We start from the raw sequence: 132,566 nt of genomic DNA on the forward strand, positions 1-132,566 counted from the left end.
TGTAGTCCTATCCTAATCGGAAGTCATCCGTGTCTCCATCACTTGTTCGAACTCTAGTCACAACATTGTTGTACATGTCCTTAATGAGCCCAACGTACTTCGTTGTTGGGACTTTATGTTTGTCCAAAGTCCACCACATAACATTCCTTGGTATTTTCATAAGCCTTCTCCAAGTCAATAAAAACATGTGTAGGTCCTTCTTCTCCCTATACCGCTCCATAACTTGTCTTATTAAGAAAATGGCTTCCATGGTTGACCTTTCGGACATAAAACCAAATTGGTTCATAGAGACCCACGTTATTGCTCTCAAGCGATGTTCGATAACTCTCTCCCATAGCTTCATAGTATGGCTCATCAACTTAATTCCTCGGTAATTAGTACAATTTTGAATATCCCCTTATTCTTGTATATCGGTACCAATATACTTCTCCACTCATCAGGCATCTTGTTCGATCGAAAAATATGGTTGAACAGTTTGATTAGCCATACTATAGCTATGCCCTCGAGGCATCTCCACACCTCGATCGGGATACCATCTGATCCCATCGCCTTACCTCCTTTCATCCATTTCAACGCCTCTCTGACCTCAGATTCTTAGATTCTCCTCACAAAGCGCCTATTAGTGTCATCAAAAGAATCATCCAACTGAAAGGTTGTGTCCGTATTCTCACCATTGAACAATTTGTCAAAATACTCTTGCCATCGATGTCAGATCTCATCCTCCTTCACCAAGAGATGTTCCCTTTCATCCTTAATGCACTTAACTTGGTTGAAGTTCCTTGTCTTTCTCTCACGAACCCTAGCCATCCTATAAATGTCTTTCTCTCCTTCCTTCGTACTCAAACGTTGGTAAAGATCATCGTACGCTCTACCCTTTGCTACACTTACAGCTCGCTTTGCAGTCTTCTTTACCACCTTGTACTTCTCTATGTTGTCCACACTCCTATCATGGTACAAGCATCTATAGCACTCTTTTTTCATTAATAGCCCTTTGGACTTCCTTGTTTCACCACCAAATATCTTTAGCCTCTCACTTCCTTTGGTTACTCCACACACCTCTGAGGCCACCTTTTGAATGTTGGTTGCCATCTTATCCCACATATTGTTATGTCATTTTCTTCCTTTCAAGAGCTCTCTTTGATAACCTTTTCCCTGAATACCTCTGACATCTCCCCTTTCAGTTTCCACCACTTTGTTCTTTCAATCTTAGCTTGTATATCTCTACGGGCATGTACTTGAAAACGAAAGTCGGCCACCAAAAGCTTATGTTGAGAAACAACACACTCTCCTGGTATCACCTTGCAACCCAAGCATAATCGTTTGTCCTTTCTTCTTGTGAGGACAAAGTCAATTTGGTTAGAGTGTTGTCTGTTACTGAAGGTCACTAGATGAGATTCTCTCTTTCTAAAGAAAGTGTTGGCTATCATCAGGTCAAAAGCTACCGTGAAGTCCAAAACTTCCTCCCCCTCCTGATTCCTACTACCATACCCAAAACCTTCATGAACTGTCTCGAAACCTACGCTTATAGTACCTACATTTAAGTTAGAAAGCACTTGCACTTAATCATCTTCTTCATCAATCACTTGCCTAGGTCTTAATTCATCAACATCCATGTTCTTTATGGCATTTAAAAGTTGAATGCCTCTAACATCTTCAAGATTCTTATTCTCATCTTGGGAATCATTGGTTTCATCAAATTCAACATCATAAACTTCTTTCAGAATACCACTTGCCAAATTTCAAACTCTATATGCTTTGCTAGTGGTTGAGTATCGAAGCAAGAATCCTTCATCACACTTCTTGTCAAACTTGTTCAATCAAGTGTCTTTCTTCAAGATATAACATTTGCAACCAAAGCCCCAAAAATATGCAATGTTTGGCTTTCTACCATTCAAGAGCTCATAAAGGTGTTTTCTTTTTTAATGGGTGACAATATAAATGGTTGCTACAATAGCAAGCCATATTGATAGCTTCGGCTCAAAAGGATTGACTCATATTGTACTCACTAAGCATAGATCTTGCCATGTCAATGAGTGTTCTATTTTTTCTCTCAACAAGGTCATTTGATTATGGAGTGTACTTGGTCGAGAATTGATATCTAATTCTAGAGTCATCACACAACTCATCAATTCTTATGTTCTTGAACTCACTATCATTGTCACTTCTAACTCTCTTAATGGTTGTCTCAAACTCATTGTGAATACCCATGACAAAAGATTGAAATATTGTAAATACATCACTCTTGTCCGCTAGAAAGAATGCCCAAGTGTATTTTGTATAGTTATCTACTATCACAAAGCCATATTTGTTTCCATCAATGCTAGTGTACTATGTTGGCCTAAATAAATCCATGTGCAACAATTTAAATGCTTTGCTAGTGCTCATTATACTCTTCTTAGGATGGGTGTTTCCATCTTGTTTGCCGGCTTAATAAGAGCTACAAAGTTTGTTCTTAAATACCACATCTTTCAAGCCTCTAACTAGATCATGTTTAACCAATCTATTCAATTATTTCATTCCAATATTCTTGGACGGAAACTTCTTCCTTCTAGCACGATAGCCTTTCTTCACCATGAACTTGCCAAATCTCTTCACAAAGAGAGTCATCTTCTCACCATCATCGTCATCCCAAGAAAATGAGCCTTTATCTTCACTTGATGTATCTTGCTTGGCCTTGCCCTTGGATGAAGTGGCCTTGAATGCCACTCTTCTTCTTATCATCCTTCTTCTCATTCTTCTCTTTCTTTTCATCATCATCTCTATAGGTGTCATCGGTCATCATATTTTCCAACACTTGGTTTGGTGTCATAGCGTTCAAGCCACACCTCACTATAATAGTGACCAATGTGTCAAATCTTGATGGTAAGCATCTTAAGAACTTGCGAGAGAAGTCCTTGTCCTTCACCTCTTCTCCAAGTGCTTTGAGATCATTGATAAGCACTTGAAGCCTATGTAACATCTCCGGCACACTCTCATCTTCCTTCATCTTAAAGCTTGCAAACTTATCTTTGAGAATGTATGTCTTTGCACCCTTCATGGCTTGAGTGCCCTCAAAGGATTCCTCCAACTTTTTCCATACCTCATGAGTCATCCCAATGTTCTTGATTTGCTCAAATATTCTCTCATCCAAAGCATCACGAATGATACTAAGAGCAATGTCCTTGTTTTGGAGCAATACTTCTTCGGCGACGATGGGAGCTTCGATATTGGCAACCTCAATCTTGGTCTCCACCATCTTTCAAACCTTTCTATTGATTGACCTGATGTAGGTGGTCATCTTTGCCATCCAATAAGGATAATTTCAGCCATCAAATTGGGGTGGCTTCTTGGTATGGTTGACTTGAGCCATTTTGACACCGAAGGTTGTTAAGCCTGAAATCACGACGACCACGGCTCCGATACCACTTAAAAGGTCATAATGGCTAGAGGAGGGTGAATAGCCTATAAAAATTTCTACCACAACACTAAGCAAAGTGGTTGGACAAAAATGAGGCAAAGCAATACTTGCGCTAGCCTACTAAAAATGCAAGTCACCTACCATAATTTTAGTTACTAGTCTCTAAGCACACAATGCTAGGTTACTACCACTAAGTTAGTGAGCTCTCAAAGACTAACTAAAGAGCCTCACTAACCACTAGATCCGACACAAGCTAGCTCTCAAAACTAATTACACTAAAGAGCTTAGCAACACTAGGAAAGTAAATGCAAGGGTGAGGTAGTGAGGTTATACCAACGTGGCAAGCGATGATCAATCAATCAATCACAAGAGAACCAATGAAATCCTCGGGACGCATCATGTCAAGCATGACCGGACACGCCCCTGTGTCCGCTCGCTTCTTCCTCGTCTCCATGCTTACATCAGCATACGTCATACACGACCAGACCTAGAAGCTGTGCGTCTGGTCACCTCCTTGCTCCAGTGTCTGGTCAACAAACCGAGTGTAACACCTAGCTCAAATGTGCCAACCTCTAAGTGTAACACCTTCTACACGTGTGTTAGCATATTTTCACAAATATTTTCAAGGGTGTTAGCTCTCCACTAGATCTAAATACATATGCAAATGAGTTAGAACATCTAGTGGCACTTTGATAACGGCATTTCAATACGAGTTTCACCCCTCTTAATAGTACGGCTATCTATCCTAAATGTGATCACACCCGCTATGTGTCTTGATCACCAAAAGAAAATGACCCTATCAAATTCACCTTTGCCTTGAGCGTATTTTGTTTTTCTCTTTCTTCTTTTCCATGCCCGAGCACTTGATCATCTCCATGGACTCCACCATCACCATGATCTTCTCTATTTGCTCCATCACTTAGAATGTGCTACATATCTTATAATCACTAGAGCAATAGGTTAGCACTTAGGGTTTCATTAATTCACCAAAACCATACTAGAGCTTTCAGCACCGTCAGCCACCTTCGTCGTGAGGTCTTCATCTGCGTGGCCAGCTTCATCCGCTCGCGGCTCGCCTGTCCTTTGCGGACTTCTCACACGCACTTCCCATGTGGGGCCACACACCCAGAATTCACCATCCGTCGGGTCCGTCGGGGGAGTCTACGCCATCTGCGCGACCCATCCGTCAGGGTCGGGGTCGCCTCTGCTCGTGGTCTTTACGCGTGGGGCGTGGAACTTCTTCACAGACATAGGACATCATGTGTGGCTTGTTCATGGCCTGCACGAACTCCCTCACCTGTTCGTGCTCTATGTGCTCGTCTGCTGCTACCGATCTTCCTCCTCTGTCAACCACAGAGGATTCCTACTAGTGCCCTACGACCGGTGATATTCCTTGCAACTTCTTCTGTGCTGGTGGTAATTCTTCATTTTAGCCTCCAGCAATGTCTCAAATTACTCCTGCAATTGCCATCAATATTACTGTTGATGGTCCGAATTATCTGGAATGGGCCTTTTCTGTTGAAACTGCTTTGAGAGGTGTTGGTCTTCATTTTTTACTTAACTGATGATCCACTGACGTTCAAGCCTGATAGTAGTAATGCTGCTGCAGTCAAAAGCTAGGAAATCAATGAGGGAAAAGTAATGGCTGCTATGGTTAACAATGTTAAACACACCATGATTATGAGTCTGCATAAGTTTAAGCAAGCCAAACCCATGTGGTCTTATTTGAAGGCACGCTATGTTCAGGAAAGTGGTGCCCTTCAGCATACTCTCATGCAGCAACTTCATGTTATTGAACAAAAAGACATGTCCATTGATGAGTACTATTCTACCTTTGATCGGTTGATGGGTTCTTTGATCTCCATGATACCTCAGTGTACAGCTGGTTAGAATTATACAACACTTTCATTTATTGAGTAGTTTCTTACTTACAAATTTGTCATGGGAGTCAGGGTAGAGTTTGATTCTATTCGTACAAGGCTGTTTCATACTTCCTCTACTCTAACCATGGCACAACCATTGTCTGACTTACTTGTTGAAGAGATACGTCTTCAGTCCTTGTCCTCTTCTGTGTCTCACCCTTACAGTGTGTTGGCTGCTTCTTAGAAGACCAGTGCATTCAAAGAACCCTGTAAGCATTGTGGCAGGACTAATCATAGTTCAAATGCCTATTTTGCTAAGCATCTAGAGAAGTTGGCTGAATTTCGCACCCGCCATGCTGCTCGTGGTCGTGGTACTTCTTCCACTCCTCGAGGTTCAGGACCTGTTGGGTCAGTTTCTATTGCTACTTCCTCGACTCTGAGTGTTCCTTCGTCTTGGGTGCTTGATTCTGGAGCCTCCTTCCATGTGACATCCGACCAGTCCCAGTTGGTTGCCTGCAAGCCGGTCACTGATAGCGCTTCTATTCAGTTAGCCGATGGTACATCTTGTTCTATCACTCATCAGTGTTCACTTTGCAATAATCATTTTTCTATACCAAATGTTTCTTTTGTACCTCAGTTGTCTATGAATCTTCTATCGGTTGGTCAAGTTACCGACCAAAATTGTTTTGTTAGTTTTGATGACTCATCTTGTTTTATTCAGGACTGTCACAGCTGGAAAGTGATTAGGACTAGCCATCGCTGTAAGGGTGCTTCTAGCCTCTATGTTTTAGACACCCTACATCTTCCTTTGTCTGTTGCATCAACAGCTCATGTCTCATCGCTGCATCGTCTTCAGCCACCTCCTTCGCCAAGTGGCATCATTGTCTTGGTCATCTTTGTGGGTCTCGTTTGTCCTCCATGATAAATAAAGGTTGTTTAGGTCATACATCTATTGAGTCTAGCTTTCATTGTAAGGGTTATAAACTTGGCAAACAAATACAACTTCCTTATTCTTCTAGTGTTTTCCATTCTACTAGACCTTTTGATTTTATTCATTCAGATGTATGGGGTCCTGCACCTTTTGCTACAAAGGGTGGCCACAAATAATATGTCATTTTTATTGATGATTATTCTCGCTATACATGGATTTATTTCATGAAACATCGTTCGCACTTGTATTCCATTTATCAGTCTTTTGTTCGAATGGTTCACACACAGTTTTCTACTCCCATTAAAATTCTTCGTTCAGACTCTAGGGGTGAATATTTGTCTGCTGCTTTTCGCCAATTTTTGTCCTCTGAGGGTACTCTTGCATAGCTCTCTTACCCAGGTGCTCATGCTCAGAATGGTGTTGCCGAACGAAAACATCGCCATCTCATAGAGACAGCTCGCACCATTTTGATCTTATCTTTTATCCCTTCTTATTTTTGGGGTGAAGCTGTTTCCACTGCTGTCTACCTCATCAATAGGCAACCCTCATCCAAACTGTCAGACCAATGCCCTAGTGAAGTACTTTATGGTACTCCTCCTAGCTATGATCATCTTCATGTTTTTGGATGTACATGCTATGTTTTGCTTGCCCCTCGTGAGCGCACTAAATTGACTGCATAGTCTGTTGAGTGTGTTTTTCTGGGGTGTAGTCCTGAGCATAAAGGTTATTGATGCTATGACCCTTCTTTCTCGTTGCATACGCATCTCTTGTGATGTTAATTTTGTTGAGGACCATCCTTTTTTATAACCCTTCTACCAAGCCCTCCTATTCTCCCATGGAGTCCACCTCCTTTTTGTGTCTTCCTCCAATTTCATCCAGCTATGACACCTCCACACCATCTGCTCCTATTTCCATCACGCCACCTTTACCTCCTGAAACTCCTCCACCTCACTCTTTTTCCAAACCACCCATCACACGTGTCTTCAGCCATCGTCTTAAAAACCCCAACCAGCTTCCCTCTAATTCTACCACCTTGGCCAGTCCTGACAAGCCCGTTGTTGATGATTCTAATAATACTGTTGATGAGTCATCTATTGTTTCTGATGAGTTACAGGTTGGTCCACGATATAATCTTTGAGATCATAGCACTATTTGTCCTGTAGATAAGTATGGTTTTCCTCATGTGAATGCTATTGTTGATGAGCCATCCACTTATGAGGAAGTTTCTCGTATTCCAAAATGGCAGCTAGCTATGTCTGAGGAACTTGCTGCCCTTGATCATCAAGGCACTTGGGATCTTGTTCCATTGCCATCACATACGGTACCTATTACATCTAAGTGGGTATTCAAAGTTAAGACCAAGTCTGTTGGCTCTATAGAGAGATATAAGGCCCATCTTGTTGACAGAGGTTCTTAGCAGACTCAAGGGCTAGATTATGATGAGACATTTGCACATGTTGCTCATATGATGATTCGCACATTACTTGCAGTGGCTTCTTCTTCTTGGCATATCTCTCAAATGGATGTCAAGAATGCTCTTCGTCATGGTGTTTTGACTGAAGAAATTTATATGTAACCACCTCAAGGTGTTGTTGCTCCTCCAGGATATGTTTGTCGTCTTTGACGTGCTTTATATGGCCTTAAACAGGCTCCTCGTGCTTGGCATGAGCATTTTGTATCTGTGATACGGGCTGCTGGTTTTTGACCTAGTGATCATGATCTGGCTTTATTTGTTCATTTGTCACCGCGTGGTCGTACTTTGCTTCTTCTATATGTTGATGATATGCAGATTACTGGTGATGATGAGGATCACATTTCTCATGTGAAGCAACAACTTAGTGCTGAATTTCAGATGTCTGATTTGGGTCCTCTCAGTTATTTCTTAGACATTGAGGTCAAGCAATTTACCAATGGTTACCATCTTTCTCAGTCTAAGTACATATAAGATCTTATTGCTCGTTCAGGCATCACTGATAATCGAACTACAGCTACACCTATGGATCTTTACTTGCAATTTTGTCTCACTGATGGGGTAGCTCTTGAGGATCCCTCTCGATATCGACATATTATGGGCAGCCTTGTTTATGTCACTATCACTAGGCCTGATATTGCTCATGCCGTCCATATTTTGAGTCAGTTTGTTTGTGCTCCAACATCTGTTCATTTTGGACATTTACTTCGCGTGTAGCAATACTTACGGGGGACATCATCTCAAAGTTTATTCTATGTGCATGATAGTCTGCTTCAGCCTCATGCTTACTCGGACTCCACTTGGGCCAGTGACCCAATAGATCGACGTTCCATCACCGGATATTGCACTCTTCTTGGTGAAAGGTCCTAATGGCTAGAGGAGGGTGAATAGCCTAATAAAAATTTTTACAACAACACTTAACAAAATGGTTAGACAATTATGAGGTGAAGCAAGTGTTGCGCTAGCCTACTCAAAATGCAAGCCATCTACCATAATTCTAGTTTAGATAGTATCTATTCACACAATAGCTATGATACTACTCTATGTTAGTGTGCTCTCAAATGCTAACTAAAGAGCCACACCAACCAAGCAAGCAAGCTCTCATAACTAACTACACTAAAGAGCTTGACAACTAGTTTGCAGTAATATAATGAGAGTAAGCAAGATAGTTATACCGCCGTATCGAGGAGTGAACCAATCAATCACAAGAATCAATATCAATAAAGACCAATCACATCAGAATAAAAAAATGAACACAATGATTTTCTACCAAGGTTCACTTGCTTGCCGGCAAGCTAGTCCTCGTTGTGGTGATTCACTCACTTGGAGGTTAACGTGCTAATTAGCTTCACACGCCAAATCCGCAATAGGGTGCCGCACAACCAACACAAGATGAGGATCACACAAGCCACGAGCAATCCACTAGAGTACATTTTGACGCTCCGCCGGGGAAAGGTCAAGAACCCCTCACACTCACTACAATCGGAGCCGGAGACAATCACCACCCTCCGCTCGATGATTCTCGCTGCCCTAAGCCGTCTAGGTGGCGGCAACCACCAAGAGTAACAAGCGAAATCCACAGCGAAACACGAACACCAAGTGCCTTTAGATGCAAACACTCAAGCAATGCACTTAGATTTACTCCTAATCTCACAAAGATGATGAATCAATGGTGGAGATGAGTGGGGGGGGCTTTGGCTAAGCTCATAAGGTTGCTATGTCAATGAAAATGGCCAAAGGTATGATCTTCAACCGGCCATGGGGCTTAAATAGAAACCCCCACAGAATAGAGCCATTATACCCCTTTACTGGGCATAACGCGGGCTGACCGGACGCTCCGGTCCAACTGACCGGACGCAGCACCGGATGCACTGGTCGTGAATACTGGACGTGTCCGGTAGCCCCCAGACTGCCATGTGTCTAGTTCAAACCAACATAGCCGTTGCTACTTAATCTGCTGACGACCGGACGCTCACACCGGACGCACAAACACAAATGATCAGACGCTGAGCCACAGCGTCCGGTGCAGTACACTAAGCATCCTTGCCCGATCAGACACGTCTGGCGATACCAGACCGGATGCTGCCAGCGTCCGATCGACTGTCCTGTCGTATACTATTTTTTTCTGATTCACACCGGACGCGTCCAGTGTGGCGACCGGACGCGTCCGTTCGCGGAGTTCGTCTCCAAATATCGGACGTGTCCGATCACCATACCGGACGCGTCCGGTCACTCTGTAACCAGCGTGGCTAACTCCTCTTCGACTCTATCTTCTTCACCCTTACTCAAATGTGCCAACCACCAAGTGTATCACCTTGTGCACATGTGTTAGCATATTTTCACAAACAGTTTGAAGGGTGTTAGCACTCCACTAGATCCTAAATGCATATGCAATGAGTTAGAGCATCTAGTGGCACTTTGATAACCGCATTCTGATATGAGTTTCACCCCTCTTAATAGTACAGCTATCAAACCTAAATGTGATCACACTCTCTAAGTGTCTTGATCACCAAAATAAAATAGCTCCTATAGTTTATACCTTTGCCTTGAGCTTTTTGGTTTTCTCTTTCTTCTTTCTAAGTCCAAGCACTTGATCATCATCATGGTATGATCTTCATTTGCTTCACCACTTGAAATGTGCTACCTATCTCATGATCACTTGATAAACTAGGTTAGCACTTAGGGTTTCATCAATTCATCAAAACCAAACTAGAGCTTTCAATCTCCCCCTTTTTGGTAATTGATGATAACCCTTTCACAAAGATATGAATTGAAATTCAATTGAATCCATGTTGCTTGCCCAAACATATTTACCATGTGTAAAAGGATATGGATAAGTTTCATGAACCTCAAATGGTAGCAATTGCTCCCCCTACATATGTGCTAAGAGTTTGGATTGTAGCTTGCACATATGCTTAGATAGGAAATATAGGAGTCAATGTCTACTAAATGATGCTAAGGTATAAAAGATGAATCTTTGAAGCGCGATACCAATCGGAGTGCACCAATATACCATCCTTAGCACCATGGTTAGCTAAATACCACTTGGAAACAATACTTGGAAATAAAAGTTATCTAGTGATTTCATTTCATCATTCAATCTTATAACTAACATACATCACACAAGCATGGATGTTTAAATTTAATACTTGTGTCATGCAAGCAAACATATAAAATGCACATTCAAATGCATCATACAAGTTCATGAGCTTGCTCCCTCTACTTGTGTGCTCAAAATTTTAGTTGATTCCTTTCCTTTATCATATCTCTCCCCCTATGTCATATATCAAGATATCTTTATATTTCTCTTCCTTTATGATATTTCTCCCTTTTTTCACTATTTTTACTACTATCTTTGTTTCTCTCCCCCTTTGTCATTAATGACCATAAAGGTTCTAAATATAGATAGTATTACTTGTAGGGTCGAGATTATCAATGTCAATCAATGGGGTGAGGATCAAAGTTCTAAATTTGGTCCAATCTAGATTATTTACCAAAGATATTTAACTCGGTTTGATCCAAGGACAAGCTTCTTCACACCTCCAAATAAGGGTTATCTTGTACCATGTTGAGTTAAACACTTATAGCTCATTTTCTAGATTAAACACTAGGTTTACAAGCCCATAAACATGTCATATGCCATCACTAGATCAAGTCAAGCATAGAAGCAATAGTGATACCATATAGACATTAAAATTATTTGATTTTCATGAATGAGTCTAATAAAATAGAACCACTTGAAAGGTCCTAATAAGATTGAAAATATGACTAGATGCACTAAACATGTCCTTAGCAAGGATATATGCCATGCCAATTAACTTTTACCTTGGATTGTTCGAAGAAGAGGCATGTCATATGAGTGGGGGTGCATCAACACATATTTGAGAAATCCAATATGTTCAACTCATTCCTTAGCTTGAAAAATCTTTTCTCATCCAATGGCTTGGTGGATATATCGGCAAGTTGATCTTCGATGCCTACACCCTCAATGCAAATGTCCCATTTTTATTGGTGATCTCTTATGAAATGGTGGCGGACATCAATGTGCTTTGTTCTTGCATGTTGAACCGGATTGTTTATCAACTTGATTGCACTCTCATTGTCACATAGCAATGGCACTTTCTTGAACTTGATTCCAAAGTCACATAAAGTGGCCTTCATCCAAAGTATTTGTGCACAATAACTACTGGTGGATATGTATTCGGCTTCGGCGGTTGATAATGCAACACTATTTTGCTTCTTTGATGACCATGAAATAAGTGATCTTCCCAATAATTGACATGTGCCCGAGGTGCTCTTCCTTTCAACCTTGCATCCTGCATAATCCGAGTCGGAGTAACCAACTAGCTCAAACTTTGCTCCTTTAGGATACCACAAACCAACATTTGGTATATGCTTCAAGTACCTCAATATCCTCTTTGTAGCCTTCAAATGGCTTTCTCTTGGTGAGGCTTGAAATCTTGCACACATACATACACTAAATATGACATCCGGCCTTGATGCGGTCACATAGAGTAGGCTTCCAATCATAGACCGATACAACTTTTGATCCACCATATTTCCACTTACATCACTATCCAAGTTGCCATTGGTTCTCATTGGTGTGCTAATGACTTTGCTATCAATCATGCCAAACTTCTTGATCATGTCCTTGATGTACTTACCTTGACTCACAAATGTACTATTCTTCAATTGCTTGATTTGAAGACCAAGGAAGTAACTCAACTCTTCAATCATGGATATCTCAAACTCATTAGCCATCATCTTTCCAAACTTATCACAAAATTTTTGATTGGTTGATCCAAATATGATATCATCAACATATATTTGCAACACAAATAGATCTTTTCCAATCTTCTTGATGAAAAGAGTGGTGTCAGCCTTGCCCATTGTGAACCCTTTAGAGAGTAGGAAATCCCTTAATCTCTCATACCATGCTCTAGGTGCTTGCTTCAAGCCATACAATGCCTTCTTCAACTTGTACACATGGTTGTCATCTTCAAAACTGGGAGGTTGCTCAATATATACTTCTTCATTGATGTAATCATTGAGAAATGCACTCTTAACATCTATTTGATAGAGCTTGATGTTGTGGGCACAAGCATAAGCTAGAAAGATTCTTATTGCTTCCAATCTAGCAACCGGGGCATATGTTTCTCCAAAGTCAAGACCTTCAACTTGTGAATAGCCTTGTGCTACTAATCTTGCTTTGTTCCTTACTACTATCCTATCTTGATCTTGCTTGTTTCTAAAGACCCATTTGGTTCCAATGACATTGTGTCCCTTTGGTCTCTCTACTAATTCTTATACTTGATTTCTTGTAAAGTTATTCAATTCTTCATGCATAGCATTCACCCAATCAACATCCTTCAATGCTTCATCTATCTTCTTAGGTTCAATGGATGACACAAATGAGAAATGTTCACAAAATGATACCAATCTTGATCTTATTTGTATACCTCTTGAAATATCATCAATGATAGTGTCCAATGGATGATCTCTTGCAACATTGGTTGGTTGGAGGATTGGAACTTGATTGCTTGCACTTGCTTGATTATTGGGTTGAGATGATGTACTAGCCACTTGATCTTGTTTATTGTCACGAGAGCCACTTGCACTAACTTGATTTGTATCATCTTGCACATTTGAGTTAGAGAGCACTTGCACTTGATCATCTTCATCATCATTCACTTGCCTAGGCCTCAATTCACCAATATTCATGTTCTTCATGGCTTTTGAAAGTTGAATGCCTCTAACATCTTTTAAGTTCTCATTCTATACTTGTGAACCCTTGGTTTCATCAAATTCAACATCATGAACTTTCTCAAGAGTACCACTGTCCAAATTCTAAACTCTATATACTTTGCTTGTAGTGGAATAACCAAGTAGGAATCCTTCATCATATTTTTTGTCAAACTTTTCCAATCTAGTGCCTTTCTTCAAGATATAACATTTGCAACCAAAGATCCAAAAATATGCAATGTTGGGCTTTCTACCATTCAAGAGCTCATATGGTGTCTTCTCTTTCAATGGGTGACAATAGAGGCGGTCACTACAATAGCAAGACGTGTTGATAGCTTCGGCCCAAAAAGATTAACTCACATTATACTCACTAAGCATAAACCTTGCCATATCAATGAGTGTTCTATTCTTCCTCTCAACAAGGCCATTTGATTGAGGTGTGTACTTGGCCGAGAATTGGTGTCTAATTCTAAATTTATCACACAACTCATCAATTCTAGTGTTCTTGAACTCACTATTATTGTCACTTCTAACTCTCTTGATGGTTGTTTCAAACTCATTGTGAATGCCTTTGATAAATGATTTGAATGTTGCAAACACATCACTTTTGTCCATTAGAAAGAATACCCAAGTATATCTAGTGTAATCATCCACTATCACAAAGCCATATTTATTACCACCGATGCTAGTGTATTGTGTTGGCCCAAACAAATCCATGTGCAATAACTCAAATGCTTTACTAGTGCTCATCATGCTTTTCTTAGGATGGGTGTTTTCAACTTGTTTGCCGGCTTGACAAGAGCTACAAAGCTTATCTTTTTCAAACACAATATCTTTCAAGCCTTTAACTAAGTCATGCTTAACCAATCTATTCAATTATTTTATTCTAACATGACCAAGCCTTCTATGCCATAACCAATCCATGCTAGACTTAGTGAATAAGCATGTGGACAATCTAGCTTCACTAGCATTGAAATCAACCAAGTATAGATTCTCAAATCTAAAGCCTTTGAAGATCAAGTTAGAGCCATCTACACTTATGATCTCTACATCATCTACCCCAAATATGCACTTGAATCCAAGATCATATAATTGTGCCACGGATAGCAAATTGAAGTTCAAGCTTTCTACTAGCAACACATTGGATATGCTCATGTCATTAGATATTGCAATCTTACCAAGCCATTTGACCTTACCTTTGCCATTGTCACCAAATGTGATACTATCATAACCATCATTGCCATTGGTGTTGATTGAGTTGAACATTCTTGCATCATCAGTCATATGTTGAGTGCACCCACTATCAAGAACCCAATGTCTTCCTCTGGCTTTGTAATTGATCTACCAAAGAAGATCAATTCTTTTTAGGTACCCAAACTTGCTTGGGTCCTTGAAGGTTAGTCACTAGGCTCTTTGGTACCCAAATGGCTTTCTTCTTTGAGCCCATCCATGGTTTACCAATGAACTTAGCATTCACACCATTTGTACCCTTAGTAAGCATACAGCATGAATCAAGCTTAATGGAGGATACATTAGCATTTTTGCTCTTTGTGACCCACTTGCTTGTAACTAGTACAAAACCGACCATTGTTCTTCACAAAACTAGTCTTGTGAGGAGCAAAGGCCGCCTTGCCTTACTTGGAGGTATAGCCCAATCCCTCTTTGTAGAGAAAAGCTCTTTGGCTACCCAAGCACATAAGCAAGCGGTCCTCACCACCATAAGCCTTAGCTAAGGTGTGAGTAAGCTTAGTGACCTCCTTCTTGAGGTTCTCATTCTCAACCACTAGTGAGGCATCACAAGTGAGACCATCACTACTAGATGAGGAAGAAGTGAAAGTGCTACAAGAAGGGTTAGTAGGAGCAACAATGATAGGCATAGATGGTGATTCATCAATTATATCACAAGTTAAACCTACATTGCAAGTTTCAACATGCTTCTTTTTATTTTGCTCATCAAGCAAAGAGGAATGAGCCTTTTCAAGCTTTTTGTGAGCTTTGTCAAGCTTCTCATTGGCTTCCTCTAGCCTCTCACGAGATGCATTGAGCTCATCAAAGGCTTGCTTAAGGGCATTTAGTTCTTTACATAAGCTTTTGCATTCCCTTCTCTTGATATTAAAGTGTTCTCTAACATCTTCTAGCATGTCAAACAATTCATCTTTAGTGGGTTCATCATTATCACTATCACTATCACTATTATTTTTATTTTTATGTTCATTTTCATCATCATGTTCTTCATCACTTTTATCATCACAAGATTGTACCTTAGTGGCCTTAGCCATGAAGCATGATGAAGATTCAAAGAGAGAAGGCTTATCATTGATGGCAATGCTAGCAAGAACCTTCTTCTTGGTGGTCTTGTGATCATCACTATCATCATCATCATCACTTGAGGAAGCATCACTATCCCAAGTGACTACATATGAACCATCCTTCTTCTTCTTGAAGGCCATCTTGTCCTTCTTCTCTTTCTTTTCCTTCTTGTCCTTCTTCTTATTCTTCTTGTTGTTGTCATCATTGTCACTATTGTATGGGCATTGAGCAACAAGATGATCTTTGCTTCCACACTTGAAGCACCTTCTTGACTCTTCTTTGTTCTTGGATGAAGACTTCTTTCTTCTAGCACGGTAGCCCTTCTTCACTATAAACTTGCCAAATCTCTTAACAAATAGAGCCATCTTCTCATCATCATCATCATCCAATGATTCATCTTCTTCACTTGATGTTTCTTGCTTTGCTTTGCCCTTGGATGATGTGGCTTTGAATGCCATGCTCTTCTTCTTGTCATCCTTCTTCTCATCTTTCTTCTCCTTCTTTTCTTCCTTCTCATCATCATCTCTATAAGTATCATCGGTCATTATATCTCCTAACACTTGGTTTGGTGTCATAGTGTCCAAACCACTCCTCACTAGAATAGTGACCAATGTACCAAATCTTGAGAGTAAGCATCTCAAGAACTTGTGGGAGAAGTCCTTATCCTTCACTTCTTCTCTAAGTGCTTTGAGATCATTAATAAGCACTTGAAGCTTATGGAACATCTCCGGCACACTCTCATCATCCTTCATCTTAAAGCTTGCAAACTTTTCTTTGAGAATATAAGCCTTTGCACCCTTCACGGCTTGAGTGCCCTCAAATGACTCTTCCAACTTCTTCCATGTCTCATGTGCCATCTCAATATTTTTGCCTTGCTCAAATATTCTTTCATCAATTGCATCATGAATAGCACTTAGAGCAATGTCATTGTTTTGGAGAAGTACTTCTTCGGCCGCGGTGGGATTCTCCAGATCTTCAATCTTAATTTTTGTTTCTACCACCTTCCAAACCTTTCTATTGATTGACTTGATATAAGTTGTCATCTTGGCCTTCCAATAGAGATAGTTGGAGCCATCAAATTGGGGTGGCTTCTTGGTGTTATTGATTTGAGCCATTTTAACACCGAAGGTTGTTAAGCCTCAAATAATGGTGACCTCGGCTCTGATACCACTTGAAAGGTCCTAATGGCTAGAGGGGGGTAAATAGCCTAATAAAAATTTCTACAACAACACTTAACAAAATGGTTAGACAATTATGAGACGAAGCAAGTGTTGCACTAGCCTACTCAAAATGCAAGCCACCTACCACAATTCTAGTTTAGATAGTATCTATTCACACAATAGCTATGATACTACTCTATGTTAGTGTGCTCTCAAAGGCTAACTAAAGAGCCACACCAACCAACCAAGCAAGCTCTCACAACTAACTACACTAAAGAGCTTAACAACTAGTTTACGGTAATGTAATGAGAGTAAGCAAGATAGTTATACCGCCGTGTCGAGGAGTAAACTAATCAATCACAAGAATCAATATCAATAAAGACCAATCACCTCGAAATAAAAAAATGAACACAATGATTTTCTACCGAGGTTCACTTGCTTGCCGGTAAGCTAGTCCTCGTTGTGGCGATTCACTCACTTGGAGGTTAACGTGCTAATTAGCTTCACACGCCAAATCCTCAATAGGGTGTCGCACAACCAACACAAGATGAGGATTACACAAGCCACGAGCAATTCACTAGAGTACCTTTTGGCGCTCCGTCGGGGAAAGGTCAAGAACCCCTCACAATCACTACAATCAGAGCCGGAGACAATCATCACCCTCCGCTCGACGATCCTCGCTACTCCAAGCCGTCTAGGTGGCGGCAACCACCAAGAGTAACAAGCGAAATCCACAGCGAAACACGAACACCAAGTGCCTTTAGATGCAAACACTCAAGCAATGTACTTGGATTCACTTCTAATCTCACAAAGATGATGAATCAATGGTGGAGATAAGTGGGGGGGCTTTGGCTAAGCTCATAAGGTTGCTATGTCAATGAAAATGGCCAAATGTGTGAGCTTCAACCGGCCATGAGGCTTAAATAGAAGCCCCCATAGAATAGAGCCGTTATACCTCTTCACTGGGCATAACGCGGGCTGACCGGATGCTCCGGTCCAACTGACCAGACGCAGCACCGGACACACCGGTCGTGAATACCGGACGCGTCCGGTCGGCATACCGGACGTGTCCGGTAGCCCCCAGACTGCCACGTGTCCAGTTCAAACCAACATAGCCGTTGCTACTTAATCTGCCGACGACCGGATGCTTACACCAGACGCACAAACACAAATGATCGGACGCTGAGCCGCAGCGTCCGGTGCAGTACAGTAAGCATCCTTGCCCGATCGGACGCGTCCGGTGATACCGGACCGGACGCTGCTAGCGTTCGATCGACTGTCCTGCCATATACTATTTTTTTTCAAATTCACACCGGACGCGTCCGGTGTGGCGACCGGACGCGTCCGGTCGTGGAGTTCGTCTCCAAATACCGGACGTGTTCGGTCACCATACCGGACACGTCCGGTCACTCTGTAATCAGCACGGCTAACTCCTCTTCGACTCTATCTTCTTCACCCTTGCTCAAATGTGCCAACCACCAAGTGTATCACCTTGTGCACATGTGTTAGCATATTTTCACAAATATTTTGAAGGGTGTTAGCACTCCACTAGATCCTAAATGCATATGCAATGAGTTAGAGCATCTAGTGGCACTTTGATAACCGTATTCCGATATGAGTTTCACCCCTCTTAATAGTTCGGCTATCAAACCTAAATGTGATCACACTCTCTAAGTGTCTTGATCACCAAAACAAAATAGCTCATATGGTTTATACCTTTGCCTTGAGCTTTTTGTTTTTCTCTTTCTTCTTTCTAAGTCCAAGCACTTGATCATCATCATGGCATCATCATCATGTTATGATCTTCATTTGCTTCACCACTTGGAATGTGCTACATATCTCATGATCACTTGATAAACTAGGTTAGCACTTAGGGTTTCATCAATTCACCAAAATCAAACTAGAGCTTTCACTTGGCTCTTCTCCTATTGCATGGAAGTTCAAGAAACAAGCAACTGTATCTCGTTCTAGTACGGAGGCCGAACTTCGAGTTCTTGCTACTACTACTGCAGAGATTGTATGGCTGCGATGGTTGTTGGTTGATTTTGGTATTGCTTGTGATGTTTGTCACACCTCTTCTCTGTGATAATACAGGAGCCATACAAATTGCCAATGATCCTGTGAAGCATGAATTTACAAAGCATATTGGTGTGGATGCCTTCTTTACTCGGTCTCATTGTCATCAGAAAACTATTTCTCTCCAGTATGTGCCTTCAGAGTTGCAATTGGCTGACTTTTTCACTAAAGCATAAACTAGAGAGCAGCATCGGCTTCACTTGATCAAACTTGATGCTTCAAATCCTCCGCTTCCACCTTGAGTTTGAAGGGGGTGTTAAGTGTATGAACTATGAAGGCCCTTATACTACAGGCCCATATGGCCCATGTGGCTCTCTATATATAGATCATCTCCACCTGTGGAGTGGTTATCTTCTCAGATCCCCAAGGTTAGTAACAACATGGACATGAGCAAATGGAATCGGATTTCATCAGCACTGTTTATCACGTTCTGAAAAGGCACTCAGGCACTGGCTCGAAGACATTTGGGCTTGAAATGTCTGGTTATATGTTTAATCATTACAACTTATGTCATCTTGATAGCTGGCTTCACCTTGCTCTTTCATCTGGGCTTGAAGAACTCATCATTGAGTTGTGGTCAGGCATAATGTGCATGTCACAGTACTACTTCCCATGCTCCCTTTTATCTGGCAAGAGTAGAGACTCGATTCAGAATCTTCGCCTTAGCTCCTGTGCCTTTTGTCCTACAGTTACACTTTGCTTGAGAAGCCTGAAGAAGTTATATCTTTGTTCTCCGAGTACCACGGATGATGAGTTACAGTGTATTCTATCAGATTCCTTTGCTTTGGAGAGGTTGGAACTCCTGAGTTGCAGCAAGATAATTAACCTTTAGATACCTTACCTGCTGCGGCGCCTCAGCTACCTGGAGGTGAAAGTATGCATGAGTCTAGAAGTGATACAGATCGAAGCTCCAAATCTCTATCCACTTTACGCTTTTCACGCGGCAACCCTGTACAACTCTCACTTGGAGAAGCATGTCAAGCGAAAGACCTATACATGTCCCACTATGGCGCCGTCTATTTTGCTCGTGTGGACCTTCCACTGATTGCACCATGTCTCGAGATTCTTACCATTGAGTCGTTGAAGGAGGTATACTCTAAAATTTATGGTAAATTGGTAATTATAGACTAGTGAATGCATATAGTGGTAGGAAAGAATTCTTAACTTGGAGTATAACTTGAGAATCTTTATGCAGATGGTCAATAATATAGCGATCCTACCCAGTAAATTCTACCAGCTCAAGTACTTGGATATTTGTGTTCCTGGACAGTACTTTGTTCCAGACTATGATTATTTTTCTCTGGCTTCTTTTCTTGACGCTTCTCCTTCCTTGGAGACTTTCATCTTGGATTTTAATGTAAGTATAATTTTTCATATTGCAATTAGCAAGTATACCTAGTGAGTAGTGACTAATGGATCAACTTGAATATCATGCATTCTGTCTTTAGTTACGTAGGGTATTCGAGGATCCTGAGTCAGTTCTTGGGGAACTCTCGCAATCACATATGCGCCAGACGGCAGAGCGCCACTACGGCAACCTCAAGAGGGTGAAGATCGCCCGTTTCCACCCCACGAAAAGCCTGGTTGAACTAACATGTCATATTCTTGAGAGTACGGCATCGCTTCAATGCCCTACATTGGACACGAAATGCTGTTGTTCTGGGGTTTCTCACAGCAAATCTGGCAAATGCTTCATCTTCGCTGTCAGAGCACACATCGAGGGAAATTTTCCCTCTACGACTAGGCTAGACTTTCCGAAGCCTTGTATTTTAGATGTCAAGTTATCATTGCCATCCAATGTTTAATGAGGTGTCTGCTTATTAAATTACTATGGCCACTTAAGTTTAGAAGAAGTCTTATTATCTGCTGATCTGCACCTCATCGGTGGTTGCGCCTTTGTTTGGTTTGGCTTCGGCTGTTCGGCAGTGTACGCACTACCTGCATGCCTGACTGCCTGTAGTCGGTGTCTTTTTTTTGTCTGCTTTTTTTTTTCGGCATTGGATATCACATGAAAATGTATCAAGTACTCCAAAGCCCGCTCCACTTTATTTCTCTCTCTCTTGTCCTTCGAAGAACCTCTTGTATCTTCTTTGATCAGATTGCTCATTTCTTCTATGTTGGAGAGTAAAAAGGAATTAGTGGTGTAAGGCCATGTATAATGCAAAGATGCTTAGACTATCTCCAACAGCACCAACCCAAATACGAGACATATTTCATGGTTTAGGTCATCTATAGGGAAAGGGCCACGCACCCAAAACGTCCCTTCTCCAACAGCCAACGCAAAAAGAGAGGAGTCCCGAGCAGTCAAGCCTCAAAACCCGCCTCCCTCCCCGCCGAGTGCCGAGCCGCCATGGACTCGTCGCGCCGCGGGCACGCCTCGAAGCTCGCTTCTCCCTCCTCCCTCTCCTCTCCTTCCAGCCCCCAGAACTAGAAATCGAAGCCTCCGGCACCGCAGAGCTCCGAGGCAATCGTCGGGGGAGGATTGGGGAAGGGCGAGCACCGAGCAACAAGAAGCATGGCCATCGGCGCCACGTTCTGAGCGAGGCAGGTCGTGTCGCCGCCGGGGAGCCTCGTGCGCGTGGGTCAAGCCGCGCCGACGTCGGACCACATCCGCGCGAGGCGGGGCCCACAATGGAGGAGCAGCCGCAGCCGCCGGCTCGAAGGAACCCACCGTGGTCCGCCTGACCGCACCCCACAGCGGAACCACCTAGCCGCGGGCGCGCCTCGCCGAGCCGGCCGCGCCCCGCCGCGTAGCGCCGGTGTCGGTGTTTCGAGTTGCCACCAACAAGTAAATTTCTAATATTACGCGTCTAGCTCGGATGGTGTGCTAAGAGGACACGAGATTTATACTGATTCGGGCAGAACGTCCCTACGTCCAGTTCGTTGCTGCTGCTCATGTTACTAGCACTGAAAGTTCGTAGTAGGGGTTACAAACGGTCGAGAGAGGGACATGTCCCAAGTCTCTGATGTAAGGAACGAATGGGTGCCGAGAGCTCGATCGCTGCTTGGCTGCGTGTTCGGGGTTTGGTGGATTGATCGGATTCGAGTCCGATGGTTCGATGCGATGTGTTGCGATCGTTGGTCCGATGTCCTTTGTGGGACACCCTACTTTCTCTTTTATAGGCCAAGGAAAAGCACGGATTACAGTGGAGAAACAGAAGAGAACGAGAGGAAGAAGTCCTTCAGGATCGCTAGGTCCTTCTTCTCCTATATGAGGGTCCGCCGACCTTGTAGACATCAATAGGGACAGCTTCCCGTCGCGGCCCTGTCCATCACTAGCGTCATGTGCAGGCGGCGTCTGCCGGTCATGGCGATCCACTCCGTCCTGGCGGACATCACGGCGAATTAACATGCCCGTCAGTGTTCGTACGGGGGTTAGGCATAAGAGTACCGGTACACTCGATGTTGTTCCTGACGTGAACCCCCAGGTATGTCCTGTCGTGGGTCACGGGCTACATCGAGGCGTGCCAGTCACTTTTCCGGCGTCAGAGCTTTGATCCAGGCCCATACGCTTGGACCTGGAGTGGTTGGCGACGGTATGGGTCTCCATCGGGCGAGACGGAGCCCCCGGCCTTGGAGTCGGGCGAGGCGGAGCCCAAACCCAAGGGTCGAGCGGGGCGGAGTCCGCCCTTAGGGGTCGAGTGACGCGGAGCCACCCTTAGGGGTCAGGCGAGGCAGAGCCCGCGACCTCGGTGTCGGGCGAGGCGGAGTCCGCCCTCAGGGGTCGGGCGAGACGGAGCCCGTGGCCTCGGTGTCGGGCGAGGCAGAGTCCGCCCTTAGGGGTCGGGCGAGACGGAGCCCGTGGCCTCGGTGTCGGGCGAGGCGGAGCCACCCTCAGGGGTCGGGCGAGGCGGAGCCTGCGGCCTTGGTGTCGGGCGAGGCGAAGCCACCCCTTAGGGGTCGGGCGAGGCGGAGCCCGCAGTCTCGGGGTCGGGCGAGGCCGAGTTTGCGCACCTAGGGGTCGGTTGGAGCTGTAGTCACGCTCTCGACTGCTCGGATGAATCAACCTTGTTGGTTATTAGCTCATCCTCTTCGGATACCCTAGTATTGGTCCCCGACAGCCGGCGGCACATGGCCTCCTCCGTCGCGGTGTCCCCCCACGTCCTCGCTGCCGCCTCCTTCCCCAAGCCGAGCCCCGCCCCTTCCTCACTTTTCCTCGTCCTCCTCGCGCTGGCCCTGCCCCGATGCCTGCTCCGCCTCCGCTCCGCACGCCTCCTCCTGCTCGTCGCCTCCGACTCCACCTTCGAGTCCTCCGTCAGGGTTGACTACGTGAAACCCGCCAAGTCAGAGCAGGAGGAGGAGGCCTTCGCACCGGAGGAGGAGGACGATGCTGTAGAGGCCTCTTCCGTCGTCGAGGGTGTTGCCGCCGTTGCCACGGGCCGCCCCACCCCGGCGCCATAGATTTGGGTTGAGGAGAGAGAAGATGGAGGGAGGACACATATTTGGATTTTTCTCCCTCTTTCTACGTAAAATAGGTGTTTGGTATGCCTACTCTACTAGATGTCATTTTTTTCGTGTGCATGATACATTTTTGGTTTAGGTCGCTATATGGATAGGCTGTTGGAGATCGTCTTCTATCGGCGCTTAAAGAGGGAGGAAGTATAAAATATTATCTAGCAGCCGTAGCCTACAACAGAACAGGCGCTTCATAACTAGAAAACAATGGTAGTTACCTTTTCAGAGCAGTATTTGCTTTAGCCCAGGAGCGGCGGACTGCCTGAAGCGTCGAACGCTTGGTTAGGCAGCGACTCCGCCTACAAGCGCCTGTATCGTGTACACGGTGGCATGCTTCTACGGATGCCCTGCAGGCTGCAGCATGCGTGTATCATGTAAACTTTATTAATTATTATAGCCAAACAACTTTCATAAAAAGGACCCTAAAACATCTTCACATAATGGATCCATGATGTTTTTTTTTTCACAGGGATCCGTGTACATCTTTTCGCAATAAATTCGTGGATATATTTCTAAAATGCCTTTTCTTACAAAACAAATCTGAAATCCACATAAAGCTAACGTGACGTGTAAAAAAATTGAAAGGGTTCGTTATCCACCTCTAATCTATAATTTATATGTTATGAACCTATAAAGATTTTTTTAAATGAATGGTTAAAAATAGTAATATTTAACATAGGACAAAACAATTGTGATATGTAAAAAAGAATAGAAGAACATAATGAGTACTAAGATTGCCGTCGGTATTGAATCAGAATATCCGATTGCAAATCACAAGTCCCGTGAGAAAGCATCTTGATGTCTTTACAACGTATACACTCACAACGCGCATGTACTCATCTTTTATGAACACAAATTCTATCTCTATGAGCATCTAGAAAGACTGGACCAATAAATTCACAAAATTGACGAAGTTATTATAGGCATCTCACCAGGGCCGTGCTCCATGCACGTGCAAGCAGTGCGATTCACGGGCCTCCCATTCGTAGGGCCCCCCAAAATTACTAATTGTACCAGCAAATTGTCTAATAGAACAATTGTCTTATATTTGATGGAAATATTTCTTGTATTAATTAACAATTACTACGTAGTCGAACCCGACTCTGGCCACACCTGACCACGCACGCACGCACGCCGGCACCGCACGCGAGTTGGTCGTTTCCGTCCGCCTCACTCGCCCCTTCCTCTGCCCCGAGTTTCCACCTCGGCACCTCCTCAGATCCAAATCCAGGGAGCGACAGAGATCGGGATGGAGCTGGAGGTGGGGGCGCCATCGCCGGCGAGGTACCTGGTGGGGGCTGCGATCATGATGGCCGGCGTGGTGCTCCCGCTGGCGTACATGATCTTCCGCAGCAAGCGCTCGCCGTCCTCCGCCTCCGCCGCGGGGCCCTCCTCCTTCTCCAAGCAGACGTAGGTGTGCTCTGCCTCTCTTCCTTCCTTCCTCCATGAGGTGGAGATACCGTCGAGTCGACGCATTAGATCTGCGCGCTCGCTTTTAACTGATCCGTGACGCGCCTTTGCTGCAGGACCAAGGGGCTTATCTGAGCAAGCGGGTCGATCGATCGCCTCCCCTGATGCTTGTCATTCTGTCTGTTTCGGCGTGGCGAGATCATGCAACTGCTCCTCGAGACTGGGCACCATCACATCAAATTACTAGCTGATTAGTAGTTAGTTCCTCTTGTACCTTGTGTAGATCAGATCGATTGCTTGTTTGACTGATTTGATACAGTTATAAATGATGGGTTTACCATTTTGAGTGCACTACTTACAAGGAGCATTCAAACAAACTTCAGTTTAGCTAAACAAGCTGCTTGCCGTCTTCTGCTGGTTGGCTGGCTTATTACGACAATTGTGTAGAAATCTTCTCTATGCTAAGACTCCACCCATTCCAAAATGTAAGTTGTTTATTTTTTTCTCTTAGTCTTAGTTAAACTTCTCAAACTAACACCAAGGTTATAGAACATCAAATTGGTATTGCCGAGACCACCAGGAATATGTCTTACCAGTGTATTTATTTGGTATTGTAGATGTTAATATATTTTCTATAGACTTGATCAGGATTAGAGAATTTTGACTTAGGACAGAAAACTGGCCTATGTTTTGGAATAGAGGGAGTACTATATTTGTGGTTTGATAAGGAGCACAATTGTTGTGCCATTCATTCATTTGCATCCTCAGCTGTCAGCACATGCAGCTGTAGATGGATGCAAACCAAAAGGTGTCCATGATCCGTACTTTTTCTTTTATTGAAAACGCAGGAGAGCTGTGTTTCTTGTATTATAGAGATGAAAAATAGGGGAGGGGGGGGGGGGGGGGGGGGGGGGGGGGGGGGTTGCAACAGGATCCTCACTCATACGAGGACCAGATATGAGTGAGGCAATTACATAGACTCATGGTTCAAACACATAGTGAACAAACACAACTCGACCTTACCTAAAAAAGACCTAGTCTGCAAGCGCCTGCCCTAGCCCTTGTAGATTCTTCGCCCCAGCCATGCACCAGAGGCTGTGCTCATTCTTCAGCTCACTCCAAATCATGCTAATCGAAGGAGAAGCCCCCTCAAAAACACATGCATTCCTATGTTTCCAAATAATCCAGGCCCCTAGAATAATTAAAGAGTTCACTCCTTTTCTGTGCTCCTTGCTAACTCTGCTCATCGTCTTGCGCCACCAGTCAGCAAAACTCAGTTCGTTTTGTCGGGGGACTGAATCTGCTAGGTTCAGTGGAGTGAATAATCTGAACCATACTTGTCTTGCCACCACACATGCTGTTAAAAGATGTTGTATCGTCTCATCTTCTTGATCGCATAGAGGGCATTTATCCGGATGAGAGAGGCCCCTCTTAGCGAGCCTATCTGCCCTTCAACATCTATTTCGGATTGCCAACCACAAAAACATTTTGCGTTTGGCCGGGGCCCAAGTCTTCCATAGCCGACGCCAAGGCTCAAAGGTCACGGCACCACAGAAAAAAAAAACCTTTATAGGCAGATTTGGAAGAGTAGCATCCACTTGCATCTAGCCTCCACGTGTGACGATCCTCTTGGTCAGTCAAAACAATTCCCATGAGGCAGTCCCATAGCCGTAGGAATTCTCTAATACCAGCCCAGGATAGGCCTCCTTGAATGTCCCTTGGCCATTCCACGTTGGTGAGAGCTTCAGCCAGAGTCCGGTGAAGTACTTTGAAGGTGAAGTTCTTGCATTGGCAGATCTAGCAGCATTGGAATCGCATTCGGGCACTGATCCTGCCCTTCTGTGTAGTTCTGATTCCTATGCGATCTTTTCTCTATGGCTTCCCTCTTCAGAGTTCGATTTGCTCTCCCTAGTCCCCTTCTCTATTCTATTCTAATGAAGGCCTTTCATGTCATTCACTTCCAGGAACTGACACATACATTGTTGCTAACTAGTTTGTTATCTGATAATCCATGTGAACGGATGTGCCCTTTGTGTTTGTGTTCTTACAAGTTGGCTCTTAACAATAGAATTGTTTGTATTCCTGCACATAAGGTAGGCAGAGTCAGAAAAGTCAGCTTGGTTGATATTATTGTACTTTCGTAGTTCCGTTATTGGCTAACCTATATGATAACCATGATGCATTGCATTTGCACTTCAGATGGATTATTGTTTCCGTGGCCACATGAAGGGCTTGCCTTGTGGCTTGTGATCAAGATGGTAATTCTCTTGGAGGCAACTGGATATTCAGGGCCCACCCTTCCTCAGGTAGGTATAAATGCAAAACAGTGGTTGCAAGTAATATCATCATAATAACTAGTTAACTACTGTTATGGCACTAGTTTTGGTTGTGGGATACAAATATTTTGGATGGCACTTTAACATATTTGTCCCTTGATGTTGCACAAGAAGCTTATATGGGCATATGTATGCCATAAACTTGTGAGAAAAGCGGCACCTATTTCATTTAAAGAGTTTTGACTAAGGAATAGTGATACATCTAGTTGTCTCTTTACACAATGTGTGAAATTAAGGTGTTTGCATCAAAGAAACTTTCTTCATGACAGGCAACCTTGGTCGCTTCCTTCAACTTGTGGCCAGGGGCGAATCTAGCTTATGTTACCGGGGTCGCCTGACCCCGATGACTTCGGCAAAATTAGTGGAAAATTACTGTTTATCACAATCCATCAACGACGATGACCCCATTGTATAAATGTGATGACCCCGGTAAACTTCATGGTTGGATTCGCCCCTGCTTGTGGCACCCTTTGAATCTTGTTTTCTCATGGTGCGGCCTCTGTCATTTAAATCCTCTGACATTTGAATGACAGAGAAAACATGAAAGTTAGATTCGTAGGGTGTGTTCCCTGCAGAAGCTCTCGCTATAGTACCCCGTAGTTCACGAGCTGCAGCAGCCACAGCTGCCAAGAATCGTTACAGTGTTTCAGAACCCCAGAACCTTTTAGAAATGTCGGAAGGACAGTTACAAGACATTGTTTGGCGAAGGTTTCATGCAATGAGAAACAAATTAATATCAGGCCTGTTGAGAGATGCATATCTGTGAGCTTTATGTATTCGTGTATTCGTAGGCTCCGCCAGACTGCGAGGCCAAATAGTCAGCCAGAGTCAGGCAGTTGGGCATGTTTATCAGTTTAGATTACGCTTGACTAAAAATACATTTTTTTACTTCCGTTTTACTTTTAATATTTGCTTTGAGATTAAACTTTTTTTCTGAAAAGTGGAATTATTGAATCAAACCCCGATTGACTGATCTGGTTCAGATTCCAGAACAATGCCATGACATACTCGAGTGCTAGCATGACGTGTCCTTGACTCTTGAGACCACAACATCACTCGAAGAGGCAGGGCACCTCCTAGTCACATAATACAGATGGAGAGACAACAAAATTTCTACTCTAGTATGATGATCCTCAGTATACCAATTGCAATTGCATTCCAATGCATTTCCTACCCCTGTAATGCAGCTAGGGCACATTTTGTTTGGTCACGCAGATAGGGCACCTGAGATTAAATGCTGCTTTTATATGTTCCTATTTTTTCTGTGTTCTAGTTAAAGTAACTACTAGCTTCTGCAGTTCCCATCATCAAACGTTTATCACATTGTTGCGCCTGCAGGAAAGTCTTGTGCCATAGACATTCTCTATTGCCACTTAGAGATGCTGGCCGTGCTACCTGTGTATCTCATGCATAGAGATATGGTGCCAGTCCCAGCCTCTACTTCAGTGTTGACACTCTGGGCTCGAAAGAAAATCCGTATGGAGATAATAAAGTATATAGAGATTGTACTCGAGTAGTTGATGTGACTAAATGAAACAGAGTTGGACGTGCAATGATACTACAGCAGTAAGGCCTTGTATACTATAACTGATCTGGAACCTTTATGCAGATGACCATCACACCATCCACGTTTGGATTGACCAACATACCGGAACCTAAATCCGAACATGGATTATATGTTTGGTTTGCCGATCTGTTACCAACTCATCTTTAGTAATCTTCCCAGCTCGTAGTTTGAAGGACGGGTCGATTCTTCAAAAACTGCTGGACGAACCTGGATTATCTGTTTGGTTTGCAATTCTCAAAAAAAAAAGTTTGGTTTGCATCATGAGTTGAACCTATCTGTTGGCAACTCATCCGTAGTAATCTTCCCTGCTAGCGTAATTTGAAGGACTCGTCGATTCTTCAAAAATTGCTGGACTGGCGGGCAAACTTATTCTGAATCAAGCGGTGCCGCAATCCAACCATACTGTTAGCAAAATTACGCCTGCTTAAGTAGCTGAGCATTCGTGTTCCAGTAGAGACTCGGGGCACAGCCTATTATGATTACTTTCTCCTTGGTTCATTCTTTGTGCTTCTCCTTGCTTGGAAATTCTCATCCTGCGTATAGGAGTACATTTGAGTGTCTTTTCATCTTGCAAACACGTCCAGCGCCTGAGGCCTGACGGATGAACAGTGTTTTTCATTTGCCATGTTCAGGTACCGGACCTTCGTGTGCGTGATGGCTTGTTTTCTGGAGATCCCTCGCATCTGCGTCAGATGCCAGAACACCGCCATGAGAAGCTCAAAGAGTCTTCTGGAGCTAGCATGCTATGTCCTGGGCACATCGTTGGAATGCCTTAGAACTGGGCACCTCCTATTGTTACCATTGTCCATTCCATACTTCCATCCATATCAGATTAACAGCGATCGTCCCAACTGCCGCATCGTGGCTATTACTAGAACGTCCTCCCACATCGAGGCAAAGGTTTCCTCCACGGTTAGATCAGATGTTCAGGGCCCACCGAGAGTCTTGGCAATGAAACTTTGGATGTCTGTGCTCTGTTTTCTTCAACTTTTTGTTTCCACTTAACTTGTACTTCCTTGGTTCTAAATTATAAAACGCTTTGGCTTTTCTAGGTGAATTGCTTTGACTGTATATTTAAACATCGTGTATATCTAAGTGTATAGTCAAACCTATGTATCCAGAAAAATCAAAATATCTTATAATTTGAAACGGATGGAACATAGCCTTAAGATGGCTTTTGGATGGGTGGTCCTGCTAGTTGGTGCATGCGCTATTCTATGTAAAGTTGAGGAAACACTATGGTAAAAATGAAACCGAAGTTGTATGTAAATAAGCTCTGCTAGTTGGTGCACACGCTATTTCTGAAATGATATCCATTTTCCTACAGCGCCTGGCGCCTGCAGCTGCTTAACTTGTACTTCTTTCATTCTAAATTACAAAATGTTTTTAATTTTTTTTTTTTTGGTATTTCTAAGTGCATAGAGAAAACTACGTATGTAGAAAAGTCAAAACATCTTATAATTTAAAATAAAGAGAGTATATAGGAGCTACTGTTGCTGTTGTGATTTCTAGTCAAAGCGTCTTACAAGAGAGTATATAGAAGCTACTGTTGCTATTATGAGTGAATGCTGCTGCTAGAGCAATCACAACACCAATCTCCCGCGCACCCTATTGTTTTTCTTAATTTTAGCAAACCCTTTCCACCTTACCTTTGTCCAGATATGTGTTAGGAAAGTTATTAATAGCCTTTATGAAAAAGCTATACAAAAACTATTTTCAAAAGAAATATTTGAAAAATTATAGAAAACATTACTCTTCCTATGAACCAAAGAACTCTATAGGAAAGAATCCTTAGGAAACTTAATCCTCCAAAATTCCTATGGCAATCCTTCGAACCAAAGGGGCCTTAAAAAAGAAAAATTCCGCTTGTGTCCTACACCTAGAAAGGCTGCTTGTATGGCCTGCTTCTAGTGGGAATCACCCCTCGCACTCCACGACCGTCGTCCATGTAGCTCCGCTTCCATCCGTTTGCTTATCCGCTCCGAGCGCTCTTCCGCTGCTACACTCGGCTAATGAGTTTGTAAAATATTATAACATAAATTAATAGCTACTAAAATGACTTTTGCAGTTTCCGTGTAGGAAGTCTGAGTTAGGGACCCTATTTGGCACGGTTTCACCCTTTTTTTAAAACAACTTTATAGTCTCATGGGGTGAAGCTCTCTTTTTTTATGCTCTCACAAAGGAATTGACAGAGGTGAAGCTAAAAAAAATTGATTTTCACAGCTCCCTCTCTATTTTTCTCTCTTAGCCATGCATAAAGTTGTTAGTGAAGTTATTTTTGCCAAACAGTTTTCCTAAAACATTTAGCTTCACTGAGAAAGCTGCTCGTGAAGTTGATTTTGCAAAAAAAAAAAAGAATAGTTTTAATAGTGAAGCTGAGCTGTGCCAAATAGAGCCTTCGTATATCATGTGTGCAAGACTAAAAAAATAATTAACCTCTTCTTTTCCATAGAGTTTTTTTGTTCAGATGGTATATTTTATTGTGATAGAACGATTTATCATACCACAATTAAGTAAACAAAATTTTAGCATCTCTTCTTTTTCGTAGAGCTTTTTTGTCCAAATGGTATATTTTTTTATTGTGGTAGAACAATTTTATCATGCCACAATGTTTTTATCTTTTAAGCAAACAAAATTTTAGCTATGGCCAATTTTTTTATTATAGGTATAGCATCTTTTCCCCACGGTGAAACCATTTTATCCACGGGAATAAGTATTTGTTCTAATAGAAAAAATATTTATAACGAAGTAAATGATGTTTAAGCATAAGAACTGAGGCCTTATTTAGATACAGATCGTAAAGTTTTGAAGTGTTACATCATATGTCACATGGGGTATTCAGATACTAATAAAAAAAAACAAATTACAGAATCCGTCAGTAGACCTCGAGATGAATTTATTAAGTCTAATTAATCCGTCATTAGCACACTGTAACACTTTATTGTCAAATCATGAACTAATTAGGCTTAGAAGATTCATCTCGTAAAGTAGTCGCAATCTGTGCAACTAGCTATTTTTTTAATCTATATTTAATATTTTATACACGTGTCACATTCGATACGACATGCTTAAAGTTTTGCGCGAAGGATAGCCTGAAGTATAGAGATCAGCGACACACTTTTTACGCTTGACAGTAGTAAATGCTATGCTATGCTATGCTACATACGAGTCATCGCAGTGACATTGCCGTTGCTGGCACCTTTCCCGCTAGGCTGCTACACCTACGTGCGACCATCCGCATAGGCATTGACGGCAACGGCATCCTCGCTCTCTCACACACGACACACTGAGACCTCGGCTCGCGTTTCTCTCCCCGCGCCCCGCGCCCTCCTCGGCTCCTCCTCCCTCCCTCCGACCCCGACCTCTCACTCCCGCGACGAACTCGCCGCGCTCTTCTCCCTCCCCATCTTGACCGGTTCTGGCCGTCTTATCCCTCTCTTCCGTTTCCACGCCCAGGCCAACGCCAAAAAAACCTGGCACTCGCACGCAACGCAGAACGCACCCGCACCCGCACGCACCGCCTTGCCGATCGGCGGGGCGCGACCGATCGCCATGGAGCCGGACGACGAGGCGCTGAAGGCGGCGCGCGCCCCGCCGCAGCAGCGCCGCGGGATCTCCTACAGCCAGCCGCTGTCGCGGGACGCCGCGTCCGCGCGCCGCGCCGCGCTGCGCAAGCACAGCCTCGACGACGAGCACATTCTGCCGGCCTCCCACTCCCTCAACTACCCGCTCCACCACGATCCCTCGGGCATGGCGCCCATGGGCTACCACCCCCCGCTCCCGCCCCACCAGCACCACCCCAGCGCGTCCTACTCCTCCAACACCCGACGCTCCGCCGGCGGCGTCAGCGAGGGCTCCATGACGCTCGAGCGCGCCATGTCAGAGTACGGCGGCGGCCAAGGCACCCTCCCGGAGTTTGTCGGCGCGGGGGGCGGCAAGGGCATCTTCCGTGTGCCACTCCGCGCCGCCATGCACCCGGGCCGTCCGCCTCCGCTCGAGGTACGGCCCCACCCGCTCCGCGAGACGCAGGCGGGCTCCTTCCTCCGATCGCTCGCCGCCGACCCGCAGCGCCGCCAGCTCTGGGCCGGGGCCGAGTCCGGGATCAGGGTGTGGTCGCTCGACGAGGTGTTCGCCGAGTGGGGCGCGGGCGCGCGCCGCGGCGACGAGGAGAGCGCGCCCTTTTGCGAGGGCATGCCCGCGCCGCCCGCGCTCTGCGTCGTCGTAGACAGGGCCAACCGCCTGCTGTGGACGGGGCATAAGGACGGGAGGATCCGATCGTGGCGCATGGACCTCGACGCGGCCGCTACGGCGCCTGCGCCCCCGGCCGCTGGTGCAGGCGGCGACGGCGGGAGCGTTGGGGGAAGTAGTCACGGCGGGGGAAGCAATAATGCGCCAGTGTTCAGGGAAGCCCTCACATGGCAGGCCTATGGCCGGACGCCCGTGCTCTCCATGGTCGTCACTTCGTATGGTGAGCATGCCATTTACGACCGTCATTGCAATGCCAATGCATTTCTGTTGCCACAAACTCACAATTGCGTTATATCTGCGCATTGACATCACTGCATGTGAACTACTACAGATTAAAAATTTCTGACCATACATACTATGGGTCTTTGAATCTAATAACAGGTGAGATATGGTCGGGTTCCGAGGGTGGAATCATAAAGGCATGGCCTTACGATGCCATTGCCAAGTCCCTGTCATTGTCACCAGAAGAGAGACATATGGCTGCTTTGTTGGTTGAGAGAGCCTACATCGACCTGAGGAACCATTGCACAGTTGGTAACGTTTGCTCGTTGCCCGCTTCTGATGTTAAGTACATGCTAGCGGATCATTCACGGGCGAAAGTTTGGACCGTGACTAGCATGACATTTGCTCTCTGGTATGCCTTCACATACACAGATGAAATTTGTTCTTTTTCTTCTTCTTTTTTTTTTGAAAGGTCCGGAACAGATGAAATGTGTTAGTTAGATTACTGTTCTCCCCAGCACATAGTAGGTACTTTAACATGCCAATTCTACTGAACCACTTGCTACAGGGATGCTCGTACAAGGGAGTTGCTGAAAGTATTTGGGATGGATGGCCAAGTTGAGTCAGCAAAGCTAGAGACACCTGTCATGCCAGAGCAACCTATGGAGGAAGAGATCAATCCTAATCCTAAAGCAAAACCTTCGAAGAAGGACAAGTCACAAGGTTCTTTGAACTTCTTCCAAAAATCTAGGAATGCTTTAATAGGAGCAGCTGATGCGGTGCGCAGGGTTGCAACAAAGGGGACATTTGTCGAAGATAACCGCAGAACAGGAGCGGTGGCTCAAGTAATGGATGGATCGATCTGGTCAGGATGCACGAATGGCGCCATTATTCAGTGGGATGGAAATGGGAATAGAGTGCAAGAATTCCAGCATCATACTTCTTCTGTGCAGTGCATAAAGGCACTTGGAGAAAGGGTGTGGGTGGGATATGCCAGTGGCCTGATTCAAGTCATGGATGCTGAAGGTAACATTATTGCAGGATGGACTGGGCATAGCTGTCCAGTTATAAGGATGGCAATTGGTTGTTCTTACATTTACACACTGGCACATCATGGTGGTATTCGGGGATGGCCACTAACTTCTCCTGGACCCCTTGACGATATTATCCGAACTGAATTGTCTAACAAAGAGCTATCATACACTAGAATGGAGAAGATAAACATAATGGTAGGGAGTTGGAATGTAGCACAAGGGAAAGCATCTGCTGAGTCACTAAGATCATGGTTGGGTAGTGTAGCATCTGATGTTGGGTTGGTTGTTGTTGGGTTACAAGAGGTTGAGATGGGCGCAGGGTTTCTTGCCATTTCTGCTGCAAAAGAAACAGTAAGATACTTGCCTTAACTTCTGGTGTTCTTCTTTTTTTGGTTCAATTCAGTTAGTTATGCATTTCTAGCTTGCTACCTAACGTAGATATAACTATTCGCTATGTTGTTCCATCTTAATTTTTACAGATCAATATTGAAACATAGTTTTCAGCTCGATGTTTCCTGTAATTTAACTGCACTTCAGATACTTTCTGTTGCGTTTTCAAATTTAATAATTGTTGAGGTAGATGTGACTAGCATTTATTTCTGTTTTTGATGAAATAACCACCGGGCTATTGAATAGACACATAAGAATTGTTTTTGAATTAACAGATTTGATCCTCTTTGACCTTTGTGTTGTAATTCACCACTCAGTAGTGTTACATTGACTTGTCATTGCAGCGCTATCTGTTAAGTTCTCTGAATCACCATTTGATTGAATGTTTCTTTTCATGGTTTCAGGTAGGGCTTGAGGGCAGTGCGAATGGGCAATGGTGGATAGACAATATTGGCAAAGCGCTTGACGAGGGAACATCATTCCACCGAGTTGGTTCTAGGCAGTTGGCTGCATTGCTTATTGCTGCATGGTATTAGCTTGTTGTGAATTAGTTTCTTAGAATTAAACTACAAATCTGTTATCACATAGTGATAAGTTGTTCAATTAACTGTTTGTTTAATTACCTTTCTCATGTGATATACATGACATGGAAAATATTAACTTTTCAAGGGCAAGAAAGAGCCTTAAACCATATGTTGGAGATGTTGAAGCTGCTGCAGTGCCTTGTGGTCTTGGACGTGCTATTGGCAATAAGGTACATGATAAAATAGTTGTGCATGCTTTCATCACCCCCCACCCCCCAATTGAAATTTCATTTTGTAATGGTATGATCTTATCTCCTTTTGGGGATATCTGTATGTCTTAAGTTGGAAGAAATTTTAAAGATGATTACATAAGCAAGGTTTACGGAAAGAGAATTCTTATGTACTGTTTAATTCTATGTTTTATATTCTGTTTCATGTTCAAGTCATGCTCCTACGTTCTTTTGTTTGTGCGGTGACAATTAATTCTGAGTTAAATGCACCGTAGGTCTATTAACTTTTGGTGATGTGTCATCTAGGTCCATCAACTTTTAAACTGTATTTTTGGGTCCATTAACTTTTGATGGTGTGTCATCCTGGTCCATCAACTTTCAAACTGCATTTTTGGGTCCATCAACTTTTGGTGGTGTGTCATCCAGATCCATAAACTTTCAAATTGCATTTTTTGGTCCCTAAACTTTTTAACTGGTTCACCGTAGGTTCATACTCCTTCGTTTAGCGAATAGATCTGACATGGTGAAAGGTCCTAATATGGCTAGAGGGGGGGTGAATAGCCTATTTAAAAATCTACAAATCAACTAGAGCAATTTGATTAGTATGACAAATAGCGTAATGCAAACTTGCTCTAGCTCTACAAGGGTTGCAAGCCATCTATCCAACAATTCTAGTTGCAATGATTACTTAGGCACACAAACTTGCTATGTAATTACTCACTAAGAGCTCTCAACCTTGCTACTCTAAAGAGCTCAACTAGATGAATATAAATAATAAAGCAAGCTCTCAATTCTAATTACACTAAAGAGCTTGTGTCAGATTTATTCGCTAAACGAAGGGGTATGGACCTACGGTGATCCAGTTAAAAAGTTTAGGGATCCAAAAATGCAATTTAAAAGTTGATGGACCTAGATAACACACCACCAAAAGTTAATGGACCAAAAAATATAGTTTGAAAGTTGATGGACCTGAATGACACCACCAAAAGTTAATGAACCCAAAAATACAGTTTGAAAGTTGATAGACCTAGATAACATACCACCAAAAGTTAATGGACCTACGGTGCATTTAACTCATTAATTCTCCCGCAGGGTGGCGTAGGATTGAGAATAAGGGTATATGACCGTAAAATGTGTTTTGTGAGTAATCACTTTGCTGCACATCTGGAAGCTGTGAGCAGACGCAATGCTGACTTTGACCACATTTATCGGACAATGGCCTTCAACAAACCTCATGGATCCACAGGTTCATGTTTCACATTTTTTGAAGTGCCTGTTTTTCTTGGCAGCAAACTATAGGTGTTACAAATACAGTTTTCATACTGAAAAATCTTTACATAACCCTCATTTTTCTGTGGTGCAGTTTCTGCTACATCTGTCCAATTGCACAGAACAGTGAATGTATGTGCGATCTAACCTAAAAATTATCAGTAGAAACTATCAAATTATTATTGATGTCCAAATGTTGTGGTGATGCCAGGTCAATGGAAATCAGGTTGAAGAAGTAAGGCCTGACCTAGCAGAAGCTGATATGATTGTATTTCTTGGTGATTTCAACTACCGCCTTTATGGTATCACATATGATGAAGCGAGGGATATGGTTTCACAAAGAAGCTTCGATTGGCTAAGAGAGAAGGATCAGCTTCGTGCAGAAATGAAAGCTGGGAAGGTATTCCAAGGAATGCGTGAAGGTATAATCAAATTTCCTCCAACATACAAATTTCAAAAGCACCAACCTGGTCTTGGAGGTATGTATATGTTGCTGCTTCAAACCTTTTGATCTCTTCTCTCTGTTCAACTAGTTATGTAGTTTTTACCTCACTAACATAGTAAGTTTTGTTTCTTGCTTTGCATCACAGTGCTGAAAACTGTTTGTCAACTGCCATGTAGGTTATGATTCAGGCGAGAAGAAGCGGATACCTGCTTGGTGCGATAGGGTACTATATCGTGATAGCCGTTCTGTATCAGTAGCTGAATGCTCATTAGAGTGCCCTGTAGTTGCTTCAATCACATCGTGAGATACTATTACACTTCCTTTTCCCCCTTTCAGATGACCGGTAATCTCTTTTATCCATACTGATTGATTTTGTTTTGATAGGTACGTGGCATGCATGGATGTCACAGAGAGTGATCATAAACCTGTGAGGTGTACATTCAGCGTTGATATTGCTAGAGTTGACGAGTTAATAAGAAGGCAAGAGTATGGAGAAATAATTGAATCGAATGAAAAAGTACGCTCTTTGTTCCAAGATGCTTGTTTTGTTCCAGACACTACAGTTAGCATAAGCGAAATCACACTGGAGAATCAAGAGAATGTTGTATTCCAAATTACGAATAAATGTGAAACAAGCAAAGCAGCTTTCGAAATCCTATGTGACGGGCAGTCAACCAAGAAGGAGGACGGAACTAAATCAGAGCTTCTTCCAAGGGCATCCTTTTGCTTCCCACTTTGGCTCGAGGTAAGAACTATTGCAAACTCTTGTTTTTAAGTTCTAGTCTAGATTATGCAAGGTAACACCTACAGCCTATGATACATTCATGATTAATCAATTTCCGCCAAGTGAAGATATTGATACAAAAATCAATTTCCCTCCATATGTACCTATATGGTCAAAATATTACTACAATGCCCAAGTGACTGAATATGACTGCCAAACTACCGAAGTACCTTCTGATGTCAGGAAACAGTTAATCTGCTGCCTGTCATTTCTGCATTCAAACTTTTGTGTTCTGATTTCTATTTTTTCTGTCTCACACAGGTCCAACCAGCCGTCGGTCTGATAAAACCAGGTGAAACGGTGGAAATTACACTACATCATGAAGATTTTTATACACAGGAAGAGTTCGTAGATGGAATACCACAGAACTGGTGGTGCGAAGACACCAGGGACAAGGAAGCCGTTATCAGAATAAATATAACAGGCAGCAGCTCAACTGAAACCAAGACGCACACCATCAACGTCCAACATCGCTGCCCACCATCATCGGCGCCACCGCCGATGATGAACCAACCGGTGGCCGCCATGCCTCCGAGCAATGTCCTTGCCAGCGAGGGGCATTCAAAGCGCTCCTCCAAGAAGAGCCAGTCCAAGCACCGGGAACAGCAACAACAGCAGCAGGATTACCCGCAGTTTGGGAGCTCGGAGGTACATGACCTGTGCCGCATGCGGTGCCCTTGAGACCTGTACAAACTACTCCTACATTACTACAAAGGAGTATGGATACTGAAGTTCTGTCTAGGAGGTGGGAATTACGAGTCTTAGGTTTCTCACATCGAAGTCCCGGAGTACCCCGCAAAAGAGAGAAGAGTCTGGGAGGAGTTACTCCGGTTCTGTACATAGGCTTCACTCGATCAACTGTCACTCTCATGTAGTCCAAGCAAAGAGTCTAGAGTCCTGAGATAACAGTGCTAATAACTTCTTGTTTTATTCTTGTTCCTTATTAAAGAGTGTTCTCTAGATAGTAGAAGCCAGGAATATTTGAACAATGCTTGATGTAATATGTTCCATAGAATCACCTTAGGTTTGTTCTCTCTTCACGCAGCAGTTCTAATGATCTTGTACTTCAGACTATTGCCATTGTTAATAAGAAACCAATCCTTCATACCCTTGAATCATTTAATAATGCTTATGTTATTACCTGTCTATCAGTCGCTTAGGCTTTGGTTCTGTGTTAGTGTGTTACCATGCTTGGACCTTCGTCCCCTCTCTCCACGGCTCCATAGTCCACAGTGTGGCAAATGTGGTGACATTGTATTTCATGAGACTATTTGTTGGGTAATATCTATAATCTATCTCATTTCTTGGAATTCCTCTGATTGCTTAATGCTAATGCGTTGGTACATGCCATCTGTCTCATGCAAGACGTGTGAATTTTGATGATTTGGGGGGGAAAAGTGGGCGAGAAAAAGAGGTGCCATGACACAGCCATCTGAAGTAGTGGCGGTTAATATGCAACCGCATCATTCCTTTTTTTGACATACAATTTGATGATGTCCCTTGACCAGCGCCACTGGCTTTGTCAACACAATGTTGAAGGTGGCAACCGATCTGCTTCTGCCGAAGAAGACAACTGGTGAGAAGAACAAGCGCTTGAAGTATGGTGATCATCGAGACGATGGAGCCCAGAACATTTGAAGGGCGCGTGCTGTGGTGGAGATGGTTTTCTGGCAGTCTTCTGGCTCTGAGGCAGAGCGTAGAGCTGTTTGGTACTGTTATCTCCCTTCCCTCCTGTCTCTTGTATTTCCGTTTCATCATGAATGGAAATGGGGTTTTGACCTCGTGTTGAAAAAAAGGGCAACTCCACGTTCTCTTGCCAAATGAAAGAAAAGCCAGCCAAATTTCAACGGTAATGCCGTGCTAAGGACGTTCGTCCGGACACTGGCCCAACAGCCCAACACTCTTCACATATGTATGCGCTCGTCCACTCACCTCCAACCATATCCACTCGTGAGCCTGTTGTTCATTCCTCTCCATTCACCGCATCTTTGCGTCCGCACCGCCGCGGCGTGCTCCAGCACGACCACTGCGCCGCTGCGCTCTCCACCGCGCCCGACCGGCCGCAGTCCTCTCTCTCCACCGCGCTCCAGCGCCGTTGTCGCCATCCTTCCTCTCCACCGCGCCATCCACCCGCCGTTGTGTTCTCCACCGTGCCGGCCGCCTTCTCCATCGGAGCTGCGCGCCACTCCGCGACATCAAGATCCGCGCCGGCGTAAAGCTCCGCGTCGACGAGCCTCAATTCGTCCAAGGCAACAATTAGAAGTCGCACTGAAAGCGCATGTTGCAAGCATATGTTTCAAGTGTTTCAGATGTTTTCAGAGGTATGTTGCAATTATTTTGTATGGATGTTGCAAAAGTAGATCATGATATTGCATATGTTGCAATGATCGTGCACATATGTTGCAAACGTCTATTCCTAATGTTTCATCTTTTTTTTCATACGTATGTTGCAAATGTGTTTATGTGGACGTTGCATATGTTTCACACATATGTTGCATATGTTTCACACACATGTTGCAAGTGTTTTATCTTGATGTTGCATATGTTTGCAATGGTTTTCAAGTGTTTTTCAGGTGTTTTTACGAGTGTTTCAGACACATGTTTCAAATATTTTTATCTGCCTTTAGACTATATTGCAAGTGTTGCATCTAGATATTTTAAAAGTATGTGATGGTCACTCGATCATCAATTGGCCGACGACATGTCTTCCCAAGGTAAAAGGAGGTCTGGGGTCCTAACGTTTCGCGCGGGCGCTTTGGTGGCTCTGGTTCCGGTGGAGACAAAGGGAAAGGGCCTGGAACAAGCTAGACCTACCTTGTGATAGTCGAGATAGAGTTGTTTGCTGCTTCCAAGGTGGTGACAATTGGTGATGGAAAGTTTGCTCATTTCTGGACATCTTCCTGGTGGAGGGGAGAACTCTAAAAAGTCTTGCTCTAGCTCCGCTCAAGAAATAAAAAGAAGAATATTACAGTTTGCAAAGCCCTGGAGAATAATGGATGGATATCCCATATCACGCCCCTGCATACAACGCAGGAAACTAGAGAGTATGTCACTATTTGGGAAGCAGTCGTGCAAACACAGTTAAATGAAAAGCATAACATTCATTGGCGTTGGATGGCGGACGGAGAGTACACAACAAAGTGTGCTTATCGTATCCAATTTGACGGCACTTTTAGCAAGATAAGGCTCATGCCAATTTAGAAAGCAAAGCCGGAACTCAAATGTCGTTTCTTCACTTGGACTTTGCTACATAGGAAGATCATAAGTTTCTAACCACTAATAATCTAATTAGACGTAACTGGCCAAATGAGCCTGTTCGGCTGATCCAGTGCGTAGTGGATTTTGGCTGATTTCGGCTGATTCAATAATGTTCTGTGAGGGAAAATAAGTTGAAACAAGCTGAGAGTAGATCAGCCGAACACGTCCTGGCCATGAGACACTGACACATCTATACAAAGAGGAGGGCTCAGATGTTCAAGAGGAAATTAAGTTGGTGCTCAATGTTCATAATGAATGTCTAAGTGAAAAGTATTTAGGAATGACATCTGATGTAGGTTCCGCAACTAAAGGTGCTTTTAAATTTTTGAAGGACATGATTTGGAATAAGATACAGGGATGGATGGAGCAATGTTTGTCATCCGACGGTAAGGCAATGTTCATTCAATCCGTGGCCCAAGCAATACCCACCTATTCAATGTCATGCTTTAAACTGCCTCGAGGCCTATGCAAACATATTAACGGCCTATTGACAAATTTCTGGTGGGGAAGTAAGGAGGGAAAGAGGAAGACATGTTGGGTTGCATGTGATGATATGATCATGCCAAAGTTCCTTGGTGGAATGAGTTTATGAGATATAGAGCTGTTCAACCTTGCTTTGTTGGCGAAACAGGTCTGGCAAATCCTCTAGGAACCGGGCATCTCTAAGTGCTAGAATTTTAAAGGCGGTATATTTCTCGTAGGGTGACTTTTGGGGGGCAAATCTTGGCTCCGCCCCCTCCAAGATTTGGCGATGAGTGCTAGATGGCAGGGAAGAGCTTCAGCTTGGTCTGATCGGGAGAATAGGCACGGGTTCGACCACTTCTATTTGGAGTATGGACCGGCTTCCGTCAGACAGCATGCGGAGGTCAGTACCTAGTGTAGCTCCACATCCGCCACAGCTTGTGAGTGAGCTGATTGATCATACATCGGCAGCCTGGGATCGGGCAAAACTTCAAGAATTCTTCACACAAGCTGATATAGATGTAATACTCAATATCCTTCTGTGCAATCGGAGCCAACCGGACTTCTAGGCTTGGCACCATGACAATAAGGGAGTTTTCATAGTTCATTCTGCATATAGGATGCTTATAATGAGGCGTGCTTTATTAGAAAATGCAGCAAGATCAAATAGAAAACATGAGGAAAAGCAGTGGACATCTTTGTGGCAGGTCATGGTGCCTTTGAAGGTGCGGGTGTTTCTATGGAGGTTTGCCAGACACTCCCTGCCGTGTGTGGGGCTCCTGATTCCTGGAAACACTCCTTGCTAGAGTGTAATATGGCGAGGTGTGTATGGTCATTGGAGAGCGAGAAAATCGTTGAACACCTCAGTGAGATACAGGAGGAGAACTCAAGGTTGGTTTGCGAACTTGATAGAAACAATGCCACATGCTGATCTCATATGGGTGTTGATGACTATGTGGGCAATTTGATACGCTAGAAGGAAGACGATCTATGAAAATATTTTCTAGAGCCAGCTTTCAACACATAGCTTCGTTAACAAATATGTTGTTGAGCTTCAAGCGGCAAAGCCAACTCAAGCAATAAAGGCGCAAGTTCAGAGTCAAAGGCCACGGTGGTTGTCGCCACCAGCAGGTTGCATGAAGGTGAATGTAGATGCGGCAATTTCTAAGAATCTAAGAAGGGCATCAGTGGCGGTGATAGCCCGTGATCCGGCTGGCATTTTTCTAGGGGCTTCGGGGGTGGTTCTTGTTGAAATCACTGAACTAGAAATTGCCGAGGTAATGGCATGTAGAGAATTTGCTTTGGCGGCTGATCTAATATTAGCTTCAGTACGGTTGGCATCGGATTGTGCCAATGCTATCAGAAGCATGAAAGGAAGAAATATGAGTCCATATGGCCAAATCATGAAGAAGATTCAGATCGGCTCAAGATTTTATTTTGGTTGATTTTGTCCATGAGAATAGGAATTCAACTGTTGATGCTCACACACTAGCTAGGAGTTTGATTTCTTTTCAGGCAGTCATGTTTGGTTTTTGAAACCGCCTTTTGGCATTTGTAATTCTGTTGACCAAGTGCAATAAAGAGTGCGGTGATTTCTAAAGAAAAAACCGGTTTTTGTAAATAGTTGTTTTCTTTCTTTTTTTTGTTTTCTTCGGTCTTTTGTCTAACATCTAATAAAAATCTAGCAAATCTCTTGCCTCCTTAAAAAAAATCTTTTGTACGAAGTACTAAAAAACGATAATGATATAGAGCGGGTGTCCGTCCAGTCTGGACGGACCCGCCGCACACGGAATGCTCTCCCACAGCATGCCCGCCCTCATCCGCTCCCGCAACGCCCTCCCTCATACTCATTCCCACTCTGCCGCTCGCTTCCCCATCCTCACATCGGCTCCCGCACCCCACGCGCCTGTCCTCCCTCCCTCCATCCCTGACCCCACCAGAGACGAGACGATGACAGCGGCTCCAATAAGGTAGATCGGTCCTTCTCTGGATCTGAGCCCTCCTCCTCCTCGTCTGGATCTCAGCGTTTCTTCTCCTCCTTTTGATCTGAGCCCTCCTCCTTAGGGATGAAAACGGTATAGAAATACCTCGTACCGAACCGTATCGTTTTCTATATTTAATCCGATCAAATTCGTATTTTCGAACACATTCGAATTTAGTTCGAAATTCGGAACACCAAATTCAAAATCGGAACGAAAACGGTTTAGACATTTTTCCGACCGTTTTCTACTTTTTTACTTTTAATTCGGAATATCCCAAATTCAAAATTCGGTTTAAACCAAATTTGGCCCACAAGGAGCCTAACCTTAAAAAATTGTATCTTTTTCATATGATGTCGGATAAAGATTATTTTTATATGAAAATTATAGCTCTTGACGAGATCTACAACTTTCTAGTTTTAGTTTTTTCATCAAAGGTCTTTAAGATGTTCAAAAAAATTAAACAAATATTTAGCGGTATATTAAATCGTGTACAAGCGCTTGTTACCTTAGAAAAATCATATCTTCCTTACATGATGTTGAATGAAGATACTTTTTAAGAAAGTTGTAGGACTTGTTAATTATTATTAGCTTGTTAATTGTTATGCACTTGGTTCTATGGGTCAATATTCCGTATTTTTCGAATACTGACCGTGTTCTACGTAATTCCGCTCGAATTAGTTCGTTTTCGAAATTCTTGATATTTCGTAAGTTCGTGTTTGTGTTCGGCTTTACCGCTTTCGCTTTTATTTTCGTATTCAAATGTAAAAGTAGAAAATGGTTGAGATGGTTTCCGACCGTTTTCATCCCTACTCCTCATGCTCCTCTAGATCTGAGGGACGCGGCGGTGGCTAGGGTTCTGGTGAGCTCTGGAGTCCTATTCCTTCCTCCCTCCGGCGAGCTCGAACGTGATAGGTCAGGGGCTGTGTCTGTACACTTTTTTTTTGTTTCTCTCGTGTTGCAATGGGGTTTTTTTTATGTTGCAATGGATGATTTTCGAATGTTGTTATGGGATTTTTGGGTCGTTGCAACAGATGTTTTTACGATGTTGTAGTACATAATTTTTTATATCGCAGCATATATTTTCCGATGTTGCAGCACATTTGTTTTTGATACTGCAGTACATGTTTTTCGATGTTGCAGTACATAATTTTTGTTATTGCAGAACATATTTTTCAATGTTGCAGCACATGTACATGTTTTTTGATATTGCAGTACATATTTTTTTTATGTTGCAGTATATAATTTTTGTTGTTGTAGTATATATTTTTTGATGTTTTCAATATTGCACTACATAATTTTATGATGTTGCAGTATTTATATCACAAAGCTACACTACATAGTTTTTTCGTATGTTTGCGATTAAAGTATTTGGTGTTCTTTTTTAGATAGGGGCATGTTGGGGAACTGGATAGAGGCGCGGTGGAGAACGGAGGACGGGGGGGGGGGGGGGGGGGGGGGGGGGGGCGCTTGCCTTTGAACCCCTCTTCTCTTTGGGTTTCCTCCCATTCGTTCCCCCGCTAGTCCGCTGGTTCCCATGGCGCCCAAAGGTTCGCATGGTAAGCCACCATTTTCCCCGTCGCAGACGCCGACTAGGCCACTGCGGTGCTGCGTGGCTGTCAATGGCGACCACGCTGACCCCACTCTCAACACCTTCGTACTCCTGGTTCCTACTGCTGCAGGTCGCGGAGAAGCCCAGCATCACGCTCTCCATCGCCTCTGCCTTCTCAGGCGGCCGCGTAAGTTCTCCCGCTGCCCCCTCCGCCATCGAATCCGTGCTGATTTTTGTTTTTGTTGTCAAATTTGGGCGAGACGTTAGCTCCGATTCAGTGATTCTTTTCCCCCATTGAAAGTCAAAGAACTAGAACAGTTGTCGATGTTTAATGTGCTATTGGGCTGACATGTAGTAGATTCACTGAAAATTGTTTCGGGCCATGGGGGCCATGGCCTAGTTTGCCGACATATATCTCCGCCAGTGCATGTGAGCTTGAGCTATGTCCTTGGCGACAGCAAACATGTGGACCTCGAGTTGCTGGGGAGGGAGGCAGGACGAGCGCGGGCGGCCGCGCACGCCCACAAGCGCGGCCGTAGTCCCAACAGGCACGGACGTGCCGGTGGTGCTCCTAGAGGAGGCACGCATGGCGGCGGCGCTCCTGGAGGAGGCGCGCACGGCGATGGCGCTCCTAGAGGAGGTGGCGGTGGCGCTCCTAGAGGAAGCGCGCACGACAACTGTGGCGGACAGGTCGATAGAGAGTGCGGCCTTCATAGGCAGCGTGGCTCTCTCTCTCTCTCCAGATTGGTACCGTGGTTACCACGTGCTCCAGGCTGTCATCAGGAACGTCAGCCCCGGTGGTGGGTGGCCTACCCTCACCAAGACCAACTACGTCGAATGGGCTATGGTTATGAGGGTAAAGCTCTAGGTGCGGCACATGTGGGAGGCAGTCCGGTACGGCAATGTTGACTACAACCTAGATTGTTGGGCGCTGGATGCCCTCATTGCTATAGTCCCGCCTGAGATGCAATTCTCGCTTACCAACAAGCGGATTGCCAAGGAGGCTTGGGATGCCATCGCTGCGGCACGCATCGGTAGCGACCGCGCCCGCAAGTCCATACTACAGGAACTTCACAAGGAGTGGGAGAACCTAGCCTTCAAGCTAGGTGAGGATGTTGATGAATTCGCTCTCCGTCTCAACACTCTGTTGCAGAAGATGGTGCAGTTCGGCGATGACACCTATGACGAGGAGAGAGTTGTCAAAAAGCTCTTCCACTGTGTCCCCGAGAAGTACAAGCAGATGGCTCGCTCGATCGAGTCTCTGCTGGATCTCTCCACGATGTCGATCGAGGAGGCGATAGGTCGCCTCAAGGTCGTCGATAGCGATGAGCCACAGTCCCTCTCGGGGCCCATCACCACTGGCGGGAAGCTCCTTCTCACTCGGGAGTAGTGGCTTGCCAGCTAACGTGACCGGAAGAAGGGGGAGCCTTCTTCCACGATAGGCGGTCACAAGCGTGGCAAGCCGCACAAGGCGCATAGAGACGCCTAGGCCGGGGCACGAGGACGTGCCGAGGGTGATGCCCGTGGAGGCGCCCAGGGCGGCGCCGCCGGTAGGTACAAGCCAGCACGAGACGACGCCTGCCGCAACTGTGGCCAGCTTGGCCATTGGGCCAAGGACTGTCGACAGCCATGATGCGGCCAGGCCCACGTCGCACAGGCGGAGGAGGAGCCAGTTCTGTTCATGGCACATGCAAGCATCGAGCTACCTCCAGCGGCACTGGCCTCAACGGCTCTCCTCCACCTTGACGAGCCAAAAGCACACGCCCTCCTCGGTGACGGCTCCGGCAATGACAAGACTGATGGGTGGTGCCTCTACACCGGCGCCACCCATCACATGACCGGTCAACGGGAGTTCTTCACCAAGCTTGACTCTAGCGTCTGAGGCTCCGTCAAGTTTGGGGATGCCTTCGGCGTGGAGATCAAGGCCATCGGCTCCGTCATCTTCACCACCGTGTCTGGTGAGCATAGGCTGCTCACCGGAGTCTACTACATCCCCATGTTGAGGAACTCCATCATCAGCTTGGGACAGCTAGATGAGAACGGTTCGCGTGTGGTGGTTGAGGATGGAGTCATGAGGATTTGGGATCACCGTCGCCGCCTTCTCGCCAAGGTATCTAGAAGCGCAAATCGACTCTACGTCCTTAATGTGCAGGTGGTACAACCCCTCTGTCTCGCTGCTCGTCGGGACAACGAGGCATGGCAGTGGCACGAGTGTTTCGGGCACCTTCACTTCGAGGCCCTAAAGCGGCTCAGTGCCATGGAGATGGTACGAGGCCTGCCGTGCCTCGACCATGTGGAGCAGCTCTGTGACATCTACATGTTGACGAAGCAGAGGCGACTCCCTTTTCCCTAGCGGATGAGCTTTCGAGCCAAGGAGAGGCTCGAGCTTGTGTACGGGGACTTGTGTGGCCCGGTGACACCGGCCACACTAGGAGGACGACGCTACTTCCTGCTGCTCATTGATGACCTCTCCTGCTAGATGTGGGTGATGGTCCTCGGCAGCAAGGGAGAGGCTGCGGACGCCATCAGGCGCTCGTAGGCTGCTGCGGAGGCGGAGTGCGGCCGCAAGCTGCGCGTGCTATGCACCGACAACGGCGGCGAATTCACGGCGACTGAATTCGTGTCATACTACGCTAATGAGGGCATTTAGTGCCACTACTCTGCGCTGTACAGCCCACAGTAGAACGGCATCATCGAGCGGTGTAACCAGACGGTTATGGGGATGGCTCGGGCCCTTCTCAAGCAGAGGGGGATGCCGGCTATCTTCTGGGGAGAGGCGGTGGTGTCAGCCGTCTACATCCTCAACCGCTCGCCTACCAAGGTGCTCGATGGCAGGACACCGTACAAGGCTTGGCATGGGCGCAAGCCGGCGGTCTCCCACTTACGGGTCTTCGGCTGCCTCGCGTTCGCCAAGGAGCTTGGCCACATCAGCAAGCTTGACGACAGGAGCACTTCGGGAGTATTCATCGGCTACACGGAGGGCTCAAAGGCCTACTGCATCCTCGACCCGAAGACACAGCATGTGCATACGGCGCGCGACGTTGTGTTTGACGAAGGGCAAGGATGGGCGCGGGATAAGGCGGTGGACGATGGCTCGGCTTCGACGTGTGATGACTTCACTGTAGAGTACGTCCACTTCTAGGGAGCTGGGGGAGTAGGCAGCTCTTGTTCGATGAGCGCGTCTACCCAAGTCCCTGAGCCTCCATCGACCCCGACGCCTGCTACTCCGACAGCACCACGCTCTCCAGCCAGGACCTCGGCTGCAATAAGTTATTCGTCGGCTCCACCATAGCCGGCATTGCCACGCACTCCAGCACCGATAGGCACCTCTCCAGGCACATCTACTCTAACACCAGCTCATGTCGAGCATAGCCCGATTGAGCTCGCTACTCCGCTCTCTCACGACGAGGAGCGCATCGATGCGTACCACGACGGCGAGCTATTGTGGTACCGTACGATAGAGAACCTTCTCGGTGACCAGCCAGTGCCGAGACTAGTGCCTCATGACCTAGAGGCGCAGTTGCACCTTGCGTGTGACAACGGCGAGCCTCGATCGTTTGCAGAGGCCGAGACACACGCGGCATGGTGCACCGCGATGCAGTTGGAGATGGATGCGATCGATAAGAACCGCACCTAGGAGCTTGCTGACCTTCCTCGTGGTCACCGTGCGACCACCCTTAAGTGGGTGTACAAGCTAAAGAGGGATGAAGCCGGCGCCATCATCAAGCACAAGGCTCGCTTGGTGGCATGAAGTTTCATGCAGCAGGAGGGGGTTGACCTCGACGACGCCTTTGCTCCCGTGGCACGAATGGAGTCCATGCGACTCCTTGCGCTAGCTGCCCAAGAGGGCTGGCGTGTTCATCACATGGACGTCAAGTCGGCGTTCCTTAACGGCGACTTGAAGGAGGAGGTCTACGTGCACCAGCCGTTGGGATTTGCGATCCCCGACAAGGAGGGCAAGGTGCTCCGTCTACGCAAGGCTCTCTATGGCTTACGATAGGCACCGAGGGCGTGGAATGCCAAGTTAGATTCCACGCTAAAGGGGATGGGCTTCGAGCAAAGCCCGCATGAGGCGGCCATCTACCGATGGGGCAGTGGAGGAAATGCTCTGCTGGTGGGTGTCTACGTCGACGACTTGGTGATCACCAGCACCAAGGATGCGGAGGTGGCGGCATTCAAGGAAGAGATGAAGGTCACCTTCTAGATAAGTGACCTAGGGCCTCTCTCCTTCTACCTAGGAATCGAGGTGCACCAGGATGACTCCGGGATCATGCTTCGACAGACCGCCTATGCCAAGCGTGTCGTTGAGCTAGCTAGGCTCACCGACTGCAACCTAGCTCTCACTCCGATGGAGGAGAGGCTGAAGCTGAGCCACGACAGCACGATGGAGGAGGTGGACGCTACGCAGTACCAGTGTCTTATGGGGAGCCTTCGTTACCTTGCCCACACATGGCCGTACTTGGCATTCTCTGTCGGCTACGTTAGTCGGTTCATGCAGCGACCGACGATGGAGCACTAGCAGGCTATAAAGAGGATCATCTGCTACGTTGCGGGGACTCTCGATCACGGCCTCTACTACCCTAGGTGCCCTAAGGCGGCACACTTTGTCGGGTACAGCGACAGCGACCACGCCGGTGACATCGACACCAGCAAGAGCACGAGCAGGATCCTCTTCTTCCTCGGCAAGTGCCTCGTTAGCTGGCAGTCGGTCAAGCAGCAGGTGGTGGCCCTTTCCAGCTACGAGGCCGAGTACATAGCAGCCTCCACCGCTTTGACTTAGACGCTCTGGCTCGCTCGACTGCTTAGCGATCTCCTCGGTAGAGACACTAGAGCGGTGGAGCTCAGGGTGGACAGCAAGTTCGCTCTGGTTCTGGCAAAGAACCCCATGTTCCATGAATGCAGCAAGCACATCCGAGTGAGGTACCATATCATCCGAGGCTGTTTGGAGGAAGGGAGCATCAAGGTGAGCTACATCAACACCAAGGACCAGCTTGTAGACCTGCTCACCAAGCCTCTTGGGAGGATCATGTTCCTTGAGCTCTGCTCTAGGACCGAGATGGTTTAACTTTCCCATAGGACAACGCACAAGACTTAGGGGGAGAATGATGGGATAAGTCTCATGTGTGGGCTGGTCTTTGTGGGGCTGTGCTGGTCACATAGTCTTTGTGGCTGCATGGTCTGTTTTTAGGACAGCATCTTAGACTAGAGGACAGCATCTTAGACTAGAGGACATCATCTTAGAGGACAGCATCTTAGCATCTAGGACAACATCTTAGACTAGTATCTTAGTATATGCTTGGCTGGCTAGCAGCCTATAAATATGTACCACCAACCTCTCAGGTTGGTATGGTATTTGGAAATAAACCAGAAAATTGCCCCAACTCCTAGTGTCATCCTTTCTCGATGAGAGTAAGAATTCTGCTACTACCAAGAGTAAAAATTCAATGACTAACACTCCAGGCGCTCGTCCACCGCCCGTAGACGGCTTGTCACATCCTCAATGGTGGAGGTGGACAGGTCCAACATCGTCTCTATGGAGAGAACGATCTGGGTGTACTTTGCCGGCACGGAGTGGAGGTACTTGGAGATCGCCTTCTCTTCGTCGATGGTGACGCCATGGCTCTTCAGCTTGCTGATGAGCGTCTACAAGCGGAGGGAGAAGTCTGTTTCACCATCTTTGAACTTGAGGTTGGTGTACTTCTGCTTCAGAAGCTGGGTCGTCGCCTTCTTTGCACGGTCAGAACTGACGCGCATCGCTACAATAGCCTCCCACGCCTCCTTAGCCGAGCTCTTCACCCCCAACGGCTCCCTGTACTCCGCCGGTACAGCAGCGAGGATAGCCTCCAATGTTGACATGTCATCTTCCTCATTGTTGGTGCCCTTGTCAATAGCATTCCAGAGCCGTCGAGCTCTAACCTTGACCTTCATGGTCACTGACCACTCTCCGTAGTTGGTGTGAGTTAGCGTCGGCCAACTGGTGCCGTTGACCTCCTGCACCATGCGAACAACGACCTTCGGTCATGGCTGGGCAGCCACAGCAGTGCCACTGCTGTCGCCCATCTCTGAACCGTCCGTCATCGCCAGCAGTTAGTTTGGCGACGGCGCTTGTATGGCTCTAATACCACTTGTTGGCCCACAGGATCATCGGCTCAGGTGAATGAACCACTCACTAGTCTTGCCGAGCACCCGCTAGTGTTGCCGAGCACCCGCTAGCCGTGCCGACCATGAACAAGCGTTGTCCGTCTCCACACACTATGGCTTGAGCTAGAAGAAGAAGGAAGAACAGAGCATGCACACACAGTACAAGACATCAGCGTTGGCTGAAGCCCTGTCTGAGAGATGGCAAATCTGAACTCTCTTTACTGAGTTGCCATGGTAATCTATTTATACAACTCTATCCATCTAGTCCTAGTACAACGCACATGCTATAACAGTAACTAGATAACATACATGGCTGACTCTGCGCCGGCCTCTACATGTGGCTACAGTGCTGCAGGTGAGCCGTGCGGTGCCTGCACCTGCAGCGGCTATAGTATCACAACAGGGGGCCTTTCGGCGCTGCCTTTCCTTGTTATGTTCACATAAGGAAAGCAGTAGTTTATTCTAACAGTACAATCTGTTCTTACCGGGATGCTCATTTACTTGGTTATGGCCTTTGATTTTCCTCCATGGGCTTTCAAAGCGGTGGATAAAATTCGGCGCGGTTTTCTTTGGAGAGGCCATAAAGATGCAAAATGTGGACATTGTCTGGTGGCCTGGGTCAAAGTTTGTCAACCACCGGAGCTGGGAGGTCTGGGAATTTCAGATCTCAAGTCTCTTGGCTGGTCCCTGCGCATGAGATGGGTTTGGCTGCAGAAAACAGAACCTCATCGTCTTTGGGCTGCTCTCCCATTACATGTGCCTAAGCAAGTGAGAGCCTTCTTCTCTGTAGCTGTGAATTCTATAGTTGGAGATGGTGCAAATACTCTTTTCTGGTCAGATAGGTGGCTCCATGGGCAATGCATTGCAGACCTTTTCCCTCGCCTTTTCGAGGCTATTCCCAAGAGGAGGGTCAAGCAGCGCACTGTCTAGGACGCTCTCACTAACCAAGTTTGGATTTCGGACATTCAAGGAGCTCGTATAGTTGGTGTGTTGGTGGAATTTCTCCAATTATGGGATTTATTGATGGATTTTCAGCTGTAGCCGGAGGTTGAGGATAGACACGTGGAGGCCCTCCTCCAACGGACAATACTCGCCTAAGTCGGCATATGATGGGTTCTTTTTGGGTTCTACTCTTTTTGGACCATGGGAAAGAATCTAGAAATCTTGGGCACCGCCTAAGTGTCGCTTCTTTATGTGGTTGGTCGCGCCCAACAAGTGCTGGATGGCTGATCGCCTGGCACGTCGTGGGTTGCTTCATCCTGAATACTGTCCTCTCTGTGACCAAGAAGAAGAGACTATTGACCATCTCCTTGTCCATTGTGTGTTCGCAAGAGAATTTTGGTTCAATATGCTTAGACAGGTCGGTCTTTAGATCCTACCCCCTCAGCCTAGAGAGTTGTCCTTCCATGCTTGGTAGGAGAAAGCTAGCAGCAGCACCGCTGATGGGCTGATAAGGCAAGGAGTTAATTCGCTTATTATACTTGAGCATGGACTATTTGGAACCATCGCAATGGGTGTGTTTTTGATGGAGCAGCTCCAAGCTTAGCTGGTGCTCTGATTTTAGCTGGCGAGGACCGCCGCTTGTGGTCTATGGCAGGGGCTCGAGGATTATCTTTCCTGACTGTCCTCCTCCCCGGTAGTTAGAGTGTCTAACTCAGTAGTGGTCGTCTTGTGTGTTTATGTCACCGGCGCGAGTGTAATCCTTGAAACTGTTGGGGCGTGTGCGTGTGTGTGTGGTGTGTGTGAGGTGTTGTTTGGGCTCTTGCCCTTTATTCTCTTCTTAATTTAATGAATTCGAGAAAAAAAAAACCGACATTCATTGATACAAGACATCAGTTGTTGTATGAATGTGCTTCTTGCAGATTGAAAACATGGATGCGCTGTTCGAGGCACAGTTTTCACCTTTGGCAGACTCTGGGCGCCTACTAAGCAAGTGCGGAAAATGTGGTCGCTATATGAAGTACATGTCCACTCAGCCAATGAGGTTGTACTGTATAACTTGTGAGGATGTCTATTATCTTCCTCAGAACGGTTCAATTAAGGTAATTACTTTAATATCATATATTGGAAATTTACCTTTATTTTATTTTTTGAATCAGTAGCTTTACTTCCATGTATGGTTCATGAGAATTGAACCAGTAGACCACGTATTGGAATTAAGCAACCCTTAATGTTTTCTGGCCAGAATTTCCTTTCAAGGTGGGAAAGGTTCTTGATCCCATACTTGTGATTTTAGTTTTTTTCATAATTGTCATAACTTACTCCGTATTCCATTTCTTTGCCCTAATTTTGTGTTCATCACTTTGTTTCATGCTAGGTTGTATTCTAATTTCTAAAAGCATGTATCCTGCTATTCTCTGTGCTTTATTTTGACAAGCTCAGTTTATGTCTACTCTGTGATTAATAGTTCTATTTTTTTCCAGCTTTACAAGGAAATCATATGCCCTCTTGATGGTTTTGAGTTGCTTCTGTTCTCGATGGTGGGACCTGATGCAAAATCTTTCCCATTGTGCCCTTTTTGCTATAATTGTCCTCCATTTGAAGGCATCGACAAACTCTTTGGTGCTCTCAAACTTGATGACACCGGCAAGGTTGGGAAAGGGGCCGGCATGCCATGCTTCCTTTGTCCTCACCCGACATGCAAGCAATCTATGATCACTCAGGGAGTTTGTGCTTGTCCTGAGTGTAGTGGTACCCTGATTCTTGATCCAGTTAGTGCACCCAAATGGCGGCTTTACTGCAACATGTGTAATTGCATTGTATTACTCCCACATGCTGCTCACAGGATCACCACTACAGATAAAAAATGCCTAACATGTGAATCTACCATCATTGAAGTTGATTTCAACAAGAAAACCACCCCTCTTCAAGATGGAGCTACATTGCATGAGGGCTGTATCTTGTGTGATGATCTGTTGCATTCACTGATTGAAATGAAGCATGGTAAGTCATTCTTTATGCGGAGAGGTAGAGGGAGAGGCAGAGGGAAAGGCTGGGGCAGAGGAAGCAGCCGTGGCAGAGGAAGACAAGGGAACTCAAGGTATGATGATCCTAAAATGAGCTTCCGGGATTTTTGAAGATTTTTTACTTCCAACATTGGTCACTACTCACTACTTTGTAAGTATGTCAAAAAATGCTACTAATTTGGTACTTATTCTGCAATATTACTGCTTGTTTTTTTCTCTTTTTTTTGAAACCACATCTTTTATCTGCAATAGATTTGTAGTGTAGATTGTTAGATCATTCTATAATCGGTGCCAAGTTATTTCTTTAAACCAAATGGAAACAAACGATGTTGGACTGAAGTTTTCCAGAAATGAGATGCATCTGAAGCATCTGTTGTTTGACTTAAGCTCTGTTCGGCAGGATTTATTGTTGCTGCGGCTGATTTATAGGGCTAATTTGTTGTGAGAGAAAAACACTGTTTCATAGCTGAAAAAGTAGGTCTGATTCTGGCTTATAAGCTCAAGCGAACAGAGCCTAACTCAAAAGCCAACTCACATGTCCATTAGTCCATACAGAAATTTATCGTGCAAAGTGTTTTAATATATAAAAAGGTATAAGCTACTACTATTTTCATTGATGTTAAAGTATATATGAGTTTGGATTATGGAAGAACAAGGCAAGCGACGATGAAGCACTATGGAGCATGTGTTTCTTATTATACACAATATTTGATATGTCCTTTGGATCTTTTATTGTCATTTGAGCCTATTACCTCTTGTATTGAACTATTGATTTCCTTTTATGTCTAGGTAGAACTTTTATATTTTGAAATGAGCATTTCTCCATAGCAGCCTTCAATGGTTATTTGCAGGTCTGCTTTCTTCTTCTTCCTCTTCTTCTTCTTCTAACTGCCGGCAGGACTCTGCCCAGCTTTTTTATCCTTACATTCTATAAGCCATGCTTACGCAGGAAAGCTACCATCGTCTGCAGCTTTATCTTGCGTTCAGTAAACCCCAGAATGAAGTAAATATATTATTAGAAACGTGACTTAAGAGTCAGCTGCTGCCCCATGTCTTTGTGTATTGACACATTCCATGCGTAAGGATTCAGGACACTGAATCTGTAGTTTAAAATGTTGGTAGCACAAGGCTCAACTCAATTGTATACTCAGGAGTAGTGTTTCTGTAATACTTGAAAGCAGGAACCTTGTGCCAATGATTTTCAGAAGATCCCAGGTTGGTGAGAATTGAGAACTTCTAGCTCAATATGACTAAGGCACTTACCAGTCCATAGATCGAAATGCAGCTCAACCAACTCTTCTCTTTCAACATTGGTGGTACCTGATAGCTCCTTCTGAGCTGTTACGATTCTTCTAGATGGATTTTCGATGATAATAGAAGAAAACGATGGTTCTGTCTATGTTACTGCTTTGCTCTTGCTGCAAGCCTGCAAACGTATGGTTTCGTCTCACAAGCCCCTGCGCCCACCAACTTAAGATGACAGCTTAAAAGTTCCCTTCAAGTCCAAGGAAACTGGGCAGATCAGCAGAGTGCAACCAAAACTGACCGTCTGAACGCTGACGAATGAGTGTCGTGTTCAAAGAACCAATCCCTCTGTTAGCCCGTTGCTTTGTAGATAGAGGGAACAGAGCATTTGATTGGAACCCAGACAGGAAACAGGGAAAGGGTGGCCCGTGACTCGTCCGTGTGAAAAGTTACTAGTGTAAGCACAACGACGCAAGCCTTTCGCCATACTGGATATCCTAGGCCTCTTCTGGAACGCCTGATTTTTTTTCCATTCCTATGTTTTTTCTATGAAAAATGAACTAAATTCTGTGAAATTTCTGTAGAATTCCTATGAAATTTCTACGTTCCAAAGGAGCCCTTATTTTGGATTTGACAGTCAAATTAAGTTAAATTTAACTGAGTTTATGGAAAATGGTATTAACATTTAAGACTCCAACTAAGTATATTAAAAAATATATTTTATGACAAATTAAATGATACTTATTTAGTATATGTTTTTATATAAATCTGGTCAACCTCGACTGATCACTATTGTAATATCCTTTTTGAGACGGAAAGAGTATTAATGCCGCGTAGATCATACCGGTAAAATGGGTTTGATTAACATTGTTTAGGGGTTATTCCGACCGAGCTTTTTATGATAGCAAATGTGTTATTAGAAGAAATTGTTGAGTAATCAATCGTTTGATTTGGTTGTTGCAGCAACATTTCAATTGTTGCCATCAGACTATAAAATAAAAAATGGTCATAATCAGAAACGGGTGTCCTGTGCCCCCATGAAAGTGATCCAAAGCTAGAGTGCTAGACGCTAAAACTAATCTAGGCTTAGTTTATTTAGGAGGAAATCAAGTAGCATTAAAATGTAGGCCTGTGTTGCAAAAGAGCTTGTTGCGGCAAATTAAAGGTGCAAACATTCTTTACTTTCCAATTGGTGGTGGCAAATATGCTCGCAACCTTTATGCTTTATCATTGTTCTTCTTAAGGTGATCCTGTAAAAAGGATACGCGATGATGGACTAGACAACACACCCATATGAGTTATCATCAGTTATTCAGTTATGCCATTCTCTTCTGGAAAAATCAACCTACCCTTCGGTGGCAACTGGCAAGGACGTGGTAACAGGACTCCAAGGCACTCCAGGACAAGGTAGCTATATATTTTGTCTGGGAGGTTCAGTCGGGAGCACTAGGCCACTTGTTCGGATGGCTAGGATCAGGGCCTCATGCTCAGGCTATAGCCAGGGCATTCTAGAGACCCTCCGATAGTGATGCGTTTTTTTTTTCTTCCCTTTCAGCTTCACCAACCATCATGGTCCGCAGGGAGCAGATTGCGCAACTAAAAAGTGGCCTCCGGGCTCCGTCATGGGACCTGAACGCCCACCCAAAAGTGCGTGATCGGCGCGGATCCTCCCGGACGCTGACCCGACTGTCGAGAAGCGATGCCCTGTGCCCATTTTCTAGATGCCCCTCCATCTCCAAACGAGCAAGATGAGCTCAGCACTAAACGGGAATACATACACAAAATGCACGATATACAGTACTACATGATCGCTACAGCTCAAACTCCAGCGCGATGTATGCAGAGTTACAGAAAACCGTCCAAAACGGACAACATACAAGCCGGCAGGCCAAAACCCCAGCAAACTCTAAACCTACTATCGTCTGCCCGTAGTCACACGCGCCACTAGCGAAAACAAAACTTTTGTCTCGTGCACATAGCACACTCGGTCACACGGAATGCGGCAGGTGGCCGTTGGATGCGCTGTTGAAGGTCTTGCTCTCGGCCTTGCGCCGCCTGAGGACGACGCCCCACGTGACGGCTTCCAGCGTGGCGGCGGCGATGAGCAGCACGCAGACGGCGGCGATGTAGGCGGTCCGCCACCGCTGCTCCACGCCCAGGATGTTCATGCCCTTGAAGATGTTGACGATGCCCAGCACGATGACGGTGTACCCCACCGAGTGGTGGTACATGTTCCAGTACACGCGGTACTTGTGCTCCTTCTTCGGCCGCAGGAACAGCGCCAGAACCTGTGTTATGCATGTCCACCAAGCCCTCGTCACTCATCAGAATCAGAATCAGAGAGATCGCCAGCTTTTTTCGGTCTAAAGTGGAGAAATTTATTTACTTGAAGGGTGCCGAGAGCGAAGACTGCGATGCCGATGTTGCGGTGATCGGTGTAGGTGACGCCCTTGGACTCCTTGCCGAGTTGGATGCCGGTGGCCCAGCCGGAGACGCCGACGGCGTAGCCGATCAGCTGGCAGGTGACGTGGAGGTAGAACCACGCCGGGTCTGCCGCCTGGAACGTCTTGAGGTACCTGGCGAAGATGGCGCCCATGGGCAGCAGGACGCCCCAGCTCACGGCGTTCAGGACTCCATGGATCTTTACAGTATTCCGCGCCGGCGCCGCGCCCGAAAACAAGAACGAGTTATTACAGCAGAGGAAAAGCAAACAAGTGGTGGTTTGGTTGGCCGCCGGTGACAGCGAGACCGAGCAGAGCACTCACATTGCGCTTCTTGGTGGCACTGTCGGCTCCGGCGGCGGCGGTGGTTGCCCTGAGCAGGTCTAGCTTGGCCTTGGCGGCGAGGTTGTCTGCCCCCATGGCGTGCGGCGCGGGGACGCCGCCGCTGGAGACGGCGGCGCCGACCTGCCACACCTGGTTGAGCACCACGCCCCCGCCGTAGCCGGCGGCACCGAGGCCGAGCTTCCCGAAGACCCGGACGCGGCCGTCGGCGCCGAGCTCGGCGGCGAGGTCCGACGCCGGGAACGCGATGGGGCCGGGCTTCCCGAGCGCGTACCCGGACACGTTGTACGTCCGGACGGCCCACGCCGTGCCAGCGCTCCCGTCGGAGGAGAAGGTCCCCGCGACTAGCGCCTGCGCGCCCGCCATGCCGTCGCCCGACGGGTTGAGCGCCCACGCCACCCACCCGCCCGGCGCGGCGGGCGCCGCGACGAACGCGACGGAGAGGTCCCCCGTCGCGCGGTCGTAGGTCCAGTGCACGGACGCGCCGAGGCGGGGCAGGTCGTTGCACGCCGCGTACGCGCGGTTCGCCGAGAACGACTCCCCCGCGCACCGCCCGCCACCCCCCGCTGCGTGCGCCGGCGGCGGTGCCAGCAGCGTGAGGATACATGCTGCGAGGACGGCGACGGCGACGGCCATGGCCTGGGCTTGTTGGTTCTTCGCGCCGCGGGGCGTACTTGCGTTGGTGGGTGCAGTGAGAGTTGGTGGGCGTGGGGCGCGGACGTGCCTTGTTCGTTCGGGTGTTTTGAGGCAACCGTCGGTTTAATAAGGAACGGACGGACGGAACAGGGTTGGGATCGGCGGGGCGCGGTTGGCCGCGACGGGGACGGGCAAGCGGCCGGTGGGGCAGGTTGATCGGCGCTGGCAGGCAGACGAATACGGGCGTGGCAACATGGACCTCGGTTCCGGGAGTGGGCGGGGTTGGCGGCCGTGAAAAAAGGGTTAGCTCAAGCTGCCTGTCCTTGTTTGTCGATTGGAACTGAGCTCAAGCTAGTACTGGAGTTGGTCCCATGTTGCGATAGTTGAGGCCCATGGGTGGTGATTGGGTGGCGGCTTGGTGTACTGCAACTGCAACTGCACTGCATGCAAACTCATCAGTCGTCGTAAGCTTGCAACAGTGCAGCATGCCCAAATCATCAAGCTATCGGTGATTCAGTGCCGGCCACAATCGGGCTCGTACTCGTCTCATCATCATTCGCAGCGCTTCCGTGCCCCATGCCCAAAACCGAAAGAATGCTCTGCTCGGGTAGCTTTTCCGATCCCAACAGAATGAAGATCGTCATCGATGGAGTTGATGATGACAAGGAAAAGGGTGTTGTTAGCCATGCTGATTGCTCAAGCAGGGTCGGGTGTAGGACAGCCTGCCCGAAAGGACGGGTAGTGGAAGGGCTCGGTGGGCCAACGTGAGACCCAACCACTCGACAGACGACACGCACAGTCGCAACTGCTAACTGGACGTCGCTGGTGCCCACAGCTCGCAACTCACAAGCCTCGCGTGCGAGGGACTATGACGATGGCCATCGGCAAGAACGCACCTGGTTGTCCCAGCACAACTTTGAATCAATGGGGAAACCGCAGAGCCGAGTCTTCGACAAGGATGCTTTTTCTAAAGAGATTGGATATTGCCTCGCATCAGCCACCTTACATTACCCACTGAGAAGATGAATAACCCTCTGACCGACTCCAGCCAGTCAGACAAGGGCTTAAGGGCTACATCCACCATGTGTGCTTAGAGCAGCTCCAGTGTTTCTTGAGAACCGAACCGTGGTCCTAACTGTACGTTCGATCAACGAACCAAGAACAGTGTGTTGTGGGTCCACTAATCGATGCTCACACTAGGGAGGACAAACTGTCCTCAACATCGATTTTGACAAGACCGGCAGTCAGACAAGGTTCGATGGCAGCATTGGAGCTGCGTGAGAGCGAGGCTAATAATACAGTTGACTTGCTGGCTGTAAGATTTTTTTTGTAGTTTTTTCTCAGCCCACTTATATAGTAGTTAGCTCTTTACAGTTAATACATGGCTCACTTGTCTCTCTCACAGACTTTTTTGGTTCGTGTGTCCAAGTCGGCTGTAAGCTTACAGCCCGTTTCTCCTCTCTCTCCTCCCCTCTCTCCTCCACCTCAGCATTTAGTCGGCTTACAGCCTGCTATTATACTTGCTCTTATATGCTACCGAGAAAATGGTCTTTACCCCGAGGATCCCACGGCGGTCAGCTCCGATCAAAGTGACATGCTCTATCTGACCACTCGACAGTTAGGCCACTCGTAGCCCCACATAGGGGTCCAATTAGATGGCTAGTTGGTCAATCAAAGTCGTACACAGCAAAGTAACGACTAGTCTACGCCACGCCATGAGATGTAGTTGTTCTATGCAGAATAGGAGACATAATCAAGCTTTTGTGATATGACTGTAGGGGCACTACTCCACCACCAGCCATAACGTATTCACCTGCAAACGAGAAGTATTTACACCACGATCCGATCTGTGTTATTTTTATATGTGTATTGGTTCTATCTTACTGTTGTTTATATTGATGTTGTTCGGTTTAGCTTGTACGTTAATGTTTTACATGTTAATATATGTGTTCATCATGATTTATGTTCTAAAATTAATCATAAACTTGCCTAATTATTCAACAGTTTTATCCCCTCGAAGTTCATATAGATGTATGGATGGATGGCCCTCCAAGAAAAAAAAAATTATAGATGGATGGCCACTGGGCTCCTACGGACTGGAACTTGCTGCAGGCCCATCTAGCAGAAAGGCGCTCACGCAGGAAGACCAGCTCAGCCCAAACCAGGCCGACTGGTGATTAGAAATTCCGTATTAGGGCATTGAATCTGGGCCTTGAATCTTCTTGTTCAACAATAATAGGACCCCAAAAATCTTGACGGACAATTCAATTGAAGGCCCACAAAACTCATACTTGTTGCGTCATCTCGCTGTCATGTCCTGCGTACTCCATGAACGGTGCCTGCCTGCCGGCGATTTTACCGGGCTGACCGCTCTCGTGGTGGTTGGCGTGGTTTACGGGTCAACTCTATCGACGGCCCAGGATTGAATTGGATTCATGTGTCCTGTTATGCACGAACGTACGGTACAGTATTATTTGGGCGAAGTTATGTTCACTAACGACGACATTTAGGGCCTGGTCAAACACTCGTTTCCAAAATATTTTCTCCTCCTCTCACAAACAAAGACACTCTCATATGTGGGCCCCATTGTGCAAACTTTTTGTTGGAATATAAGTGAATTATCTACCTCTCCCCATCAGCTTAAGCTTTTGGGTTAAGTTGGTTGGTGCATGCAACTTAATATGGTATCGGAGCCAGAGGTTTCGAGTTCGAATTCTGGTTAGCGCAATTAAAATAAAAATAATTGCTGCTCACTCCTATTCCACGTCTCAGGCCTGCCTCCACGTGAGGGAGAGTGTTGAAATATAAGTAAATTGCCTACCTCTCCCCATCATATTAAGCTTTTGGGTTGAGTTGGTTGGTGCATGCTAACTTAATACTTTTGCCAAGCAGAGAGTGAGTGAGCACGCTCGCGGGAGCCAGGAGGTAGTGGCCGGCCGACCGGGGCGTGGCCGCTAGAGCGCGGCCGCCATCGGGGAGCCGTCGTGTAGCCGGATGGAGGCCGCCGAGTGCCAGGGGGCGTGGCCGTCGGGGAGCCCAGGGCGCTGCCGTCCTAGGGGGTGCGGCTACCGGGGAGCCGAGGCACAGCCGTTGGAGCGCAGGCCGCAAGAGGCCGGAGAGGCGGGGATTCTTCGATTCTTGGATGGCGAGAGCTCGGCTCCTCCCTTGTGCTTGACGTGGACGCGGACGTGGTTGGCGCGCGAATGCGGACGCGACCGCCGTCGGGGAAGCTACGGACACGGCCGTCGCAGACCTGCTGCCGAGAAAGTTGTGGCCGTCGAGGCACGGGGGGAGTGCGCGAGTTGCCACGGTCGTCGAGGCACGAGGCGAGCATGGCCGCCGCCGAGCGCAGCTGCGGGCGGTCGCGCGGATGCCGGCGAGGATACCCGGGATGTACGGACGCTGCCGAGAGCATGCGAGAAGAAGACGGATCGAATCCTCTCTCTCTCCATGAAAGTAGACCGGAAAAAAGAAAAGAAAAAGATATATTATTATTTGTTACTTTTATGTCTCATGTGAAGCTATTTTGTTAAACGGAGTTAAAAAATAGCTCAACTTTACCGAGAAAACGGCTTGTGAAGCTTAAAACTAAAAAAATAGTTTTAGCAGTAAAGTTGACCTGTGCTAAATAGTGCCTTAATTCCCGTAAGGTGTGCCGTATAATATTTCCACTAATAATCGTTGCACTCCCCCGGCATAATTGGGCTTCACGTTGTACCATGTGGGTGCAAATCTGTCGAAGCCTAGAATTTCGCGAACGAAGCAATGTGATAGCTGTTTGTTGCATCGATCGACGACGACGGAGAGAGAGAGATTGAGATTCTTGATACTGCATTACAAGTGCTTGGACTTGGAATGCACTGAAATCAGGTCGTTGTGAACGTTAGGGTCACATGCGAGCTACTGCAGTCAACTTCTTTGAAATGGTCGTAGCAAAACCTCCGGATTAAGCATCCACATACATTGCATGCGTTGCACCCTCACATGATCATGCCATCATGGCCATGGCCACCATAATAAGCAGCTCGAGCGGAAAGTTCCCTCCCCTCGCTATATAAACCCTCACACACGCTCCTTCCTCAGCACGTACTCCCATCCATCGTCCGCCCCTCACAGCTCAGGCTTTCATACACACGTCCGAGATGGCCTACGCGACGCAGCATCATCGGCGCGCCATCCTTGTCCTGGCCGTCGCCCTCCTCCTGGCCTCGCCCATGGCAATAACGCGCGCCGCAGCGGCGGCAGCCACCAGCGGGTGCGAGGGCGACAAGCTCCCCGCGGGCAAGAGCCACGCGCACTGCGCCGCGCTCCCGTACCTCGGCGCCAAGCTGCACTGGACCTACGACGCCAAGACGGGGTCGCTGTCCGTGGCGTTCGTGGCGAAGCCGGCGGGCGGCGCCGGCGGCTGGGTGTCGTGGGCGATCAACCCGACGGGTGACGGCATGAAGGGCGCGCAAGCGCTGCTGGCCTTCAAGGGCCCCTCCTCCTACGTCGTCAACACCTACAACATCACGGGGTACGACCCGCTCGGCGCCGCGCCCACGCCCATCGCGTACAAGGCCACGGACCTCGCCGCGGACGAGAGCGGCGGGGAGGTGCGGATCTACGGCAAGCTGCAGCTGGGCCCCGGCCTGGAGAAGGTGAACCACATCTGGCAGGTGGGTTCCAAGGTGACCACCAACGGCGCGCCGGCCGAGCACGCGTTCGACAAGCCCAACCTCCAGGCCAAGGGCAAGCTCGTGCTCTCCGGCGCCGCGCAGCCCTTGGACGCGGCGGCCCCGGCCCCGGCCCCTGCGGGCGCCGGTGCTTCGCCCGCGAAGGGAGGAGGCGGTGAAGCCACTCCGTCTGGTGGGAAGTCGGCGGCTGCGGCGGCCACCGCGTACGTGTCTGCTCCGGCGCTCACGCTGCTGGCATTGGCGGGTTTCTTATTGGCAATGTAACCATATATCATCTTTCATCTCTCGTGGACACGTAGTTATTGGTGACACGTACGCTGACAAGCAGCAAAGATGACACACACACACACACACACACGAGATTGTTGGCATCCTCTTGCTAGGTGATGCTGATGCATCATATGCCTGCAATCCTGTGCTCGTTATTAGCTGTTGCCTGTTGGCGTACGTTCGGTTTCAGTATCTGATTTACCACTGTATTTTGTGTTGTTGTCTCATTCTTGGATATGGCAGAGCTCCTGTCCCGGTTAGTAGGATTTCTTCTTCTTCTTCTCTTCTTCAGTTTGGCCCAAAAGAGAGAGAGAGAAAAGATTATTGCTACATCCAATTCATGATGAGTAGATCACTACAGTGTTCCAATGCTTTGAGAGGTAGCTAGCAGCTTACTGGATGAAAATTTGGTCAACGGCTGACTTTTCATTGATGCTACGCGATCAAGGTAAATCTGAACCGTGTGGGTTGATGTTGATCCGAGACGAAGCATTGATGCTGCAGCCCTGCCGCTTAAAAAAGCATTAGTTTGGCTTTGTGTTGCTGGTTCCGTCCGGCGCGGGAGCTGGTAAACAAGTATGCACCGCACGTGATCGATCGATGCCCCGGTGTCAGATCAGATCCTACGATTGTGGCGTAGTTATTGAGTTCATCGCTCCCTATATAGTCCCTACCATTGAACTGGCCTGGATAAAGGTAAACTAGCTGCACTCATACTAAATTTTGATTCAAAAATCACCTCCTCCCAAGTCGTAGTGGGCTGGAACTTTCAAGATCTGCGCCTGCGCGCGATTCGATTAAAGCTACCTTCTGATGATCCGATTGGCTCATGGCGCTGCCAATGGCGATTGCAACACCCCAGGCCCGGCACATGACCCAGAACCACTCTGTAGAGGGACGGGCCCCACCTACATAGCAACATGTTTATGTTTTTGTTCTCGCTTCGCGTAAAACAGTTAATCAAAGGTTGTTACGTGTCTTTGGCCTAGCTATTTAAGCTAGTATGGACACTTTTGAATACACGGTATGGTACTAAACTCCTGGCACCCAGGAGTTTTGCGCGAAGCGAGGACGAAAGCGCAAGCGGGTTGCTACGTAGGTGGGGCCCATCTCTCAGGACAGTGGGCCTGGGCCGTGTGCCGGGCCTGGGGTGTTACAAATGGTATTCAGAGCCAAGTCTCGTGGTTTCACGCTTCGTATGGTCTGAAAGCCTGGACAGGTTGTGCATGGCTCTAGAGAGGGCTGGGGAACTGGAAATACGAACGTGGCCAAGAGAGTCGATCCTAAGCATTTGTCTCGTGTGGGTAAGCTGGTCAACGAGAACATCGAATCCATTTAGGTGAGTGGATGTGAGACCCAGCCCATGGGCTGAATTACGGTTGGGCTGGGCTACTGTAGCCAGGAGTTTAGTACATACCGTGAATTCAAGGGTGGCTAGACCAACTTAAATAGTCAGACCAAGGACGCGTAACAACCTTCGGTTAACCGTTTTACGCGAAGCGAGGACGAAAACGTAAGTGTGTTGCTACGTAGGTGGGGCCCACCCTCGACATAGTGAGCCGCGGTTTCACGCTTCGTATGATCTGGAAGCATGGACAGGTTGTGCATGGCTCCATAGAGTACATGGCGCCTGGATCGGGGAATTGGAAATACGAACGTGGCCAAAAGAGTCGATCCTGAGCGTTTGACCCGTATGGATAAGCTGATCGACGAGGACGCCGAATCCATTTAGGGTGGATGGACGTGAGACCCAGACCACGAACCAAATTACGGTTGGACTGGGCTGGTGTTACAGCGATGCACCTGCAACACCGGCAAGCCGCCGCCGCTTCCGTCTGCAGCCGACAATCGAGCGGACAGAGAATCGGTCAGATGTGCCGAGCCCAAATGACGAACGCGCAGTCCGACACGGTCAACTACAATACCGGGTTCGCGTCCGACCCGTTTGGTCCATGTATAAAAGAAACTAGCAGGAACCCCGCGTAGTTGCACAGGCTAGCAATCTGCAGCATATAATTTTGCTCATAAAAACCGTTGAATAGATTTGACACATTAGTATTCTTAGATACTGGCGCCTCTGAGATTTAATCACGTTTCACAATGTCCTCGTCATAAAATACAATGTGGTTATTTGAAACTAAGAATATGTAAATTCTTGCTCATGCTTAGTCAATCTGGGATATATTGTACGTGAAACATCCGGCAAACTGGAGGCCTGTAGGATAAAAGGAAAAACCATTGAAGCAAATGTCAATTAGCAAACAATGAGCACATAAAAAATGAAACGGCAAGAGGGATGAAAAAGCTGTGCAACATGTAGATTAGTGGTCTGGCATTGTCGGTGTTTACGGACCACCGATGAGTAAATTTGTATTTACGCGTCTGGTTCGGATGATGTGCTAAGAGGACACAAGGGTTTAAACTGGTTCGAGCAGAACGTCCCTACGTCTAGTTCGCTGGTGCTCGTGTTACCGGCACTTGGTTTGCAATAAAGGTTACAAACAGACGAGAGAGGAAGAGGATCCCAAGTCTCTGGTGGAAGGAGTGAACGGGTGCTAAGAGCTCGCTTGCCGCTCAGCCATGTGCTCGTGTCGTGCTCTTGTGTCAAGATCCCCCTTTCATGGGGGCGCACTGCTTCCCCTTTTATAGGCGAAGGAAAAACGCGAGTTACAGAGGAGAAAAGAAGAAGAACGAGAGATAAAAGAAGGGTTCCGAGGTTGCCGGGTCCTTCTCCTTCATGCCGGTTCCACCGATCTTGTAGATGTCAACAGGGACGGCTCCATGTCGCGGCCCTATTCGTCACTAGCGCCATGCGCAGGCGTCATCTGCCGATCATAGCATTCCACTCCGTCCCAACGAACGTCGTGGTGAACTGACGTGTCTGTCAGCGTCCGTATAAGGATTAGGTAGAACAGCACCGGCACGCACGGCCGGCACTGTTCTTGATGTGAATCCCCAGGTATGGTCCATCATGGCCACGGGTTACATCGAGACGTGCCAGCCTCTTTCCTGGCGTCAGAGTTTTAACCCAAGGCTATACGCTTGGACCTGGAGTGGTTGACGGCGGTATGGGTCCCCGTTGAACGAGACAGAACCCACGTCCTTATGGTCGGACGAGACAGAGCCTGCGACCTTGGGCGAGAGGGAACCCGTGTCCTTGAAGTCGGACGAGACAGAGCCCGCGGCCTCAAGATCGAGCGAGACGGAGCCCGCGGCCTCGAGGTCGGGCGAGATAGAGCCCACAGCCTCGAGGTTGAGCGAGACGGAGCCCGCGACCTTGGGGTCGGGCGAGACCTTTTAATACGTCTCGAGCCATCCGGGGAAGTCAGCGTGGGCGCTAACTTCCTTACTTTAGATATCCCTAATATCGATACCCGACATGCATCGACATCCCTAATATCGATACCCGACATGCATCGACAGACAATATACTTGCAAATTAAAAGAGATGACATGTATCTAACTATTTTAGTTGAATTGTATTGAGCATGGGCCAAACAACTTAAATGACAAATAGATGAATGCTGGACTGTAAATTTGACGATGGGGTGTCACAGTACAGTTCATAAAGATTATACTTACCAAAATTATGAAGAGAATGATGATGGATCAAGCAATTATTCGGGAAAGGAATGGATGAACCAATTATTCGGGAAATGAAATTATGTCGCTAATAATATTGGGAAGAACTAATCAGGTAAGAAATAGGGAGAGAAGCTGAACCTGCTAGAACAACTGGAAACTGACAGTAACATCTACATACCTAAAGGTAAGGCCATGAACCTGTATTCAGGCGAAAGAAAGTAATACTTAGAGCAATTGGGTTGATAATTAACAAAATCAAATGCATTGCAGAGCTTTCACTACAACTCATATGGGAGCCTCGGGTATTGGGTCTCCTGCCCTTTTATTGCAGAGCTTTCAGTACAACTCGATTTTTATTCGCAACCACTCCTTTCAGTAAACCACCCTTAGTTGAAGCAATACATTTGGGACAGCAACAGTAGTGCTTTGACTACTGCAAGCACAACATTGAATTGAAATGCGAAATTAGAAAGTTAGAAAACAAACATTCAGATATTGGATAGATGGAAAGGAGGCAAACGTAATGAAACAAAGAAAAACAGAAAGTGGCATTTTATTTGGAAGGAAGGAATTTGTTTGGAGACCATATATATACATTACTATTCTGGCATCAAAGGATGGACATCCCTGCAAGATAGGTGGCCTTTTTGGATGGTACAACCTGTAGATGAACCAAGAATGCCAAATCAAACCGATAAATCATAGCAGAACCCTTAATCCTTGTAAGACAGGCCAATACATATGAGGTCTTCAGGTAAATAGCATACATTAGTATGAGGCCATATTAATCAGAGAACACACTAAAGAGGTTGCAGTGCAGCTCGATTTTATATGTAACCACTCCTTTCAGGAAGCCGCCAGTAGCATTTGAACTTTTGAAGTCCTTGGTGTGCTTTTAGAAAATTCGACGAATACCTGCACATACAAAACAACTGTGAGGACAACATTTTGGCAGTGTTCAAAGTTCTCATTATCACGAAGCTGTTTGAGGAATATGTACTTACATAAGAACCTTCATTGAGGTATATGTACCATAGTCTGAATCACTTTTGCTATGCTGAAAATCAAGAAAAAATGTTAGCAACATGTAATGAAGATTGTTGCTTTCTATGAGTACAACAAACAGGGAGGCGCGCTTTACCGAGCCCACCGTGGCTGCACGCTTCTATATCTGTTTTGTGCTTTGAGGTGCTATTATAAGTCTTTACGGCAAGGCACACAACGACAAGACAATATTTATTAATTTTTACAACATAGTGAAGCATTGCTTTATGGCAACTCAAATGTACATTAGTTACACGTGTACCAATATCGCTACACAAATTGCATGCCTTTAGGAGAGGAGAAAACATTTCGCAAATATTATGCCATGAGAGGTTATATGTCAATGGCAAGTATGGTCTTTTCATTGTCACAGAGATAAATTTTAAAATAGGCACAGGAAAGTACAAATGCGCGACATGTTATGAACTCCTAGACTTTAGGAAAACAATCGCAGCTGAACCCTTGTGTTGAAATCAGTGCAGCAAGAATGAAACCACTACTACTGCATCACTTTTGTGCTCCCAGAAAGAATAGGCTTTTAAAACAATTAAATATTGTTGGTCAATCAAAGTTTGGATGTGGAGCCAAGGTCATTAGAAATAATTTCAACGTCAGTGGGACTGACACTGACAGTAGAGATGATGTCGACATGAGTAGAACTGATCGAATGCTGCACGAAACTTTGAAGAAAGAACAATAAATCAATTTTATCAGCTAATGGAGGAGGTGAACTATCTGCTTACTGTGTATATTTGTAATGGGAGTTTATGTTGCCCAGGCAAAAAAAAAATACTTATAAGAACTATAGAGCAATAGGATTGATATTGGAAACAAAACGAAAAATAACCTGACAGCAAGTAACACTAACACACTATTTCTATCTTTTGTCAGATAGCAGCCCATGAACATAAAGGAAGGTGCAGCAAGGTTCGGTGAAGAGGACCATGCCAATACAATTTGAGCAAGTACATGGATTGTTTTCACTGGATCACAATCAGGAAGAAGGGTTTCTGCGGTCCGGGAAAATACCTGGAACTACTACTCAATGGGCTAAATTGGTCTGATTCCTAAAAAAATGGGCTAAATTGGTGGCCGTGGCACCCAGATGGTCCGCTCGCTATGAGGTCCCTGCAAGAGGAAAACCTGCAGACTGCAATAGTATTACGCCACACGGAGAGGAGACGTGAGCAGGATTGTGGCACGGAAGAGGAGTAGGCCGAGGCGAACTCACCGAGATGTCCGCTGACAGCGAGCTCGAGACCACCTAGGGTAGAGCCGCCGGTCGAGACTCCGGCATCGCCGCTGGGGAGGCCGCCGATGCCCAGGTTGCGCTGGTAGGGTTTGCCGCGGTGGGGCTCTGCACCGATAGGGTTTGGCTGCGCCGGGGAGGATGAAGCGGCTGCATGGCGAGGTCGTGGTGAGCAGCGGCCGCGTCGCAACCTCTGGGGGGGCACGGACGGCACTCGGCAGCGCAGGCTGACCGGGCAGGGCGCCGGAGGCAGGGGCGGCGCTGGGTGAGGGGGGAGCTGCTGGGTCTGACGCAGCGGGAGGAGAATCGTCGCGAGTGGGAGAGGGAGGACGTTTTTTTTCCCCCTTTTTACCTCCATTATAAAAGTTCGAAATGACGTGCCATTAAAATTTTAAAAAGTTCCTCAGTACCCTCGTTCAAAGTTTTTTTATCTACATGCCACTTTCATTAGTTTTTCTTATAACAGCACGCGGAAAAGACGATTTTGCCCTTAGTTATAGAATGTATCAAAATTTTTATTCTTTCCTCAGGTGCCACTGTAACATCATGTGATTCAAAAAATTTCACTTTTTTCTCTATACCATTATGAAAAAAATCATGGTAATAGCTTGTACGTGTGCATGTGAAAAACTTTAATAATTATAATAAATTCGAAATGCATCGATGCATTTCGAATTTATTATAATTATTAATGTTTTTCACATGCACACGTACAAGCTGTTACCATGATTTTTTTCATAATGGTACAGAGAAAAAAGTGAAGTTTTTTGAATCACAGGAAGTTACAGATGCATTTCGAATTTATTATAATTATTAAAGTTTTTCACATGCACACGTACAAGCTGTTACCATGATTTTTTTCATAATGGTATAGAGAAAAAAGTGAAGTTTTTTGAATCACAGGATGTTACAGTGGCACCTGAGGAAAGAATGAAAATTTTGATGCATTCTATAATTGAGGGTAAAATCGTCTTTTCCGCTTGCTGTTACAAGGAAAACTAACGAAAGTGGCACCTAGGTAAAAGAAACTTCGGGCGAGGGTACTGAGGAACTTTTTAAAATTTCAATGGCACGTAGATCATTTCGAACTTTTATAATGGCGTACAGGTAATTGTCTCTTTTTTTTCCCTCTCTCTGGAAGGTTCGGGGGAGGCCGTCGATGCCGAATCGGACGGGCAAAAAAAGCCGGTGACGTGGCTTCGCGAGGGATCAGTTAGGTGAGTATAGGAACAAGGGTAATGTATAGATATATCAAATTTACCTCTCTTAACTATTGCAGTCGTCCGATTTTGTTTTCTAAACCATAAAATAGTTTTTTACAACCCTCAAATTTTAAAACTATTTTGTTTTGTAGTTTATTGATGTGACACAAAGTCAGAGGAATAAATCGGACCAAATTGAAAATTAAGGAAGGTAAATTGGATTATAAATATTTCTTTTTAAAAAAATGTCTAAAAGTTCATAAAAAAGTTTCTCAAAATTTATCCAACACTTTTACATGAAAAATAATGCAATTATAAATTCTAAAAATGGCTTAATCTTAGAAAATATTTTACCTCGAAAAATATGAAACTAGTTTTAGTTTATTTTCTAAAATCATGCTCTAGGCTCTCCTTATCTGTTACATTCAGACTCCAATTGGGCGCCGGTACTCTACTCTCGACAATTTTTTGAGGCAAAGTAGCGTTTTTTTAGGGGAAAGTAGCGTGGTTGCATGTACCCTGCTGCACTATACCTGGTTCGCGTCCGACCTGTTCGGCCCAAGTTGAAATACAGAAGTAAAAATTTCGCATTACCGCCTTCAACTTTTACGAAAGTCTATTTTTTCTCTCTGAACTCTAAAATCGGGTAAACCACCTCCATAAACTTTTAAAACAATTCGTTTTACATCCCTGAAACATTATAAGCGGTTTTCAAAGATGGTTTTGTCTTTTTCTTTTTTCATTTATTTCGACTGAAATTTTGAAAAAATCATAGTAAATCACAGAAAAATTATTAAAATAAAAAATCTAATTTTGTTGGACTTCACGTGAGTAGATCTACATAGTGAATATATAATATGGGATGCTTTAGTATAAATTTTGGGTTGTAGCTTCAAATTTGTGCTTTTTTATAATTAATTCATAGTTACAGTTCTTATGGTTTAATTATGGTGAAATTTTTATGGTGGGCTAATTATTGTATTCTTGATCTGTGGTAAAAATTTCATACCCATTGAATCATGTATAAGTAAGTTATAGATTTATAAATATTTTTTAATAAGCATACATCTAAATAAATCTATAACTAAATTATATATGATCCAAAGAGTATGAAATGTTTACTATAGTTCAAACATACAATAATTAGTACATCATAAAAATTTCATCACAATTGAACCATCGAAACTGCAGCTATGAATTAATTATAGAAAAGTATAGATCTAAAGCTATATAAAAAATTGTACTAATGGATATAATATTATATGTTCATCTACTCACGTGAAGTTTAACAAAATTTGATTTTTTCATTTTATGATTTTTTTGTGATTTACTATGATTTTTTAAAGTTTAGGCCGAAATCAATAAAAAAGAAAAGAACAAAACTAACTTTGAAAATCGCTTATTACTAGTCAGGGAGGTAAAATAAATGGTTTTAAAAGTTCAGGAAGGTGGTTTACCCAGTTTTCGAGTTTATGGAGGAAAAACAGACTTTCATAAAAATTAAGAGGTGATGTGGACTTTTTCCAATACTAGATGAGTGCTCGTGCGTTGCAACGGGTGCAACATAAATTGAATGAGGTGTTTGTTAGCCAAGTCAAAATCAAGAATATATCAATTTAATTTTTCATGTATATTATACCATGATAATGTCTAAAAACACATTCATTATCGTAATGGATCTGAAATAAAAGTTAGGCTTGGAGCTTGTTGTCTAAAAGTTATGATAAACATTAGTTGCCTCAAAGGCTAAAAATTATATTACCAGGCATCAAATTGAATTTATCCATACTCTGCCTTGCCAAAATATGTATACTCGGACTTATAATATCCTAGCCCACATGAGGCATGACAATAATTCATTTTTGGGGAAAAAGTATTTGTTGTCAACACGCAACGTGAAGGACGACGGACGAGATTTGGATCACGATCATGATCATTGCGTGGTGATATTCCAATAAATTTTTTTCTCTTCCCATAATTCTCTTTCTGTTTTATTCTATTTTATTTACTTGTATTCCATTGTATTCATGCGGTGATTATTTGCCTACCGGTGATTCCGTGAGTTTTATTCCATTTTATTTATTTGCCTTCCAATGTCTCTATGCGGTGATTATTTACCTGCCGGATATGGATCGCATGAGATACGGTGATTATTTGCCTATCGGATATAGATCGCATGAGTGTCTTGGTCCTGCCGGGTAGATGTTGACAATCCGTATGTTTTAGTTGTATATAAGAGACAGAGATAGAGAAAAAAATATCTACTGGACCAGACAGATACGCTGCGGCCCACCCAAGGGTCACTCGCGTGGCGCGGCAACACCTCGAAGGGCTAGCGGCCCACAAGGCCCGAGCCCACCAACCCTAGGGTTCTCTCGGTGCCATAAGAGCCTCCCTTCTCTCGCACCCCGCCGCCGCCGCCGCTGCTTAGCGCCTCTCCCGCCCGCACGGCCGCATTGCTGCAAGGGTCGCAAAGGTACCGCCACCAGCTACGCCGCGGCGCGACGTTCTCGAATTTCTTGCTCTCGAACTACCGAATTTGTGGCTTGGTGCGTCCATCTGGTGTTTAATTGCTTGCGTGACCTTTGCTGTTTCAGATGGCGGTGCCGCTGCTGACGCAGAAGATCGTGAAGAAGCGGGTCAAGCAGTTCAAGAGGCCCCATATCGACCGCTACAAGTGCCTCAAGGTAGGAAAAGCACCTTCCGTCGCCTTGAACCTTTTTGCTCGAAGCCCTTGTTCTGCGTGCTTGCTATTCGTTGATCCATTGGTCGACTGCTACATAACTTTTACTTTAGGTTCACGGGAAGAATGTCACATGTGCACTAAATTGAATGCCCTGGCCCGATTTTAGTTTGTGCTGGCAGCACGTTGGCATGTGTTCGATTTAGATAGAATCTTGCCCCAGTGGCCTGAAATGTAAGCTTAGTTTGTCGAGTACTGGATTAGCTTAAAAACTTTCCTCATTTTAGGATGCCTGCTTAGCAATTGTTAATTAAAAGAGACCAAGTCCCTTCTGTTTGTGGAAGTTGTTAGTTTACACTGATGTAGTGCCACTAATTCTGTAGCTGGGGATAACTTAAACAATACTGTACACGTGTAGCAAATACCTATGACTTCTGACCATGTTTGCTACTGGGTGAATTCTAAATGTGCCATACACAATACAGGCGGAGCTATATTGCTCGTTGTGGGTGCGGCCACACCCAAGCAAAATTAAAAAGACAGTGGAAAGAGCTAAATTTTCACCATATTCCACATGTCATAGATCTTTGCACCCACAAGATAAGACGCAACCCCTTCGGATTTGCTCTAGCTCTGCCTCTGACAATACTGTACCAGTTTAGCAAATGGCCATTACTTCTGGCCATGTTGGTAACTGGGTGAAATTAAAATGTGCCATACCATACCTAAGCCTGCCAAGAGTTTTCTTTTGCCTTTTATTTTCTGGGGAGGGCTATGAATTGAGTCTCGGATATGACTTCTAGCACCAGGCATAAATAGATATCCTATAAAAAGATGGGCACAGCTTTCTAATTCATCGGTACTGTATATTTGAGTCATCTGCATAAACATTTCTGTTGGTTGAAGCTAATTTTGCCGATAATTTTTTTTCTGTAGCCAAGCTGGCGGAGGCCCAAGGGTATCGACTCCCGCATCAGGCGGAAGTTCAAGGGATGCACCTTGATGCCCAACATTGGATATGGCTCTGACAAGAAGACCAGGCACTACCTTCCCAACAAGTTCAGGAAGTTCGTTGTTCACAATGTCTCTGAGCTGGAGGTGCTGATGATGCACAACAGGTGATTTTTTCTGTTTCACCTTTTGATTTTGCCACACATGCAATGAATTTATTACATAGTCATACCAGAAAGCTTGTATACAATGTAGCTTACTCCGTCCGGTTTCCTAAAGGATGTCGTTTTGGACAGTGACACGGTCTCCAAAAAATAACTTTGACCATTAGTTTTTGCTGTAAAATATTTATAAAATATAGTCAATATATACTTTTATGAAACTACATTTCAAGATGAATCTACTTACATAACTTTCATATTTTCTAACTCAACCCAAAAGAATTTATTTGTAGTTAAAGAAAATGTTTGACTTAAGACAACCTCAAAACGGCATCCTTTAGGAAACCGGAGGGAGTACACCTGAACCGAACAAGACAACTCCTAGACAGTAGGACAAGGAGTTTAGCAGAAATTGAGATTGCCATTTCAGTTAGCCTAAAATATGCCTCAAGACTCTGCGACCGTTACTTCTTAAATGTGCTTTTAACATGCTTATGTATTTCGATCTTCCATAAGCCCTCTTTTCTTACATCCTATTTTCTGCAAAGCAGGACTTACTGCGCTGAGATTGCCCACAACGTGTCCACCCGCAAGCGCAAGGAGATTGTTGAGCGTGCTGCACAACTGGATATCGTGGTCACCAACAAGCTTGCCAGGCTCCGCAGCCAGGAGGACGAGTGAAATGTTCAGTAGTTTTGCCTGTTCGCTTGACTTATAAGCCGTACTTTTTCAGTCAACAAATAGTATTTTTCTCTCACAACAAATCAGTCAACAGTACTTTCAACCATGGCTTATCAGCCAAGCGAACAGGGCAATGTGATTTGCTGGTGTTCAAGATGTTACTGGAGATACTACTTCTCTACCGTTTTTATGCTTATGTTAGACTTTTCCTATGGACAATTCTGCTATCAGTGAAGTGTGATGGCGAGTACCATCTAGTTTTGACCGGACATCATATTGTGTGCAGTCTTAAGTAATGGAGTCTGTTCGCTTGTTGGTTTCAGCCAGCCCAAACCAGTCAGCTAACAGTGTTTTTCTCTCACAGCAAACCAGCACCAGCCAGCTCAGAAACCAACCAGCGAACAGGTCGATGGTAATGAATCCGCGACTCTGAAGCTACATGCATTTTCTGAGGTTCAGAGCTGTTGCCCTATTCGAATGAAGACAGCCTTTTTTCCCATTTCGACGAACCTAACGACGCAGCATATCTAAGGCCCAGAGTAGTGATGGCGAGGCTCGTTTCCATGTACACATAACACGGGCCGTGCGACGCGCGGGCCGCGGGGTTCGCCTTTGCATTACGCCACGGTGTGTCAGCCGCTGTATCGTAGGCGGTGAGCTCGTCGGCCGACGACGAGCAATCGAGCATTGAAGTAGGCTGGCGACATTAGTGGCCAGTGGACACGGAGAGTGCCCCATCCGACGACAGCCACAGGGCCGGCGCGGGACCACAGGGCCGGCGCCGTACCCGGACCGATCGCCGCGGTCAATCCCTCCCCCTTTCCTGAATCACCTCCGTTGCGGGCGCGCCGAGGAGCCTTCAGCCTGAGAGCCTCAGCGGAGGAGTTACTGTCACGGAGACCCCGCGATCGGCTGGACGGAGACGGCCAACCAATCCGGACAAGCCCGTCTCCAGCAATCATTCGATTCGACATCATTGCACGTTATCCTCTCGCATTCTCGCTCTCGCTGTCGCTCTCGCTCTCGCTCTCGGCGGTGGAGCGCGAGCGCTAGCTAGCTGCTGTCTTCTCCGCGCGCAGTGCGCGCGCGCACACACAATCGGTCGGATCAGAGCAGAAGCACGTATGCGTTCGTCTCCTACTGCTGCTGGGTGCTGCTGGCCGGCCCGGCGGCTGCCCTCTCGTTCATTCAATTCATTCATTCTGATCCGCCGGGCAGGAGCAGGACCATACTTACGATGCAACAAAACTACACTGTGATCTCCATCACGCATTCATTCGTGTCTGTCCCGGGCCGGGGGCCATCATGAGCGGAGCGGAGCCGGTGATCGATCGGATCGGGAGGAGGGCCACCCGCTGGTCCGGTTCGTGCATGGCCGCAGATCGCGCACTGCACAGGCGTGCAGTAATCCTGATCCATTGCTGATCATCTCAGGCAACCCGGCCCTGCGTGCTACAGTCCGATCCCCTCCCTACGGCGTAGGGATACGTACGACGACGGGATCGATCATGCGCCGTTGCCGTCCGGACCCGATCGTCCTCGTCGCTGTCGCTCCAACTCATCCGCAGCTGGGCAAAGAGAGGGATAAACAAACGACACCGACGCTGACGCGCTGCAGCACCCGCCGGTGCGACGAACGAGAGGGCGACGGCGGCCGGGGTGCATGGAAACCCGACCGGCTCGGATCGCACGACTCGCACCCGCACCGTTTGCCCGCCCGTCCGCCGCCGTGACCTGTGGACGCACCTTGCCCTCGCGGTCGTACGTCTCGGAGCAGAGCAGAGCAAGGCGCCAAAGCCTTGGGCATCATGACTCATGACCGGATCGGCGGGTTTGTCAGCCGACGGCGACGCCCACGGCGGCCTGCCTTTCACCCCCCACCACCCACCGCCGATCGAGGCTGCGATCGTGGGCGAGGAGGGCTGAGCACGATTTCCGACGGATGGACGGGGGACCAAACGAACAGTTCTGCTCGCAGTCGCAGCAAGCCCTACTACAGCTGGACACGTCGACGTCACCGAATAGGGGCTGATGGAGACAGATGTTTAAATTAAAAAAATGGGAAAGGGCTGGCTCTGGTTTATTGTGCGAGTAGGTTTGCTAGTGAGCTTGGGAACACAGGGTAACACATCAATCAGCTTGGCAAACGACAACAACTCCAACAGTGAATAGCTTGCGCTAATTATGTCATCCGACGATGCCCTCGTTGTGCTTCAAATCGTAGTTCATTTTAATTCTGTCTTATTAAATCACATTTTTCTAATTTGGGCTAAATTTATGGAAAAATGCATCGACATCTGCTATTTAAATTAGTTTTGTTATTTTTTTCATACACATGTGTCTTGATAGTGCATTTTTGTTGAAAGTTGTACAACCTCCGTTCCGCAAAGATCGTTACCAAACAAATATCATTAGATTTATCATGAAACATAATTTCATAGTAAAATTATTTGGTGTCATAAATGTTTGGTGAAACATAAGGTATTTTGACTTAGGGCAAAACCAAGACATCACTCTTTGCGAGACAGAGATACTAGATGCTATAATACTTTCCAAAAAAAACCCAGTCAAACTTCTGAGAAGTTTGACTTAGGCAAAGCTAGATTGAACCATACTGTACTAATTTTGACAGTAGGGAGTATATATGATTATCTTTGTGTCGGTGTAGAAAGTGACCAACACGTAAATATTTGTAGTTTTGCCGTACGTTGTGATCGGATATGGCCTAGGACTCAATGACATAGGGTTTATACTGGTTCAGACAACGTGCCCTATGTCCAGCTTGAGTTGATCGGCGATTTTATTCCTGAGCCCAGGTGCTCTAAGTTTGCTGCAGGGGTTACAAACGGAAGGGAGTAAGATGGGGGTGCAAGAGGTCCGATCGGACTCTGCACCGAAGGGCCGAGAGTGATGGGAGCTCCTACGTGCGCTAAGTATTCGAGCGTGTGCTCTGTGTAGCTTTAGAGTGTTTAAAGCTAGCAGAAGGTGAATCGATCGTTGGTTGTTCGACTCTGTGAATTGATCATCCTGGTGGTCGAATCATCTCAAAGTCCTTATTGGGAGAGAGGCCATCCCCTTTTATAGATGAAGGGGACGGCCTTACAAGTGAGAGAGGGAGAGTTTATGTATGCTACTAAGTCTTGTCGCCCACACCATCGGGTACAATGATAATTGTAGGCGCCCATAACACTGTTGATGTCAGACGCATGTGGGAGGTTTTACCGTATTCACCATGTATGGCAAATGATGGCGCCTATAACACTGTTGATGCCCAGAGGCTTGTGGGGAGTTTTACCGTGTTTGCCTGGTATGGGAGTTGAGGGCGCCCACAACACTGTAGGGCAAACGTCGGCGCCCACAACACTGCTTGGGCTCGGACATGCCTAGGAATGTGGCAGGGCACCCTTCTGACATACCCTATCGGTACTATGCTGAGGTGTATAGGGTACGGTCCTTGGTATTGAGGTTGACTTGAGCGCCCTGCCTTACTTGCTCCGCTTGTTTCCTAGGTCCTCACTGAGCGGGCGTCCTCGATCGGTTGGTCCCAGTCGGTTTCGACTGTGCTAGTTGGAGAAGAGCTATAAGCAGAGGTTCGGTGCATCCCCGGTTGGAGACATGGGTAGGAGTCGAAAACGAGCGTTGTTCCTCTTCGGCCAGGCCTTTCGGTCGGAGAGACGGGCCAGAGTCAGAAGCGAGCGCTGTTTCTCCTTGGCCAGGCCTTCCGGTCGGAGAGGCGGGCCGGAGTCAGAAGCGAGCGCCGTTCCTCCTTGGCTAGGCCTTTCGGTCGAAGAGGCGGGCCGAAGTCGGAAGCGAGTGTTGTCCTTCTTTGGCCAGGCCTTCCAGTCGGAGATTGGATCGCCCTTCTGGCCTGTCATTAGGTTTTAAGGTCGACCTAGGAGTTGTGAGTCATTCGCAACGCCGTCTGCTGGACCGAGCTTTTGCTGGAAAGCAGGTCCATGAGGGACCCTAGGTTTATGAACCCGATAGGAGCCCCAGAGCCCCCGGGCGATTCGGGTAGAATCGTCTAGGCGGATTTTTATCTTTAACGGCGGGTGCGTGCGAGCGCACCCGCGGGTGTAGCCCCTGAGCGATTTGGGTAGAATTGTCTGGGTTTTTTTTCGTCTTGGCAATGGGGGAATTCTTTGTTTCGACAGTGGGTGCGCGCGAGCGCACCCCCGGGTGTAACCCCCAAGCCCCTGGACGATTTAGGCAGAATCGCCTGGGGTTTTTGTCAGCGGGCGTGTCTGTGTGCGCCTTGGTGGGCATAGCCTCCTCTTTCTAGTTTTTGGCCCATCGTTTCTAGGAGCGCGGTCCTAGGCGTTTGGTCATGGCCAAGGCATTGGGCGAGACGGAGCCATCATCCAGGGCGTCGGCCGCACCGAGGGTTCGGGCGAGTCGGAGTCACGGATCTTGGGATCGGGCGAGTCGGAGTTGCCAAACAAGGCGTCGGACGCGTCGAGGGATCGGGTGAGTTTGGAGTCGTGGATTCGGGTGTTGGACGCGCCGAGGGATCAGGCGAGTCAAAGTCGGAGTCATGGATCCAGGCGTCGGACGTGCCAAGGGATCGGACAAGCCAGAGTCACAGATCCAGGCATCGGACGCGCCGAGGGACTAGGCGAGTCAGAGTCGCGGATCCAGACATCGAGCGCCGGGCACAGCCGAGGCGTTGGCGTCCTGAGCCCCTAAGCCCCGTTGGACTTGGCAGGGGCAGTTGAGTTTTGTGTGTTACCCCGTCTGTGGTTTCTGCAACTGGATGGACTGAGCTAACGTTGCTTGCCTCGATGGCTCGAGTGACACGCTCGATGGGCTCGCTAATAGGTACGTTCGAGTAGAATCTGGGTCCGTCGTTCATGACAGGGTTAGTATAGCCCTCATGTGGCATTCCACTGCTCCTTAACCCATGTCCCGGTAGATGCTCGGGTCATTTCGGAGACCAAACCAGGTGGCTTGTTGGCCTCTCCTCGATGGAGATTCTGTGGGCATGGCTCGAGGTTAGGATCGAACAAGAAGTTTGGGATGACCCTGTCTGCTTTAGAGCAAAATGGGAGAGGGTCGTTGGGGCACATCTATGTTTTCTCCCCTAGCTCTATTTGACACAAGGTGGCCTCAAGCCCTTCGTGGGCTAGCCTTCGAACCCCGGTCGGTCATTGTTCATGTTGAATGAGGCAACTGCTGCTTCATGACGCAACACAGAGCGTTGTGATGCATCAATTGCATATGCGATGCTTCGGATGTATGGGATGAATGAATGACTGTATGAATGAATGTGTGAATGCTTGTATGCGAATGGATGAATGAATGATCGTGCAACAGAGGAAATAAAGTAAGAGGGATTGGTAGAGTTACCTTGTTGACCTGAGTGATAGGTTTGAGGAGTTTTTATCAGATATGTTCGAATAGGATCCGAGCTCGTCATTCATGATGGAGTCGGCGTGGCCCGCATGGGGCGTCCCTCTACTCCTTACCTATCTCTCGGCGTTCGCCTGAGCCATCCGATCGACTTAAGAAACTCGTTGGTCTCTCCTGGGTGGAGATCCCATTGTTGGGCCTTTCCAAGTCTTGCCTGAGAAGGCTGAGGGCCACCTGCACGTAGTTGCGCCTTGCTTCCCGCACCCAGTGTGCGGTAGCGGTACCTAGGCCACGTCTCATCTAACTAGGCACTGTCTTGTCGGGCATGGTGCATCCCATCGGTCAGGGCACGTCCTTTTGTATCCCATCCGCATTGAATGGGGGAAGGGAGAGGGTTTCTTGCCCCAATCCTTTGCCTTTGCTCAACTATTGTGCCTCTTCTTAAATAGGGGAAGGGAGAGGGCTTTTGTCCTATTCCTTTACCTATTCCCCAACTATCGCCTCTCCTCCTTCTCGCCAAGAGCATTTGTCTGTCGTGGCGGTTCCTAGAAAAAGAAGGGGAGAGTGAGGGAGAGGAGAGACTCATAGATCTATTCATGAATCTGGGGCGCAATGTCAAGTGGGAAGTCATCTTGTGTGAGCGAGTTGGTGCTGGCCGCCTTCCCCGAGAAAGGGTGCCGCCGCCGAAGGAGGTGGCGCAATGGAGGGCTCCTGTGGGGGAGGATTTCCCATGGCCTCAGGGCGGTGAGGTCGTCTCCTTCCTCGCCTTCCATGAGCGCGAGTTAGGATACCCCATGCATTGGTTCCTGCGTAGGCTCCTTAACGAGTGGGGCATGGAGCTACATCACCTCAACCTGACTAGGGTGTTGCATATTGCTGGCTTTGTCACCGTGTGTGAGGCCTTCCTTGGGATGGAGCCGCACATGGACTTTTTTGGTGGATCTTCTCTGGGCAAGCTTTGTTGGAGGGGAAGCCACTTAGGATCACGTCGGTGGGGGGCTTCACGCTGTAGAAGAAACCAAGCGCGTCGGGCTCGTACCTCGCATACACCCCCTGCGATTCTAATCGGGGGTGGCACAGGGAATGGTTCTACATTAGGAACCCAACAGAGGCGCCATTCTCGCCTTTCACTGGTAGGAGGCCGGAGAGGCAGGAGGGCTAGTCGTGGGCCCCCGCCAGCCGGTAAAACAAGAAGCTAGAGATTATTGGGGCGAAGCTCCAGAAGCTAATGCGTCATGGCCTCAATGGGGTGCGGGTGTTCCACACCTTCTTTCACCGTCGGGTCACCTCACTGGCGGAAAGGACATGGCCGATGTGGATGTACACCAGCCCGATGGACCACGACTACGCATCGCCGGAGGAGTTGGCGACGAACGAGGTCTAGAGTCGACTTGATCAGGTGCTACAACTAAGGGCCAAAGAGACCCTTGATGGAAAGCCCAGACCTCTTCACGCCGTGAAGCTGTCCAATCTGGTATGCTCCCCTCTCCTTACTCCATGTTCCTTTCTACTTTTGCTCTCCTGTATCTTGACTTCGAGTCGTCCGTTGCGTAGGGACTCGAAGTTTACAAGTCCCGGCCGCATCTTCTGAAGAGGCCAGAGGACTTGGCTCGGTAAGCTATCCTGAAGGAGGTGGCAGCCGAGAAAAAGAAGAAGAGAGCTAAGAAGGCTCAACGGAGGCTTAGGGAGGAGATAGAGATCACTCGGCATGTGTGGGCCAGGGAAAACAGGAGCAACATCGAGGCAGAGGATCCCATGGAGATGGGTGACTGACGTGATCTCCTCCGAGGATGAGGGAGGCCAGGACATCATCGCGACCTTGATGGAACATCGTGAGCCTATGGTTGCGTCCGCCGGTAGTGGGTGAGAGGCAGAGAGGCACGACGATGTCCCTACGTTGAGGAAGCGCGCCGCGAGCTCGGACATCATCGACAAGTGGGAGGCGAAGCGGACGCGATCACCGTGCTCTTCGAAGGTGTCACTGGCCTTGTCCCCACCTGCTCTAGGTGTGGTAGGGCAGGCTAGGTGGTCGAAGGAGTAGGCTCGCACCCATGCATCTTCAGGGGCCGATGCTCCTTGCCTCACCGGTCGGAGGGCCGTATGACTTGCCCTCCCTATCAGAGCTGGAGGTGTTGAGGGAGATGCGGCTAGGTCGGAGGCGAAACATCCACCTGGTGGGCCATGAATCGAGGTAGTGGAGATCCCCTCCAATGGCAAAGCAGGTGACAGGGTGGAGCCACTGGCGCCGTCGCAGGAGCTAGTGGTGGTCCGGTCGTCAGCTGGGCCTTCTAGCATGTCAGAGGCGGCCACCGACCTAGTGTGGCCCTTCCCCGATGATCCGCAGAAGGTTCGCTTCATCCTTCGGGATGAGCAAGAGTTGTAGCTCTAGGACGTGATCGGGGGGAGAGGCCTCGCGATGGAGTCCGATCTCACCCAAACTAGGGTGAAGCTAGAGGAGGCCCTGGAGCGGGTCAAGTCCATCCAGCAGGCGGTTATTGTTGACCTATCCTGCTTTGTAGAGGTAGGTTTTCTGCATTCATCCTTGACTCCTAGGTCTTCCACTAGTTATCTTAGCGTGTTTGCCTCTTGTTTTGTAGGGCTTGGAGGAGAGGTCGAGCCACATGTCTAGCTTCCTCCGACAGGAGCATGCCTAGGAGGCCATGATGTCACTGGTGGGTTGCTGAGCTCGAGCATGAGCTAGAGTCTGCCCGCCGTGAGTCTCAAGGCTAGGTGACCAAGGCAACGGAGGCATGGGTGGTGGAGCTACTCGTGGCGGAGCAAGCGACTGCCGCTAAGCGGGGGCTTGAGGTGGCAAAGGTCTGCCAGGTAGAGTCTGAGGTGGCTCTCCAGAAGTCCTTAGAGGAGACCGAGGCGGCACTCTAGGGTTCCCTAGATGCCTAAGAGTCGGAGCAGAAGGCCCTGGAAGTCAGAGCGGAAGGCCCAGCCAGAGGTCGACCAGGAAGTGCTCGTGCTCCGGGGGTCAGGTGCTCGGGATGGAGGAGGCGAATGCTCAGCTGCGCAATCAGGTGACTCGACAGGAGGAAGGGATCTCCATCCTCGAGAACACCCGCCTTGATACGTACCTTTTTTGCTTTTTGGTTGATGTCTTGGTTTTTTCCTTTAGCTTGCTTCTAAGCTTGTCATCCCTCTTCTAGAGTTGGGTGGAAAAGTTGGGTCGCTAGAGCAGGACCTGGAGATGGCCAAGGCGACGATTGGCCTAGAATGCGGAGGCGCTGGCCAAGTCCCTTGAAGATCGATGTGCTCTCGAGGGGGAACTTGACCAAATGTGCAATGTCGCCCAGGTCATCGTCTCAGAGGTCTTCGGGTCTTGCGTATAGCTTGGTTCCTATCTTCATGCTTGGACTTTGCTTGATATCTTGGGTCTTCTCTTGTGCTCCTAAGATCTTGCTTGAGGTGTTGATCATCGGATCATCACATCAGCCTTTGTCCAAGTCACGTCTTGCATCCTATTGAACTACAAAATAATCACTTGCAAATTCATTAGTCAAATTTGGTTGTGTTGGTCATCAAACACCAAAATTCAAAGTAAATGGGCCTAGGGTCCATTTTCCTTATAATCTCCCCCTTTTTGGTGATTGATGACAACACGACCAAAGCAAGCAAATAATAGAATTTTGAAATTTGAAAACTACCTACTTGCTAGGATGCAATGCAAGGGGCAAGATTATATGATGCTAAAAGATACTACTTGTAAGACTATATAAAAACTTATCTTGCCCCTGCAAATGTCCCCATGTGGTATTATGGATTTAAGCCTTGCTTTCTACAAATTCTCCCCATTACATAGGCTAATCCATAATCCACTATCCGCCCTTTCTCAGACCATTACCACTTGTAGACATCATTTGTAGACCATTACCACTTGTAAATGATCTAGCTTTTGGTCCTACTTATTAATGCTTGCTTTTGGTCCTCTAAATTCTCCCTTTGGAATCAAACACCGAAAAGGAAGACATTAGTAGCACAAGGGAGGGTCAAACTTTGTGATCCTTTGTGTATAGAGTGAAGTAGATCACAAAATTTGACTCTCACATTATATAGACTAAGCTCCCCCTAAATATATGCATATATATGATAAAAGGCAAAGCATATGCATAATTGGCAAATTTTTGCTCAAGGGAATTTAATCTATATAATGCATGGAGAAAGCATATAAATATCAAAATAAAATCAATATGATGATATTGATTTGGAAATACCACATGTGTAAACCAATTTGATTTCTACCACTTGCAATAGGTGGTGGATATTTGAAATATGATGCTTAACTCTGGGAACTTCATTTTCCTTGCAATGAGACTACTACACATGATAAGCTTGAAAATGTGTTAATCTCAAAGCATCCAACTTGTAGAGTAACCTCCCCCTAAATTTGTGCACACGAGTATAAAATACTTGTAGGAAACATGCACATTGATTTTAGAATAAAAAATACCACATGAAAGATGACATCACATAAACATGAGAGTCATTTTTTAAGACGATATTCGGGAGATATTATCTACAATTTGGACTTTGACACATATTTGATGAACAATTGAAAGACAAGCTATGTGTCGTGCTTCTAAATAATTTTAAACCATGTAGGATTGCTCCAAGGAATAAGAAAGAAGCCGAGCAAACCTACCATATGATATACCTAGTGTATGCATGACAAAAGATATATGCATGCAAATGCAAACCTAGGCACGAAGAGTAACTAGATGCTAAAAGATACCAATTATAGGAAAATTTAAATCTAATACGATTTGAAGGAAATCGAATCTAGTTACCTATCATGGGAAGGGGAATTTGGGTCCATAGTATTCACTAACCCACTTGGCAATGATTTTGACCATCATGATGTACCCCATGAAATGCATCCACACTTTGCCAAGTCTCCAAATCCCCTTAAGTCCATTAGGACTTCTCACTTTCCTTTCAGGATCCAAACCTTCTTGGTGCTCTTCATGTTGGAAATGAATTTCCTTTGGCACCCAAAAGCGTTTGGCCCCATTGTTGGCTTGCTTGTTCACCTTGATGGCCACCACCTTGTCATTTTTTTCTTCTTCAGGAGATAAGGTGTGGAGGCCTTCTTGTCCACCTTGTTGGTGTAGGTGTTGGAGAGCTTGTTTGTTTGCTTTTTCTCTTTCTTCTTTGCTTCTCCCCCATTCTTCACCTTGCACTCATAGGACTTGTGACCTTCCTTGTGGCACACGTAGCAAACCACGGTTTGTCCTTCATCAAGCTTCTTCACTCCCTTGACAGTGTTATCTTGATGAAGTTGGGCTTGCTTCGCCTTGCCTTTTACTCGAGTCAAGTCCTTGGTGAGGCGAGCTACTTCTTGTTTGAGTTGCTCATTCTCCTTTACAACCTCTTGTGTGCATGTATCTACAATAACTTTCTCAACACAAACTTGGTTGCACAAAGGTGAGTCTAAACATAAATCATTACAAGAAGTAGATGCATCCTTTTTAGACATGTTAATAATAGAATTTTTCTTTTCAGATACCTTGGTGGGGGTAGTACTAATGGCTTCAAGATTAGCAACTTTATTAGTTAGCTCATCATAATGTTTGCACATGGTTTCCATTTTAGCTAGCAAACTTTTATAAGCATCTTGTGAGCTAGCTAACTTTTATTTTATTTTTTCATTTCTCTTTACAAGTTGCTCATCATTGATTGTGCATGCATTTGTTGTTGCACTAGCCTCAAGACGCTCAATTTTAGTAGATAGTTCAACATTGAGATTAGCAAAGTTCTCATATTGTTCAAGCAAAGTTTTATATGCTTCTTGTGAATTATCTAGCTTTTCTTTTATTTTTCTAAGCTTTTTTTGTTGACTAGTACAAACTTTAGCATAATTAAGATTTTGTTGCATAATTTCTTCATAAGAAGGCATTTCATCATCACTATCACTCTCACTAGAGGATGAGCTTTTAGTTACCTCATGCCATAAGCCACACACGAGAAGAGCTTGATGATGAGTGCTTGCACCCTCGCCTCTTGTGATGGTATTCTTCTTCACTTGAAGAATCATCCCGTGTCCTTATTGATGTGAGAGCTTGTTTCTTGCATGCCTTCTTCTTTGTCTTGGGTGTGGGCTTATTTGGACAAACTTCCACAAAGTGCCCCAACTCGCCGCATCCATAGCATCCACTCTTTCTTTGCTCATTTCTTTGATTTGTGAAAATAAGATCTTGGATTTGGATGGGCACACCCTTGACATTGTGCCTTTGGATCATCTTCTCCACCTTGTTGATTAGTTTGATTGATTCTTCATCAAGGTTGGAGGTGGAGGATGAAGATCGATCATCATCACTTGAATCATCATCCTCATCATCTTCTTCTTCTTCACTTGAGGAACTTGAGCTTGAGCTTGTCTCAACTTGCTTACTCTTCATCTTCTTTTTTTGCTACATGCGAGAGCTTTGCCTTTACTTGATGAAGAGGCTTGTTCTTGACCCATCTTGCGTGACATTTCAAATGCCACTACCAATGGCTATGGCTGAGGTCATGGTGCTCAAGTCCTCCATGTTGTGAAGGATGATGATGATGCTTGCATATTTCTTTTGTGGTAGCATGGAGATGATCTTCCTCACGATGTTTGCATCATCTAGCTTTGTTAGTCCTATTGAATTGAGCTCATTGATAATTAGATTCAAAAAAGAATACATATCATGAACAAGCTCATCATCATTCATTGTAAAGGAATCATAATTTTGCTTAGCTAGACAATGCTTTTGCTCATGGACATTAGATGTGCCATCATGGAGCTCTTGGAGTTTTAACCATATTTCATGTGCCGTATTTAAAGTGAAGACTTGGTTAAATACGTCTATGCTAAAAGATTCAAACAAGTAATTCTTAGCTCTAGCATTAAAATGAATTTCCTTTTCATCACTCTTTGTGGGTTTATCGGAATTCTTAATGGGTTTCATCTCGTCACGAGTGACTCTCCAAACTCCCAAATCAATCGCCTCAAGGTAGCAAGCCATTCTAGCTCTATAATAAGGGAAGTTAGTGCTGTCAAAGTACGGAGGCCTAGAGGTATCCATCCCAACCACTCTAAATAGCATTGGCTCAACGACGGTTAAGCCAAAAGTCCAAATTGAGCCAACCGGCTTTGATACCACTTGTAGGGGACCGTGACGCCTAAGAGGGGGGGGTGAATTAGGCAACTTAAAAATCTACTTCTAAACTATGGCCTCTTTTTCTAACCCTAGCAAAACCTATGCAATAAATAAACTATCTAAATGTGCAACTACGGTTTTGCTAGTATATTGCTATCTCTACCGCAAAAGGAGTAATACAATCAATATGAATGTGGAAGCTAAAGAGCAAGGTAGAGATATGCAAACTCTCATCAACGACTATGGTATTTTTACCGAGGTATCGAGAAGCATGCAACCTTCCCCCTAGTCCACGTTGGAGCCCCTCATAAGGAATCCCTCGCAAGGGCCAAGCTCCCGGTCAGGTAACTCCGTGGATAGATTTGGGCCTTCCCCACGCGCAAGTGGGTCTTCGACGTGCCTTCTGGTAAGCCTCTCCTAGATGCTCCCTGCCATCTTCACTATCAAGCTTTTGGTTGAAACGCCGCGAGCCTTGTTCCCTCCGGTACACGGTGGTGGCCACACCATAAACGCGGTTGGTGTGATCTCGCAAGACTATAAGCCCCTCCATGTACAACAATGGTGCGCATAAGCATCGAGTGGTAAGAGGTATGCAAACCTCACTAAACACTAGGCCTAAACCTAGAGCAAGCGCATAAGCAGTGGTCTAATCAACCTAAGCACTTCGCAAAGCACCTACGCTAATCACCTAATAAATCACTAAGCACTATGCATGTGAAGATCACTAAAATAGTGTATCAACAACCTTGGTATGTTTTCTCAGCTCCACACACTCATTTGGCTGGTTGGGGGTTGTATTTATAAGCCCCACTGAGAAAGTAGCCGTTGGGGACAAAATCCCGCTTTTCTGCTACTGACCGGACTGCTGATCACGTCCTGACCGGACGCGTCCAGTTGCCCCGATCGTTGGAGCCACGAACAACAGATCAGAAGCTACCAGCATCCAATCACTTGCCACTAGACGCGTCTGGTCAGTAAGTTCACTGCTCTAGAACCTCTCTGTACTCGATCAGACGCTGCTATCCTATGTCCGATCGGTTTGTCGCCAGCGTCCTGTCACTTGTTGAGTGTGTTGTCGGACTGAATGAACAGTGCCATCGGTGTGTCTGGTCGATTCACTTGTTCAGCGTCTGGTCGCTGCTGCTGACGCCTTGCTGTTGCCGAGCCACTGATTGAAGCATCTAGTCACTTTCTTCCAGCAGTCCAGTCTAGAGTCCGGTCACATCCGTGAGCTCGTTTCTTCACGATCTTGCGTACAGCTTGGTTCCTATCTTCATGCTTGGACTTTGCTTGATATCTTGGGTCTTCTCTTATGCTCCTAAGGTCTTGCTTGAGGTGTTGATCATCAGATCATCACATCGCCTTTGTCCAAGTCACGTCTTGCATCCTATTAAACTATAAAACAATCACTTGCAAATTCATTAGTCCAATTTGGTTATGTTGGTCATCAAACACCAAAATCCAAAGTAAATGGGCCTAGGGTCCATTTTCCTTACACAACCATAATAGCATGTAAAAGTAGAAACTAAGTAATTTGTGTAAGGGATAAGTTCATGGGGGAGTCCCATGTGCGAACATTTTTTGTGTATTAATGAATACAACAATTTTGTTTTGTGATGAATCACTTCATTTGAGGAAGTTTGTCCCATTCGCTCCTTATTTTTACCCTAGAATAGCTTTGTTTTTTATTCTTTCTTTTTCGCACCTGCCCTTTCATCCCATAGGCTGCAACCTTAAGAGCCCGGGCATGGCCCATGAGACTCAGCTACTCATAACTAGGGATGAAAATGGTATGGATATTTTCTGACCGTATTCGAAACTAAATCCGTTTAGAGGGGTTGAGATCTATCCATATCCGAGTCTGGATATCCAACATCCAATACCATATCCGTATCTGAATACTCAAATTGCATATTTATGATGTCGATATCCAATCATATCTTATCCGAGATAGTTGACACTATCCGAATTCGAATCTGAATCCGGACAGAAATATGAAAACAAATGTAATATCAGTGATATCCATCCGTATCTGATCCGTTTTCATCCCTACTTATAACCGTAGGTAGTGGCAGGGTGCGATAGGTCGGAATGTTAAAAGCAAAGTTACGTAAGGTAATTAAAGGAATGGACTACCCTTTTGTTTTGGGTAGAAAAGTTTTTACCATAAGATAGTAAAAAAGAGAGGTGGTATCGCACCCTCGTGGAGCCCTCGAGCGACCCGAGCCAAAAATGTTCGGACCGAGGTGCTTTGTAGGAGCAAACATTGAATGAAAGAAAGTGGTAAGACTGAATTTTTAGGGGAAGAAATGATGTAGCTATTCAATGTTCCAAGTGTTGGTGAGAATGTTTCTGTAGTCGTCCTTCAGTCAGTAGGCGCCCGGTCGAATCACTTTGGTCACCATGTAGGGTCCTTCCTAAGGCGGAGAGAGTTTGTGCTTCTCCTTGGTCCATTAGGTCCTTCAAAGCATGAGGTCTCCGACCTCAAGGATCATTCCTCTAATTTTCTTCTTGTGGTACCTATGGAGAGTTTGCTGGTAACGAGCGGAATGGATGACGGTCATCTCACGGGCCTCCCCAAGTAGGTCGACTGTGTCTTGTTGAGCCTCCATGGCTCGGTCGTGGTCGAAAGCCTTCACTCTTGGGGTGCCATGGTCGAGGTCGGAGGGCAGCACTGCTTTAGCTCCATAGGCTAGGAAGAAGGGTGTGAACCTTGTGGATCGGTTTAGGGGTTGTTCTTTGGCTCTAGAGGATCGCTGGGACCTCTACGACCCATCGCTCAGCATACTTGTTGAGTCGGTCGAAGATTCATGGCTTGAGTCTAGAAAGGACCATGCCATTGGCTCGTTCGACCTAGTCTTTAGTACGCGGATGTTCGACCGAGGCCCAGTCGATCCTGATGTCGTATCCATCACTGAAGTCTAGGAACTTCTTCCTAGTGAAGTTAGTTCCAGTGGTCATTGATGATATAGTTAGGAACGCCCTGAATCGGTAGATAATGTTGAGGAAGAACTTGACTACCTCTTCCAAGCGGATGTTGGTGATGGGCTTAGCCTTTATCCACTTGGTCAATTTGTTGACAGCTACAAGCAGGTGAGCGAAGCTACCCAAGCCCTTTTTGAGGGGTCCTACCATGTCGAGGCCCTAGACCACGAATGACTAGGTGATAGGGATGGTTTGGAGCTCTTGTGCTAGCAAATGAGTTCACCGAGCATAGAACTGGCATCCTTCACACCTGTGGACTGACCTCCTCTACATCTTATAGTGCGGTGGGCTAGTAAAAACCTTAGTGAAAGGCTTTTCTAACCAGCGACCTTGGGGCTGCATGATGTCCATAGATTCCGGCATGGACCTCGAGGAGGAGCTGCTTGCCTTAGTCGGTAGGGACTGCACTTCATGAGTACTCCCGATGGACTCTGTTTGTAGAGTTTGTTTTTGATCACGATGAATGTCTTAGCGCATCGAGTGATCCATCAGCGCTTTAGTCCTTTTAGGAGGAAGAACCTCCTCGAGGAGGTAGGGGAGTAGTGGCACTCGCCGATTTGCTTGATTGAGTGCCAGCATGACGACATCGGCGGGCGACGTCCTCATGGAGGCACTAGGGTCAGAGCCCCCGAGCATTGGGTTAGAGTCAGGGTGTGTCTGCATTGGTCCTTTTAGGATGCAGGTAGATGGTTCGTGAAGGTCATTGATGAAGACCCCATCCCAAAACGAAACCCGCCTGGCAGCCAATTTTGTAAGAAAATCGACAGGCATCATTATCCTTTCGGGGGACATGATGCAGCTCGATCCTCTAGAATTTGTCCTCAAGTTTGCTGCACCTCCTAGCAGTATGTTGCCATGAGGAGGCTTTTGCAAGAGGACTCCTTCATAACCTAGGTCGACAACCAGCTCTGAGTCACCACTGAACGTAGAGTCACGTAGCAGCCGAGCTCGATGGCGATGCACAATCCGTTGATGAGGGCCTCATATTCCTGTGGAGTTGTTTGAGGCCAAAAAGTGGAGGCGGATTGCGTAGCAGAGCCTACTCTCATCTAGGGAGATTAGAACCACTCCAGCCCTCGAGCCGGGCCCCATTATGGACCCTGTCAAAGTACATCATCCAGTACTTGTGGGTGACGTCTAGGGTCGAGAGCTGGACCTCTATCCATTCGGTGACAAAATCTATGAGAGCCTAAGGCTTAATGGTGGTACAGGGGATATACCTGATGTTGTAGCCCATTAGCTCAAGTGCCCTACTTGGTGATTCAGCCCTACGTTGTCACGATTGCAGACGATGTCTCCGAGCGGGTATGAAGTGATGACCTGAGACTTTATGGTCGATAAAGTAGTGCAGGAGCTTATGGGTCGCCATCAGTATGCATACAGGAGTTTTTGCACCTAGGGGTATTGGACCTTAGGGTTGGTGAGTAGCTCCCCAATGAAGTATACGGGTCGTTGGACCTTAAGGTGTTGTCCTAGCTCCTCCCTTTCAATGACTAAGGCGGTGCTTACCACGTGGTTGCTTGCCGTGATGTAGAGGAGGAGGGGTTATCTCCATTCAGGAGCAACAAGGATTGGGGCCGACATCAGTGATGCTTTGAGGCTCTACAAATCCTGCTATGCTTCCTCTATCTAGATGAACGTGTCTGTCCTTTTGAGTAGCTTGTAGAGGGGCATCCCCCATTCACTGAGCCGAGAGATGAATCGGCTCAGGGTGGTAGACAGCTGGTGAGCCTCTGTACGCCCTTGATGTTGTGTATAGGGCCCATGTTGGAGATGGCTGTGATTTTTTTGAGGTTGGCCTCGAGGTCGCGTTTAGACATGATGTATCCAAATAGCTTCCCCTTCGAAACCTCGAAAACACATTTTTTGGGATTCAATTTGATGTTGAACCTTCAAAGGTTCACGAATGTTGTGGCCATGTTTGCGATCAGGTCACAAGCTTGAACTGTTTTGACCACTATGTCATCAACATAGATAGCGATTGTTGGTTTCAGTCGCTCGGCTTGATCAGGCTAATTGAGCAGGTTGATTTGATCAGGTAAAGCATTACTGCATGCACCTTTGGTAGGTGGCGCTAGCATTCTTTAGACCGAAAGGCATGGTTACATAATAGTATGAACCATACGAGGTGATGAATGAGGTCGCAAGCTGGTCGTACTCTTTCATTATGATCTGGTGATAGCCTGAGTAGGCATCCAGAAAGGAGAGGACCTCATATCCTAGGGTAGAGTCGACTATCTGGCCTATGTGTGGCAAAGGAAAGTGATCCTTCGGACACGCTTTGTTGAGGCCAGTATAATCAACGCACATTCTCCATTTCCCAGTCTTCTTTTTGACAAGAACTGGATTGGCAAGCCAGTTAGAGTGGAACACCTCTCTGATGAATTCGGCTGTCAGGAGTTTGGCGACCTCCTCGCCTATGGCCCTATGCCTCTCATCATTAAAGCAACACAGGCATTGCTTGGTGGGCTTCGGGCCTAGGGACGAGGCATAGTGTGTGCTCGGTGACCTCCCATGGTATGCCTGGCATGTCAGAAGATTTCCATGCAAAGACATCGGGGATGGCGCATAGAAAGTCAGCTGAGCTCGCATTCCCATTTGGCCAGGAGCTGGATCTTGATCCACACCATCTTGGTTGGGTTAGTGGGGTCAATTCCCACCGCCTCAGTTTCCTCGAGTGGGTGAAAGGCACTTGAGGAGGTTGGTTTGTTGTAGTCCAGGACTTGTAGGGATCGACAACTCCCCGAGCTATGGGAGCTTGGACGAGTTGATGATGGCAGTGGTGAGCTCGAAATGCTCACGGTCGCATGTGAAGGCGTGCAAGAAGGTGCTACCCACAATGATGACATCGTTCGGTCCCGGCATCTTCAGCTTCAGGTAGGTATAGTTGGGGACTGCCATGAACTTGGTGTAGCATGGCCACCCCAAGATGGCGTGGTAGGACCCCGAGAAGTCCACCACCTCGAAGGTAAGCACCTCCGAGTGAAAGTTGGCTCAGGTTGCCAAACATGATAGGCAGGTTGATCTGCTTGAGCAGGTATGCCTGCGCTCCTGAGATCACGCCATGGAAGGGAGAGTTCATCGAACAGAGCTCTGATTGGGCGATGCGCATGGCATCGAGGGTGTCGACATAGAGGATGTTGAGGCCGCTACCTCCATCCATCAGTACCTTGGTGAGGCACTTCTTGCGGATGATGGAGTTGATGACGAGTGGGTAGTGTCCTGGTCTAGCGACGTGGGAAGGGTGGTCCCTCTAATTGAAAGTGATTGGCAACTCTGACCAATGAAGGAAGGAGGGGACGACCGTCTCAGCGACGCATGCCTCTCGGTAGCACACTTTGTGCTGGTGCTTGGAGTAGATAGCATCTGATCCCCTGAAGATCATGATGCATTCCTCGAGGTCGAGAAAGTTGTCCCCATCCTAGCCCGCCGCGCCTCCTTTCTTGGCTACCATCTCCTTGCCCTTTCCTTCTTTTGGCCCGCTGGCCTATCGTAGGAAGCGTTTGAGGAGCTTGCAGTCCTTGTAGAGGTGCTTGATGGGGTAAGCATGGTTGGTGCATGGGCTATCCATGAGCTTGTCAAAGTGGTCAAGGCTAGCCCTACTGGGTCTACTTGCTCGCACGATCGGCTATGACAACCAACGTGGAGTTGGCCAGCCGGTGCCGATCCTTCTTGTTCTTTTTTCCCCTCTATGTGGAGGGGCCCTCATCTTGATCCTCGCGCTTGGCCTTGCCCTTGTCTTGGCCTCCGTTGAAGACCGCTCCGACCACCTCCTCGCTAGAGGCATAGTTCATAGCGATGTCGAGCAGGTCGCGGGTGGTCTAGGGCTTCAGGTAGCCAAGCTTGTGGATTAGGGACTCGCAGGTTGTCCCAGAGAGGAATGCACTGATAACATCTGTGTCAATAACATCAGCAAGTGTGGCAGAACCTCCTAAATTATAGGACCCACATGCACTTGTCACTGTCCAACGACCTTTGACAACTATGCATATGTTCCTGGTAACTTAAGAAGTCTGTCGGGTGTCCTCGGGGAACCCTAAATCATTCACGATTTCCGAGCAGGATCACATTACAGAGTCATTGCAGTATTACAATATTTATTCAAATATATACATCAGAGTAAAATAGCGGAAGTCTTACGATAACTTAGTTTACAAACCAGTTGTTTCAAACCTTACAAACTAAGTTCGATAATTATTACAAACCATAATAGTAGTGGAGTGGCATAATTAACATATTACAGATCACACAAAAAGTTACCCTGTCCAAGGGCCACGCATTTACTTCTCATCATCAGATCGAACAATAGTCATGCAGCATGATCCAAAATAGATCTGCTCATGAGGCTCACCTACAACAACAGTCAACGAGCCCTGAGTACAAAAGTACTCAACAAGACTTAACTAAAATAAGACTAATAAACTCAGGAATGCAGGCTCAGGGATTCAAGGTAGGGCTTTAGCAATAATCAAAGTTCTTTTGCGTAAAAGCTTTTTAACAAAATTCTTTATTTCAATAGTTAAAACTTCATAAAATCATATACAAAGATGACACAATCCATATTGAGATCATGAAACTTCATATCCAACACCTTCACAAACCATTCTCAAGTTTTAGTTATTAAACTACGATGATGAACAGTGAGTTGAGTCTCCATAACCGAGGAGCAACGATGATTCGAACCGATTATAAACCCAGCTAGGGATTCCAGGCCACATGACATATGCAGGTCCCCTGACCTACATATACCAACCTACCCTCAGATCCTCTAAACAAGAATGGGTCCGCGCCACCCGAGAATACAGTACTCCACAATTCCAGCCCATGGCCATATGGGTACACGCTATTCCTTGCCACCTCTCCACTCCTAGTGAGCGGGTAGTCATTCTCATACTAGAATCGCAAGTTAAGGCTTACCAGAGTATGTGGTTAGTACTACAAAGTCTCACCTCATGCAATTCAACAACGGTACGGACCTTAATCGACACAGACGGAAAGTACCCGCTCATAAGACCTCCATGTCTTGTGGCTCACACACACCGAGTTCGCCCGGTCTAAGTTTATTACTTCACATTCTCATATTTCATGATAACATAAGTAACCAAAGATCCATTTTAAACTCGTAGGTGACAGGTAATCACCCGACTAAGCATGACTAAGCATAACTAGTCATTTACAAATAAAACAGGTGATCAAGGTAGATATGGAAAAACAATGTTGGTAATGCACCAATTAGGCTTTTACTTAACTCTTAATCACTTAATGCAGTATAGAAAAGCAAAAGCAAAATTAATTTGTAAAACACAAGGTAGGGTTGTATGCATCTGGGGCTTGCCTTCGTTGACGGAAAAGTCCGGTTCCTGCGATGTTTCACAAGTGTTCGATCCGACCTCAATAGACGGATAAACCTCCTCCGCAACTTGATTAACTACCACGTGTTCACCTCCGTTCACTACACGTAGTAACAATGCTATGTTTAACATGACGCGGAATACGAAACATGATGCTTGATGATGGATACAAAATTAATAATTCGAATACAACTTTCCTTTGTGGTACGATTACAAGTCAAACTAACCAAATCTTTCTAGAATACTAACATCAATTGCCAAAGATCATTACCAACTAATGACCCAAGGACATCACTCAATCAAAAATTCAATCAAAACTTAAATCATTAAAAGTTACTATTTGCTTTTATGAATTAATTATTTAATTAAGAATTATGACATAAATCAACTTATTCCAATTGACCTCAAAATTTTTGTAAATGTTCATTACATGATAACTAAGTGGCAAAATAATTTTCATAATTTTTAAATAATTAAATAAGCCTAGAAAAATCATGGAAATTCATTTATTAATAAATTGAGCAATTTTTATCACATTCAAAAAGTGCTAAAAAATAACATTTCATATTTTTCTTAAATAATATACATCACAGAGAAGTCTACAACTTTGTGTAATAACTCCCAAATTTGTGTAATTACTCCCAAATTTGTGTAATAACTCAAAAATCTCCAAAAATAAAAGTTGTTCAAAATTCCAAGTTCTACAACTTTGCTTTTATAACTAATCCCTAATTCAGTCTACATTTTGAAATGAACTTTTGAATTCAAATAGGGAACATTTAATGAATTACGCCTTTTTGAATTACTTCAAATTTTTCATAACAACTTTGAAAACTCCAAAAGCAAACTTTGTATAACTTGTCAAGCTCTACACTTTTGCTTTTGGGCTCAACCCCAAAATATGCTTAGATTTTGAAATGAGTTTTCAGGGTAGGATTTAAATGCTGAAATTCAGGGTTTTCTCGAAAATTCAAAATCCAAACAAACTTTGAACTTAAGTCAAACAATACAATTCAACACATACCACATAAATATAAACTTGTTTTAGTATATGCATCTCAAAGTTTTCACCAAATGCCAAATGCTTTGCAATGCATATGATGACATGTCAGGTTTTAGTATTTAAACACCCAAAGGTGTTACAGCAAGGGAGTTGCATCGTTTCAAGAACATATGGATGTAATCCCGTAGGGACTCATTGGGCTCCTGTTGGTAGCTCTTGAGGTCCCAAGAGTTCCCAGGGTGGACATACGTCCTCTGGAAATTTCCGATGAAGATCCTCTTGAGGTCCGCCCAATTGCGGATGCTGTCGTGCGGGAGGAATTCGAGCCATGCTCGAACATGTTCCCCTACACAGATGGGGAGGTCCCCACCAGCGCCTAGAGGTTTCGGTGGACCACCTGCTCCTGTGGGTCGATAGGCTCGAGAAGGCTGCGCAGAAGCATCGCCGCCACAACGATGGTCTGACCAGCCCGAGCGAACTGTGGGGGGATCTTTCCCCCGTCGATGATGTTGCGCTGAACCTGGCGGGCGTGACCCCGAGCGCTGCTTGCCAAGTTACACGCATAGGGTGCATCGTGGTGTGTCGAGTGCATCGACGCAAGTGGCGGCTGGTTCTGTCGCCTTTGTCGTAGCTCCTCGCCGTGCTCCTAGGCACATGTGGGGGCATCCGCGTGAGGGTCCGGAGGGGTGTGGGTCTGAAGAGACTCCACCACCACCGTGGCTGTCCCAGAGCATTCGCCATAGTGCACTCATGGGACAGAGGGTGGCAAGGTGCCACGACATCACCGATGCTGGAGCTGTCGTTCTCAACATCGTCATCCATGAGGTCATGAAAAGAGGCGGGGGCGTAGTCCGCCATCCCCACGAATTCAGATGTGAGAGGGGGCGGCACCAGTGTCTTTCGGAGCCCCCATGTGTACGCGTCCTCGGGGGACGCGAGGCCATAGGGGAACCGATCGCACGACGGTCGTGGCAAGGACAACGGGGTCCCTTCGGAGAATCGGTAGAAAATAGTAAAAAGCGAGTAAATAACAAAGCGTACGTTACTCAGTTGGGTTTGAGCCCTACGTGGGCTCGGAGTGAAGCGCAGGCGCCTCGTCGTTGAAGTCACCGAGTGTCCTAGAGCCGATGGAGGGCGCCCCTCCGGCGGGCACCGAAACAAGTGCCTCCTCGTGGAGGTGAAGCACGCCGAGCCGATCGGCGACGAAGTCTAGTCTTCCGAAGAGGAAGGCCTAGGATGACTCGAAGATAGGCAGAGCCTACACCCCAATAGGTGGGAGCATGGGAAACTTCAGTGAGCCAAAGCGAGTCGTATCGTTTGAGCCCGCCATGGCGAAGGTGGCGGAAAGGTTGGCCATCCGATGGCCAAAAGCATGAACTATGACGTCTTCCCCACGGACGGCGCAACTGTCGGTGCAGAAAGTGACCAACACGTAAATATTTATAGTTTTATCATATGTTGTGATCGGATGTAGCCTAACACTCAATGACACAAGGTTTATACTGATTCATGCAACATGCCCTACATCTAGTTTGAGTCAATCGGTGACTTTATTATTGAGCCCAGGTGCTCGAAGTTTGCCGTGGGGTTACAAACGGAAGGGAGTAAGATGGGGGGTGCAAGAGATCCGGTTGGACTCTGGACCAAAGGGCCAAGAGTGATGGGAGCTCCTACGTGCGCTAAGTATTCGAGTGTGTGCTATGTGTAGCTTTAGAGTGTCTAAAGCTAGCAGAGGATAAATCGAGCGTTGGTTGTTCGACTCTGTGAATTGATCGTCCTGGTGGTCGAATCGTCTCAGAGTCCTTATTGGGAGAGAGGCCATCCCCTTTTATAGATGAAGGGGACGACCTTACAAGTGAGAGAGGGAGAGTTTATGTATGCTACTAAGTCTTGTCGCCCACGCCGTCGGGTACAATGATGATTGTAGGCGCCCACAAGACTGTTGATGGCAGACGCATATGGGAGATTTTACCGTATTCACCATGTATGGCAAATGACGGCGCCCACAACACTGTTGATGTCCAAAGGCATGTGGGGGGTTTTACCGTGTTTGCCTGGTATGGGAGTTGAGGGCGCCCACAACACTGCTTGGGCTTTGACATGCCTAGAAGGTGGCAGGGCACCCTTCTAACATGCCTTGTCGGTACTGTGCTGCAGGTGTATATGGTACGGTCCTTGGTATTCCTGTTGACTTGAGCGCCCTGCCTTACTTGCTCCACTCGTTTCCTGGGTCCTCACCGAGTGGGCGTCCCTGATCGGTTGGTCCCAGTCGGTTCCGACTGTGCCAGTCGGAGAAGAGCTGTAAGCAGAGGTTTGGTGCATCCCCAGTTGGAGCCGCGGATCGGAGTCGGAAACGAGCGTTGTTCCTCTTCGGCTAGGCCTTCCGGTCGGAGAGACGGGCCGGAGTCGGAAGCTAGCGTCGTTCCTCCTTGGCCAGGTCTTCTGGTCGGAGAGGTGGGCTGGAGTCGGAAGCGAGCTACATTCCTCCTTGGCCAGGCCTTCCGGTCGGAGAGGCAGGCCGGAGTCGGAAGCGAGCGTTGTCCTTCTTTGACCAGGCCTTCCGGTCGAAGATTGGATCGCCCTTCTAGACTGTCGTTAGGTTTTTGGGCCGGCCTAGGAGTTATGCGTCGTTCGCAATGCCGTCTGCTGGGCCGAGCTTTTGCTGGGAAATAGGTCCATGAGGGACCCCGGGTTTATGAACCCGACACTTTGGGACAGAGATAATATCGAGTAAAAGCGACAAGAAGTTCACTCCAATAATAGTGTGTGTGTGTATATATATATATTATTGGACTAATTCGGTGAGTTTTATCTCAAGAACAAAAACAGGTCGAATTAACTACAGGATTTCAGTAAACTATGCTTATGCAAGTTTGTCCCCTGAGGAAATGCATAAGCAAATATCAATTTTCTCTATTGACACGTTTTTTTAAAAAAAATTCTTTTGCAGGGTGGCCAAGTCTGTATCACATTCAAGCGTCAAGGGAAGCCACTAAATAATGTAGAACCATATATTGGACTGATTATGTGACAACGACAACTCAACAGTATATATAATTAAATTTTTATGAATTTTAGAATATACCCTTTATAGAAACTTGAAAGAACTCCACTTCAATAGTTCATATAATACAATATACTATACTGGACTAATCCAGTGAATTTTGAAGAATAAAACTCGCAGAATAACCGGCAAACTCTCTGTAGTGTTTGACCCGCGCATTGCAGGGTGTGAACCTTCACATTTTTTTTTTCGAGAATACGACTTCACATGTATTTCATTAAGGAGGGTGTGAACCTAGAACACCCAATTTAACATTCGATCAATACCTCGCAGATAAAATATTTAAACGATCTAATATAGCTGAAACATTGTACACATGGATTCTTAGTAGTTAGTGATGTCATTGAAGACTATCAAATTAAATAGCCGACATGCGACATTAGATTTATACAGACTGCCATCTAATAAACTTCTTTTTTCTTCCTTTGAAGAAGAGAATTGACCGAATAAACAACGAGCTCTCATCAAGTTATGATTATGCAAGGTTAGTTGTTGTCCAAAGGAGATGCTTTTGGAAGTTCCAGTTTACTTTTTTATGCTGCAAGTTGTTTTTTTTTTCATTTGATTTGCTGGTAGTAGTTGTGTCCAAGTACGTGGCACGTCGAAGCATCAAGGCAAGTCATTCTTGCAAGAAAGGGCATCGCTATTTTTTCCAAGTCTTCGAGGCATTGTTGGCCAGTGCTAGCGCACTCACGTACACGACCTTCTCATGAGCTGTGCGCCTTTCAGCCGTCACTTTTCCACAGCCAGTCCACTCTCCGAGAGAGGACGGACGGAGGCTAGCTGCAAATGTGTGTGTACCGGTACCATCAAATGGCTATCGCCGGGGAGCAAAAGGACCGGGGCCGAGCACGACGACACGGAACCTACTTACAGGAACCAACGCTGAATACGACGTGTTTTTTAAGATACACGTAGAAATCATGCACGGGAAATGAGAATAGGGGAGACAGCACAGCCTGATCCTGATGCCGACAGTACAAGACGTATTATACGAGTGAGCTGAGAGAGGCTAGAAAAAACCTTACAAGCCAGCGGCCGGATTAACTATTAGCCCTTGCTCTTACTATACTACTCCGTAGTACACAACAACGCTTCTCTGTTCAGTATTTTCAAGGTTTTTTTTCCCTCTCTGTCTAGACAATGCAGTGATAGAGATGAGAAAAATTGCGTTGTCTGTGCTTGCGTCTGCATCCGAATATGCAGGCGGCGTTTGTTTCGCAGTCCAGGCCTGAGTGTTCAATTGCCTCTTCATGGATGAAGTGTGCAGAGCTATGACTGGCGCTACCATTCTCGCTGCACTACGCCTGAACAGAGCAGCGGCAGTTTTGTGAAAACCGGGCAGGATTCAGTTGCGGCGTGGATGGATCGCGGATGGGCGCACGGCGGAGTACCACGAATTGAGATCCAGCAGGAACCGAGGAAAAAAGCGATGGATAACCTACCGAAATTGGGGAGACAACGACGGCCCCCGCTTGTTTCTACGTAAACGACGGCCAGGGCAACAGGCAACACCCATTTACGACTTGACTTACCCAAGTAGATGAGCTGTGATCGTGAGTTGTGTGAAAGGGAAATGTGTTGCCTACCCGTGGTTAAAAATGTCTAATTGGTCTGCTCATTTCTGATTTCTCCAACAACTTCAGATCAGTTTTTATATTTTCTTATTATAACACCTGCAAAAATTTACCAGGACATGCTATGTCTCATAGCGTGAACTGTGAACGGATTTGATCAGTCTGGGCTGGAGAACACTTCACTATGACGAACTCATGGCAAACTCAGTTGCAACAACTAAATGATGGCACAGAAACATTTGCATCAAGCTGAGGAGAAATATCTCATACTTGTACTTTCGTCATAATCATAAAAATGCAACAAACAGTAACACGGTATAGTTCCAATACCAGCCAGCGCTCTTACATATTAGTAGAACTTTAGAAGATGGTGCATGTAATATTTGCACCATATCTAGTACACAATCTACTTTAATTTTGGGAGATTACATGATCCCTATGGGAAGAATCGAGTTGCCAAACATCCAGCATATCATGGAATGAATCAGTTCGCAGGCCTAAACTCTAATGATGGTCAGCTTAGGAGAGCTTTGCTTGCCACAGGTCTTCGTACCCCGCCTATATACAAAAATATCAACCTTGGGAGATCACCAGGAACTAGAACTCAATCTTTGTCTGATCAGCTTGTAACTGACCTGCATCAGATACAACATATGATGGGTTATTAGTCAAATGGTAATCTCCAAAGTGTGCAGTTCAATTGATCGCCCATCATTTACGCATAACTCGCATACCATCAAAGTTCGGTACTAAAAGCCCATCCTCCTGTCTTTGCTCACTACCGGTAGGCAAAGCATTCTGTAGGCCATCCTCCCAGAAGTCCCTTTGCTGAGAAATAAAATCAGGGACAGCAGTATTATGATAAGATTCAGATTAACTGCCATTAATTATATAGATTGCTGATTCCTCAGGCAACATTCACCTGCTTTTGAAAAGCAAACTGTGGGTTGGCCGTGTGGGGTAGAGCCGTGTCTAACAGACTTAGAGAGCACAGATCCTCCATAGCACCCGAACCAAAGTTCTGGAAAAGATCCGCTTGGTCACAAAATGGAAAAGCTGCACCGGCACTTTCCAATGGAAAGACCGAATTTGCTGAAGGGCCACATGGTTGGTACATCTGAATTAACCAGAAAAAATAGCGTGTCAAGGGCAGATTATTATATAGATACCGAATTACAGAGCATCAGAAATGATGTAGTTCAAGCTCACATCTTTGTGTAGGAGTGTCGACAGGTTGCTGAAATCAAGTTGCGGGTTCACAGTGGCCAGCTTCATGGACAGGAACTGAAAGCGTAATAAATAGCAAAAACTGATTAGAATTACGAGCTATGACTGTGCTGTGTAACCAAATGTAAGTGGAATCCTCACCTCAACTTGCTGCTGCAGTGATTGCACGTAGTTTATGATCTCATCGAGCATGAATGCCTTGCCGACCACCTACAATAGGGAATCCCCTCAAATTAGCCCAATTACAGGCACCAATTGACACTCAAGACACAACAATTCACTGTCCAAGAACTCTATGATCATACCTTGTTGCAATCCTGGCACTAGGTCCTGTAGAAATTTCATCCTCTGGCTAATCTTCTCTCTTCTAACCTATCAAGACACCAATAACAAAGTGTGATTGTGAATTCAAACCCAAAGCACAAAATTCCGTTTGCAATTCAGCCCAAACGGTAGGAACCAAGTGGAACTACAGTGTCTTACCCTCTCCGCCAGGCTGTGGCTGTCAGTCGCCTGCCCTCGCCGCGCCCGGACATGGACGTAGTCTTTGGGCGGTTCGACAGCCGGCTTCGGGCTCTTCCCCTTACCCTTCTTCTGCCCTTTGACTTCAACCGATGCGTCGCTCGCCGCCGCCTCCTCTACCTTGGGCTTCACCGGACTGTCGCTAGCGCCCACTCTGCACCTCTTCCCGTCAGGAACCTTGGCCTCCGCAGCCTGCAAACCAATATTCAGAACGACACCAGCACCATCAAGAACCAGCAAGCTAAATTCAAAGCACTCGGTAGCGGAAGAATCCACTGCGCTGCTGGTCGTTTCCGCACCTTGCCCAAGCAGGCCTCCTTGCCGCCGGCGGACCCCGTGGGCGGCGCCTTGCGCTTCCTGGCATTGCCGCCGTCGCTGGCGCGCACCCACGCCGGGTCGGACACCGAGGACCCCTCCGGGGACCCGCCGCCGCCGCTGCCACACCCGGCCCCCGCGGCGACCCCGGGCACCCCGAAGAGGCCGGCGCCGCCGCAGAGCGTGTCGAGGAACCCGGTGTCCAGCGCGGCGAAGTCGAGCGCAGGGGCGGATGAGCCCATGAGCAGGCTGGCAACGTAGTCGCTGTCCATTGAATGAAAGAAAGGCGCTGCCGCAGGAATTGCGCAGGAAGCAAAGTGGGGTGAGGAAGTCTTGGGTCGTCTCCTCTCCTCCGAGCGAGCTCGAGTCCGTGGTGGATTTGGGGGAAAGCGAAGCGAGCGAGGCCGCGGAGCCGGTAGGTGTGGAATTGCTTTATAGAGCGGTTGTTGCCGCTGCGGTTGGGTTTGTGGGCCGCGCGCCGCGTCCGTCGCGTAGCTCGGCGCGGTGGGATGCTTGCGGCGGTGGGTTACCACCGGGTTCTACTGCGGCGGCGTTCGCGGAGGAGAGGGGGAGAAACGGCGGTCAAAACGGGACGGGGCGGATGGAGGTGTGGCCGCCTGCGCCGGCAGGCCGAGGAAATAACGGTCTCTGGCAGCTCACCAATTTTTTTTTTTTTGAGGGGACTGGCAGCTCACCATTGGGGCCGGCAGGTGCTCTGGCATTTCTGGCTCGGAAGGAAAGACGTTTCTGCCCCTGCGCTAATGCATCACGGAAGGTGCCCTCCAGCGTGTTGACAGCCTACACTGGACCGTGAAAGAATTCTAAAAATATGCCGTCTTTTAGGGTGAGTAGTTTGTAGTACTACTGGACTAGGAACCAAATTCCTAGAACCTATTAGACTGGCTAGTACTATTTATTATTATTAGTTCATTCAAGCAGTTGCTCCATCCGTCTAAAAAACGTAATTCTTATGTTTTTTAGATTGTTAATTCTTGTGTTTTTCAACTTAAGCTTAACTAAATCTATAAAATAATTAGTAATATTTATGACACCAAATAAATATCACTATATTAACCTATTTTGAGATTTACAATGTTGATATTATTATTGTTTTCCAAATTTAGCCAAACTTAAGAACGTTTGACTTGGTTTGAATTTAGAACTGTATTATTTTCTGGATGGATCGGAGGAAGTAGTCACCTAAAGTTTAGTTTAGATCGCTGTCGGGTACCTCAGAACGGGGTACCCCAAGCGAACATCAAATGGGTCGCAAAAGTTCCATAAAAAAACAAAGCTAGAAGGTAAGCCATGGGCCCCTCACCCGCCACGTCGAGCCCACCAGGTCCTCCGCCTCGCCTCGAGCCTCGCGCAGGAGGTCTCGGCGTCCTGACGCGAACTCCGCCCCGCGCGAGGCTCCCCACGGAGGGCCTCGGCAGGGGGTGCATTCTCCGCATCGCGCGAGGCCTCTCGCGCGTGCCTCGGCAAGGAGTCCGATCTCCGTCCCGCGCGAGGCCTCATTCTTCGCGTCGCTCAAGGCCGGCTCGTCCGCAGCCCGTCGCCCCCCGCCTCGACCGACGCTCCCGACAGCGCGTCATGTCTCATTAATGCTTCAACCGCTCCTGCAATCTCAGCCGGACGATGGCTCGATGCCACAGAATGGCCGACGGGACCTGAGGTCGCATCAACGCCATACCGGCTGGGACAGGGCACGGCGGGGATTACCGGCCACTGTGTTCTAGCGCTGTGCCCACGATCAGCGCCCATACTACACTATGCCCCGCGATCCCTGCCTCGAGAACAACATCACGCGGACAACTTTTCCCGGATCATCACCGCCTCCAAGCCAATGCATCAGATCAGCCGCCCACTCGAGGCCTCGGCACTGTACACCAAGGTCTCAGCTATCTCGGGGTTCGTGCCCACCGAGACCCCCACTACGGTGCGGCCTCGGCGCCGATCAAGCCTCAGCCTTGCGCACAGTCCGTCCATAGTGGTCTGCACGTCCGCCGCCGCACCCACTCCGAGGCTGTCCCGGGGCTCCCATGACGCACAGGATCGGATGGGACGGCCACAGCCGCCCCAGTGCTCCTAGGACGGAACCACTCCGACGACCACGCCAGCCACAGGAACAGGCCATAGGGCTCAGACATGCCGCCCCTATTGGCACAACGCCGCATAGTAATACATGTACTGTCCTTGTCCTCCCTTCAACTATAAAAGGAGAGGACTTGGCCATTTAGGGGTGGAGGGAGGAGGACACCTTGTAACACACACACGCGCACATCCTTGCCGCCTGGGAGCAACGCCTCAAGCGGCCCTCACGACACCTTGCCGAGACCTAGGACAAGCTCCCTCTCTCTCATAGCTTATAACCCCCTACTACGAGCACTTCGGTGCAAGGAATATAAGATCGATCTCTTAGACTGGACGTAGGGCATCGATTGCCTGAAACCAGTATAAACCTTGTGTCTCTTTGCATCACCATCCGGAATTAGGAGCACGCAGAATAAATTCACTAGTTGGTTGAGGACCCCCCGGTCCAAAACACCGACAGTTGGCGTGTCAGGTAGGGGCCTCTGCGTGTCAGTTTCGTCATCCTAGCAAGTTCCGGATGGTAGACCCCGTACGACCGCTACGTCTCGACACGGTGATCTGGTTCGGGAGCCTAGAGTTCATGTCTCTGGGGCATGAGTACGACATGGTACTCCTCACTCCTCGAGCCCCACCATCCGACGATGAAGTCACACACCGGTAGCCCAGGCGTAGGCGGCGCTCGGGCGACCGATCTCGCCGTGCTCGCCAGGCACGACGCGAGCATGACCACCCCGACGCTACGCGAGTCTGGGGCGACATGTCGCTTCTCGCCGACATCCTACGACCAGCTGTTGGTACAGGGTCTCTGGCTGGGGACCTGTCTAGCCTGAGATTGGACGAAGGAAAATCGCCGGTGGCACACGGCGATGCCCAGTCATCAAGCTCTGCCCCACCACTCCCTAAGGAGCCGATCCCGGCGGGGCAGAGTCTGGCGATGGCACCATCCCTATACCCCTTCGGGTTGAGAAATGCCGCCACCTCTTACGCCTATGTTTACACTGCCGCTCACGAGGATCCCTTAGAACGCCGCCAGCTCTTCGCTCTCGACCTGAGCACCCATGCCGACTCCTCGGAGGAGGACGAGGCATGGCCCGGAGTGGATTTCTCCGAACTCCACGACCCTGGGGCTGTGCGCCAGTTCTTGGCCACAAGCAACTACTGCTTCGGCTACTCCGACTCCAACGACGAAGGCATCTACGACCCCACTCGCGAGTGTTTTCACGTCGGGCTCGGGATGCCGAGGGCGGGTGAAGAGGACGAAGGGGCAGGTAGCCGTTCCCCGCTTCGCCCAGGTACGGGCGCCGTCACGCCTCCACGCACTGCCCTGCCGATCACACGAAATAAGAACGTCGCTCTTGCGCGACCTTAGCGCCCAGACCTAGAACAGCTCCGTGAGCTCTAGGCCAAGGTCGAACAAGACTAGCTCCTTCTGCAGTAGCTTTGAGACTCTCTCGAACAAGAACAGCGAGGTCGCGGCGAAGGCGGGGGAGCCCGACGGAGGGCCCGCGATGTGCATCACCGCATCCATGATGACGAAGGGAGTGAGCAACCCCCAGTCTTCAATCGTGCTAGCCAGAACATCGCAGCTGCGGCAATGCTGGTCCGCGTAATGCCCGAGCCTTCTATCATGGAGGGGTGGTGGGTCCGCGGCGAGCTCTGGGATCTCCTAGAGACCGCCGCGGTTCAGCAGGCCAAGAGTTCCACCTCTCGACGGCACAGGGGCACCTCGAACCTGCCTATGGCACCGCCTCGGTAGGACAGGGAAGCCCCGGCTCGTCCTGAGCCCGACCGAGCACCGATAGCCCATAGGGTCCCCGTGCTTCTGGACTGCCTCGGCAATCAACACGAGGTACAGGGAGACCATGAGGTGGTCAGCAGGCGACGACGCCATGACAATGAGGGGCCCGCTCAGGGCTACCACCCACACCGAGGCGGTCGCTATGACAGCGGGGAGGACCGCAGTCCTTCCCCTAAACCGCCAGGCCCTCGGGTCTTCAGTAGGGCCATCTGCGCTGCTCTTTTCCCCGCCCGGATTTCGGCAACTAGCCAATCTCGCGAAGTACAGCAGCGAGACCAACCCTGAACTCTGGCTTGTCGATTACCGCCTGGCCTGCCAGCTAGGTGGTGCAGGATGATGACCTGCTCATCATCCGCAACCTCCCCTTGCTCTTGTCGGACTCAGCACGAGCCTGGCTCGAGCATCTTCCTCCCTCACAAATCCTACGACTGGCGCGACTTGGTGAGGATCTTCGTCGGGAACTTCTAGGGCACATACTGTGCACCCTGGGAACTCCTAGGATCTTAAGAGCTATCGCCTAGAAGCCAGACGAGTCTCTCCGAGACTTCATCCGGCTGCTTCTCCAAATAGTGCACCGAGTTGCCCAGCGTCGGCGACTCGGAGATCAGTCCAGGCTTTCCTCTCCGGCACCACTTGTCGAGGACTTGGTCCGAGAGTTAGATCGAAACATGCCGCGCTCTGCTACCGTGCTCCTCGATATCGCCACTAGCTTCACCTCGGGTGAAGAGGCTATGCGGAGCCATCTTCCCTGACACCGACACCAAGGGTAAGCGGAGAGACTGAGGCCCCCGAGGCCTCAGCCTCCCACCTCCCCTAAGAGAAAGAAAAAGGGGCTGCCTAGGGAAGCAGGAGATCCTAGAGGCTGATCTAGTCGCTGGCCGTAGAACTGCAAGAATCCTCGAGGCTTCAAAGGCCCTAGGCCTTTCGACGACATGCTCAAGAAACCCTACCCTTACCACCTAGGGCCCGGTCAAGCACTGCTCTCGAAGATTGCTCCATGCTGCGATGTTACTACGCCAGGCTCGGGCTCCCCGATGATGACGCCAAGCAGAAGGGCACCAGGTGACCGGATGACGGGACAAGGATGACGGGTTCCTCGAGGTACGCAATGCCTTCATGATCTTCGGTGGACCCTCGGCGTGCCTTACGACGCGACAGCGCAAGAGGGAACACCGAGAGGTCTTCTCGATCAAAGTGGCCACCCCCCGGTACCTCGACTAGTCTTGGGAGGCGATCACCTTTGATCGAGACGACCACCCTGACCATGTTCCAAACCCCGGGCAATACCCACTGGTTGTCGACCCGATCATCGGCAACACTCGACTCTCCAAGGTGTTGATGGACGGAGGCAGCGGCCTCAATATCCTCTACATCAATACCCTAGAGCTCTTGGAGATCGACCGTTCGAGGCTCCAAGATGACGTCGCACCCTTCCACGGCATCGTGCCAGGGAAGCGCACGTGACCCCTCGGGCGCATCGACCTTCCCGTCTGCTTCGGCACCCCTACCAACTATCGCAAGGAAGTCCTTACCTTCAAGGTAGTCAGGTTCGGGGGAGCCTACCATGCCATCCTAGGGTGGCTGTGCTACGCCAAGTTCATGGCAGTCCCCAACTATACCTACCTCAAGCTCAAGATGCCAGGCCCCAGTGGTATCATCACGATCGAGTCCACGTACGAACATGCATACGACTGCGACGTCGAGTGCATTGAGTACGCTGAGGCTCTTGCGGAGGCCGAGACCCTCATAGCCCACCTCAACCAACTCAGTGGCGAGGCGCCTGCCTCTAAGCGTCGTGTAGGGGCATTTGAGCCTGCGGAGGCCATCAAACTCGTCCTGGTCAACCCCGCCTGCCCCGATGACCGAGCGCTGAGGATCAGCGCCACCCTCGACATCAAATAGGAAGCCATGCTTGTCGACTTTCTCCGTGCAAATGCCAACATATTCGCATGGAGTTCCTCGGACATGCCGGGCATACCGAGGGAGGTCGCTGAGCACTCCCTGGACATCTGGGTCGGATCTAGACCAGTGAGGCAACGCCTGCGCCGCTTCGACGAGGAAAAGCGTAGGCCCATCGGTGAGGAGTTACAGAAACTCTTGGTGGCCGGGTTCATCAAGGAAGTGTCCCACCCAGAGTGGTTGGCTAACCGCGTGTTAGTCAAGAAGAAAGTGGGAAATGGAGGATGTGCGTAGACTACACCGATTTGAACAAAGCCTATCCAAAAGTCCCCTTCCCATTACCCCGAATTGATCAAATCATTGATTCCACTGCCAGGTGCGAGACCTTGTCCTTCCTTGATGCGTATTCTGGTTACCATCAAATCAAGATGAAAGAGTCGGACCAGCTCGCAACTTCTTTCATCACACCATTCGGCATGTACTGCTATGTGACCATGCCTTTCGGCCTCAGAAACACGAGCGCCACGTACCAGCGGTGCATGACCCAGGTCTTTGGCGACAACATTGGGCGGACCATCGAGGCCTACGTGGACGACATCATGGTCAAGACCAGAAAAGCCGAGGATCTCATTGATGACTTAAGGATAACCTTCAAATGCCTTAGAGAGAAGGGCATCAAGCTCAATCCCGAGAAGTGTGTGTTCGGGGTCCCCCGAGGCATGCTCTTGGGGTTCATAGTCTCAGAACACGGCATCGAGGCCAACCCAGAGAAGGTCTCAGCCATAACCAGCATGGGACCAATCAGAGACCTCAAGGGAGTACAGAGGGTCATGGGATGCCTCGCGGCCCTGAGCCGCTTCATCTCGCGCCTCGGCAAAAAAGGTTTGCCTCTGTACCGACTCTTGAGAAAATCCGAGCGCTTTTCTTGGACCCCCGAGGCCGAAGAAGCCCTCGACAGACTCAAAACATTGCTCACAAATCCTCCCGTCCTAGTGCCCCCAGCTAGGGACGAGGCCCTCTTACTCTACATCGTCGCAACGACCCAAGTGGTCAGCGCTGCCGTAGTAGTAGAGAGGCAGGAAGAGGGGCATGCTCTACCCACCCAACGTCCTATTTATTTCATCAGCGAGGTGCTCTCCGAGACCAAGGCACGCTACCCCCACATCCAGAAGCTGGTCTACGCCATGGTCCTGGTCCGGCGCAAACTGCGTCACTACTTCGAGTCACACCCAGTGACTGTGGTATCATCCTTCCCCCTAGGCAAGATAATTCATAACTGGGAGGCCTCGGGCAGGATAGCCAAGTGGGCTGTCGAGCTTATGGGGGAAACCTTGACCTTTGCGCCTTGAAAAGCGATCAAGTCTCAGGTCTTAGCTGATTTCGTGGCTGAATGGATAGATATCCAACTGCCACCTGCTCAAATTCAGACGGAGTGCTGGACCCTATACTTCGACGGATCCCTGATGAAGACCGGGGCAGGCGTGGGTCTGCTCTTCATTTCGCCCCTCGGAGTACACTTGCGCTACATGGTGCGGCTCCACTTCGCCGCCTCCAACAACGTGGCCGAATACGAGGCCCTCATCAATGGCTTACCAGTCGCCATCAAGCTTGGGGCATGGCGCCTCAACGTCCGAGGCGACTCGCGGCTCGTCATAGATCAAGTGATGAAGGAGTCAAATTGTCTCGACCCCAAAATGGAGGCTTACTGTAAGTTGGTACGACGCCTAGAAGACAAGTTCGACAGGTCTCGAACTAAATCACAGTCACGCTGGAAGTACAACGAGGCCGTCCGACTGAGCTGGCGAAGATGGCCTTGGCACTGGGCCCCGGTCCTCCCGAACATCTTCGCCAGAGACCTCCACAAACCTTCCATTGGCTACACCTCGGCAACAAAGGAGGGCCTGCTGTGGAACCCACAGCAAATCTCGATGCCCCCTCTGCTGCCGAGACCCCCTCGACCGAGCCCGAGGTCATGGAAGTCAACTGCCGAGCCTCCGCAGACTAATTAGGACGCGGATTGGCGAGTCCCGTTCCTCGATTGGCTTGATCAGGGGGGAGCTTCCTGACGACAAAACCGAATGCAGCGACTGGCTTACGCGCCGAGCCAAGACCTACGCCCTCTACAATGACGAATTAGTACAGGCGAAGTCCCTCAGGTGTCCTCCAATGGTGTATCAGTGCCGAGGCAGGCCAAGCCCTGCTTTGGGACTTACACGCAGGCGCCTGCGGGCACCATGCGGTGCCTCGGACGCTCGTAGGGAACGCTTTCCGCCAAGGATTCTACTGGCCGACAGCGGTCGCCGACGCCACCAAGCTAGTACGCTCCTACAAAGGATGCCAGTACTATGCTCGGCAAACACATCTCTCAGCCCTAGCCCTACAAACTATCCCCATCACATGGCCGTTCGCCGTGTGGGGTCTCGACATGGCCAGGCCTCTACAAAAGGCCCCCGGGGGCTACACCCATCTACTGGTATCAATTGACAAGTTCTCCAAATGGATCGAGGCTCGTCCGATCAATCGAATCAAATCCGAGCAGGCGGTGCTGTTCTTTACTGACATTATCCACAGGTTTGGGGTCCCCAACACCATCATCACCGACAACAAGACGCAGTTCACCAGCAAAAAGTTCCTGACGTTTTGCGACGACCACCACATCCGTGTGGCCTGGTCGGCCGTAGGACACCCAAGGACCAACGGCCAAGTGGAGCGTGCCAACGGCATGATCCTACAAGGCCTCAAGCCAAGGATTCACAACCAGTTGAAAAAGTTTGGCAAGAAATGGCTCGCCGAACTCCCGTCGGTCATCTAGAGCCTAAGGAACACTCCAAGCCGAGCCACGGGGTTTACGCCTTTCTTCCTGGTCTATGGTGCTGAGGCCATCCTCCCCACTGACTTGGAATATGGTTCCCCGAGGCTATAAGTCTATAACGAACAAAGTAACCGCACCACCCGAGAGGACGCCCTCGATCAACTGGAGGAAGCCCGAGACGTCACGCTACTACACTCGGCCAAATACCAGCAGAGCCTACAGCGCTATCAGGCCCAATGCGTCCGAGGCCGAGACTTAAAGGTAGGCAACCTAGTGTTGAGGCTAGCACAGAGCAACAAGGGCCGCCACAAGCTGACCCCGCCATGGGAAGGACCGTACATTATCGCCCAAGTACTAAAGCCCGGGACCTACAAGCTGGCCAACGAGAAGGGCGAAATCTTCACCAACGCTTAGAACATAGAACAGCTACGTCGCTTTTATCCCTAAATTTCCAAGCATTGTATATGTCGTTTTCTCGAAATACAATTAAAAAGCGTTCTTTAGTTGGTCTAATTTTTCGAGAAACCCCCCGAGCCCATCGTAGGCCTCGGCAATACTATAACACGACAAGGGAGACTCGGCTCTGCCTCAGCAGAACTGAGCCTCCCTCGAGGGCTAGATGGGGGACTCCCCCCTAGGTCCCACGCACTATTCTTTAGTTGTTTTTTGCAAAAATTCCTACGCCAAGACTCTAGCAGGCTCTGACGAATCATTTGTGAAAACTCCTCGGACCAAGGTCTGTTTCCTAAGCAAGGGGCCGGTAGAGTCGCGAGACGGCCTATGCCCCTAGGCTACGGCACTCCCTCACTACCTCTTGCTCAAGGGACGACTTAGGCTCCAAAGGGGTGTTTCACAAACAAAATCTGATCAGAAGCAACAGAGGGCAGAGGCTTGGAAACATAAGAAAAACAACTAAGAAACACAAATACTTCAGAAATAGAGGCCTCGACGGCCACAAATGTTATGATACAAAAATAACCCCTATTCTATCTTTACATAGCCTCTGGGGCCCAGATCAAGGCTCAGGGCCTTCAGCACCGGCAGATGGTAGGGGAGGAACCACCTCCTCTTCGAAGAGCGTCGCCAGTGCCGTGCCAGGGCCTTCCACCACCTCCATCAGCTTCGTGACCGCCGCGTCGGCCTCCTCATCATCATCAGGCAGAACATAGCCATCACTGATGGCCGGGAGGTCCACGCCAAGGTAGTGAGAGGAGATGACGGCCAACGCCCGCTTGACACCCGTGTGCAGCGCCCCTCAAAGCCGCTCACGCATCTAGCGGCTCAGCGCAATCAAGCGGCTCCCCAGGGAGCTGCCTGACTGAACCCCCTCAACCTCCAAGGCCTCGTAGGCAGAAAGGGCAGCATGTTTCAGCGCCTCATGCTCCCTAATCTTGGTCTTGAGCACCGTCTGCACTGCGCTAGAAGCCTCGGCGGCCCGAATGATCTCCGCCTCTGACTCTGCACCACGGAAAGTGGAATGAGGTCGAGCGAGGGAAAAAACAACCTCAATTAGGAGAGGAAGCCCACAAAACTCACCCTTGGCCTTCAGCTCCTAGTGTCGGGTCTCAGCCTGACAGGCCTCGGCCTTCTCCTTCCAGCGCAGGGCCTCGGCCTCGGTGGCCTCGACCTTCTCCTTCAACCGCTGGGCCTCGACCCGAGAAGCCTCGGCCGCCCTGGAAGCTTCACTCCCTAGCTCTGTGCCACACAAGGAAGTGAGGGAGCGAACATAAGGAAAACAAAACAAAACAAAACAAAGGGACTAAAACTCACCCTTGACCGTCCCCCTCCAAACCACAGCCTCAGTTTGCGAGGCCTCAACTGCTGCCAGGGCCTCGTCCAGGGTGCCTTTCGTCAGCTGGTGCGCACCCACCTCTGCCCCCAGTTGCCCAGCGAGGGCCTTGACCGAGGCCGTCGCTTCTTCGGCCCGGGACCTAAAGGCATCCCGATCGCTGACCGCGCGGGTAAGCTCCTCCTCCAACTCCTTCACCCGCGCCGCTAGAGGGGCGAGCTGTGTCTGGGCCATGGCTGCCTCGACCTTTGCGTCGGCACAATGAAGGTGGAAGTCCTCCACCTCCACGCTTCGTGCCGACAGGAGCTCGTTGGCGCCGGCAAGAAGGTCCTTCTACCGCTGAAGCTAGTCCCAGACGCCCCTCTCCTGCTGGAGAAAGACCGACTTCCCAAGGGACCGGGTCTCGAGCTCCTGGGGAAGTAGAATAGAGGTCATTAATTGCAACAAAACCAGAAAAGGGCAACATCGCGTGAGAAAGGAAAACATGAACCTGGGTGACTCCGGGCAGCTCGTCGGCCACCACGGACAATGCCGTCCACAGCAACCGCTCCGCCAGCTGGTGGTATTGCTTGAACATGCCCCAGCTCCTGCCCTCGGCTGCATCCTCAAGGGCGAACAGAGGCTCCCCCTCAGGGTCGTCCCGGCTCTACCATAGTACCTATGGGTGATCCCACCCAAGAGGCTCGGGTCGCACCCGCACAAGGGCCGAGCTTCCCTCGTCTAGGATCAGCGCTGGCTGCTCCACGGCACTGGTCTCCTCGGCGTTGACCACCTCCAGTGCTCAGGAAGTATCATCGGAGGAGATCAAATAGACCTCCACCTCCTGGGCGCTCACTCGCAACAACGGCGGCCCCTAAACCAAGGGCGCCACCGGGGCCTCTGCCGCCGCCTTCATCTCCACCTCTTGGACAGACGGCCTCGCCGTCATCACGACGGCCTCGATGGTCTCGGGGGCTCCAGCCTCCGCCATCGTGGCCTCGGCAGACGTAGAAACACCGACCACGGCCACTATGGTCTCGGCGGTCGTGGGTGTCGTGGCCTCCGTCGCCTCAACCTCGGAGACCCCGGGGGCCTCGGCAACCAAGGGTAGGCTAGCCCCCTCCGACTCGTGAGCCTCACTCTCACGGGGCGGAGGCACTCCCTCCCTTGTTTGTATAGGGGCCACCTCGGCAGCTCCTCCTTGGGGAGCCAGCTCCTTTGGATCGACCCTCGCCGATGCCGCTCCACGTTGGATAGCGGCTTGTGCCTCCACCACCCAGTGGGTGGAGGAGCCAGGGCTCGCCTTGAGTGCCTTAAGGGGTGCCAAGGGGAGGTCGTCCGCAGGCCACTTCCGACTAAGGAAAATTAACCTACAGGGTCAGCGTGAGACCAAAAAAGCAAATGGAAGGCACTATGACCCTGCCAAAAATACACTTACCTTGAATGGGGCGGCAACCGCTTTGCCACGGCAAACCTCATCCGCAATGGCAGAGGCGGCGGCAGAGGCGTCGCCTCCGTATCCATCGGCGCCGGTCGGTCCTCAGCGGACCCCGATGCCCCTTCGGTCCTCTGCGGGGGCGGCGGCGTCGCCTCCACCACCACCTGCTCCACCACGGCTGCCGAGCCTACCGGGCTAACGGCACGTTTGCCTAACGCCCGCACCTCGGGCGTGTTGGCCTCGACCCTAGAGCGGGCAACCGCCGGCTCCGGGTCTGCTTCTTCTCCCCCTCCCGGGGGTGCCAGGCCGCTTGCCAGCACCCCGAGCACCACCTTCACGACGTCAGGAAGGTGGTCCAGGGGACCTCGCCCTCCCTCGCCCTCGTCATTCCCATCCGAGGTCTCCATCGACAACGACGTCGACGGGGATTCCTCCAACGGGAGACCATCCTTCTGTTGTTGACGGCGGCGCTTGTCTAGCTCCTCGCGCGCGAGGATGTGCTTCGTGCGCTTCACCGCCTTGGCATCCTTTCGCCTCTTCTGCGCATCGGCGTGAGCATGGTTGATCGCTCGCCGTCCCACGTCCTTGGGAATGGGCGGCGGAGAGGAGCGCGTGTCCCTCATCCCCTAAAGGAACGACAAACACGCATAAGGGAACAAGGAGTAAGGGGAGACTGAGGAGGCTCAGAGGCTATAGCGGCACACGACTTACCAGTGAAAGGAACCCCCGCGACGGTCACATCGCGACGGGGGTCAAGTCATCGCCCTTCAACTTCGCCTCTACCGTCTCCCCCACTCGATGAAGAATTTCCTCGTCGGAGAGGGCAGAGGAGGACATCCGGATGCCCTCCATGGGTTCACCCGGCTTCATCTCAAACAGCCGCCACCGCCGAGCCATCAGCGGCAATACCCTCTGGCGGTGGAAGGCGGCCATGACCACAGCCACGGTGAGGCCATGACCCTGCAGCCTCACCAGCCCCTACAGGAGCGGCTCCAACTTAGGCTGGTCGTCCTTCGGGACACCCCACTTCCATCTCTTCGGGCAGCTCCCCACAATCCACCCAGTGTAAGGGGGAAATCCTCCATCATCATTACGAAGGTAGAACCAGCTTGTGTACCATCGTCGGTTGGAGGACGCGAGCTGGGCCGGGATGTAGAGGTGCTGGCGGTCCTGGCGCACCTAGAGAGTGCAGCCGCCGGCCCTCATCGCCTTCCTCCTACCCGACATACCCATCGGCTTGGTAGTGTGCCCTGCCCGGAATAGGTGGAGCCACAACTCCCAATGGGGAGCAATCCCCAAATACCCCTCGTAGACAGCAACAAAGATAGCCACCTGAGCAATGGAGTTGGGATTGAAGTTGTGGAGCTCCACGCCATAGTAGTGCAGGAGCGCCCGCATGAACTGATCCACCGGGACGCCGAGGCCACGCTCATGGAAGGAGACGAAGCTCACGATGTAGTCGTCGTGAGGCCTCGGCTCTGGCTTGCCGTACGGAGCAATCCACTCTGGCCTGGTGGGGTCTATCACTGGGCGAAGGAGTCCACCATCAACGAGCGACTGAAGCATCTCCTTGGTGATGTCCGATGGATCCCAGGAGTCCGCCCCGACAATGACGATGTCGCCGGCCATGGGTGCGATCGAGGAATCAGGTGCGGCGGTGAGTTTTTTCTCTCCCTCCCACGCTTTCGCTTTTTTCTCGCTTTCTCCCTAGGCTCGCTTTTCTCTCCTCTTCTTCCCGGCACTCGCTGCTCTAGCGACGGCTCGACGGGGGCGACGCTAATGCAGGCAAGGTAAGACGAGGAGGGGCGGGACTCTTCGGGTATTTATGCAGGGAGGAGGCGAAACTGAATGGGCGACGAAATCGGGGAGGTTTTCCCCCCGTCCGGCATAGTTAACCACGAGTCGATTTTGCCAGCCCACGCGCCCATGTCTCCTGCATTAAATGCAAGGACAGTTATGTCCCATCCACCATGTCACGCTCGGCCACTACTGGCAGCAGGCGTCAGTTTCGCCTCCCCAAGAAACCGCCTCAAAAGGTGCGCCACCCGTTGCTAAGCCAATAGGGGAGACACTCCCCTGCGGCCTATTCCTTTCGTATGAAGGAACCAGGCTCCTGAGCCTATTACAATCCAGGGGTTTGAAGGCTGGGCCCCAAAGGGTTTCGACAGCCGCCCCAGGATAACAGAGTCAGGGACGACCACGGGCGAGCCTATACGGGGCCGAGGCCCAAGCAAGCGAAACGCTTAGGATGCCCAAAGTCGTGTCTGAGACAGGCAGGAAAGTCTCCGAATGGGATCCCACCGTAGGGAGGCACCGAGCCACCGAGGCCCAGCGAACGGCCTCAGCACCCACTAGAGAAATCCTCTAGTACTCTTAGAGTGTGTCTCTAGACCGCTAGCCATCCCCTAGCGAATAGGGTATGGGCCTCCACTCGGACTACCCGATAACAGCTCATCGGAAGTGCCACCGCTCGTGCCCACCGAGGGTAGCGAGGCACATTCCACCCCTCCTTCCGAGCGAAAAGGAAGCATGAGGGTCATACAAAAAGACAGGGGAGTTCCTGACGGCCCTCTCACCCTGTGTAGAGGCTAGGGGGCTCTCCCTGCATATATGCCGAGACCCCACAACCTGGGCTCGTGCCCAAAGGGGCCTCGGCAAACAAGCCCTCATGCGCGAGGGGCATATAAAAAGCTAGGGGAACTCCCGACGGCCCTCTCACATAGAGGCTAGGGGCTCTTCCTACAACCTTGCCGAGACTAGAATGGGCTCGATAAACAAACCCTCCGTCTGAATGAAATGACATGTGAGGGTCGGATGAAAAGGCTAGGACACCTAAGACAAAGACAAATGGTCTAAATCCGCGCTAGAGGTTTCACTACAAACACGATAGAGGGTACCGAGCCCGTTATGGTCCAGGGGTTCAAAGGCTGGGCCTCCAAGAGGTTTCAACAGCCACCCCAGGGCAACAAAGTCAGGGACGACTTCGGGGCGAGCCTACGAATGGCCCAGGCCCAAGCGGACAGTCACTCGGGGCGTCCTAAGTCGTGTTCGAGACCGGCAGGGAAGTCTCCGAATGGGATCCCACTTTAGGGAGGCACCGAGCCACCGAGGCCCAACAAATGGCCTCGGCACCCACTAGAGAAACCCTCTGGTACTCTTGGAGTGTGTCTCTGGACCACTAGCTGTCCCGTAGCGAACGGGGTACGGGCCTCCACTTGGACTACCTGATAATAGCTCACTAAAAGTGTCCACGCTCGTGCCCATCGAGGGTAGCCTGGCACATTCCACCCCTCCTTCCGAGTGAAAGGAAGCATGAGGATCATACCCAAAGTCAAGGGGGCCCCTGATGAACCTCTCGCTCTGTACGGAGGCTAGAGGGCTTTTTCCAGCAGCCTCGTCGAGACCCCTGCAACCTGGACTTGCGCTTAGGGGCTCCGTAAATGTAATAAGAACTACTCGTTCAGATGCAAAAATGAAAAAAGCCCCTGGAGGAGTAACTCCACTCCTCCAGGGGCTCGAGGGCTACACCCAGCGTGTGTGCTCGCGCGCACCCACCAGAACCTCAAAAAACAAACCCCAATTCCTACGGAGTAGGTGTGAACCAAGCCTCGGCAAACCCTCAGGGAGAGTGCACGCACTCCCCCCAAGGCTCGAGGGCTATTGTCGGGTACCTCAGAATGGGGTACCCCAAGCGAACATCAAATGGGTCGCAAAAGTCCCATCAAAAAACAAAGCTAGAAGGTAAGCCATGGGCCCCTCACCCGCCACGCCGAGCCCACCAGGTCCTCCGCCTTGCCTCGAGCCTCGCGTAGGAGGTCTCGGTGTCCTAACGCGAACTCCGCCCCACGCGAGGCTCCCCACGGAGGGCCTCGGTAGGGGGTGCATTCTCCGCATCACGTGAGGCCTCTCGCGCGTGCCTCGGCAAGGAGTTCGATCTCCATCCCGTGTGAGGCCTCATTCTCCGCGTCACTCGAGGCTGGCTCATCCGCAGCCCCCCGCCTCGATCGACGCTCCCGACAGCGCGTCATGTCTCATTAATGCTTCAACCACTCCTGCAATCTTAGCCGGACGATGGCTCGATGCCACAGAATGGCCGACGGGACATGAGGTCGCATCAACGCCATACTGGCTGGGATAGGGCATGGCGGGGATTACCGGCCACTGTGTTCTGACATTGTGCCCACAATGAGCGCCCATACTATACTATGCCCCGTGATCCCCGCCTCGAGAACAACATCACGTGGACAACTTGGCCTGGATCATCACCGCCTCCAAGCCGATGCATCAGATCAGCCGCCCACTCGAGGCCTCGGCATTGTACACCAAGGTCTCGGCTATCTCAGGGTTCATGCCCACCGAGACCCCCACTGCGGTGCGGCCTCAGCGCCGATCAAGCCTCGGCCTCGCGCACAGTCCATCCACAGTGGTCTGCACGTCCGCCATCGCACCCACTCCGAGGCTGTCCCGGGGCTCCCATGACACACAGGATTGGATGGGATGGCCACGCCGCCCTAGTGCTCCAAGGACAGACCACTCCGACGACCACGCCGCAACAGGAACAGGCCACAGGGCTCGGACATGCCGCCCCTGTTGGCACGACGTCGCATAGTAATACATGTACCGTCCTTGTCCTCCCTTCAACTATAAAAGGAGAGGACTTGGCCATTTAGGGGAGGAGGGAGGAGGACACCTTGTAACACACACACACGCACATCCTTGCCGCCTGGGAGCAACGCCTCAAGTGGCCCTCATGACACCTTGCCGAGACCTAGGACAAGCTCCCTCTCTCCCATAGCTTGTAACCTCCTACTACGAGCACTTCGGTGCAAGGAATACAAGATCGATCTCTCAGACTGGACGTAGGGCATCGATTGCCTGAACCAGTATAAACCTTGTATCTCTTTGCATCACCATCTAGAATTAGAAGCACGCAGAATAAATTCACTGGTTGTTTGAGGACCCCCCGGTCCGAAACACCGACAATCACATTTGATTTGAACTAAGGATTTGTTTGTTGTGGCCCCCTCTCCGCTCTAACTTTGGCTCCAGTAATGGAGCCCCACCAAACGGTGAGTGTTTTCGGCGTGAAATGGCTAAAGAGGAGCCATTTTCTTGTACAACTGGTGGAGCCATGATTTTTAGTGTTGGAGGAAGGGTTTTGCCACATGAGCACGTAGAGCGAAGCCCTACCAAACAACCCCTAAAAGTTTCATGAGTTGGGTACCCAACTGATGGATTTCATGTTAGTTAAAGGGCTAGACTAATAATCGACCCAAAATCTGAATGTTTGGATGGATTGCGACTAAAGTGTAGCTACTCATTATTACTGACCAAACTTTTTTACTTATAGTTAAAGCAAATTCAAGTTGGATAATATAAATGTTCTGCAAGAAAGTTCAAGCCCCGAGGCCACAATATGGCTTATTGGTGCATGTTTGTCACCTCAAGCTAATCGAACTCAATACCCCATTTGGTAAAAAAATATGAGTCCTTAAAATATCAAGCTCTGAGACCATAGTGTGGCTTATGGTTACTAATGCATGCTTGTCATCTAATTGACCTCAACATCATATTTCATAGAAAAAATATAAGTTCTCTAAAAAAAACCATTGTCCATAAGGTGTCATTTCAACTGAAGTTTTATGTAAAGATACATTATATTGACATTGTTTCAAGATGAGTACCAATCTAGGTTAGGAGCATTTGCAGAAATTACCATGGGATTATTATCTTTTACAAGAGTGTCAGTTGGGCTACAATTCTAGTGGTGGTTTTGTATTTTTCGAGCGTCAAACTTGCAACGGCGGTTCAAACTTCAAAAATAGTGAAAAATTTTCAACTAAGTTATGTTTAATACATTGATTATGTTAAAAACATACTTTTAGATTGATGATGGTCAAAGTTTCAAAAAACATGTTGGAAGGAATCTAAAATGACTTACATTTAGATGGGAGAGAGGATAACAGTGTTTGTTGTTCATCTTAATGCAAATATGCAATTAATGATGTATATATTATTTAAATAAGTGATCCTCACCTTATAAATGATCTCACTAGTTTTTTTGGATAAGCTATATGAGCACATATTTCATCAAGAGAATATATTTGTTAAAGCCTCAATTTGTTGGACTTCGGTGCTCTGTCGTCTGGACTATATTGCTACTGCAGCAGGAGTCAAAAAGATCCCCAAAAACTACTTTTAGCGGCTCCTACTCTGATAGTCATATTGGTGTAGGTAAAGTCGGAGCTGTTTTTGCCATAACATCGCTATAGTGCAAAATAGTGCTCAACAATAGCAAATGCATGTGGAGCTGAAGCCATTTGAAGCCTAGCCATTTGAAGCAAATGCATGTGTTGTGGTAGATTTAAGGCTCCATGACCTAGGGCACTCGCTCGGGCTTACTACTGCCAAGGCATGTCCTTACACACCTTAGATCTGTAACACCTCTGGTGTTACGAGCTCGCTAAACACCGAGATTATGGCCTGAGAGATAGATCTAATAATATAGTGAGTTCACTTACTTAGCGTAAAGAGGTGGTGATGAAAACTCCTAACAAAAAGAATAAAATGAGTTTTGTTAATTGTTGGCATGAAAATAATTTCTATGAAAAACGGCCAATTATAACTAGAATATAGTGTGGAAATATAGATTTGAGGGCAAGTTACATAGCTGGGCATACAATTTTAAATCTTGGAGAATAATAATGTCAGCTAGTATTTTTGGGAAGCTCGGAAATCGAATTGAAATTAAATCCACTCTTCACGGTTAAGTCAGAAAACAAATTATTATGTTTAAAGTGCTATCTTTGATGAATTATATAGTGGAACATAATTAAATAGTGCTTTAATATTTTGTTCCTACGAGTTAGTACGAAATATGGACTAGGTCATGGTATGTTAGTTAGTTGAAATTAACAAGGATTAGACCCTTTGAAAATTACGGCTAAAGAGTTAAAAGTTGTAGATCAAACTGAACTCTTCACTTTTCTAAATCGGAAATGACAAACAATGTCGTTTTTGGCATTTAAATTCCAACAAAATTGGTTAAGCGACACACCTATGTTTTTGCATGATTGGGTGCATCAAGGTGTGAACTTGAGCGTGGTGAAGGTTGTGGTTGCATTTGAGTTACGATGTTCACGCAAGTAGTGTCCGAACTACGTCAGAACGCGTTTTAGCTATGTTGTTGCCGCTCTGTTCGTGAAATGCCATTCGGCGCAACAAACCTACCTTGGTGCCTCTCTAACTTCCTCTCGGGGCATCTAGTGGCGACAACAATTGCTTCATTAGCAAGTCGATAGTGCCAATTTGGGGTTCGTGGACTTGGTGGAGTTTTTGTCGAGCTAGTAAGTGAACTTTGGGCTGCTTTAAGAAGTGTACAAGACACCGTTCTAGGCTCTCGGCCTAAGTACCCCGGTCACCACGTGAGCACGCCGTCGTGGGTTGGCCGCTCCTGGCCGTGGGCCTCCCTCGCTGGCTCTGGCTACAAGCCGCGCCGTGGGCTATCATTGTTGCTGCCGCTCTCAGTGCTATGCCATGTCCATGCCTAAGCCATGCGTGCTAGGTCGTGCTACTGCATTGCGGTGCCGCTGCACGTGCGCTGCCGCGTGCGAGGCCAATGGCCACTACCAGCTAAGAGCCACAACTTTAGCCGACGTGGCGCCCGTCTCGACCTCTCGATCCACCTACTACCGAGCCGCTGCCTGTCTCTACTGTCTCATCGTGTTGCTGCCTTTGTTGCGGAGCCGCTGCTAGCCTACCATCACTACCGATGGAACCGCACCGTTCTACGAGTTAAATTCTTGCTCCACGGGACACCGCACCTCGATACGATGCCCCAGTAGCTAGGTGTGGAAGCTAGCTAATAGCCCATCCTGCACCAGGACATAGCCAAGCTTTATTGCCAGCCTATTTCGAGTTTTGCTCGCCGCTGGTCTGTTTCACCGTCGTGTCTTGGTTTGGTTTACGGTGTCTCTCTTGTCACCGTTGTAGTTCATTCGATGGCAGTACAAACTCACCTTTGACCCCTCTATCTGGTGCTCGCAATGGCTTGGCCAGAACCTTCACCGGTGATGGGATGACGCGTTGATGTCGTGCCCGAGGCGCCGCCACGCGGTGCGGGCGCACGTGGCCCGGTCACGTCGTCGCTTTCCCGTCTTATCCATCACTGCAGCTAGCCTCGGGGTAAGATCCTGTTTCTCTCACCTGATCTGTTATACTCATCGTAGTCCTAGTTCATCGAAGAAGGTGCGCCGCCATGGAGGTTTGCCCACCTGTGTGGGCAGCACACTGGGGGTTGTCGTTTAGCTTCAAATCACCGCTCTAGGTTTTGTCTTGGCCCCACAGTGCTCGTAGGCTTGCTCGTAGGGCGGGTGCTTCGCTCTGATGGCCGGTGAGGGCACGCTATGACGTCCGAAGCCACGCCACCATGCGTGGGAGGGAGTGTCGAGGACCGGCTTTTTGTGAAGATAGGTTTGTTGGGGGGTGCTCTCTGCAAAGGGTTTCTCTGGTGCAGTAGTACTCGAAGGAGTCGCAAAATATTTAGGTAGGCTAGGGGCCATTTTACAAAAAGCGTGGCGCGGGCGTGGGCTCCCCCGCCTTGGTCCACTGCTGGGCTAGCTATCACGCGTGCCATGTTCGCATGGGCCACTGGGGCCGATATGGTTGTTGCCGGCCTCTTTTTCTTTTCTAGGTATTTTCTAATTTAGTTTCTAAGGCAAATTGTAAATTCAATATAAATTTGTGCATTAGACCAAAAATTGTGAAACTAATTTTATTAAGCTTCTAAAATCATGATCTACCTGCTAGTGTACTTGGTTCATATGGTTCTAAAATATTTCATGGATGCTTTAAATATTTTAACATGCTCTAAAATTATTAAAGTATGAACTCGTAGGAATTTTTGTGGCGAAATAATGATAGTGTTAGCTTTGAAAATTTTACTATAGCTTCACAATATTATTATGTGCTTTCTGTAATTTTTGTAGCTCCAGAATAATTAGTTTGCTAGAATACCTATTAAGCCTGGTTTGAAAATATATTAAATCAATAAAATGAATTAAGGATATATCTGGGGATTTTGTAGCTAAAATACTTATTGGGAAGTAATGCCTCGCCCGACAACATGGATACGTAGCCTTGTACGTTAGTCGCTAGAGCCAGCTCGTTAGGTTAGCAGCATAATCGTATTTTAGAGTTGCAATTGTTGTGATCATTTACGTTTATGCGTTACATCCACGTTTATCATAATAGGAACAATGATGGATCATGAAGTCAACCGAAGTAGTGGAAGCAGATGATGACTTGATGATCATGCCACCATGATAAAAAGCTAACTTGGTTATATTTTACCTAGGCAAGTCCCGATGCACAACCCCTATTATTCTGCACTTTATTTTATGCTTGTGCATTAAGTTTAAGGAGTTGAATGAAACCCACTTGCATATATATCCTTATCCTATGAGTCTTACTAGTATGACATAATCGTATAGATTGCTATGATATAGGACTTCGATAGAAGTCGAGTGAATATCTGTCACTCACGAGAGATAGAAAAGATATTATTGTTGTTATTATATTACTATCATATGGAATATATATGAATGACAATTGGAGACAGGACAGAATGGTACTTTGGATCTGCACTTGGTTTGGCATTTGAGCGAGGCTCGTATTGCACTTGTTCCTTCTGTGTCGGTTAAGGACCATCCATTACATTGAATTCTAGTTAGGTCACAGACTTATTATCATGTTGAAAGGATTAAGATACCCAAGATGGGGGGGGGTGAATTGAGCTAATTCTAAATTTTCTTGCAATAATCAAATCCTACGGTTAGCCCAATTAACCCCTTGTGCCTAGAAAAGTGTTTCTATTGATCTAACGCACAACAGACTTGCAACCAATGTTCCAAACTTTACTCTAGCATGACAATTCTATGAATGTAAAGACAAGTATTTAATTGCTCAAAGTAAATGCACAAAGTAAATGCTCAACGTAAATAGAGAGAGGAATGCGGTGATGTTTTGCTGAGGTATCGAAGAGTCGCCACTCCCCACTAGTCCTTGTTGGAGCACCCGCGCAAGGGTGTAGCTCTCCCTTGATTTGCGTAAGGATCAAGTGCTCTCTACAGGTTGATTCTTTGACACTCTGTCGTGGTGAATCACCCAAAGCCGCTCACAACTTGAGTTGGGTCACCCACAAGCTCCGCCGGGTGATCACCAAGCTCCCAATCACCACCAACCATCTAGGTGATGGCGATCACCAAGAGTAACAAGCACAAACTCTCACTTAACCATGCGAAGCCTAATGAGAAGATGGATGCACACTTTGCTACTCTTGATTCACTAATGAGGCTACTCTCTTGGATTCTCAAATCTCAATCACCTCACTAGGACCTTATTCTTCTTGGCACTCACAAATGTGTTTCTCAGCTGTTGGAATGAGCAAAAGTAACTCCACACATGAGTGGAGCTTCTATTTATAAGGCAGCCTGAAAAACGAACCGTTATGAGCTTCTATGGGGTGACCGGACGCTCCGGTCAGTTCAACCCACAAACCAGTGAATACGTGTTGACCGGACGCTGGCAGGGTCTGATCATCACTGACCGGACGTGTCTGGTCATATTAAACCCTTATTGGATGCTTACTGTACTTGACCGGACGCTGAACCCCCAGGGTCCGGTCAGCACTGACCGGACACGTCCGGTCGCAGATTCCCTTCTCTAGAACCTTACTAGAGTCGACCAGACGCTGCCTCCCAGCATCTGGTCACTTGACCACTCCAGCGTCCGGTCGCACCGAACGCAATCACCTTGATCAAATGAACTGACCGGACCCTACGGCCAGCGTCTGGTCAGCATTTAACCCTCCATTCACTTCTAACTCTCGATCATATGTGAATGAAGTTTGCTCCAAAGGATCTTAGGCATTCGTAGGAGCTACCTAGTGCTAGTTTTAATAAGTGTGCACCACACCTAACTCACTAGACTCACCTAGGTCAAGCTACCCATCCATACCCCCCTTAATAGTACGGCCAAAGGAAAAACAAAGTCCTAAACTACTCTAAGTGTCTCTCCAACTCCAATCGACACTTAGAACTAGTCATCCTTAACCTTGTCGTCCATCCTTTGAAAACCAAAACGATTTCCATCATAGGGGCATGGCCACCTCGATTGCCCAATCAATCTCTATTACCATGACCTAACTTAATTGCCTCTGCAAAACACACATTAGTCATAGTAATCTTGTATTGTCATTAATCATCGAAATCCAACTAGAGGCCTAGATGCTTTCAATCTCCCCCTTTTTGGTGATTGATGACAATACCACCTCGAGTATGTGAAAGAGTGAGGTTTTTGACGGGCTTGGTTCATATAAGCTTTTGTCAATAAGAACAAAAGAGTTAGGCAAGCTTATATGACCCAAGCCAACACAATATACTCAAAGGATATGAATTAAGCATGAGTATAAGTAACAAAGCTCATTTGCATCGGAGTATAAATGCGGAAGCAAAGGCAAATGAACATAACACAAGTGATATGACATATAAAGGAATTCAAAGTAGAGAGCACACATGTCATATATCACAATCACATATATATCACTATCACATAGATAAAATAGTAAACATGGATGCATAATGTATCGCACACATAGAAACTCCAAATGTAATAGATAATAAGCTAAAAATATATAACTAGGTCCCCCTAAATGTCGCTCCCCCTGAGTCTACATACTCAAACCCTCTCCCCCTTTGGTGTCAAACACCAAAACCTAAGGGTCGATCGGCGATGCTGTAGCGGACGAGCCGAGCGCTGAAGTATGTGGAGCAAGATGAAACTAGGCGCCATCATCGTCTAACCCTAAGCTCTGTACTGGTTGACCCTCTATGGCTAGAAGCGTCTTTGAAGCAGTCTGGGTCTGAGCTGGGGCAAGTGCTGCCTATGATGCTGTTAGGATGTCTGTCATAGGATCTGAAGAGGCGACAGACGAAGGGAGCCGCTGAGTAGTCACAGCGATAGGGGCTATTGTAGAAGGACCGACGGTATGCATATGAGGTGGTGTAGGCATGCCGGTCAACTCGCTGAAAGATGCTCCAAGACTCCTGGAGACTAACGTGTCAGGCACAAATAGCGAGGAAGACTAATCCGGTGAGAAGCCCGTATGATATGGTGTGAACTGTGGGGCTACCACTAGTAAGGACAACCACTGGGACACCTAAACTGTAGGTGAAGCAAACAGAACTGGAGGCTATCCCTAACTCTAAAGCCCACTGGGCTATACTGCTGGAGTCATTGTAGTGGTGGCAGGCTAAGTAATCTAGGGTGAAAAATGTGGCTGTGGGGCCCCAAGTGCTATTACTACATGCTGCATAAATCCCATAAGCTGCTGCTGCATGAGTAACTGCTGTTGATGCATCTGCTGCTGCTGCCGCTGGAACTCATCCTGACGAGCCTAAAACTGGGCAAAGTTGGCAGCGGTCTCCTAAGCTTGTCGTGCCTGATCCTACTGCATCCGCTCAAGAATAGCAATCAAGGCGGGGTCCATCTGCGGTGCAGGTGGAGCTGAGCTGGAACTGCCGACCTCTGCATCGTGTCTGCGTGGAGGCATATGAGGAATCGGTAGATAGTCATCATCCGAGCTGTCACTAGACTCTGTCACCTCCTACTGTGCCTCAAGCTGCTCCTCCTCAGTAGCGGCTATGCCTCTGATAATCTTGTCCGGCTGAGTTGCTGACTCTGGAACATCTAGATGATGGCTAGGCTGAGTGGGTGCCTATGGTGTGTTGTGCCTAATCCTCTGTGCCATGTTATAAGCCAGAAACTCTGTGGTGGCACCTTTATACTTGGTAACCATCTCTGGGGTCCTAACCTGCACAGACTTGAGCATCAGGAATGTGATCCAATGTGCATATGGAAGCTGTCTGTGACCCTTGAAGCCCTCAGCTATAGTATCCTCCATCTCTGATAGAAGAATGTCCCAAATGTCGAACACGATCTGCTACATCAGGGCATTAAGGAGCCAGAGCTGTAGGCAAGTCAGACCCTCTCTGTATCCCAACCTGGGAAGTAGTGTCCTCCTGATAATAGCCTCTAGCACTCGAGCTATAGGAGTAAGGTCACTAGGGTTCCTCCTCGACCCCTCACCAAAGGGCTCCTTGAAGCAATGGCACACAAGATCTGTAGGGGGCACCATACCACCATGTGGGCACCTGGGAGGCTCCTGCTGTCCATAACATACCTCATACAATCTGACAAGCTGCTCATGTAGCCTCAGTATCTCCCTAGCCCTAAAACTCATCACCCTATAGTCTTTGTCGTTGAATGCAAAGTGTATGAAGTTATGCTGTGGGTCAACATAGAGCGAAGCATAAAACTGCCGAACCTAAGATGGTACATACAGTCTAGTTCAGCCAATCAGATCTATTAGCCCTGGCAAATATGACAAGTAGGGGTAGATATGCTCTCCGGCTGCTGCCACAATAGACTCTATACTGCATACCCGCTAAGATATGAACACTGCCCCACTGTTGAGATAAGCATTGTAGAAATCCTCCTAGAGCGGTGTATAGAAACCCTCTTCTGCTCTCTCATCCCTCCTCGGAGGGAACCACACCTCAAACTCAACAAACCTCAGCTGTCGAACCTGCCTGGCCGTGGCGGCCCTTAAGTCAAGATGTACCACTGGAGGCGGACCCTATGGTCTAGGCGGTGGGCGTGAACCCCTACGCTGTGTAGCTGGCCTCAGTGGAACTGTAGCACTGGTATGACTAGAGCGGTGTAGCTGGGGTGCCTGCTCGGTCTCCTCGGCCTGCTAGCCCTCTTGAGTCTCCTAAGCTGGCTGAGTCTCTACTGGTGGGGGCTGCTGTTGTGGCTCCTACTAGGACTCCCCCTAAGGCTGAGGCTCCTCAATAGCCAGATGATGTCCTACCATCATGACAGTCCTAGGTGGACCACCATGATGATGCTCAGCCTCCTCAACTACTGCCCTCTGTGCTGGTGTAAGCTGCTGATCTACAATGACCACACCACTGCGAGCACCTCCTCGCTCGGCACGCTTTGCGGCCTCAGCAACTGCTACTGCTCTTGTTGTCTCTGCGTCGGGGTACTTGTGCTTCTTAGATGTAATCTGCTTCATCGCCTTGCCTTTAGGTCCTACAGGCTGGCGAGGCGGGGGCCTCCGATCGTCATCTCCTGACCACCACCAACGTTCTTGGTGCGAGCCATCTGATCTGACAAGAAGATGAATTGCCGCTGACGAAGATCAACTGTCAAACTGACACTCTCGAGGCTTGGCCTCAATCCATACTCGTGAGCTTGGCTCTGAGTTGACTGTCACCTGCCACAGGAACCACAATGGCACCGACTCGCTGCACGATGGAATAGATGGATATACGAGTAAATACGATATATCTAAAAGATGCGAAACCCTATGAGAGCAAGCAATGTAGGTACGAAATAGAAGCGACTGGCTTGCTACCTGATGATCGGCAATCTGAGAAAAGAAGAGTCATCATGCGGGGAACCTCGGAACCGGCTAGGGTTTTGATCGAAAGCCCTGAATGCAATTAAAAATAGTGCTTTGCAATTTGATCTAGGTCACAAGCAAAGTAAATTTAGAGCAAGGGTTTAGCCTTACCAACGAGGAGGCAGGGCTAGGGCATGGCAGGTGTGGGCTTGGATGGCGCAACCACTGCAGTGAAGTAGAGACTGGAGCATGGCCGTGGAGGCCAGGTAGGGCACAGGAACTGTGGCTGCGGTGGCGCTTGGAGGCTGGCCCGAGCACTGCTGGCGTGGTGGATCAGCGTGGTGGAGGCGACGGTTCAGCGCGGGACAGCGGCGGCATGGAGATGACGGCTGCGGCGGTGTGGTGCTCAGGCATGGGAGAGCTATGGTGGCTAGGGCATGGCGTACGGGAGGCTCGGTGAAGGCGGCGTACGGGGTTAGGTCAAGAACGCTCGTGATGGCTGCGGTTAAATGAGGACCCCACGCGTAACAGAGAAGGAAACGGGGAAAGAGATCTGATTCCGCATATTTTCTACTGATTGGACGCTCCGGTGGTAGCGACCGGACGCTACCACCCAGCGTCCGATCGATTCCAAAGAGGTCCAAATCCTCTAGAATCACGACCGGACGCGTCCGGTGGTCCATGACCGGACACAGGCAGGGTCTGGTCAGTTGCCTTGAACTCCATGTAGATCGACTGGACACTGGATCCCTTCCTGACTAGACGCACAAACGCAGCGTCCGGTCACACCTTCAGCTTCTGTTCACCTCCTGTGAACTGACCGAACGCTAGACTGCAGAGTTCAGTGCAGCATCCGGTCACTCTTTTAAAGCAAATCTTTAAAGTTCCTTCGCGCTTCCTGTTCCCAATCAAGTCCCAACATGAATAAGATCCAAATAAACACCAATTGGAACTAATGTGAGTGACCTCTCTCAAACCCTCATATTTTTCAAAATATTTTGCCTTAGGCTATAATTATTTTTAAGAAAATAGGCAATAAGAGGGCAAATGAAACAAAACGACAAAAACAACATCCATGCATATGCAATACTTGTAAGTAAATCTAGTTGCTTGTCAAGTTTGATCCAAGGTTAAGCTTCTTCACACGCTTTTCAGCGGTTATCTTAACCATGTTAGACAAGCCCTATATGTATTACCAAAAATTAAACATGTTGTATATTACAATGAATGCAAGGGACAACACAAGCTCAATTTTTAGTGAAGTTACTAAAATCAAGTACATTGAGCTCATTCCGCAATCTACAAAATGTAGCCTCATCTAGCGGTTTAGTGAAGATATCCGCTAATTGATCTTCGATTCTTACACCTTCTAGTGATATATCATTTTTAGCAACATGATCTCTTAGAAAGTGATGGCAGATATCTATGTGCTTGGTGTGAGAGTGTTGAACCGGATTATTTGCAAGTTTTACTGCACTTTCAATGTCGCACAAAAGAGGTACCTTTTCTAGAACTACACCATAGTCTAGCAAAGTTTATTTCATGTATAAAATTTGTGCACAACAAGCACCCACGGCAATGTATTCCGCTTCGGTGGTGGACAAAGCCACACTATTTTATTTCTTGGAGGACCAAGACACAAGTGATCTACCAAGCAAATGGCATCCTCCGGATGTGCTTTTTCTATCAACTTTGCATCCGGCGTAATCCGAATCGGAATAGCCAACTAATTCAAATCTACCTCCTTTGGGATACCAAAGGCCAATGCTTGGTGTGTGCTTAAGGTACCTAAGGATTCTTTTTATGACAATTAAATGTGTTTCCTTAGGACTAGCTTGAAATCTAGCACACATACACACACTAAACATGATGTCGGGCCTAGATGCGGTCAAATATAACAAGCTACCAATCATGGAACGGTAGAGAGTTTGATCAATCGGGTTACCTCCCTCATCTAGGTCGAGATGTCCATTGGTAGGCATTGGTGTTTTGATTGGCTTACATTCATCCATCTTGAATCTCTTGAGAAGATCTTTTGTGTATTTCTCTTAAGAGATGAAGATGCCTTCTTTCATTTGCTTGACTTGAAAACCAAGAAAGAATGTAAGCTCACCAATCATGGACATCTCGAACTTCTTCGATATCAATTCACCAAATTCTTTGCATGAGTCTTCATTTGATGATCCAAAGATGATATCATCAACATATACTTGACAAATGAAGATATGCCCATCGAGCTTCTTGGTGAATAGTGTGGTGTCGACCTTCCCAATGATGAAGCCTTTCTCAATGAGAAAGTCCCGAAGGCGCTCATACCAAGCTCTTGGGGCTTGCTTAAGCCCATATAACGCCTTGGACAACCTATAAACATGATTAG

General features: G+C 47.8%; 5 protein-coding genes, 3 long non-coding RNA genes and 1 pseudogene across 11 annotated transcripts; 6 read left to right on the forward strand and 3 right to left on the reverse strand.

Annotated features, from left to right (window-relative positions):
• The first annotated feature begins 19,481 nt into the window (after window positions 1-19,481).
• LOC136549972 (uncharacterized) lies at window positions 19,482-20,919 on the forward strand. The gene is made up of 3 exons (XR_010782112.1): window positions 19,482-20,038; window positions 20,145-20,306; window positions 20,398-20,919. It is a non-coding gene; the product is annotated as an uncharacterized lncRNA (long non-coding RNA).
• A 4,144-nt stretch (window positions 20,920-25,063) lies between these two features.
• Window positions 25,064-29,824, forward strand: LOC136549971 (uncharacterized). 2 transcript variants are annotated; one of them, XR_010782110.1, is made up of 3 exons: window positions 25,064-25,299; window positions 27,014-27,120; window positions 29,350-29,824. It is a non-coding gene; the product is annotated as an uncharacterized lncRNA (long non-coding RNA). The 2 variants fall into 2 exon arrangements; XR_010782111.1 differs by lacking the exon at window positions 29,350-29,824 and adding an exon at window positions 28,489-29,318.
• A 2,271-nt stretch (window positions 29,825-32,095) lies between these two features.
• On the forward strand, window positions 32,096-38,980 carry LOC136549967 (type I inositol polyphosphate 5-phosphatase 13-like). Its single transcript, XM_066541402.1, has 11 exons — window positions 32,096-33,185; window positions 33,347-33,599; window positions 33,756-34,572; window positions 35,016-35,140; window positions 35,281-35,365; window positions 36,458-36,611; window positions 36,729-36,766; window positions 36,846-37,113; window positions 37,256-37,379; window positions 37,464-37,824; window positions 38,125-38,980. The coding sequence occupies exons 1-11, from the start codon at window positions 32,270-32,272 to the stop codon at window positions 38,542-38,544; spliced, it is 3,561 nt and encodes a 1,186-aa protein (XP_066397499.1). The 5' UTR covers window positions 32,096-32,269; the 3' UTR covers window positions 38,545-38,980.
• A 14,080-nt stretch (window positions 38,981-53,060) lies between these two features.
• LOC136552066 (DNA topoisomerase 3-beta-like) lies at window positions 53,061-54,539 on the forward strand. Its single transcript, XM_066543614.1, has 2 exons — window positions 53,061-53,297; window positions 53,679-54,539. The coding sequence occupies exons 1-2, from the start codon at window positions 53,103-53,105 to the stop codon at window positions 54,330-54,332; spliced, it is 849 nt and encodes a 282-aa protein (XP_066399711.1). The 5' UTR covers window positions 53,061-53,102; the 3' UTR covers window positions 54,333-54,539.
• A 2,681-nt stretch (window positions 54,540-57,220) lies between these two features.
• LOC136552067 (cytochrome b561 and DOMON domain-containing protein At3g25290-like) lies at window positions 57,221-58,992 on the reverse strand. The gene is made up of 3 exons (XM_066543615.1): window positions 58,232-58,992; window positions 57,853-58,107; window positions 57,221-57,754 (listed from the first exon to the last, which is right to left on the reverse strand). Exons 1-3 carry the CDS (start codon window positions 58,883-58,885, stop codon window positions 57,455-57,457), a joined length of 1,209 nt encoding a protein of 402 aa, XP_066399712.1. The 5' UTR covers window positions 58,886-58,992; the 3' UTR covers window positions 57,221-57,454.
• Window positions 58,993-62,994: 4,002 nt separating this feature from the next.
• LOC136552068 (auxin-induced in root cultures protein 12-like) lies at window positions 62,995-64,127 on the forward strand. Its single transcript, XM_066543616.1, has one exon. It carries the CDS (start codon window positions 63,028-63,030, stop codon window positions 63,823-63,825), a length of 798 nt encoding a protein of 265 aa, XP_066399713.1. The 5' UTR covers window positions 62,995-63,027; the 3' UTR covers window positions 63,826-64,127.
• A 3,166-nt stretch (window positions 64,128-67,293) lies between these two features.
• Window positions 67,294-70,029, reverse strand: LOC136552069 (uncharacterized). 3 transcript variants are annotated; one of them, XR_010782741.1, is made up of 5 exons: window positions 69,692-70,029; window positions 68,421-69,603; window positions 68,184-68,331; window positions 68,012-68,077; window positions 67,295-67,849 (listed from the first exon to the last, which is right to left on the reverse strand). It is a non-coding gene; the product is annotated as an uncharacterized lncRNA (long non-coding RNA). The 3 variants fall into 3 exon arrangements; XR_010782740.1 differs by having other exon boundaries at window positions 67,294-68,077; window positions 68,421-69,610; XR_010782739.1 differs by having other exon boundaries at window positions 67,295-68,077.
• Window positions 70,030-73,237: 3,208 nt separating this feature from the next.
• LOC136552070 (large ribosomal subunit protein eL32z-like) lies at window positions 73,238-75,656 on the forward strand. Its single transcript, XM_066543617.1, has 4 exons — window positions 73,238-73,387; window positions 73,509-73,598; window positions 74,531-74,712; window positions 75,258-75,656. Exons 2-4 carry the CDS (start codon window positions 73,509-73,511, stop codon window positions 75,385-75,387), a joined length of 402 nt encoding a protein of 133 aa, XP_066399714.1. The 5' UTR covers window positions 73,238-73,387; the 3' UTR covers window positions 75,388-75,656.
• A 26,431-nt stretch (window positions 75,657-102,087) lies between these two features.
• Window positions 102,088-104,573, reverse strand: LOC136552071 (transcription factor BHLH094-like; annotated as a pseudogene).
• Window positions 104,574-132,566: the final 27,993 nt, after the last annotated feature.

This window comes from Miscanthus floridulus, chromosome 4 (genome assembly GCF_019320115.1).
Source record: "Miscanthus floridulus cultivar M001 chromosome 4, ASM1932011v1, whole genome shotgun sequence".
In the NCBI taxonomy this organism is placed as follows: Eukaryota; Viridiplantae; Streptophyta; class Magnoliopsida; order Poales; family Poaceae; genus Miscanthus; species Miscanthus floridulus.

What these genes read in the sequence shown, in the direction of transcription:
- LOC136552067 (XM_066543615.1), bottom strand. Translation starts at nt 58,885, where the DNA reads ATGGCCGTCGCCGTCGCCGTCCTCGCAGCATGTATCCTCACGCTGCTG. An exon ending in GTGCCACCAAGAAGCGCAAT is followed by an intron (nt 58,108 to 58,231) that starts GTGAGTGCTCTG and finishes AATACTGTAAAG; the next exon opens with ATCCATGGAGTCCTGAACGC. An exon ending in TCGCTCTCGGCACCCTTCAA is followed by an intron (nt 57,755 to 57,852) that starts GTAAATAAATTT and finishes TGCATAACACAG; the next exon opens with GTTCTGGCGCTGTTCCTGCG.
- LOC136552070 (XM_066543617.1), top strand. Translation starts at nt 73,509, where the DNA reads ATGGCGGTGCCGCTGCTGACGCAGAAGATCGTGAAGAAGCGGGTCAAG. An exon ending in ACCGCTACAAGTGCCTCAAG is followed by an intron (nt 73,599 to 74,530) that starts GTAGGAAAAGCA and finishes TTTTTTCTGTAG; the next exon opens with CCAAGCTGGCGGAGGCCCAA. An exon ending in GTGCTGATGATGCACAACAG is followed by an intron (nt 74,713 to 75,257) that starts GTGATTTTTTCT and finishes TCTGCAAAGCAG; the next exon opens with GACTTACTGCGCTGAGATTG.
- LOC136552068 (XM_066543616.1), top strand. Translation starts at nt 63,028, where the DNA reads ATGGCCTACGCGACGCAGCATCATCGGCGCGCCATCCTTGTCCTGGCC.
- LOC136552066 (XM_066543614.1), top strand. Translation starts at nt 53,103, where the DNA reads ATGTGCTTCTTGCAGATTGAAAACATGGATGCGCTGTTCGAGGCACAG. An exon ending in CTCAGAACGGTTCAATTAAG is followed by an intron (nt 53,298 to 53,678) that starts GTAATTACTTTA and finishes ATTTTTTTCCAG; the next exon opens with CTTTACAAGGAAATCATATG.
- LOC136549967 (XM_066541402.1), top strand. Translation starts at nt 32,270, where the DNA reads ATGGAGCCGGACGACGAGGCGCTGAAGGCGGCGCGCGCCCCGCCGCAG. An exon ending in AGCATGACATTTGCTCTCTG is followed by an intron (nt 33,600 to 33,755) that starts GTATGCCTTCAC and finishes CACTTGCTACAG; the next exon opens with GGATGCTCGTACAAGGGAGT. An exon ending in CAAACCTCATGGATCCACAG is followed by an intron (nt 36,612 to 36,728) that starts GTTCATGTTTCA and finishes TCTGTGGTGCAG; the next exon opens with TTTCTGCTACATCTGTCCAA.